The sequence below is a fragment of the Ammodytes marinus genome (genome assembly GCF_949987685.1).
Source record: "Ammodytes marinus genome assembly, chromosome: 23".
Classification (NCBI taxonomy): domain Eukaryota; kingdom Metazoa; phylum Chordata; class Actinopteri; order Uranoscopiformes; family Ammodytidae; genus Ammodytes; species Ammodytes marinus.
The window spans coordinates 6,094,964-6,239,142 of record NC_137227.1 but is presented as its reverse complement, the minus strand read 5'-3'; the positions used below and the strand labels follow the sequence as shown (position 1 = coordinate 6,239,142).

General features: G+C 40.4%; 2 protein-coding genes across 2 annotated transcripts in view; both read left to right on the top strand.

The window, feature by feature from the left end:
* Nucleotides 1-63,414: 63,414 nt before the first annotated feature.
* dnah2 (dynein, axonemal, heavy chain 2) lies at nt 63,415-136,036 on the top strand (the record flags this gene model as incomplete). The annotated part of the gene is made up of 88 exons (XM_080052418.1): nt 63,415-63,421; nt 63,861-63,937; nt 64,094-64,258; nt 64,922-65,150; nt 65,851-65,961; nt 66,048-66,286; nt 66,586-66,777; nt 67,447-67,604; nt 68,350-68,437; nt 70,484-70,689; nt 72,753-72,882; nt 73,764-73,946; nt 74,182-74,396; nt 74,664-74,810; nt 75,408-75,564; nt 75,901-76,010; nt 76,290-76,425; nt 76,644-76,826; nt 77,113-77,257; nt 77,535-77,727; nt 77,952-78,152; nt 78,936-79,092; nt 79,251-79,425; nt 82,909-83,072; nt 83,408-83,569; nt 83,836-83,939; nt 84,884-85,040; nt 86,679-86,761; nt 87,504-87,684; nt 87,996-88,134; nt 88,480-88,697; nt 89,384-89,476; nt 89,615-89,740; nt 91,151-91,261; nt 91,486-91,719; nt 91,786-91,889; nt 92,373-92,562; nt 92,872-93,052; nt 95,228-95,355; nt 96,745-96,897; nt 97,280-97,405; nt 98,305-98,529; nt 99,071-99,188; nt 99,992-100,128; nt 100,772-100,909; nt 101,064-101,222; nt 101,395-101,547; nt 102,802-102,893; nt 102,999-103,194; nt 103,533-103,757; nt 104,839-104,943; nt 105,090-105,278; nt 105,444-105,529; nt 105,760-105,890; nt 106,060-106,209; nt 106,831-106,998; nt 107,182-107,342; nt 107,739-107,878; nt 108,356-108,488; nt 109,173-109,312; nt 109,685-109,895; nt 110,512-110,628; nt 110,835-110,976; nt 111,540-111,709; nt 112,041-112,157; nt 112,310-112,474; nt 112,603-112,725; nt 112,997-113,145; nt 113,652-113,718; nt 114,210-114,360; nt 114,470-114,618; nt 114,772-114,905; nt 115,789-115,933; nt 116,172-116,371; nt 116,978-117,104; nt 117,249-117,435; nt 117,614-117,762; nt 117,957-118,140; nt 118,343-118,533; nt 118,719-118,910; nt 119,347-119,531; nt 120,564-120,798; nt 122,110-122,261; nt 122,743-122,857; nt 125,473-125,649; nt 126,072-126,146; nt 135,465-135,615; nt 135,882-136,036. 88 exons carry the CDS (start codon nt 63,415-63,417, stop codon nt 136,034-136,036), a joined length of 13,419 nt encoding a protein of 4,472 aa, XP_079908544.1.
* A 5,961-nt stretch (nt 136,037-141,997) lies between these two features.
* The window catches only part of kdm6ba (lysine (K)-specific demethylase 6B, a), a 90,050-nt gene continuing 87,868 nt past the window's right edge, over nt 141,998-144,179 (top strand). Inside the window, exon 1 of the mRNA XM_080051645.1 lies at nt 141,998-142,034. The gene's annotated coding sequence lies outside the window, so the exon portion shown is untranslated. The remainder of the gene's footprint in view (nt 142,035-144,179) is intronic.

The following is a 144,179-nucleotide window of genomic DNA, read 5'->3' as shown; positions in this document are numbered from 1 at the left end:
CAGGCAATTGGCTGGTGTCGAATGCAATGTGTATCTCTCTACTCATCTCTTACCTGACATCATATTATCATCGTTTGCCAGTCGGACTTTACTAAAGTCCTCCCTTGGCCCCTCTGCGTCTGCTTATCCTCCAGGCTCTGCTGAAAGTGCCCCGCCTCCACACACACACACACACACACACACACACACACTCACCCATACAGTCAGTTGATGAGACAGACAGTGACTGGAGATGAAGGCTCGACATCGGGAAAATGTGTGTCTAACGCCCCACAAGGAATATGTCTGTGATCAAAAATGTATCAAAGAGGGGTGGAACTTGAAACGGCAAACTTGAAAAGATTCATCATTTTGTACCTGATGACAAAATCTATTCTCTGTGTTTTTCGGGGGCAATGTAAGCCAATTGTTCACTAATAACAGTCACTGCCTGTCACATTTCTCAGTTTTTACCCCAAAACGCACCATTATTTAAAGGCCTATTAGCTTGCATTTCAAAGGAATTTCACATATTGCAAGCCGCTGTCAACTTTCTCTCTACGGCGTTGCCCTGATGGCTGAGTAGTGTAGGATAAACTCACGTGTGAATAGCAGGCAGTTGCTGTGACTGCATTAGCTGCAATGTGAACCCAAGCTGTGCTCATCTCTCTTTTAGTAACCAGTTTATCTACACAGCCAAATGCAAATATAGGTGAACCAGCGCCGGAAATGGAACAATGGCAAGGCGAGGTTTATTTGTATAGCACAATTCAGACACAAGGCCATTCAAAGTGTTTTACAGGGGTATACAATACATCAAGATAAGACATTAGAAATACACAGTATTAGCCTACATTAGACATCGTTTAGGCCGTTCACATCCGTGTCTGTTCCGACTGAGGTCTCTTTCCCCATGAATCTACTCCAAGAATCTACCTTTATCTCTCTGACCTTAAAACCTTAAACGCTGACTTCTACTGACCTGTCAGTGTTGTGTGGGAATGGGGATCATCACCCAGGACTTATTCACTGCTGTAGAAACACTGATTGTAGACAATGGCAAGGTAAAGTTTAGCATTCCTGCAAAGAACTAGTGTGTTGACATGTGCGCACGGTATGCCAGCGGTAGTTCCTTGTTGACTGCAAAAATAGCAAGAAAATGAATTCTCCTACGTGTCGGTAGTTGTGAAAGGAACACAGTTCAGATGTAGTTCATTTGCCCCAGAGAGAGTCCTGAGAGCGGTTGTCTCCATAATATTCATTGTATTACTATAATATATATATTTTTATATATAAAAAGGTCTCCTACCATTGTTGGAACAGGAATGCTTGATAGAGTTTGACAATATTTTGACACCACTGCTGTCACTGTATCTGCTGTATAACTCGTCCCTTGCCGTTGTCTGTCTACATGGTTGTTCCTTTAGCTTGCAGAAAGCTGGTGTGTCTTGGTTTATATACACAGGTGATAAAAGATGAAAGAATAGCTGTGCATTATCACATGAAGAGCACACACACACAGTCTAACTTATTTATTCAGCTGTGATACTGCGTCTCTCATCTCTACTTTGTTCCTTGTCTCTCTCTGTGCTGTGAAAAGCAGATGGCACATTTTTGAGGTGGCGGTCATGTGTGCTGAGGGATGGATGGGACTGTCTCTCAGTCCACATATTTTTGTCTCACCAAATGTACCCTTCCCTGCATACATCACATACTGTGTTTGCATGCAGGTGTTTGCGTGTTACCATAACTGTATACATATGTGTGTGTGTGTGTGTGTGTGTGTGTGTGTGTGTGTGTGTGTGTGTGTGTGTGTGTGTGTGTGTGTGTGTGTGTGTGTGTGCACCCAGTCCACACAGGGGCTCAGCCAGAGTCCATTGGCTTGGGCGGGAGTGCGTGCAGCGTAGTAATGAGGGCGTCATTAGTTTGGCTGGGAGGCTCCTCCACTATTAGCTAATGGATTCTCAGCCATCTGCTCTGACAGGCTCCGCTGGTTACTCATCTCCACCTCGACCAGAGTGTGGGCTACTGGAGACGTCTTCCCTCTCTCTGGGAGGGGCTGGACTCCTCCTGCTGTGGGGTCAATGTCTTCTGTCTGTTGTATCTAGCTCTCTGTCAAGCTGCTGCCTGCCCGTCTGTCTGTCTCTGTGGATGTTTTTGTTCCCCTGTCAGCATCTGTGTCATCCCTTTTTTCTAGGGATGGGTCCGATCCAGTATCGGTATCGGGTCCGATATGGCCGAAATCTGCGTATCGGATATCGGACTGACAGCTCCAATATAAAAAAAATATAGCCTATAGGCTATATATTTAATTTATTTATTTTTTACTATGAAAGAGCGAACGAGCCGTGCGTGCATGCGCCGACGTTCGGTGGAGGGAGAGAGGACACCACTTTCTAATTTGACATACAGTACAGTTTGTTAGCCAGTGAGCTAACCAAAGCTAATCCAAGTCAAGGAAGTGGAGAGGCTTCTGCACTGTGACAAATTCTACTATGTAAAATACAGCCAGAGAGAGGAAGACTGTTCAGACAAACAGACCACCACATATTCTAGTGGGGCAGAAGTGGTTATTGAGAAGGATTTTTTTTGTATGACTCTATAATTCTGCCTGTAAGATAAACCTATGTGCATTTGTGTACATTTCTTGCTCTTTTAAATTAGAATTGCTTAAGCCTTCCTAGCCTTATACATAACATCACCACCAACAAAAACATTTATAACAATTATGATATCGTATCGACCGATATCCAAAACCCAGATATCGGATCTGAACTAAAAATAGTGGATTGGTGCATCCCTACTTTTTTCTCACAGTTTGCAATGTATCTGATTTTCTTTCACTTCTTTCTTTTTCTAGTTATCTATGTCTCTCTCTCTTTGGTTTGTTTGACTGAAGATTCCTCTCTGGTACAAATTATTGTTTCATTGTATTTAGTGATAAACGGTATCGAGCTGAAGGTTTTCACTGCCAGTACAACATTCAACTTCACAAAGGTCACCATAGCATGACATCTAAGGGAATTGTGCTTTTATGTTAAAGATGTGTTAACCACCCTTGGTCTTTCCTTCTCGAGGTATGACCTCTGGAAAGACACAAGTTTGATATGCCTGCTCTAATGTATTATAATATAAATCTATATTATACAGATAGGCAACATGCCAGCATAAAGTGCAGTGCGGTGGCTGAATAATTATCATAAAAAATGCATTTTGAAAGCCAAAATTTCCGACTGGGGGAAAATGAGAAGTTCTTGGAAAAAAAACATGGTGTGACCTATCTTGGCAGCCTCGCTGGGATCCGACCTGTTTCTACCACTTGGGCTTTATCCAGAAATAGGTTGTGAGGCCAGTGCTGGTTGGTCTCCACAGGACACAAGCTGTAATAGATTTTAAACTGAATGGCTCCCAGGGCGGGAGAATAAACTTGCCAACTCCTCTTATGGAAAATGTGTATGAATACCTGGTCTATTTACCTGCTATATGTGCAGTTGTGGAAAGTACCAATTTGAGATACTTGATTGTTCTCATGCCACTCTTTCCTTGCTACTTTCTACTCTTAATCCACATTTCAGAGGGAAATATTTCACTTTTTACTGTTTAACATTTATTGGACAGCTGTAGTTACCTTACAGTTCATATTTTTACATAGAAAAACATATTGGAGCTTATGAAAAAAGATCCTTACATCACTGAGTTAGCATCCCAGGAGCACAGCAGGGGACTTGCCTTTTCTCTATATCCTATATATCTCAGACTTCAGTGTAACTCAGAGTCCTGACATCTGCAGAAATATTCAGATGACTCAGCAGTGTGGGTGTGTCAGTGCAGGACTGGAGACGGAACAGGGAACTGATGGACTGCATGGCGTGGGAGCAACCTATTCCTCTTAAATGTAACCAAGACGAGAGAGATAGTTGCTGATTGAAGGAGGACTAAACCCAACACTATTTCTATCCTAGGGTTAGAGGTAGTTAGGGACCACAAATACCTGGGTGTTCACCTTGACAACAGACTGGACTACAAATGTAACATTGGAATGGACAGAGTAGACTCTACTTCATGATGGAGCTTAGAACCTTCATTGTTCATTTTCTACCACTCTGGTGTGGTGAATTCAAATTTCTTTGCAGCCATCTGTTGGGGGAAGCAGCATCAGAGCCAGTAGTGCATCTTTAGAAACTGAACAAACTGATAAAGAAGGCTTGGTCTCTGTACTGGGGATTGCTCTGGAGCCCCTAGAGTTGGTTGTGGAGAGAAGGATATTTTCCCAAGCTGCTGAAGATAATGGACGGAACTACACACACACACACCGTACACCGCCTACTATTCAGACAGCAGAGTGTTTTTAACTGGAGGCTCCTTCAACTCCACTGTAATTAGGAACAATATATGAGATAATTCACTGCCCACAGCAATTTCCATCTACAATGACTCCACTCTGTGCCAGGGTAGAAGACTCCTCTAATAAGTTGACATGGACTTTGCATAATCTTTCTATCCATCCATCCACACATCCACCCACCACTGGCTGCGTGCCACGTACCCTATTTCTCTCATGTTGCTCCACTCTCTCATGCTGAACTTTCCTTTATTAGTTGAGAGTAAGTTTCTGTCTGTCTGTTGGTATAACAGTCATTTGTTTGTATCTGCCTGTATACCCAATCACCCCCATGATCCTCTGTGGCTTTCTGCCGCTCTTACACTGTCCATCAATTTCTCATTTACAATGAATACCACAACACATGTCCCTCAGGGGCCCTTCCACCAAATTACACACCCTCCCCCTTGACATAGATGTGATGGAGCATTTATCACACCTATCAGGATGTGTCGTCGTCAACATACGATCATATCCGCTGTCTCTGGGGATTGATGTAGCTCCTTCAGCACACACACTTAACACAGATCCTACACAGTCTGCCAAACAACCAGATGTGTCAGATGTGTCTGTCAACTTTATGAAGCTTCTCTCTCTCTCTCTCTCTCTCTCTCTCTCTCTCTCTCTCTCTCTCTCTCTCTCTCTCTCTCTCTCTCTCTCTCTCTCTCTCTCTCTCTCTCTCTCTCACATAAACCACATATATTGCAGTACTTCTCTCTATCATGGTTTTCTCTTCCTACTGGTTTAGCATGCCTCCCTTGGGCACCCTATCCTAGAACCCTATCCTGTTTAATTGAGTGTAACTCATCATCTGCAGTGGGCCTTCCCCCATCTAATGACTTTTAAGAGCTCCTTCGCTTTCTACCACCCTTTGCACTTGAAGGGAGTCTCACACTGTGGGTGTGTGAGTGTTTGTGAGTGGTTTGAAACTGATCGGGTGGGCTAAGTGGGGAGGATTAGAGCACCAATGCGAATCATCTTGTTGACATGGAGTCTGAGAAGGACTTAGTGAGGAGACAGGTTAGGACGGGGCACTCACTGACATACAGTGAGTGACTGAACTCAAGTCAAAAAATGCCCCTCCTCGTGTCATGATACAAAATGAATGTTAGCCAGAAGAAGGTTTTTTGCACTTTTTCTTCCAGTAAACACAGTTTATGCTGTATGGTGTCTCCATCCAGGTTTATGTAAAGCAGAGTGGTTTCTGCAGTGTTTTGTATGTATTCTGGGAAAGCAGATTGTTGGTGTGGAAATTAAGTGAACATAGGCTTAAACTAGATAACATATTCCTTATTTTGTTGCAAATCCTTTGCATTCAAAGACCGCCTTGAGTCAATGACCCACTAACATCAGCAGACACTTGGTGTTTTCCCTGGAGATGCTCTTAAAAGCTTAGGCTGTATACCTGTTTTCTCTCTCCTTTGTCGCTTTCCACTCCATCATAATGCCTCTCTTTCATACCTTCCTTCCATTCCTTCCCTTCGTCTTCCCATACTGTAAAGATTCTTTCCATTGGTATGATAGTCACATGTGCTAATCCGGCTTTATCTGGATGTTTTGTCTCTTTGGGCCCTGAGACAATCAAGTCACACACAGATACACTTGACTGGAAGATGGTGACGCCTTGCAGGGTTTTAAATGGACCCCAGGGATACTCCACAGGCAGACGCACTTTACCAATCAAAAGGACTCATTTAGTTTGCATATCATTTCTCTCCCCCCTTTCTCCCTCACTATCTCACAGCTTTACTGTTACCCATTACTGTATTAACTGCCAGTTGTCAATCACACACAAACCCTTCCACCCCCATGAACAGAGCAACAGTTGGGGAAGGCAGCACTAATTACCGCTTACCGTTGCTTTCTAGTGACAATATGTTTTTGTGACGATGCGTCAATCTGAACTATGCCGTTTGCTGTCACCTCAGCTGGCTGCTGATGCCTCTCTTGGGAATAAATAGACAAACACACAGACACACCGTGTTCTCACCTACCTCATCCCTCCATGGCCATCACCACTGTCTCCTCCTCGGCTTACTCTCTGTCTTTCTCACTCCCTAGATGATGGTATAAATAGAGAATGAGGTTAAGAACAGTGGTAGGTGGTGTAGAAAATGAAGAGAGATAAGAGAGGGACGTTTAACCTCCTTTTAAGTGTGTGTGTGTCTGTGTGTGTGTGTGTGTCTGTGCATGTGCATCTAGTCTGCCTTCCAAGTTAAGTGCTCATCTCTCTCATGTTGTTTCACCTGCTTAACCTCCATCTTCATCTCTTCTTATTCCTTCCTTTTAGCTGTGAGCCTTTTAGACTACTCTTTGCCCTTGGTTTTTCATTCCACACTTGAGAAGTGCATCGCTACAACACATATGCAATGGTGTGTGTGTGAGTGTGTGTGTGTGTGATGTTCACTGCTGTAATTCTGTATGCTTTCAGCTTGTTCTAGGTTCCCAGTGTGACTCAACCTCACATGTCTATTTGTGTCCCCCCCTCTCTGTTTTCTTACACTCTCTTTCTCTCTCTGTCTCTCGCTCTCATCTTGCTCTTAGTAGTTCTTACTAGCTTTGGTTCTGCGACAGTTTTTTCACTTCTTTACTCCTCTCTTCTGCATTATTTCTCACTCTTAATCTTTTTTTCACATTTCATTTCACATGTTCTCCCCTCTCTCTCTCTCTCTCTCTCTCTCTGTCTCTCTCTCTCTCTCTCTCTCTCTCTCTCTCTGTCCCTCCATCTGTCGTATGCATTTTCACATCTCCTCACTCTCTCCTCCTCCTCCTTCCATACCTGCCATCTCTTCTTTCATTTTCTGACTCAACACCTTGCTTTTTGCATGTCTATTTCGGGTCTCTATCTTCCTCTCCCCATGCCAGCATCACCTCCCCCTGGTTCTCATTATCGGTCTCTCTCTCTCTCTCTCTTACTCTCTCCTGCCTCCGTCTCTCTCAGCTTAGATACTTCCTATTCCCGAACCTGTCCCACCCACATGTGCATGTCTGCCACACGTGCACCCACGCAGGCATACACCTGCGCACACACAGATATTCACATTCTTAAAAGGCACTGCATCCTCTGACAAGTATAATTTTCTTTATTTTTGGCCTCTGGGAACATGAGAAACACGCGAAAAACCACTTGTTAAAAAGGAACGGCAACTGCATTATCAAGGCAAGCCTCGTCCAAGATGTATTTATCTCTAGGATTTCACGTGATAGAGCTGGAAACAGCCTATGCTTATGTTATTATACACTTAGCACTTAAACATCTGTTAGACGTACATATTAAATGATCAAATGCATTAAACGTGCACCAGTGGGTCGTATTTTCTGCGTTTATCTGACAACATCACATCATTTGTATACTCTAGGTGTCATGTGATGTCCTTGCTTGCAATATTATAAACTCTTAAACTGCAGATATAAAGAGCAACTATCCAGAACAGACGGCCACCTGCCAGTAGAGCAAAGCATCTGTTCCTGAAACGTCTTTCTTTCACTTAAAGCGAGTAATCAGCTGATATGATCTGTAAAAGACAATGTGTTATCACAGATCTGACAAAGCCTTCAATATGTTTCTCTCTTACTGCCCTCTGTTTTTACCATGAAATCATGCCTTTGTCACTAATGATCTCCACACATTGCAACTTGCAGACAAAGCAGTGCAGATGTTGCTACCATAGTTGCTGTTAAATTATGGCACATTATATTTTTTCGAAAGCATTGTATCTAACAAACAAGCCAATCACCATTAGTGACATGATCAGACTGCAACAATTATTTGCGTATAACTCTCTAGACCTTTCACTTTTTTTTTTATCCCCCCTCTAGGTTTGCACTGCTTTTGTATGGCACAGTGTTCCCCTCATGTGCCCTCATTTTTCAGTTTTTATTTATTTTTGCTCTTGAAGTGTAAGTTGCACACCCCCCCCCCCCTGCTAACTTCTGATAGAATGGAGCAGATGTTCACTGAAAAGCTACTGTGTGAATGATAATTATTATAATATTTTTGTTTGTCATGCAAAACCTTGATAGCTTAAAAACTAGAAAGACACTGCTTTTGATATGATCTGCCATTAATGAGAATTTATATCATTGTGTCCACAATTTCAATGTCCTCCTCATGTGTCTCTAGATTGTGTCTTATCTCTTTGCTGTCCATCCTGTCGGCATTTTTTTCACCACGCGCTGTTGTGTTTTTCTATCTCATCTTTCGCCTAGAGCCCCAGTGGGAACGGTGGAAGTGTCCTCTGAACTACGCGACAATGAGTTTTGGAAAGCTTTATGGAGAAAACAACCTCTTCAACAGTGAGTGAACTGACTTCTCTCGTGAGATTTCGCACACACAAATACAGATACTAGAAACACACACAGCACGGTGCACACTACGGTACATGCAGTCTCGCAATGTATCAACTCAACTCAACTCAACTATGGCTTTTCCTTCTCATATTTTGTTTTCAAAAAGCGATGGGTGTGTGTAGTCTGTGGCAGGCACCTTATGTTCACACACATTTATCTAGGCTTTATTGCACACATTAGACACAGTCTTGTAATCAACGCAACTATCTACAATTATCATCGACTAAACCTAATTTTCTTTTGTTTCACAATTACACTTGCCCTGCGTTCCGAATCGCATACTGTTTCTTTTTTCTATTCTACATACTACATCTGACTATAAAAATAATCTAGTTAGGATGCAGTATGCTAAAATTGGGACATTCTTTTACTTATTTATTTCATCATAACATTGTGCCTTAATCATGCCTCTTGCTTTTATATCCGTCGCATCCCCGTTTGTTTTCATATGGAGGCTCCGTTGATGTGACGTCACTTTAGGTTCGCACTGGATTATGGGTCAGAATCGCCCCAAATAGGATGCTGTTTTCAACACTAAAAATCTTGGCTGGATGTTGTAGACATCCGGGTACTTCTAACCATCCAAAATCTGGCCATAAGAATCAGGATCATCCTAAATCTTTTTTTCTACCATACTTAAAGGTGCTGTAAGCGGAATGGTTCTTTTGCTAACTTCCTTGTCAGTTACTGCAGTTAGCAGTCCCCTCGCTCGTCCCCACGTCACCACATTAATGCACTGCGGTCTTCAAGCAGCGAGTAATCTAGCATCATCTCAGATCCATAAGTGTGATAAAACATGATAAAAACAGACATTGGGAAGGATTTTTACCTGGTCCGCCATTGTAGGCGCATACACATTCACCCATCTGTTGCTCTGGCGTGCACCAGCAGTGAGACCATGGAGTGTATATACTATATATGAGTGAGACGAGTGTCGGTTTGTAGCGTTCTCTCTTCTGATTGGATAAAAATTTCGGGATACTACAATAAGTTTATTTGCCAATTACATGCAAAGCAGCTGACTGAGAGATCGGCTTTATGAAACGCGCACATTATGTAAGTGATCACTGTATGAATATAGAGCGATTTTACACTTATATTAACATAAATAAACCGCTTACTTCACCTTTAATAGTAGAAAGTATGCGATTCGGAATGCAGGGTTGGTTTGTTTTTGTCACTAGAGCCACAGAGATTTTATTGTCATGAGTCATGACTACATCTTATTACATTTAGAGGAACAATAGTCCAAGTCCACTCAGAAAGTGTCCTACTGGTTCAGTAGCATCTCCTTTTCAGGATTGCAGGCAGCGCTAGGAAAGCTGCTGTGAAAATGGATTGATTTGATCCAGCGAACAATAGTGTCGCTTAAATAGGTTTTTCGATGCGTAAGTTTACAATTCAATACTGGTACTAAAAAAAAAAAAGTAATGGTGTTCATTTTTACGCTTGCTTGTGGAGGCTTAGAGATGATGGGATTTTCAATGGCTCCAGACTGAATTGTCCATGTGTGAAATGCCTGTGGTACAGTGGCAGTCCTTATTGGCCAATCGAGTTCCCACTTGTAAGAAGTTTTAGAACAACAGCTAAAACATCGAGCGTAAGGAATTACGACCTCAGTTACAAGTGATGCACACAGTAATAATATCTTCAGCTTTGCGAATGTGCTGCAGTGAGAAAAGCTGCTGCAGTTCTGATTAAAAACAACCGTAGACTAGTATCTCTTCAGCTGTGCACAAAGACAAAGTTAACAACCACTGGTGAACACAGTGGAGCACTTAGCAGTTAACAAAGTCTGATATTTCCCCCTCAGGAGCTGGTGGAGACCAAAAACAGAGCTTAGAGAGAGTAATTATATTACACATTAAACGTTAGTGTTGCACCACATTGACTGGATGTGCTCACAGTCAAATGTTTTCATGGACTGTTCATTTGGATCCCAATGAGGTGATATATCATTTATGATTTTTACAACTTCCGCTGCGCCCTAGTGGCTAAAACCACAATGGTTTAGAGATGCATTAGTTCAAAGTTGTTGTAATGTCACAAGATAACATGCATATATTGAGATGATTGCTACTTCACTCACTGCTGGCAAACAGATAAGAAACACAAATGAAGGTCTCACAGGGGCAATGTTTCAGCATGTTCCAGTGAGAAACGGATATATACGCTATACTGTATATAGCATATACAAAATAAAGATTCTTTCCAAGTCTTGACTCAACGCTGCAAAGAAAGAGGTCAGAGCTCGAGCGGGTTGGAGTGGAGTGGAGAGCAGAGTTCAAATAGAGATATGTTCACACTGGTTTATTGTGAACCAATAATGCTGTGTGGAACACAGAATGGCATTTGAAAAGAGAAAGAGACGGAGTGAGAAGGCCTAGGAGCTCCTCTGAAAAGATTAAGAGGTTTTCGAGGGAGGTGGAAAAGAGGCAGACAGATTGAGATAGAAGCCGCATGTCGGCTGAAATTGGAAGTGAAGTATCTGCAGTGCTTTGGACACACGCACACATTCACGCTGTAACCATCTGACAATCATGATGGAGAGTGTGCGTAGAGGGGGCGGCATCTCTTATACAGCTGTGTGTCCTGTTGCCCATAAGAGCTATCTGCCCACTCCCGCTCCCCTTTCTCTCTCTAAAACCGTGTCTCTCTTTAGCCCTCACACATCATTAGCTGGAAACCCCATTGCTTTTCTCCTCAGTCCTTCTCTTTTCTTAACAGCCTCTCTCGCTGCCCAAACTCATTCCCCCCTACTGCACTGAGAGGGGGGAGAGTAGCAGGAGGTTGGTGAGTCAGAGGGAAGGTGTCTGAAAGCCAGCCTGCCTAGCTCAAGAAATGTCTCATCTACTCCCTCCTGTGTTTCTCTCCCATCCACCTCTGTGTCTGTGGTCTGTTGAGGCCCAGTGCACTGCCCACTGTAGTTACCCTGCACCCACAGAGGAGGGCCAAACCCGCCCCCCCCACCTCCCACCCATCTTTTTGCCTTTTCTGCTGTCACTATCATTAATGCACTGGTTCACCGCATGTCTCCACCAAAACATTTTATTTTTGTGCGAACATTTTAGTATAACTTCTCACCAAGCCTTTTTGTCCACACAGCACTCTCCTGCTGGGACGTCACTCACAAACACAAAGGTTGCTTTGGCCAAAAAGGCACTCATATGCTCACAACCCTTTACATATGCACATTGACTTTAAAAAAAGAGCACACCAAACCAAGGGCCCACTGAAAAAACAGCTTGTTTGTTCATGTGCCTTTCTCTTTTTCCATCTTTTATTTTTCATCAAGCATTCATCCTGTGTAGTTCACCTCTGAGACAGCAGCCCTTATCTCTTTGTTCCCTCTTGTTTCAATCAGAGATTCTTTGAGCCACTATCAGATGGGTTTGTTGTAGGCCACAGTTTGTACCTGGCTGCTGTTGGTGGTGTGTTTTTTGACTCTGATGTGTGTCACACAGCCCCCCCCCCCCCACCACACATGTGTATAAACGCAAGCTGTGCAATTGGGTTCTGTCTGTCTATGAACATGGATCTGTGCCAAGCCGTATTACAGCAAAAGTGTCACCATTCCTTGATAAATACTGTTTTGCTTCTCAGACATTTCCTTCCTAAATTTTTTTTCTTCATACTTTTTAGTACCATCAAGCAATCATCACCAGTTCCCTCCACTGCCATTTGCTTATTGATTTAGTTTTGTTGAATAACACTATAATGTACTATGTACCTGTAACATGTCGATGTAATCTACTGTCTTCAGAATGTAGTCGGTAAATGGCACACTACTTATAATGCAACAAACAGAACTCAGATGCTTCAGTGAAGCACACTCAGGTTCCTCTGGTTTGGTGTGAATACTGAATCACACCAATGTTTATTGGGCTCCAGTGTACCGTTATTCCTGCATCATCAGGTGGAATCAATATTTTTCTACCTTTCAAAAGATTCTAAATGTTTAAAAAGATTATAGTATAGATATATACTGTATGTGCGTCAGAAATTTTTTCGAACCAACCCCTCGCTGAACCCTTTTGTTCCCATATAACAGATGAGGACATTTACCAGATGACACTCCCAGGCACGCCAGTCATTTCTGCCATATTGCCTGCAGCAACATAATGCCGCAGTGATGATAGAATGAACAACAGTAAATAGAGATTGCTTTTCAACTTTTTACTTGCTCCTGTACTACTACCTCTAAACAACAAATACATGACAGGAAGCTGTCATCTCCACGGGTACAGATAACAGCGCATCTTCATGATTACCTTTTAATTAAAGCTACAGTGCGTTACTTTTCCATAGGAATACATTTTGGTTACGTTCAAGCCATCGCCAAAAAACTCTGTATTTCTTTGGTCAATGCACTGTGGTTCCCTATGCCATAATTGTGATGTTATGATGTTTAAATGTAAAAACACACAACCGGGGCACTCTAAAACTTTGATAGAAGCCATTTCACTAGAGCATACGAACACACTCAAACTCATACACACACAGTCTGTCACAGCCATCCATTTTCACTGCATCCATTCACTGTATTCACCCCCTTAACACCGCTTATTTCCTCCCTCCTTTCCCTCTGTGCTATTTTCCCACCTCTAATTGCTCTGTCAGATTCTCTTCCTTCAAATTCATTGCCTTTCATGCCTTCCACCTCTTATCACAGTAGACTGGATGTTTATCTCTGCTCTGTTCTACCTCTGATCACCTGTTCCCCTCTCTGCCTACTCCCCAGCTGTGTTTGTGCATTGCAGTCCACGCACAGCTGAGACACAACCGCCAATCTATCTATAAATCAATCATGTCATCACCCGCTGCCACTTCTGTGTGTGTGTGTGTGTGTGTGTCTACACTTGCATTCATGCGCACGCCTTTCATTTGCCTCCCTTTTTTCCCCTCAATTCCTCCCCCCTTATTGAATTCTGACTGTAAGGGTTCTTGGAGAAGTTTAGGCTCCTCAGTGCACCATCTGTTTTACAGCGTCCATCCTTATGAGAACATGACATGAACAGTGTATATGAATGGATGTGTGCGGGACTGCCTATGCTTGATTGCTTGAATGCACCCCTCTTCAGCTTGACTTGTATATCTTTCCCTCGTTACCTGGATTTGCCAAAAGGCTCAATCTCAGAAGGCTCGTGACAGTTTCACTTGTCAATTGTTTTGTTTGCACTTCCTCCTCCTTGTGTCTGTCTGTCCCTATTGTTGGCTTGTCTTACTACTTGGTTTGGAAAGAAACACATTGACAATGTACAGTATATGTGATTGGATTAGGAAAAAAAACATGGAGTGGAAGGCTTCCTATTATTAAGTGATTTGATTTGATTTGATTCAATTTATTTCAGACATATCAACATACAAAACAAAATGAAAAGCATGGAAATACAATAAACAAAAATTATGTTTTCACAAAAAATTAAAAATAAAAGAAAACAAATTATCTGTATTGCTGAGATATGCCTGAAAAGGAGCAGGAAGAAGTATACACTTATTTAATCCTACCCCTTTTCCATAGTAAAAAAAATAAGAAAATAAAAATATTTATTAAATTCAAAAAATTCAAATTATATTGGCTACTCTTAATCCATATATTCTCTGTACAATTGGCGATACTATATTTGCCATTTACGACTATTCATACATACATACAACTTAATATACAAAAAAATATATTTTATATGTTTATACAATGCATATATCTATATTTATAAACAATCAATATTTATAAACAATCAATATATCCATATCTACATACATATCTATGCAATCAGTATATATATCCATATAATTATAATTTCCTTCTTACTTCACACCCTCATCCCTGTACCTTTTGAAAATCATTGTTTTGAACCTTTTTTTAAACTGGATCAAGTTTGGACATTGCTTTAGCTCCATGCTCATCCCATTCCACAGTTTCACACCCCCAATTGAGATGCAATGATATTTTAAAGTCATGCGTACCGCCAGTGTCTTAAAGTTTAACTGTTGCCTCAAATTGTAACCCCCCTCTCGGTCAAAAAACAGTTTTTGAATGTTACCTGGTAGGAGATTATTTCTAGCTTTGAACATGATTTGTGCTACTTGATATTCAACCAGGTCATTGAACTTTATGATACGGGAATGTAAAAAGAGGAGGTTGGTGTGATCATAATATCCAGCTTTATTGATTATTCTTATGGCTTGTTTTTGTATTGTGACTAATGGTAGCAGTGAGCTTTTGTAAGTGGTCCCCCAGACCTCCACACAGTAATTTAAATAAGGTAAGATCATCAAGAATATGCAATGATTTTTGATCCAATAAATGCTTTGCTTTACACAGGACTAATAAGCTTTGTGACAGTTTAGATTTAACATGTTTTATGTGAGGTTTCCAGCTGAGCTTATGGTCTATTGTCACACCAAGGAATTTATTTACATACACTCTTTCAATATTAACACCGTCAATCTTAACATTTACGTCATTATTTAAATTACAATTTCCAAACAACATGATTTTTGTTTTACTTAGATTCAATGACAATTTATTATTGTCAAAGCACTTTTTTAATTTGCTCATTTCAGTTGTAATTAACTCCAGAAGCTGCTGCAAGTCCTCTCCCGTACAAAAAATATTAGTGTCGTCTGCAAATAACACGAATTGTAAAATCTTTGATGTTTTGCATATATCATTAATGTAGAGAATAAAAAGAATTGGCCCTAATACTGACCCCTGGGGGACCCCACAGGCAATGTCCAAACAAGATGACATATGTTCACCCATCTTCACAAACTGTTGCCTGTTCTGTAAATAGCTCCTCAGCCAGTTTAATACAACACCCCTGATACCATACCGTTCTAATGTATTGATTAATCTGTCATGATTTATGGTATCAAATGCTTTTTTGAGATCAATAAAAACACCGGCTGCATTATTCTTTTGGTCCAGGGAATTTGATATCTTTTCAATTAGCTCAATGACTGCTAATGAAGTGGATCGGTTGGGTCTGAAGCCGTATTGGCTGTCAGTTAGTAAATTGTGTTTATTGATGAAATTGTTAAATCTGGCAGCAAAGAGTTTTTCTAAAATTTTTGAAAATTGAGGAAGCAGTGAAACAGGCCTGTAGTTTGTGAAGTGGTGTTTGTCTCCAGTTTTGTACAGCGGTAAAAAATAATTTTAATTTTTTTGGGGAATTTACCAGTTTGAAATGATAAGTTACAGATGTGCGTAAGTGGTTTTGCAATTCCTTCAATGACATGTTTAACTATTCTCATGTCAATGTCATTATAGTCAGTAGAAGTTTTGTTTTTACAATTATGAACAATCTCTATAATTTCACTCTCTTCCACTGCTTTTAGAAACATTGATTTTGGATTAATGTCTATTAAATCATAATTATTGTCTTCAGATCTCACAGATCCTGGGTCATTAATTTTTTCTGCCAAATTTGGTCCCACATTTACGAAGAATTTGTTAAAACCATCAACCACATCATCCATATTATCTATTGTATTTTCTTTCTCCATAAAATACTCAGGGTAACCTGTATTTTTTGAACCATTTCCAATAATACTATTTAGCACATTCCATAAACCTTTCATGTTGTTTTTGTTATTCTCTATAGTATTTTATTATAGTATTCTTTCTTACATATCCTCATTATATTGGTTAATTTATTTTTATACTTTTTATACTTATTTTCTGCTTCTGCAGTTGGATTTTTCATACATTTTCTATACAGTGTATTTTTCTTTTTGCAGGCATTTTTCAAACCCTTATTGATCCACGGACTAGTTGTCTGTTTATGTCCATCACTGCATTGTTTCACAGGACAGTGTTTGTCAAAAAGTGATTTAAAAATGTTAAGAAATCCATTATATGCTTCGTCAGTATCTTCTACCTCATATATTACACTCCAATTCTGTTTCAGTAAGTCATTCCTTAATGCATTTATGTTTTCTTCGGTTCTCAGTCTTTTGTATTTAAAATGACTGGTGTTCTTTGGTTTCGTATAGTTACAGTGATAAACAACAAAAACAGGCAAATGGTCACTGATGTCACTGTATAGCAGTCCGCTTACTGTATTGTTATCCATAGTATTTGTGAATATATTGTCTATTAATGTTGCCGAATGAGAAGTAATTCTACTAGGTCTTGTTATTGTAGGATATAGACCCATACTGTACATAGTATTGATAAATTCCTCTGTCATTTTATGTTTTAAGTGCTATTAGCAACATTCTGCTCCTGTTCTGGTGGAAACTTAAATATGGAAATGTCATGCCAGGTTCAACAAAGAATTAACATTTTGTAAAAATTCAAGGTTTGCCTCAATACTACCAAAATGCTTCAAAATGTTATGCTGGAGAGGATTCTGATTTATATTGACATTTTGGTAATTTATTTGATATTTATGTAATTCTGAGATTACCGTCGTTGCAAGTTTCCAATACTAAGACTTGCAAAATATTTACAACTATAATAAAGAAAATACAGTAAAATATTCTTGCCAAAATGGATGATCAGCTACGTGTGAAAAGTAAGGGACATAGGGAGAGAGAAGTATTGGGAAAATTAGATAATGTTTGTGTGGGACATTTTGTGGTAGACCTACATTCTTTTATAATTGCTTGCACAAAGTGTGTTGAGATGTTATCATTACCAGTGTTTGCCACACACACACACACTGCTTCTTCTCTTTATTCTCTGGGGTTTGTTTTAAACAGAACCGTAGTCATGCGGGATATGACAAATGTGTCACGGAGAAACCATGAAATCTGACCGATACATACAAGTTTTACCACACAGTGCATTCCCAAACGGAAAAACAGTGTGTCAGAGCGAGCATACACTGAAAAGTTGTGGGCAGAAGTTGTTTCTTCATGGGCAGCAGCTAAAAGTTCTCCAAAGGAAACAAACTGAATCGGTCGGCAATGCAGCAGCCCAAAGACAGGCCAGGATTAATAGCTTAAAACGGCAAAGGAGCTGCAACTTCCAAGTGGCTTGATCCATTTAGCTGACAGTCTGGCTCACGTTAGAAAGGGATCACAGCGACAGCCAACAAATCACCACCATGTTTGTATTTTTTAACATGATTAAATGAGGCGGTATTCAAACAAACTTACAACCTCACTGGCTTAAAGACAATAATACAATAGCAAATTTCTCCACACTTTGTCACTACAAGAACTTAAAAAAAATTAACTATAATTTAAAATCAGAGTTTCCGCATTTGAGAACATTGCTACTAGCACTACCATGGTAAAATAATAAGACCAACAACAACAAAAATCATAAAAGCAAATGTATAAAATTAGGATCAAAAAGTATAGTAAGTTAATATAGTAGTATTGTAAATATAAATACATATAAAGAGTGCAATCGGGTTCAGACACATGTAATGTGAGACTTATTTGAATACCTCAATGGCATTATTTGTGGTGAATAATGTCTGGAAAAGATATTCCTCAGAGATATAGTCATGTCCATAAAGTTATGACCAATCGTAAATATACAGTCATATGAAAAAGTTTGGGAACCCCTCTCAGACGGCATTATAATTGACTCTGCTTTCACAAAAAAAAATATAAAAGTGGTATGTCTTTAATTTACCAGGAACAGCTAAGTACTGGGATGTTTTCCAAACAAAGATTTTTTGAAAAGCAGTATTTGTTTGTATGAAATAAAATAAAATGTGAAAAACTGGCTGTGCAAAAATATGGGTACCCTTGTGGTTTTGTTGATTTTAATGCCTGTAACAGCATGTAAAACTGATGACTTTAAACACAAAGTTGGTTGGATTATGTTGCTAAGCCTTGAACCTCATAGAAATGTCTGTTTAATCATGAGAAAATGTATTTTAGGTGCCTAAATGCAAGTTGCACTTCTCTTTGACTCTCTGCTGAAGTGAGACAGAATGGGATCATCAAAACAGCTCCCAAAAGATCTGAAAAACAAAGATTGTTCATTGTCATGGTTTAGGGGAAGGCTACAAGAAGCTTTCCCAAAGGTTTCAATTGTTAATTTCGACTGTAGGGAACGTTGTCAGGAAATGGAAGGACACAGGCACAGTGGCAGTTAAACCCAGGCATGGCAGACCAAGAAAAAAACAGGAGCGTCATAGGTGGAGGATTGTGAGAATGGTTGCAAACAACCCACAGATCACCTCCAAAGACCTGCAAGAACATCTGGCTGCAGATTGTGTATCTGTACATCGTTCAACAATTCAGCGCAATTTGCACCAAAACATCTGCTTTTTATAAAGACCAAATAACTTATTTTTTGTCTCATCAGTCCAAAGCATTTTCTTCCAATATGAATCTGGCTTGTCTAAATGAGCTTTCGCATACTCCATGCAACTGTATCTGTGGCGTGGGCGCAGAAAGGGCTTCCTTCTCATCACCCGGCCATACAGATGTTTTGGTGCAAATTGCACTGAATTGTTGAACCATGTACAGATACACAATCTGTAGCCAGATGTTCTTGCAGGTCTTTGGAGGTGATCTGTGGGTTGTGTGCAACCATTCTCACAATCCGCCGCATATGCCGCTCTTGTACTTTTCTTGGTCTGCTAGACCTGGGTTTAACTGCAACTGTGCCTGTGTCCTTCCATTCCCTGACAACGTTCCTTACAGTAGAAATTGACAATTGAAACCTTTGGGAAAGCTTCTTGTAGCCTTCCCCTAAACCATGATAATGAATAATCTTTGTTTTTAAGATCTTTTGGGAGCAGTTGTGATGATCCCATTCTGTCTCACTTCAGCAGAGAGTCAAAGAGAAGTGCAACTTGCATTTAGGCACCTAAAATACATTTTCTCATGATTAAACAGACATTTCTATGAGGTTCAAGGCTTAACAACATAATCCAACCAACTTTGAGTTTAAATTCATCAGTTTTACATGCTGTTACAGGCATTAAAATCAACAAAACCACAAGGGTACCCATATTTTTGCACAGCCAGTTTTTCACATTTTATTTTATTTCATACAACCAAATACTGCTTTTCAAAAAATCTTTGTTTGGAAAACATCCCAGTACTTAGCTGTTCCTGGTAAATTAAAGACATACCACTTTTATATTTTTTTTGTGAAAGCAGAGTCAATTATAATGCCGGCTGAGAGGGGTTCCCAAACTTTTTCATATGATTGTATGTATAGAGCACAGCTGCGTTCCATTACCTTATATATTTTCTTTGTTTTTGTATTTGTATTTCTTTTTTCTTATCCTTGCTGACCTCTATCCATCAGTTCCCTAAGGCCCTCTCTACAGGCTGAAGTGTAGCATCTAAATTAAACCTCCAGTCTGAGAAAAACTCAGACTGGAGGTTTAATTTGGTTCCCATCAGTGAGCTCTGTTGAGTCGTCTCTGTCTGCTACCTAGATGGCATTTCATCTAACCGAATCAGGCACATAAAAATGTTGAGACTGACTATTCCACTCCACCCCATTACTTTGTCATTTGCGTCATCCGTCTATCTGCCTGTCTGTCATCCACCTTGTGTGCTATTATTGTCACACTCTATATCGCTGTCTGCTTTCTTTATGTGAAAACTTTGAGAGAAGTTTTCTGTTTTGTTTTGTTAAGCAGAGCATATAAAGAGATGCTTGTTTTGCTGCTTTGCCATGCATGTCTTTGTTTTTTTTGGCTTATGTGTGTGTGTCTTTCATCCTGTCAGTCGGTTTGCACAAGTCTGCATACTTTTGGCAGTAGAATGAATGAACTTTGTTGACAAAGGCACGTTGAAACTCTTGAACTACTAAGGTTTATACTTTTCTTTTTACATGAGGTGGTGTATCTTTTGCATGTCTCTGGCAATATGCTTCACGTTGCAGCATCACTGCAAACAGCGCATATAGCTGCTATAATCGATATTTTTAGTAAGACAATGGGTCAAATGTGAAAGGGGTCACTCGTACAAATTAATCCAAACAGAATTATTCATATCCTTGCACATCCCCTCAGCTCTATGAAGCTTTTCAGTATCATCTCAATGTTTTGGTTCTTAATAGTGTATTCTTAAGCCACAGCAGGCAGCTTTTCCACTAGAAGTAAAGCCCAGATAAATCCACTGTACACTAACTGCCAAGCACCAAATGGCACTCAGACAAAGATAATTACTATACTAGCCGTGAACATAGTGGAGCATATAGCAGCAACATTGTTGTCCGTTGCTGTGAAGGAGAGGAACAACATGATAAACATAGCTGCCAAATACACGAAAAAGAAAAAGGTGCTATTAAGGTGCTAGCTTTGAATACCATTGCTTAACATATCCACCTGAACGTATGACTGGCATGTCTGCTCATTCATAGGTCATGCTTATTGCTGCCAAGAACTGCACACCATTGAATCCCACTATGTTGCACAAGCCTGAGCATTAATACACACAGCATGGCGACCATGGGATTAGATTGAAATAATCTCTATCGCACACATGTGTTTTGTTGATTTTGTGAATCATATTTCTATGAACGTTTATGCTCTCCCTCCTTTTACTGTGGGTAGTGGAGAAAAAGAACGAGTCAGCCCAGCCATGCTCACACAGCTGCCACTAAATGTTACTGTAGAGCAAGATCTCACTAACCGCCCCTGTACGTAGATACACCACAGGCTGAGAACGAGACATAACTTTCCTGCTCCCTGTTTGTCAGACAAAGTGAAATCCATCTCTTGGCAGACACCGACATTTTCTAAGGCTTTCATGCATTGAACCCTTTTATTCTGAACTCTTGGAGGCCACTGTTTTACCCACGCTTTTGTGGACATCAAGAACAAAACCTAGTCTTCTGTTTGACGACAGGCTGCCAGAGGGCTGCTGCTATGCTGCCAAGTGAGTTAGCGTTTGGCTTGAGTACCTGACCTCAGGTGGTCTCTGTGTGTATATGTGCACCTGACACTATATACTGCCAGCCACCTGCTGCCAGGTTCTCTCGCTCACAGTGAGTCACTAACATTGACTCCATACACGCATTTGTTTGTGTGAGTGCTGTCTGTAGAACACTCTTCCATGTGCTACTGTATATATTTTATTGTATATCACTGACCTTTAAGTGTGGTTGGTGTGGTGTTGCACCTGTAAACATGTCTATTTTAATATGATCTGGCACTAAGACAGTATGAGGAATATTTTTGTTAGCAGGCAGATGCAGGTGGACAGTCTCAATGTCTCAAAGTATTCTATTACTTCTTGCAACAAGAAGCAACAAATATAACAAATGCATGAACTGTGGTGTTGTTTAAAAACTGTTACCCCCCTCATCCTTTCATCTGTGTCTCTATTCATAGTCTTCGTTTCTTATCTTTCCTCTCTTTCTCTCTCCTGTCATGCTTTCATCCCTCTCCTCTTATCCTTCCTGACTCATCGCATCCCACTCTCCGCATCATCCTTTCATCCATTTCCCCCCAGTGTGTCACTTTGGTAACTCTACTGACTTCTTATCAGGGACAGTTTAGCCTCAACAGTGTACCAAATGTCAGTTTCCAAATCCAACACGCAACAGTGTGTGCAGTCGGGCAAAATCAAGTTTCTAAATTGAAAGGGAAATATTACGTATGATGATGCAATACCATTGAATCTCTCCTATCAACAGCACATCTATGTTTCTATATCCTCTGTGTCTGCCCTCTCATGCAGCTTCATGGAATATAAACTAGTATCTGTTCACAGTTCTCCACAACATCCTGGTTAAGACTGTGGTGATGGCTTATTACCCAGTGCTGCTCAGTGGGCACAGGTGTGACCTCAGTGGCCCAGGTTGACCTCCAGGGATTGGATAGCTCCAGGTGGATTGCTGCCACCGTCAACATGTCTGCAGGGTGGTGCCTGTGTATAAGGTGTATGTGTGTCTGTGTATGCCAAGTCTCTCTTTTTTCTTTTCTCTGTGCAAGAGCCTGAAAAGAAGTTTATTTGATTTCAAATTTGAATTCAAACAAAGGTTATAAAGGTTTTACTATATTTGTAAAGTAACCCATAAAACCTCCACACATGTGATTGCACTGACTGGATGATTAGACGTCTGTCTGTGTGGGTTTGTCGGAAACTTGATCACACATGTCCCCAACTGTGTTGCACCTGTTACACCGGGACAGCGGTGTTTTGACCACCAGTAGTGCTAGAGGACATGCAAATACATGAAGATTGATACCCATCCATCCTGTCATTGGCTTCATGCTTTTCCACTTATTCACAGCTGATAGAAGAAAACTAGGAGGCTAGCATGGATTTTAACAATGCTATAGATGCACACACATGCACTTAAAGGCCTACTTCACCGGTTTGAATATGAAGGTGTATTGAATTCTGAGATCCTATGTAGTATAAATGTGCAAAAAAAATTAAAATCGGTTCATCCTAGCCTGAGAAAAGGCAGAAAGAGTGTTTTTTTAACCCTATATTTCTCTTTCTCGTGACATCACAGAAAGAGAAATATAGGGTTAAAAAAAACGTACTTTGTAAATATTACTGTGATGTCACAGTAAAAGACATCACAGTAATATTTACAAAGTAAGTTTTTTTTTAACCTTATATTTCTCTTTCTGTGATGTCACGAGAAAGAGAAATATAGGGTTAAAAAACACTCTTTCTGCCTTTTCTCAGGCTAGGATGAACCGATTTAAAAAAAAATCGCACAGTTATACTACATAGGATCTCAGAATTCAATACACCTTCATATTCAAAACGGTGAAGTAGGCCTTTAAAATCCCACCTACTGTATGTACAGGCTAGTAAACACAACATACAGGTACAGATGTTGTGTTGCACGTGCTACTTCTTTGTGTGTGAGTGTGTGTGAGAGAGAGAGAGAGAGAGAGAAAGCATCTGCCTCCATCCGACCAAATGGCGGCTGTGACAAGCCTCCATCCCCGCTTCAACATAAGTCGAGTAAAAGTGACGCGTTGCTCCAAGGCGCCCGCAATTAGGGTTGAGTCATGTCAGGGGCCGGACAGCTCTGATGAAGGGCTATTAGAAGGGCTACCACCATTCACCATGATCGCCATCCGTCACCACACCCCCTACCCTCCTCTTCCTCCTCCATCCATCACCATTACCACCAAACTTTACCCGGGCAACAACTCTGAGCAAGAGTCATCCTAACCTGGCAGCTCTCTCCCTGCCATTTTTTCCCCTCCTCTCGTTTCTGCATCTGTCTCATTTCCTGCCACTGATTCATATATATTTCGGGATAAGTGCTCTCTATGAATCTTACACCTGCTCGCTCTCTCTCTCTCTTTCTCTCTCTCTCTCTCTCTCTCTCTCTCTCTCTCTCCATCTGCCTTTCCAACTTTCTATCCTTCATCCACTCTCCTTCTGTTCATCCGTACACCTATTCATCTTTCTCTATTCAGCCTCTGTGAGTGCTTTACTCTCGCTCCTCCTTCCCTTTTTTCTTTCTTTCTCAGTGTCATGCACCTCTTTTAATAGATCAATTTCTCTTTTCTCCCCTGCTCTAATTTGATGCATTTCACCTAGCTTGAATAATTTTGCTCGTTTCAATTAATCTCCTCTTTTATCTGGCGCCTATTTTTGTCCCCTTAATCAAAAACCTCTATTTGTCTCTGAAAAATTATATTTTGCCGGTGTTTTTTCGGGGACTTTGACTCTGAAAAGTATCATTTTAACTAAAGTTTGGAGGTGCATCGTATGGTCTTAGTTGATTTTCTTCCAGAATAATTTCAAATCTTTTGGTTTACTATAGTTGATCTAACAAGTAACCTTCATCTTGTAAAGTTTAGTCATGAGAAAAAATATGAACAATAATCTAGGCTACAATATTTATGTTTTTTTAAATGAAAGAGCTGTGCGTTTTCAAGAATGTGCATATGTTCACAGTATGATGTATGAAAAAGAACATGTGCCATGTACAGATATAATCCAAGCAATGTGCGTTAATGTAATGCATTGAGACGGATATGGAGACAGTCGTTTCTCAGAGACAGTCGTTTCTCAGTGTCAGTGGGGGTTCCGAGCGTTTGACGATTAGGCCAGCTGCATGCAGTAAGAAACTGTTCTTGTGGAGGGAGGTCGTAAGTCTGTCCTGATTGGCCGCAGTCTCCTTCCAGAGGGGCGTGTCTTAAAAAGGCTTCATATCTGGGGTAGGAGGGCTCGACCACAATCTTTCCCGCACGCCAGATTGTGGCCACTGACCTTCTCAGCAGAGCGAATGATATGTTGCGCTCTGCCCTTGTACTTGGCAGAGTGGCAGCAGTGTACCAGATGGTGGATGGAGCAGGTGAGGATGGACTCAATGATGACTGTGTAGATATACACACCAGCATTTGCACTTTGGCAGATGGAAACTTACAGCATGAAGTAAACCCTCTGCTGAGGTTTTGAAGTAATGGAGCTGATGTCCAGTTTCCACTTGAGGTGCTTGGTGATGGTGGTGCCCGTATCCACTGTGAAGGTCATAGTGAGTTAAATGTGTATGCCTTGCAACAGCCTCAATATGTTGGCCAGTAATGTCGAGTATTAACAAAAGCTCTATGGAGGGACTTGTTGCTGCCGTTATTTCAGCGATATAATTTCAATAGGCACTTTTCATAGGCCGAAACCCATCAAATAACATCCAGGCAATAGTAGATCACATACAATATTACTTGTATGTGGTTGTTTCTTAAATAGGTTTTCCTTTCTGTATACAGGGGAGTTGTTTGGAGATGTTTGTGCGAGTGTCCATGGTGCCACCTGGTGGATGGAGGACTCTGGTTAATATGACCTTACCTTAATGTTAGTCCTCTCCTCTCTGTTTAATTCTATTGTAACTCAGCCCTTTACTTTCACTTAAATTTCCTTTTCCTATGTATCCATGCGCCTTTCTTAACTATAGCCATTCTTTCAAAAAGTCTGCAGTATTATACTGTATGGTATATTACATGTCATGGCCCTCATAATAGTTTCTTTTTATAAAACAGTCTGTTTACAAAATTACAATTTTTGTTGTTTATCTAATTTTCACATGTTTGTTAATTTGGTGTTCAACTTTATACTTTACATTTCAGTCATAGTATTCATGGTTTTTGGTAGAAGAAGGACTAGTAGATGTTGGAGTAATAGTAGTATTCAAACAGCAGACAGCCACAGTTTTACAATCTGGGGTAGTAAAAGGGTTGTTTAAGCAGGGTCATTGAATAGAAAGGGATTCAGACCTCTTTCTATCCAAAAATCCTTCTCATATTATTCTATCATTACGTTGCCATTGCCGCGTGTTGCCCTGAAAAGTAGCATTATTGTTATCAACACAGGGTTTGTAAACCTGGTAATTGTCGGGCGTCTGATTAGATTACAATAGCCTCCATGTTCCATTTAGCTATTTTCCACACCCTCTGTCCTTATTTCACTCTCATCCACTTACATTGTGTGTGTGCCACTGTCTGTGTGCATTTCACCATGGTTACACCTAGTAATGTCCTTGTTCCTCCTATCTGACATTTTATACCCCCTCCATCACCCCTTTGCCATGCGCCTTTTCCATCTCCCAACGCTGGAATTACCCTGATTATGATTATGGTCGTGATGATAATGATAACCACTGCAAAATTACCCTCTCTCTCCCTCGTATCCAACACCCCAGGAGAATATGATTGACTGAAAGGCTGCCTGAAAATGTTTCTCCCGTCTCGTTTATTTTTCTTTTCTTTTTTTTTTAGCTTTCGCCCAATTTTTCTTTCTTTTTTTCTTTATGTGATTTATTTGGACTTTTCTTTTCGTACTACCCTTGCTCTCTCCACTCACTGTCTCTTGTCAGTCTTTTCAATTTGCCGGCAGTCTTTCATCTCCTTTCAACCTTTCCCTGGTCCATCTTGCCTCCTCCACTTGTCCCCAGCTCTCTCCTTTTCTTTTTTTTCTTCCTCCTAGTTTTCAGCCCTCCTATTTGCTACTCTCCTCCCTCTCCTCCACTCTTCTGCTCTCATGCCCGCTTATTCTACCGCTGCCACAAAGAAACCAGATAAATTTTGCTTTTTAGCCATGTTGCATTCAGGAAATAATTATAGGGTTGCCTTTCCCCTCGAAAAACCTGAAGTGGACAAAATGAAATGGCTTTGTTGCTCTCATCTTTCTTGGTCTTTCATCAATGTGTATCCTCTCTCCCTAATGCATTTCCTGTCCACTCTTGCTTTCTTTGTTTCATTAATTCTTTCTATCTTTATCTTTATCAGCACAACATTGAAGTCTTTCTATCTGATTGAGATGGATGTATCATTAACAACATGTGAAAAAACCTGAACAAACCTGTCTTCCTCCCACATGTTAGAGTCCCAAGATCAGGCGGATTTACAGTATACCAGATCAACCAGAAGCTACAAATATAAGCTTTAAAGAGTAGAGCTATACTGACGCCAGCCCTCCTAAGAACTGTGTTGTGTTGTTTCAGCTCGTTTCCTTGCAACACTGCCTCTCCAACCTCAGGGATACAATCTCTCACAATATAACACATGGCTTAGATGGATCCAATCTCACACATAATAATGTGCACATACATACTGCACAAAACCTCAAAAATGTGCTCAAGATAATGGAAATACACCAGGCTAGTGAAAGTAGTCTGGAAAATATGAGTTCAATCCAATCCCAAAGTAATTTTGTCCAAGCCAATTTTTTATTTATTTTTTTACTTAGAAGAGAAAATGCTAGAAAAGTATAACTTTTTGTGAGCACGGTAGTTTTCCAAATTATCTTTGAAATAGAGTCAGCTCCATCCTAAAAAGATAACCATTCTTGCTTGACATGTTGCATCTTCGTCTGAGTAAAATGTATCAGGGTAGTTATTCTCTTTACCCTTTCAGGGTCAGATTCACTAGTCTAATGTTAGGTTATTTTGTAAGGTTTGAACCTCTGAGTGTTCACTGCTGCCACACACCGAGGAAGCACTTACTGAATGATTAAACTAAAAGCTTTGATAAAAAGATTCCTACTTACAGCCCTTCAAAACTCCACCATTGTGTTCTTATTTTTAATGTGTTCTTGTTTTCTAGAATTATCTGCAAGATGTCTGTGTGTTTTAGAGAAGAGGTAAAAACAGTAATGTTTCTAACTTTTTTTACCTGAGTTTTCATAACTTGTCCTTTTACTACATCATGAGCAAAGGTGGTGAGTGTTCGCCCATCCATATCAACTATCAGTCTACATTTACACACAACTTTTACTTTACTCCAGCGCTACTATATATTCTGTTGATATGGAACTATTAGTTCAAGTTATCATGTGCTATTTAATATTCATAATGGAGAGATGTTATAACTTGAATTTTTATGGGGATAAAAGTATGCTAGATAGCAAACAATTGTCAAGTATGTGTTGGTTTTTATTCCTTGTTATTTTTCCAATCTCCTTCAGGCTCTGCTGAGAGCTCACCCAGACTTCCCTGATCCCCAGAACAGCACCACTACAACGGCTCCTTCAGTGCTTCAGGTAACAAGAATTTCTCCTTGTCTTCTCTTTTGTATCTTTCGTCTTACTCCACTTTACACTTGCTTGTCCCTCCAGATTTGTGGTATTTTCTGCTGGCTCTTTGAATATGCATACTTTGTGAGCAATGCACTCCCATGTATCTTGTGTGTAATATCCATGTCATTATTCACTCTATTAGCACAGACTGCACATTATCTACCCCTTTAATACCACATGGATAAATCTTGATATTTGCAAGAGCATTTCTATGCATAATAATGTTATTGATCAATATATGTAGAGACTACATCAGACCTGAGTTGGCATCTTTATGGGGAATCGGTTGACTAAAGCTAATGGCTCAATTGAAATCCATAGAAAAGTTATTACATTTCTCACATAATCATAGGGTACATTGTCACGGTCAAATCAGTTGTATTAAAAAGGCGGACATGGTTAATATGAATGTTGTAAGGTCAGACCAATGAGATTTTAGGATGCTTATTGTCAATCTTTGTAAGAATAACAGCAAGTCCATATAGCACAAACAAGCACATTGGACTATCAGATTGAATGGATTGACCAGTTGAACCCATTTGGATCCGTTGAAAAGAGTGTGGTCATTTCACAGTGCTAAACGCAGGCTTTTATTTTTCTTGTGTTGCATTGAAATGTTACCCTGGCTAATGGGTCTGTTAACAGCTTCGTGTTATCAAAGAGAAAGATGCTATTAGCTTTTTTATAAATGTCAAGCCGTTTTTTCAAGCAGGAATATAAATGTTTTCCCTGCTCAAGTGTGTTGTTATATTTTATTAAGATCCATCAAACAGTCTAATTTATTAATGCGTTTTCTGTGCTGTTCTGAATCAAGACAAATTGTTGAAGGCTGTGCTGGTGTTTTTAACACTCTTACCACTCTACTTATTTTCCTTGTTGACGGTATACCTGATATTATGATTCCTTTTGTTGTTATATGGATACTGTTGATAATGTTTGGTTGTTTATTTATATTATATTTTATATAACAGAGTTTGATCCCATTCTGTAATTTAAATGCCCTGTACTCCCTGTACTCAACTTGATTGTCTCCATGACAATTCTGTGTTCAGGTGAGATTTATCATTGGTGTACAAAGTGAAACAAAATATTGAAATCCTATTCAGTAATGATGTATGCAGTGAAGCACTTTTTTCATGATTTCTGAGTTTCAAAAATTAAATCGGCCACATAACTTTTGCTAACATTTGCACCAAGCAAAGCTGCCCAGTAACCTCCTTTGACAGCAATATGGTACATTTTAATATATATTTTTATTTTTATTTTATTTATTATTCTTTCGGACAATTCCACACAATACACAATTTTCTCTTGCAAATATTCATACATCATACTTTGTGTTGTCCGAAGGGAGACGGAAGAAGCCAAAGGCTTATCAGGTCCCGCCCCCATTTTCATCAAATTCAGATTCAGATACACAGATTACTGTTACAAAATAAAAATAAAACAAACAAAAAACATTATTTTAAATATATTGTGATATATAATATAATATTAAGTATGAATAAGGTCTTGTAACATTTGAGGACACTACTTTGTAGTGTTTCGTATACACCTAAATATAGAATGAATATAATATCCTGTCAAGGGTTTCTTGGTTTATTTTTATTAGTAAGAAGTACATTTTATTTATTTTTCTCCGGTCATGATTTAATGATATGTGGTTTGAAAGTAATGTGAAAAATAGATCACTTGTATCGTCTCAGCTGACAGATTGATAATTACAGCAGTAAATATGAATGTGTATGTTTATTTCTGTGTGTGTGGATCAGGGGATTTTCTGACCTAGTGGACATGAAGTGTCTTAAGTCGTTAATGGAAACGCAGCTGGAGGACTCCAATCTGACACCTGGCGCAGTCCTAGACGCCATCAACCGCTGTAAATTCACACAAATTCACACATCCACACACACCCTTGTTGATTTTTAAATTGACACACAGTGCAGAAAATCCCCTGAAGCATCAATACTAGCCGCAACATTCTGTCCACGCCAATCCATAATATTACCGCAATCAATATAAGAGGTCCTCATCTGGTGCACTCTCAAGTGTTTGCTGTGTTCACTGTTTGCCAGTTTCATGATTCAGACCCAGTTTGAAACTTCTTTATAAAACACAGCGTGAGGGCTCAGCTAAAAGCTTCACTGTGGTTGAAAGAGAGAAAACCTCTCAGCAGCAGACTCCACTCTCTACTCACTGCTGTCTATGAGTCACTTTACCACATGCTACTGCAAATCAATAGCAGTAAAGGACTATAGAAACAACATGGATCAACACTCCACGCATGGCAGTACATTGGTCGATGTGGCACATTTAGTTTGTACATGTCTGTGGTTATTGTGGTTTTCCGTAGGTGTTGTTTTCCATTAAAACTAATGACATTCTTGAAAATAAAAACAAATTTAAACCGGAACAGTTTTTTTTCGTGACCAGAGTATAATGTTGCTAACCACATGCTCCACTGATTACAGAAATATCAAGAACTTAGGCAGTTAATCAAAACTGTATGACTGCAGTCTTGCAGATTTTATCACATGCAAAATAATCTTCCAGCCTTTGTTGTTAGTAAGAGAACCATTTGTCAGATGTGCAAGCTGTCTTAATTTAATTGCTAGTCAGTTTGTTATGCTATCCAATGGACGATCACAAATATCCTTAGGCATGAGCAAAAGTCAGTGTGCAAGTTTTTTTCGTTTCTTTTACATATTTTCAACCGCATGCTTGCTGTATGTGTTTGAAAGTGCATTCATTAATGTGTTTTTTGTTCTCTATCTGAGTAGCCAGTATTCCAGGTGTACGTCACAGAGTCCAACTGCAAGCAGAAGAGTTGAGACGAGGTGAGTTGAGACACACATGCTAGTACTGTATCACTGTTTCACATTCACTAGTGTCTGAGAAAGAATATGACTATATCTGATGCCCCCTACTGAGGAAATCACCCTAACCTCTAAGAAATTAAAACTAGGAAAACTGGAACCAGACACGGAGGGGAAATGAAACGAGATTAGATCAAACCACCGGGCTCATATAGCTTCCATCAGTCTTCTGTTACAGACCATGGCTCTGCTCTCTATTCTTAATGCTGCTTCTTCACTACATAATGAAGTTCTCTCAAAAAAAGAGTGGAATTGTGAAAATCTAAATATAGTGGATAGAGGGATAGAGGTTGTTGTGCCTCAGATTGTGTAAGAGAAGTTAATTTGCGCATAATTGCATTGAATTATATTGCCGTGACGGTCTGACCATTAAATATTAATCGACTCAGACTGCCGCCCTTATGTTGCTGATCTCCACTAAATGGAACACTTTACACGGGCGCCATTTGTCACAGTTATTTGCTGTCATCTTAATTTTTTTGTCCCTTGCTAAAAGTAGTCATTCTAGCTTCAGTCTTTGCTCAATACTCAAATACCAACAATGTAACATTTTATGTGAAGGCAAAGGGGATTTTTATGTATTCACCAGATAATCAGCCTTCAACTTTAATTACCTAGAAAAGGTTGACTTTGCATACTGTATATACAGCAGCATGTGGCTACACGTTCAAATGCTTGTTTATATTCATAGGAGAGAACTTTTGCATCGTGTACAACCACACTCTTCAACTGTTGTCACTACATAGTGACAAGCTCCACTAAAGCAGTTGGCGACTTTGTACAGGAGAGAATCTTACTCAGAATTTCCTTTTTAAGGAAGGACCATCAAATAGAACTTTTTTTTCCAAATCTGAAAGACCCATTAAAAGACCTGCTCGGTGGACGATTGGACATTTGAAGTTAACAGCTTCCTGAATAATTCTGTGAAAATGAGGATAAAGAAGTTTGGCTCCCAACTTAATGACCGTTATTAGCATTTTGATGAATTACCTGCCTTTGTACATTTACTTCCTTTCATCCTCTTCAGTCAGCTACATTACAGAAGGGGATTTTTTTCTTTCCCTGCCTTTAGACATCAAGAAGCAGTTTTGTCTTTATTCTCACTACATACTTGCCTATTCAAAATGGGTTTTCTTTTAATCCATGACCTTGAGAATGTGGTTTAAACTCCACGGATCTTGGAACACAATATTTTATTTCAAAGATTTGCTCTCTCAGAACACCAAGGTACATATCTGATAACTGAAAGGTATCAAAAGGTAGCAACTGTGGCTACTATCGTAGTTTACCACCACCGGTATGACTGTGTGTGAACGAATTGAACCTGGAACCCTGTAAAGCGCTTTGAGTACCTTGAAAAGCGCTATATAAATCCAATCAATTATTATTATAAACTAAACCAGGCTCAACATTTTTGGAAAGCAATTTCTTAAAATGCTATAGACTCAGAGATAAGCTTAACTCAACCAATCATATAAAATGCGGTAACATAGTTACGCACACCAAGAACTCAACCATTTTTTGTGCAACATATGACTAACACTGTTTTTCCAGAAGGTCTCGAATGAGAAAACAGTGAGCAGTGCTAATTGCTAAAAAAAGATACAGGTGTGACTCATCTTGACGCAGTGAGCCAGGTATCATCATGTGGCGAAATGTTTCAGAGCCAAGTATTATACACAACCTATGCTGCACTTTATACTGCCAGGTCCATTAGCAGCATCAGGTGTCACTGTGTGTGTGTGTGTGTGTGTGTGTCTCTCTCTCTCTCTCCTCCTGCAACCTTTACCCAGATTACAGACCCTTTTTTCTACTGCCACATTTATTTTGTGATTTTGTTTTTTAAAGAACACATACACACTCAACTGAAAAAAGACAAAATAAAATAAACAACTAACTAGGTGTAGGCCTACTCTACTTTACAGGTTTCTAAGGACATTGTTTAAACTATGGGCATATGTCAGCGATCACTATCCCATCTACTGCCACACTTCATCCATCCACCGCAGGCACTGGGAAAGTCTCCCTCTCTCCCCATCACCTGACTCCCCAGCTCGTCTGCACACCTCATCCCACTTCCATGTTTAGCTCTGCATTGAGCTTGCCTGCCCACCTTCTTATGTTCATATGCGTGCTTGGCTACCCACCTGTACCTGCCAGTATGCTTCCCCTTTTCAATAAATCCCTGTTCAATCAAACACAATCAGGCTCACACACACACCACTATGGGCACAGTGCTATATTCAGTTTTGCCTATAATGGCTAACTAAAGATTGTGACAAGCTATTAGAGTCAAATGTATCAATGCCTAATGCTTTGTTCCACATTTATTCTATTGCCTTTTTCTTACCTCTAGTTTTTTTTCATTGCAGTGTCTTGAGTGTGCCAGGAAAGATAATGTGTTGGAGACTCCTTTTGTTCAGCTACCTGATAGGGACAGTCAGGGAACAACCTGCACATAGTTCTCTGCATGAGCCCAGTGGGAGAGCCTTTGAGGTAGGACTCTGATATTGTTTCATGCAGCACACTGTGGCTGTGTTCGAAAAGCCATACTAATGTCCTCCCTCCTACATACTCAATATGTATATACTCCATACTGTCTACTTAACGATTGATCACAAGGCCTCATCACACTTTGCATTGTCACAGAAAAACTGAACTGAGCAGAACTGTGTATTGGACTGCAGCTTAAAAAAAAAAAAAAAAGGAAGAGCAAAATCAAAAAAAAAAAAAAACATAATTGTGTTTTTTTTTTATTTAATTAATTTTTTTCTGTAACAGTAACTGTGTATCTATGTATCTGAATCCGAATCTGATGAAAATGGGGGCGGGACCTAATAAGCCTTTGGCTTCTTCCATCACCCTTCGGACAACACAAAGTAAGATGTATGAATATGTGAAAGAGAAAATTGTGTATTGTGTAGAATTGTCCGAAATAATAATAAATAAATACATTGTGTATGCGAGGTTCGTCGGACTGTTTACACAAGTATATAGAAGCAATAAAGAATTGTAATGACGTTTGAAAGGACACAATGCATTGAGGGGCGGTTGAGTAGGAAAAGTAACCTGTCGATCCATACACAAAATCTTCCCGGAAGTTAGTACTCATCCGGGAACTTCTCGCCTACACAAACTCGCATACTCAAGTTGACGTCCAAATGATTATGTGTAGGATGTTATTATAGCTTTTCGAACACAGCCTGTGTCTTATGACAGCTGTTACCGTGCCCCCTTGCATCATCGTATTCCCTCCCCCATCACATATCCCTCAAAATTCCAAGTAAAAAATAAAAACTCTAATAAACTTAAAAATCCCTGCTTCAACTGAAATGTCTATAAAACAGTAGTTTTGAGAAGTGACCACTAACTTTACTGTTGATTGATGTGCCATGATGCACGTAAGGCACAGCTGGTCCTGAGGCAAGGCAAGTTTATTTATATAGCACAATTCAGACACAAGGCCATTCAAAGTGCTTTACAGGGGACACACAATACATCAAGATTAGACATAATAAATGGCATTTAAGAGATAGTAAAAACAAAAAAAATACATCAAGATACTAAATTAGACATAAGACATTTAGACAGTAAGCGATTCCACACAGATATACAGCCACAGTTTCCTACAATCTATTCTTCAGTATCCTGTAGTGATTTTTCTGTAGGCCTATTGATCTGTTGCGACGGATTCTGACAAGCTCTCTAGAATGAACAAATAGTTTAAATGCAGCTTTCAGTTAACACGGTAAATATGGTTTGCTTATGAGTGATGACTGCTGTCAGTGTAGTTATACTGAGGACTTAAGTAGCCCATAATTCTTAACTATGCAATTTTATTCTGTCATATGAACGTTTAATTAAATCTCACTAAAGTTGTGGTTTTAGGGACAAAATTATAAATGTTTTGCGTGTTTTAACCTCATCATTTCATCCATGAATTCTGTCCAAAATATGAAACTAATTAAAAAAAAACACATTCCCATTTTTTAACCATTACCTTAAAATATATATATTCCAGTGCCTTTCCCTTTTCTCCTCACTTATCTTCTTTCTTTGAGAATCCTGTTCGGAGTCCTCAATGAGTACATTAACACATGAATTGCCCTTCTTGTACAACCATAATTGGAACTAGAAAATTTCATCTGCTAATGTGTTTGGCTTAGGTGCTCACTGTGTGCACATACAACTTCCAATATGTCGCCACACTGGTTGATGAAAAGGAGCGCAGTATGAATAAAACCGCAGTGTTTCCAAGCTGAAGACCCTCAGCACTTAACGGCACTCTTCAGCTTTACCTCTAGCACCTGTATATGAATAGTTGCCTTAACAACAAGAGGTGTCGTATATTTCCGGTACATTGTGGGGCACTGCTACAAAGTCTACTTACAAGTCCATAGTACAGCACTATCACTCATTTTTTTTCAGTTTTTCTGTAAGGAAGTAGATTGAATGTTGTGATAGGCAACATTCGGATCTACAGCAGTCACAAGAAAAACAAATCAAAGCTGTTGTGTCAGCAGGGATTTGACCTTTCTATTGGTTTTTCGCGTTAGTAACGGACAATTGTTTTGTCTAGACATGTTTGTCAGACGTGTTAAATTGAGGGGAATAAGCTGCCATGTAAAGCGGTATTTTCTGGGGAATTTGGTACTACAACCTGTATGTGTGTGTGCACTGCATACAACGTAGCAACTGTTTAAGTGGAAACTGTAGTTCAATGAATTTTTGCTGCATGCTAAAGAATCAATCTGTGTGCCTTTTTTGCATGTTTTGTTTGCAGCATTTCTGCATTTAAAGAGCCACGTGTAAAGTAAGTGAGCTTTTTAATGATACCCTTTTAAACACTAGTGGTCTTAACGTCCCTCAGATACATGTAATTACGCCCTACAGTTCCTTTTAGCAGCTCTTCAATATTACATTGAAGACAGTGGGGCCGTGTCTCACCACGAATCGCTGTGTTAAAGGCTGATTGACGCCTGGTGTTGAAGCAAATGAGTTGCGGTAAGCTGGGTTATGCTGTAGCAAAGACCTGGGGCTCGCTGTAATTGGAAATGACAGGGTGGATGCTGTGGCAGAGAGGGTCAGCTGTCTGCACACACACACATTACACACATTAACACACCTTTTTTTCTATTCTTCATTCTCTTTCTGGTGTCACAGTCTCTGTCACACACACACACACACACACCCAGACACATTCTCATATAACACTTCTTTCTCTTTTGGATTTCGCTCACTCAGGCTGGTTGTAATTAGTGGCACAGGGTAGTGGTCCCACATAATGCTGCTAATTGGGCTGGCAGGCACCATTACCCGGAGCTAATCACCATTCTCTGGGTGACGAGGCACCCTGGCCCTCTGACCACTAGCTGCTAGCAGGATTTTATATGACATTGCCAGAGCTCAGGGAGCCCTGCTGCACCAATTAACCAGCTAAACTCACTGACTCACACTGTAGGTCTGGAGCATATACTCCTGAGGTAACATATTTTAAGGTACAGTTTTTGAATTGGGGACATACTGCTGCTTAAGGCTAGCCAAAGTTAATCATTTGTGACATCTAACCAACTGCAGCGGCTGACTGTCGTAAGATGCTTACTTCATACCCTACCTGTAGCACATGACAGACCCAGGGCTGTAATGGTGGATCGTTATCCCCACATTTGAATGAAATACAAATGGGATTTAGATGTGTGTTTGCCAACAGTAACAGCCTCCTTCATAACCCAGAGCTAGTCAGCTACACCAGACTGGTTCAGTGAGTGGCCCAAAGACATCCAGCTGGTGTTACTGGTGTTTCCTCCTCCAATATGGCTAGTCTCCTCATCCCTCCTCTTACATGATGGCAACCTGTAAGAGCCCAAATGCATCATGGTCCATCAATGGCTCGGAGCTAGCCAGCCTGTTAGTGCAGGAGCCTTTGAATAGGAGAGAGAGAGGGGGGGGGGGGATTGCTGCCTGAAATAAAGGCAGTGACTTGACCATGGTTGAATAGGAACAGAGCTATTCTCAGCTTTTCACATCAGGAGGTCTTTCATTTTGTGCCCATTAAACATGACCTCACTTTAATTGCATTTGCAAAACCTCTGGACCAGACCTCATTTCAAATTAAGATTTTGTAGCCCTTTTTCCACAATGCTTGATTTATATTAGCGTTGGCTGTCTTGTAATGTCAGAGGGCCGTACCCTTCTATTGTTCTCTTACTGGTTTATCATAATTTAATATGCTCTTTGCAAAGTGCATTTTGTACAAATGTCAATTTACTAAGGATGGGCTGTGTTGTTTTTCCATTTAGTTTTTGGACTTATCATTCGTTTACCCTAGTGACCACCCGAGTTAGCTAGTAATGTTTCTGGGCACTGTAATGTTTCTGAGCCCTGTTTCCCAACATCGGTTAAGTGGAAAGCATTTTCACAACCGCGATTACATTTTTTACACTAGCCTTTTAAACACTGGCCTGTCCATAGTGGAAAGAATGATGGCTCATTTTACCACCAGTCACAGGATTTCATGTTAGTTTTTGTTGTGGATTAATACAACATTATGCAAACAAGATATAAGGTGTGGGGGTTATGTTAATTAGTGAGCTTAATAGCTGATGCTAGACTCATTTACATACCTTTTGATGCAGGCAATATGATTTCTTCCATCTTTATTTTCAAAACCAATAACTCTTTTTACGTACATACAGCCATATTGTATTACAGACATGACAAAATCCAACCCTATGCTATCCTTGAAGATGCTCTTAGCCTTCTATATCTGAGATCATTTTAAAGTTACTCTGCATTCAGGAAACACTCTGCTTACACATCTGAGTGTAAGCAGATGAAAAGAAAGTGTTTAATGGTCCCAATAGCCTGTCAGGCTTTTGAAAGCTTTTGGGTCATTTCAGCCCTGTTCTCAACCATTTTTATTTCTACATTGTAATTTGGCTGCTAGATGATCATGACATACCTGGTCAATTAGTGTGTGGATTTTATTCGTTTGCAGATAATGGGGATGACCTTTTGTCAAATTTTGAAGGAGAAACAATGGAGAAGAATGACAGAAAAAAATCTTCTAAAAGTCTCATCTCTCTGGCCCTTAGCAATTTGAGATCTCTCCCAGTCACTTTACAGTTGCCACCTGTCTGACTTCAACTAATCTTCCTGTGGATAAATGGCTCCCTGATTCTGACTATTCAATTAACTAAAGATCTCTGTATTACAATCTCTGTCACTCTAACTGTGTGTGTCTGTGTGTGTGTGTGTGTGTGTGTGTGTGTGTGTGTGTGTGTGTGTGTGTGTGTGTGTGTGTGTGTGTGTGTGTGTGTGTGTGTGTGTGTGTGTGTGTGTGTGTGTGTGTGTGTGTGTGTGTGTGTGTGTGTGTGTGTGTGTGTGTGTGTGTGTGTGTGCGTGTGTGTGTGCATCCACCAAGGCTGTTTGCAGAAAAGCACACTGGGTAACGGCCTTTTCAAGATCAGTGACACATGGGAGAAAGTGGGGGCCATGTCTGTATAGCTGGAGGACGCCAAGAAGGATTTGGTCCGTCATTGTACTGCATAAGGTGAGTCTTTGATAGTACCTTCCCATGGCCCTAACATGTAGTCTATTTGGTGTTGCAACTAAAATATTTTTTTCTTTTTTCACTACCTTTGTCCGTCTTAAGTTTTCATTTTTTAAGAACCGGTTTGCTTTTCCACGCACAAGAGAGCCACACGACGTCACTGTATCGTCTGCATACGTTCTGCTCTCCCAGCTACTGCTAGCACTTACTTGAAGCACAGCCGCAACAACAGCTGCGTTTTAATAGTTTTTCTTTTACAAGCGTGTCTCCCGGTTTTGCTTTGTGAGTCTCGTCATCAGAACACGACTGGTCCAATGTATTTCTGTTGCGATGGCTACGTATGGCGACTATGTTACATTTATGTCTCTTAGTGCTGTTTTGAAAAAAGTTTTAGTTGGTCTGGTTGGTCTGTATAATCTCGGCCCCAGCTCCTAACATGAGCAATTTTTGGTTTTAGACTAGCATATAATGCAAATAACATTTTTTTTGTGATTGGGCAGCGGCTACGATACTCATGCCTCGGTGGGAAAAGGGTATTTGACGTGGTGCCCTTTTTCTCATTTTTCGCCCCCCTGCCCCTTAGAGAGCTGGGCAGAGGCCAAGGAGCCAGCTGTGAGAGAGGACAGTAGCAGGATGAAGGGATGAATAAGGCAAGGAAATTGAAAGGAGAGTTGTAGGGAGACAGAGCCATTTGGGGTGCCCATTACGTCGATCGCGATCTACCGGTCGATCGCGAAGGCATTGTGGGAAGATCGCATGGCATTTAAAAAAAAAAAAATACATATACATATACATATATATATATATTTTTTTTACTGGCTCAATATAGGCTCCTAATCTTTGAAGGCCCCGGACAACTTTATTTAAAAAAAAAAACAATTGATTGGCTCACTATAGGCCCCTAACCTTAGTGGGGGGGGGGGCATACAGAGATCTGGCACCAGTACATTTGTGTTATTTTTTAAATTACATTGTTCGTGGCTACGAAGATCAGGGGCCTATATTGAGCTATAGGGGAAGGTGGGGTGATTTGTGCAACTTTTTACTCAAAGTGATTTTAAAGTGAGGCCTTGACAGTTATGTCTCCAACTCAAATATGTACATATATTTCAGGATGTTGTGCATCCCTGGCAATAAAAACTTTGGATCTGGAATAAACTGTTTAAGAAATATAGCTTTCGGAAAAAAAGTTGTCTTGTCATTGTGTCACAATGACAAAGTCACCATCATCATCTTTCTGGCCATCTGAACTCTCATCAGTGGTGTCGTTAAGTGGAATTGAGATGTCACTCTCTCCTGAGCTACTGTAGACTATCACTTTCTTTTGGTGACCAGCGTATACAGCCATGCCACTGGCACAACTCTCAGAAATGTACTTTGCACTAGTTGCTCCGTGCTTGTGGAACCAACTGCCACCTGACAAATGTGATTCCCCCTACATTTCTGCCTTTAAATCAAGGCTCAAAACCCATATGTACACCCTGGTGTTTCCTCCCCATTAACCTCTGCACTACTTACTTACCTCTGCACTACTATCTGTGTTTATGTGGATGTATGGGCTTTACGTCTTTTATTTTGGTTATTGTTATTTTACCTTCATTGTTTACCTACTGAATGCACTATGTACAGCACTTTGGACAGTGCAAACTGTCATAAATGTGCTTTTATAAATACATTTTACTTACTTACTTACTTATAACTCACCCAGGCCCTTGCGCACAAATCACCCCATCCCCAGAATTTTGGATAATAGGCATGATGCAGCAATTTAGGGTTGACATTGTGCTAACTATATAGACTCAAAGTGTAGCATACCAAAGCACTAAAACATGTGTCAAATGTTTTCAAACGTGTCTATAATTGTTCAGACACAATAATCAAAAAACCTTGATCATGGAAATTTTACTTTGAAAGGCAAAACACAGTTTTTTGAGCTTAAATGTGCTTATATCTTATTCCTTGTGTCTCCCTTCTTTACAGGATGAGTCAAATGGATGGCTCTTCTTAAATATGTGGTCACATTTCCAATTTCTTCCACGGTTTTCTAGAAACAAGGGGTTTTGCAACTTCCAAAATGCACAAATCACCCCACCTTCCCCTACTGTATTAAAAAAAAATACTTCACAGAGAGATTTTTTTTAAAGGTCCTGAGTCCCCACCACAGCCTCCCAAATTACAGTGAGAAATACTGTATTACCTTAAAATGATTTGTTTATTAATCAAAATAAATATTACACGTTTTGTGTCGTAAGATGGCCACTCAGGGGGCCTACGAAACCTCTCAGCCCTAGGCATAGACGTCGATTACGGGGGGGATGGGGGGTACATGTACCCCCCACTTTTCGTCAAGACTCATTTTGTCCCCCCCACTTTTTAAGCCGGACATGGAGTGCGTCCAGCCGTATTAAAACACAGCGTCAAGGTCTCTCTCTCTCTCTCTCTCTCTCTCTCTCTCTCTCTCTCTCTCTGTGCGCGCGCGCGACCGTGATTGGCCGCCGCCTATCCTTGTTTCGGTGGTTCATGCGCCGTAGCTGGGGGCAGAGCCGCTCCAGCCCTGCCCGACTCGCTGGCTCTCCCAGCGGGGAGAAGCTCCAGTGATGCCCGGCGTGCAGTCGCCATCTCGACCGCTCTCGACCGAGCGAATCTACGAGCGGCCGCCCCCCGCCAGATCTGTCTTTTCAGCTATGCTTTTCAGTCCAGAAATTCGACTATTCGGTGGCCGTGCGGGGCAATTGTAGCCAACTTATTCCTGTCGGGTTTTAATTAGAACACAGCACTGTGTCGCAAGACTGACTGCGTGCCTATAGAGAAAATGTAGCCTTAATGTGAGGGGAGACAGCCGCTTCCCTCTGTGAGATTCTATCTAGCAAACAAAGTTACAATGAATCAATCACCACCGTCACATGGACAGTGTTTAAATAAAGCTTCTCTTTATCATTATCAATAGAGCTAAGCAAATGGTGAATATTAAGCCTGCGGTGGCATCTGTAAGCGCGCAGTTTGCAATTTATGTTCAGCACCAACTGCAGCTGCAGAAGAATAATAAAAAATCACAATAAATGTGTCGATTCATCTGACACGTCTACACTAATTACTCAGATAGAATAAAAATCCTTAGAAAATACACAAAGTAACGGTCCTAACTCTCTCTCTCTCTCTCTCTCTCTCTCTCTCTCCTTCCTTTCAGCGAAGGTCCGTGGCAGGTGTGTGTGTGTGTGTGTGTGTGTGGGGGGGGGGTTGCACGCGCATTAATCAAGGACACACACACACACACGCAGCTTTACTTTTGCGCGCGGGTAATCTGGGTGCAATAGCCTTCATGTTTAACAAGTAGAATAATACAGCATCATCATTCACAACTGTAAAAATATTGACATTAGGCTACTTGATCAAGTTAGCGCAGCTGTCACTTTATTTTCACATGTTGAAACCTGTTATACATTCTGAAGTATGATAGTATCATCGTCTCGGCTGTTCTTTGTTTGGGTACAGCCGTGGGTAAAGAAGGCGAGCTCCAAGCACTCGCGACTTCAAAAAATGATTGCCTTTATTTTACAACTCAAAAAAGAACAAAACTGTCTTATAAATAAAGTAAAATATACTGGGAAACGAATAAGCCATTTTAAGCAACGAGTGAACTTAATAAGCGGTCGAAATACTTTTTTAAACCACCGCCTCTTTCCCTTGACATTTAGTTTTCATCATGACAAACACACACCTGGCCTACCTGCTCGGTGCGGAAAGCCCGCCCACAAAAAACAAAGCAGTCTAGGCATAAACAGTAGGGGAGAACGGGGTAAGTAGGCACACTTTTTACTCTAGTGAGAATTGCTCATCACCAAAACATCTGTCAATAGCCATTCCTACATTAAATTGAAGCTTAAGGTGTTGGCTGTAATGTGTGTCTCTCTTTTTTTCCAACTTATTGTAATGAAGAAGTAATTTACCATCAAAGACACTCTGACACATTGTGACAACCAACCCCATCAAGGGGTCGGTTGTCACACACTATGGGGTTGTTTGTCACAATGTTATCTTAATGGGAAAAATCTTAAAAAGAAGGCAAGGAGGCAGAACCAAATTTGAATGTTTAATTGCATTGTCAAGTTGACAAATAGGCCTACATAACGTTCTGTAGCCTTGGCAGCTGGTCTAGTTTGGGATGCACTGGGTTGTTTTGATTTTGTTGCCCTTTTTTCTTTTGCTTGCTAGCTGCCTTTTCCTGCTCTATTCTTTCCTTCTCTGGGGTGTCAGTGAGGATACAGCTTGACAATTTCTTTCGTTATTGGGTTCCTTTTCTGGCTGCAGCCTTGAGATAACATGTGACAACCAACCCCCCAAAAAATTTGACGACCAACCCCAACTTGAATTTCTTGCTAGCATCAAGGCCAACAACCATCTGACAACTAATTAGCTTGCTAACCACAATCTAAACTATAGTTTACCCTTCACACTTTCTGAGGGTAACAAGTGTTTTGTTATAAACCCATTGTGTAAAAGCCTAGAAGAAAAATACTGAGAAGCAAAATATTTTGAATTTGACATGAAAAACACAAAACATCCTCTCACCTGAAATGCAGCAGTCTAACTCCAAGGAAGTCTATGTATGTGACCTCTGATCCCAATTCTGGACCTTTTTTATATCAACATTTCAGAGCTAGCGCGCTCTGGTGGCGAGATATAACGAATGTGACATCCAACCCATGTGACAAATTACCCCGTTCTCCCCTACTATATAATATCATTATCATCAATTGTCCCCCCCACTTTTGAAAATGCACTCCAGAATGCCCGTTTGTCCCCCCCACTTGTTTAGCCAAATCGACGTCCATGGCCCTAGGGGCTAATATGTTTTGCATAATATAGTAGGTAGATCTTCTTGGCTTGGTCATTATAAAAGTAGCTCACAAGCTGAAAAAGTGTGGGCACCCCTGCTGTACAGTAACACAATGCAAAGAGAGAAAACAAGATTATTATTATTATTTTTTTCAATCTTCATTTGCATTTCATGGCCAAATTATTGAATTGAGGCCATTGTTTCTATAGGAGTAGAAGCAACATGTCACCTGAATGACTGGCTAAAATAAGGATTGTGTTTACTGAAACTCTTCAAGCAAAGCAAGTTCAAGAGTTGCAGGTCAAAATGTTAATTGAGCTTTGAAATATATGTGCTGTCGTATCAGCTGCCAAAATGAATAGTGTACCTGCATTTCTTGGCTCTTTATCAGAGTGGCAATTGTCCATGTGAAAAAATGTAGAACAAATTATGAAAGCATTTGTGTGCCAATTCCTTTTTCCATGGGTTCACATTCTCTGTGCACACCTTCCATACATCTTGCATATTTGTCTTGTGTTTTGTTTCTCACGCCTAATGGTTTTGAATCTTTAATATGCTCCTTCCCTTCACCTTGCCTGTAGAATGGAACAACATTTATTTTTATTTATTGCGCTTTATATTTTTGGCTTTTCAAAGAGGATGACAGCTAGGGAAAATTTACTGTGAAGAGGTTGAGATTCAAAGTCACGTTAATTTTTTAAAATTAGATGCAGCTTCCAAAAAAAAGAGAGAAGTGATTTGTGGTGTTAAATATAATGAAGTTGGCTAGCGTGCAGGGGGAAATGTCTCCCCTCTGACTCGCTGAGCCAAATTTTCATCTCCGTGATCTCAGTCCGGTAACGGTAGAGGCGGGTTCGGAAAAACAGATGAAAACACATTAAACAAAGCAGTAGGGTGATTTGCGGAGATCAGAAGGGAGGTCTTGAAACAAGTAAGCATTTCTCTGCTTTTGAAAATAACAAACAGATGGTTGTAAAAGAAATTAACAGAGTAAACAATATTTTCACTTTTCCCCAATCTCAGTGCCCTTGAAATAATTGCAGGTGAGAAAAATGTATCAGAAAATGTTAGCAAACTTTGACAATGTTGGTTGAAAAATTATCAGGACAACCAGTCAGATTATACCATAGATAAAACCTATGTGACTGCCCCTCACTCTCTTTCTGCCTGCTCCCCGGATATGGGAGTTGAAAATCCCAACGTTCACCAAGTGTCGGACTAGAGATGCACCGATCCACAATTTTTCAGTACGATCCGGTTCCGATATGTGGTTTTTCAGATACCGATACGGTCCGATATCATAATTAGTATACATTTGTTTGCTGGTGGTGATGTTATTTGGAAGGTTTGGAAGCCTTAAGCAACCCAGCAATTCTAATTTAAAGAGCAACAAATATACACAAATGCATACAGGCTTTGTACTGTTTGAATGCAGAAGACCATCAGAACTCAACTTTTTAATTGCTAAATTCTAACATTACTGTGTGCTATATAACCAAGCTATGGTCTTAAAATTTGAAATGTATTTAATAGTTAAAAAATTTTAGTTTTCTAAAAATAAAAAGGGGGGGGGGGGGTTAAAACAGTCAGTCCAAAATCCGATACGTAGATTGCAGCCATATCGGACCCGATATCGATATTGGATCGGATGGGCCCCATCCCTAGTTTCAGTTTCCTGTCCAAGGCCAAAGTTGTCACACACGTTGTTATTAGAGGTATATTGACTGAGCTTAGCTGTAGTCCAGTGAGCACACTAGAGCAAAGACATTTTGAAATCAAGCAAACAGAGCGTCCTGCATTGCACCCTGTGTGAATTGGGCCCTCTTGCATTTGCTGTTAACAATATGACTTAACATCAAACAGTTATCAGCCAAGCAAACAGAGGTGCAACTACACAGCTTTGAGGTATCAGAGTCCTCCAAACATGCTCTAATAAGCTGTCCTTCTGAGTGGCAGCAGTGGCTTAGTTTTTAATGTATTGATGCTGTTTGCTCTGGCGTATTAAGTGTCCTACACACACATAAGTTGCCTCAATCTAGTTATGTAGCTCTCTCCTCTTTCAAGATAGCAACTGATCTCAAGGCCAAGCTTTTAAGTGGATCAACAATGAGATGAAAGCAATACATCATGACTCAGCCTGTCTGCTAATTAGGCCAGTCTAGACATCATTATTTTTCTGTGGTTACATAAATGATTTTTTTCTTTTGTTAATTTTTTTTTAACTGTAGACCTAACTTTGCCAAGTTTTTGTCATATTTGAGTTACGTTGATTCTAGCGATAGCTTTGGCAGTAAGATGTAATTGTTTACCCATAGTTGAACTGTCTTCTTCCTCTGTGTGTTGATCCGCCATTGTGACTCAGAAGTAGGGTTGCAAAATTCCGGGAATTTTCAAAGTTGGAAACTTTCCAAGGGAATTAACGGGAATAAACCAAAAATTTAACAAATGTAAGGTTTGCTCTTATTATCCAAATGGGATAATTGTGAACAGCTTTCACACTTGAGAATATGTGCTTTTCCTCAATCACATGCACACAGCACACTGCTTACTGCAGGGGTATTGAGGCCACGCCCCCTACATGCACTGTGCATTCCTCCATCACATGCACAGATGATTTCTAGAACCCTGGAGCATTGAGGCTACATTAAGCCCAGAGCACAAGACTTTTGAAGACACACATTTGAGCATTTGAACTACATAAAGTGAGGTAAGTTTTGATGATATTATGGCCAATATATTTACCCCATAGTTGATGGAGTAAATATATTTGATGTATGGTATTAATGTTTAACTTCCAAATATCTAATTTAAATGTATTTACAGTAGAAAGCTAACCTATCAGCTAGCTGTTAAATGTAAGCTGTAGCTAGCACCATTTCATTTACTATTCAAGAGGCTTTCTTATGATGCTAGCTAGCTACCTCAAATGTCATGCTGCTTTTTCTGCCTACTGCAAGAGGATTTTCTGTACATCAATTGTTGAATATTTTAATGACCATTCCAGTTGTTTGGATAGGCTTACTATTTAAATATATGTTCATGCTATTGCATTAGTATTTTAACAAGCTGTTTTTATCTTATTCTACAGAAAAATGCCACGTTCGCCATCCGATGTGTGGAGGCATTTCACACAAGTTAATGTTCAAGGAAAGGTGTTGTATACGTGTAAATATTGTGAAAAGACATACGTGAAGAATGCCACAAAAATGCAGCAGCATTTTGAAAAGTGCAAAAAAAATCCTCAAGGCTCAAAACATGCAGCAGACAAGAGTTCTACTCCAGGGGAAAATGTGACAGGGCCATACTCTCGGGGGAAGAGATTAACGGTGCCTATGCAGTTATTACAGCCCTGTCTGACCACCTGGGCCTTGATAAAGGCAAAGTTCTAGGCAGTTTAGCAAAGTACAGAACCAAGCAAGGCCTTTGGGAAGGGGATAGAATCTGGCAGTCATGCCAGCACATATCTGCAGCCACTTGGTGGAAGGGACTTTGTGGATCTGAGGCCCTTGCACCTGTAGCGTCTATTATCCTTCAAATCCCACCATCATCAGCTGCCTCAGAGCGCAACTGGTCACTGTTCGGGAACACTCACACAAAGGTTCGCAACAGGCTCACAAATGTGAGGGTGGAAAAATTGGTTGCAATTCGGGCAAACCTAAGGCTCTTTGAGCCTGACACAGAGCCATCTTCAACAAGGCTGGACAGCGACACTGAAGAGGTCGAATCAGAGTTGGATGTGGATGTGGAGGAAGTGAACATGGAAGATGTTGAGGAAGCCCAGTAAGGGGCCATTGCCTGAAAGGGTTTGGCAAAATGTCAAAAGCTAGGCTTGAGAACCTTGAGGGAAGATGCTTTTTGTTATTGGGACTTTGTTTCAGAATGGGACTTTTTAAGAGGAAGCGGGGGCTCTTTTTTTTTATTTGTTCAATACAATTATTAAAACTTAATAAAGTTCTACACTGTTGAAATTAAATGGTTTTTAAGTGTATTATTTGCATGGATGACTACCTATGACACAGCAAAATGTAAATATTTAAGTTTGAATATGATAGTCCATTAAATATCCCCCAATTTCAACTCAATTCCCAAAAATCGAATATTCCCAAAATTCCCGAGCGAAAGTTCCCGTGGAAAGTTTCCGGAAAGTTTCCGGTAATTTACCGGAAACTTTCCACCCCTTTGCAACCCTACTCAGAAGTAATTAAATGTGCATACCTGCGCCAGTCAGACAGAGCAAGTCTGTGGCGTTGGGCAGTGATAAGCTTGGCCTGGGCAGACGGAATGCTGTGTTCAATTGTAATCAAAAATCGAGAAGTTTCAACATTGAGGTGCACACAGTGATTAAAAAAGCAAAATTACCTTTTTCATCAATTTTGAAAGTGTGGGACCTTGGACCATGTCTTATCAGAACAAATGCACTGGAGCGCGTCGGCTCACTGTGACGTGATAGGTGTCACTGTGCGCCACATTTGATTTTAGCGCGGGGAAGTCGCTCCAGACACCCTGACTGTTTTACCTCCAAATACAACAGCTTTAATCAGCGGGTCATGTGCTCAATCACCATTGTTTTAACTCACTCTTTGATAGATAGTTACTTAACACAACATTGACTAAATGAAAACCTAACGGAGTAGAACTTTAATGATCAGCAACACAGGTTAAGTGTACACGGGTTTACTGGTTGATAACTCTCAACAAGAGGTTAGTTGAGACTGGACACACTGATGGAAGAACTGAATTAATAGACTAATTATGGGTGTGTTCTGCAGTTGTAATAGGGACGTGGCAGCAGCTTTATAAAGGTCAGAGCCTCTGTGTTCACTCTTGATTGCATTCCATCCCATATGCCTGCACTAAAATATGATCCAAAGTCAAATTACTCTTCCTCTGGTTGGTATTTCCGTTCCCTTGATGAAAGTTTAAATGAACACAAGCTGACTAAGTGTGTGTGAAATGCACATAAAGAATGTGGAATGCCTTCATTATTGTTCCTACTTGATTAGACATTTGAGAGGAATTGAATCCCTTTTCTCTAGGAAAGTGTTTGCCTAGTCTTGCACAGCATTGCAGTCAAACCGATAAAGCGTTTTGCTTCTTGTTTATCTTGACACTTACAACTCAATATGTGCCACCTGTTGGGCACCATACTGTATTTTACACTTTTTTCGTCCACCTCAAAAATGTGCGTGTGTTTGTATGACACTACTGAAGGGCAGAAACTGTTGATATGTTTTCTGGAGGGTGCTCCACCTACTTCCATTTGAAATTGTAGGCAATATGGCCTATGCTACTGGTTAGCTCCTGTGTTCTTACATGAGTCTCTACTCTCTCTAAAGCAGTTTGGCCTCAGACATGAACAGGTCGAGGACAGTAATCGGTATATTGAAAACAGGTTGCCTTACATGAGAACATGAGCCCCTTGTACAGACATTTATAATGAAAACCAGATTGTCTTCGAATGTTATCAACTGACGCATGGCAGTGAAGTGCATTATGGTCAAATTTGAGGAAGGCTCTTGATATTTGAAGGGATTTGCTTTGACTGGATATCAGATAAGCCATCAGCAGTGGAAAGCCAGGGAACGCTACAAAGAGCGTTTACAGGAGCTAGTCCTTCCTGTTTTCCGAAAAAACTGCTGTGACTTCTGTTTTCCCTTTTCTTTCTGAGCTCTTTCTAAAAGTGACTCTTTTCATTTGGGTGTATGTGGTCTGTGTGTTGATTGTGTTCTCTCTGCTCTAGTCTGTTCAAAGCATTTACATGTATCGCAGTAATAATAATAGGAGCTCAATCATTATGAAATTCTTAGCTTTGAAAAAATTGCTGGAAAGTTTGTTTTTCTCATTTGTTATAGAAATTGTGGAATCTTTAAACTGATTATTTTCAATTGTTTCCTTTTCTGAAGATTTCAAAATGCTGAAAGGTTCTGCCATTTTGATGTCTCTGCAACTAATACAACTGTAATTAACAAAGCAGTAAAACACTGTGTTAAGCTCTCAAAACCATGGTTCTCATTATTTTGTTCTGAGGCGGATTGACCAACAAAATGAAACATTCAAACCTTCTCTCGCCCTAGAATTAATTTGCATTTTATCTTAAGACTCGACAGAGTAGGGCCAAAAAATAGTTACCGCCGACTTTTTCATATAGGTAATCTGTGTGACATTTTGTCCACAAAGTCACTCTGACACACCGTTTATTCCTTTAAATCCTGGATGTGCTGTCTGAGAGAGAGAGGTGGCTGCAGAGACATATGTACTATCAAAGAGCGTATTAGAGGGTTGGGCAAAGGACACTGAGTGAGTAAGTCACCTCACTAGTTTTCCATTCCAATCTTTAGGCCTTTTGTTGTTCTCATCCACCTCCCTCCTTTCAAAATGCCTTTCATCTCCACAAACCTCTCTCCTCTCCTTTCTTTCTCCCTGTCCAATTTCTTCCCAGTGTGTGCCATTCACACAGTTTCTTCCTCCCTATCCCCCCTGACCTTTCTCTCTCTCTCTCTCTCTCTCTCTCTCTCTCTCTCTCTCTCTCTCTCTCTCTCTCTCTCTCTCTCTCTATCTCTCTCTCTCTCTCTCTCTCTCTCTGTGGGTCTTTGCTCTGCTTCATTGCACCCACTTCATTCAGCTGCCAATTCACAATGTAGCCACCGCATGACATTTAGGTACAATTGAGTTGTGTCAGTTATAGATCGCGGCTGCAGCGTTTCAGACATATTTGTCTAATAGCCCAGTCGTCTGTTCCTTCTGGCTTGCTGATAATCAATAACCCTCCATGTTTCTTTGTTCATCCATATACCAATTGTGGTGAGAGTAGTTTCAGAAGTACACCAGAGCATGTTGACCCCAAATACTTAAACTTTTTCTAAAGGGGAGAAGTTCAAGCCAACTCACGGGATTATGAAAATGAACACACATTGGGGATTATCCCCAAACTCTGCACTTTCTGGTTAACCTTAAAGAGGACCTATTATACTACTTTTCTGGTCTTAATTTCTTGTTTTACACTGCTATAGAGCAACCTGACACAAATCACATCACAAAAAACTATGTAGATTTTCGGGAAGCTCTTTCTCTTATTTTGGCGATCCAGCACATCCTGTCAACACTTGAGTGTGTGTGCTTCGGCAATCTCCGCTCCCTCCGCCTGTGCATCGGCCATCTCCGCTACCCTCCCCCCCCCCCCCTCTTGCAAACCCCACTCCGTTGTGATTGGTTACCTTCCTTCCGGAACACTTTCAGTGGCGGGAAGCGCGAGCATGGACCTATAAAGGCGCGAGGCAGACGCGAACAGGGAAGTGACAGCATTACCATACATGGAAACATCCGCGTGGTCACGTCACAAATTTTTATGCGACGTCACAAATTATGAAAGGGTAGACCGCTTTGAAGACGTGACTTCTCGACTGGCTAGAATAGTGTTTAGTGCTCTGCACAGACACCCCAGACGGTCAGCAGGGAATACGTCGAAATGCATGTAAGTCATTATTTGATAATTTAGTATGGTTAAGCATGACTATGAATCATCATAACAACGTTTATAGGTCATAAAAGTCAAAAAGCATCATAGGTCCTCTTTAAATAACTTGACTTTTAGTATTTAAAAAAAAATGCAAACAGAGAAATAAATTACAATTTTTAATAATTATTTTTGCTGCACACAATAAAAAGTGTGTACAAAAAGGAGTTAGTTGAATGAAAGAGACTGCCTAGGATATTCAATCCTTTACAAGATTGCGTGGACAACCGAAATGGCTAGTTAAATGCTTAGATGTTACAAGCACTGTAACAATGCATAATGATCTGTTTATACGTTATCTCCCCCCTGATCTGCAACAGTTGTGAATGCTCAAGAGTGCTGCTGATATAGAATTCATGTGGTATAATAGTAGTAGGATGCAATCAGGATAGAAAAGGAGTATTTCCTAAATCTAATGTGATCCATATATGTATATAACCAATGGGCTGAGTGACTTTGTAGTGGGTCTACAGAGAGTTATTACCTGGCTCTGCAATCCCCCTTAGCTGTACAAAGCTTTATAGCGTCTTTTTAACACCTTGCTTTGGTTTGACAAGCGGCGACTTAACGGTTTCAGTTCACTCTCACTGACTGAATACTGACTGTATGCTACCTGCTCAGCACCAACCAGTAGATAACGTCCAGTAGGTGGATATATCACCAAATAAGTTTGGGTATAGGGCTTGTTTTGACCGCCTCTAATTGGCACCCCCAACATAGCTGAGTTTTTAGGTTTAAATTAGGAAGGGAGGTTGTTTTTCAAATGATTAAATGGATAACGGACTTATCAACAGTGTCATTAGTATTCCATTAAGTTGGTATTATATGTAACAAGATTTCACAGTGAAGGTCATGTGTTTATCTGCAAACATGTACCCATGTGTCTCGTTAAGACTCCATACCTTTAAAAACATGCAGATTTTATAACATAGAGCGCAGCATAACTGATGGTAGTAGTTCATCCTGGCATCAAGCTTCACATTATACTTAGTATTTGTCCATTTCACTCACAGTGAGGTGCGGATCAGCGTGCGCTTCGATGCAAGCCCATTAAAATTAAAAACACGTCGCACAAGTTTTCCAGGTCATCAGTCCTGATGAAGGCAAGACAGACCCAAAAAAGTTTGATTAAAGCACAGTGTACTGGAGGAGAGAGTCGGGCGACGTGTTTCCATTTGAATGGAAATAATTAGGATATGTGTCAGCTCTGAAGTGTGCGGGTTCTGAGAATGGGTAATTGATAGTGACGCTGATGATTCCACGAGATATGGATTAAGATATCTTTTTTTGTCGAGGGAGATGAGAATCTGAAAAAGACAGTAAAGGAGGACAGTAGGGGATGAGAGGGGGATTAACAAACGAGAGACTGGGCTTTTCTATGAAGGGAGTAGGAAAAAAGAAGAGAAATAAAGTACGGGAGGAGGGAGAAAAAGAAGACAAATAAGTGAAGGAGGACAGAGAGGGTAAGGCATGGCAAGGAGCCATAGCGGGAGGACATGGGGAAGGAAAATGGATGAGAGGGGGGCTGATTAAAGAAGTGCTGAGGTCAGTGGAAAAAATAGTTTAAAAGGCTAAGGACAAAGAAAAAGAATAAAGTGGGGAGCTGAGGGAGGGTCGGTAAACATTTGATAATTAATGTATGAGGGATAAATGTTAATCTCAAGACGGATGAAGTCTACACTCGCATCATACTCTACTAAATATTAACAGAGGTCCCAGACTCACTGTAAAGGGCTAACATTAATTTGCTTGTGAAGTGTTATACGGTATACAGACATGAAAAATGCATAAAACCAAAAGGGACTATTGACACAAAATAAAAGCATACAAAGTTTAGGAAAGAAGAACACAGACCAAGGAGTCTGCAGAGAGAGATTATTCAACACTGGCTTTGGTAGAAGTGCACCGTAGAGGTGGAGAGCACACTGCAGCCACACTCATTTCCACTGCAGCAATCCTGACGGATGGACCAGAGGAACCTTATTTTACCCTATAAATGTTTAATTCTTGGATCCTCCAAACTATTAGCTGCTTCCCCTCTGTTCCCTTTTTCTCTGCCTCTCTCTACCTTTTTTCTCCCTCACTCAACCTCGCCAAAGTATCCTGCTGGGATTCAACTTTTTAGAATAGCTCTGCCTTTGTTCTTAGTCGTTTTTAAAATGACAGAGAAAGATTTGGTTCTGCCAGTATGAAATTGCACCCTGGAACAGTACCAGAATTCAAAGTTGGGCTAATGATCATACTGCATGTACATTTGTTAAACTACATGGCCATTTCAAAGCAACATGTCTGGGGGGGCAATAACAGTGACAGGCTTAAAACTCAGTTGTTTTTTGACACTGACCCTGGATCAGATTTGGTTTGGTTTGGGTTAGTTTATTTTGGTGCCATTGGATAGTTTTTTTTAATTTAGTTTAGCTCTTTGATAGAATTTCAACCAAAAAGTTGTTTCTTTGTTTTATTTGAATCGTTTTCAGAAGCCTGAAGATGTAAATTGATTGTTTTGAGTATTCATTTCCTTCTCTTTTGACGACTCAGATCCACTGCAGGTACAAGCACTTTAGTCTGTTTGAGGTCTGTATAGCTGCCCCTCAGCTGCCACATTTCTGCCAACTTCACATGGATGAGTACAACTTCTCCCTCCGAGGAGCAATCGCAAGAAAAACACACAAACATCTTGTTTTCATCTGATTTGATTTGAGCTAATCCAACAACAGGACAAACCTTTTGTACTTCCAGAGGCTTGGAAAACCACTGCATGCCACAAAATGGACTTTCCACTGTGACTTCCAAAGTACGCCCCTGTGTCATGTGAGCGTGATCTTTTCCCACGGCTAGCTTCTTTGCCAATGCATGTCTCAAATTCTCTTGGAAAAGCCTTAAACTGTATGCCTGATGTGTTGTTTGTTTGGTCTCTGATGGATGCATTGTTGGGATCACTTGATGCTCGATAAAGCATCAATGCAGATAGACAACAAGCTGATATAACATCATCGCATACTGGATAAGCTGTCCAACTTTTCCCCATTTTCGTTTGCTTCCCCTTAGGTAGGCACCTTGTCTTTGCCACCAGGTTTGTATGTGATGTTCCACGTTCGGTTCTTATATATTTTTATTTGTTGCTGCTGCAGTGAGTATATTCTTCCCTAAGGTAAGAAGCTAAAGGGAAAGTCACGTGTGAGGGGCAGGTGCATGAGTGTTTGAGACGGGCAGCTTGAGTGGGTTGTCGACTTCATCAAGCTTTTTTCCCTGCTGTATACCGGAAAGTTTCAAGGTTTTGCCTCAGTGTGACATTAAAAGTTGAGAACTCCTGTCCGCTTTCAGTATTTGATTAAGAAAACCGCCGCCTACCGTGTGTGTGTGTGTGTGTGTGTGTGTGTGTGTGTGTGTTATACCCTGGTGACAATGAATACTTCTTTGCTTTTTTTTAAGGATCTATTCATGGCTGCTTGATGGAAGAGAACATAAGAGCAAGAGTGTGTGTGTGTGTGTGGGTTTGTGGATAATTGTCAGTTACTTTCTTTGGTGTGTTCCATCTGTGGGAATTAGAATTGACAAAGTCGAGCTCAACATTTAATGTGATCACAGGCTGGATTTTGCTTCTGCCAAGATTTCTTCTTCCCTTCAGCTTAGAGTAAAGTTTGGTGGTTATTAATGGGAGTTGATACTAATTAGGAATCCTGGCCCTAGTACACCATTAACTAAGCCAGAGAGATAGTTTCATTAAAGTTTAAATATTCTGTATGAAAACATACAGTAAGCTCTACTCTCCTGCTTATTTATTTCTCTAAAACCACCTCTCTTGCTCTATCCATCCATTTTCCACTGTTATTTCTGTACCCATGTAACCCTGCTCCACCGTCTAATTGACTGGTAGAGAAGCTGTAATGAGCTTCTGAAGAAGTTGACGCTGTGTGCTCACACTGCGTCAGAACAAGCTCATCAACTTTCTGCGTCACCTCCTTCATTCTCAATAACAGAAGCTCTCACTCTCTGCTTCTCCACGGGCTGTGAGTGTCAGCTGTTATCTGCCCAATCAATCCCTTTGCTTGTCTCGTTGTCTCCTTCTCTGTTTTATAGCTGTCTGACTGAGAACTACCCCTCCCTCCCTTCCTACCACCACCACACACCCACGCTCGCTCCACCATAAGGCCCCCTCTTTGATTGACTATGATGGGCTAAAATGGCCACCGGAGAGACCGAGGCAGTGACACAATGCTGCTGTAATTCTCATGTGTCGAGGTTTCAGGTGAGAACTGTAATGGGGTTTTAAATTAAACAAATGTTTATTGCAGCAGTTGTCTTCACTCTTTCAGAAGGCGGCTCAGCTGAAAACTCCCAATCTCACACAAATCCCATCAGAGGGGTTCACTTTTAGGTGTCAAGTGAGTTACAGCACGTTGGCTCATCCATTCCCCCCTCTTTAATGTCCTCTCCCCAGGTTGTGTAGGACTCCACCTGCAGGATTCCTCTGATCTTTGCTCCGTCTCCCAGGCTGGAGCCAATGGGAGCCCCCTGCTGCAGCATGCTGAGGCCTCCGGCAGACGGAAAAACCACTTTCTCTCTCTCTCTCTCTCTCTCTCTCTCTCTCTCTCTCTCTCTCGCTCTCTCTCTCTCTCTCTCGTACATTACCACCTTTGCTCTGTCTTCCTGCCTGCTCTTCTGTCTCGATTTGTTTTGTTTCATAGTTTTTTTTCTTTATTTTTTTTCTCTCTCATGCTCGTGTTTCTTCTTGGCTCAAGTGTCATTTGAGCTTGACAAAGTGCACACAATACTTGATGAATATTTGATTGATTTTGGTTTGTTCGGATGAATCTTCCACTCCCCCGTATCGACCCACTGCTTCCCCTGCTCTCTCATGCTCATCAGCGTGATTTGCAGCCATTTATTATATCCAGTGGAGGCCTGACTGTCACTTTTCTATGGTTTGTTGCTTTACCGACACGCCTTTCTGTAACTAGGGAAATGTCACTGTTATACATCAAGCAATTTGTTTGTTTGGGGAAGTCGATTTTTATTGTCTTTCCTTTGATTCATTTTCACCCTTCCATGTCCCCGCTCTTATTTGCCTCAGATGCGCCAGCCGTAACAGTCTGGGTACAAGAAGCACACAACCCACTGCCAATTCAAAACCACTAGAATGTAACAATCAAAAGCATTGCCTATTGTACGTAATAACAGAACAATGATCCAAAATACATTAGATTAGACTGATATAATAAAACATGCTTCTATTGAAAGTCAGCATACCAACAAACATATTCCTCACCATTTTTCCTTTGTCTGTCAGGAAAGAGCTTGACCAGTCAGGGGCCAGTTCTTCACAGTTTAGTGTAGTACAGAGGCAGCATTTTTGGATTACATGGCTTGAAAGAAAGTGACTAGATTTATAAAAAGTCATGACAGGTGCAGTGCCCTGCTTAGATAGCTAAACTCTATTATGGACAGTACATTATGCCCTTGATTTATTCATTAGGTCTCTCATTAGGCTAACACACAGTCAAAGCCAGCACCTGCTTAAGATGAAGCACCTCATGTTATTCTAATGCATCCACGAAGGCATGGTGGAACAGTGGTTCATACACAATACCTTATATCAAAGATACCCCCCCAAATTGACTCTTGGTTGACATCTTTGTTGCATGTAGAACCTCATTCTTGCACCCCATGTTTCCTGTCTTTTTTTCATCTGGTATGTTTACTGTATATTAGACGCCATTTCAGCACTGGGAACTGTCCATATGAAGACCAGACATCACACTCTATCCTGGATGCCTGAGTTGTATAAGCTAGCGGATCACCTAATGGTGCAAAAAATGGCCCACTTAAACGTCAAACTTCAGCTATTTGCCAGTGTATTGCAGTTAGATGTTTTATGTTCTTGTCTTATTGTCCGAGCATTTGAAAATACAAATTGAAAAATGTACAGTCATGGAAGACCAAAAAGCAATTCCAAACAATGCTCCCCCCATAGTGTCACCACAGCCCCTTATCATCCCTCAGCTTGTGTAAGCCAACAAGAATGATCGTGACTGTCAACAGGTTTTTTTCACCCCCATAGCGTCTAGCTGTTTCTTCAGCTGGGCTGGAACATTGTGTATGGCTTCAATGATTGGGACTTGGAGGTCAGACCCTCATCAGATACCAAAGGGAAAAGTTCAACAGAGGCAGTTATTGGCATATCTGTCATTAGATGACCTGCCTTCATATCAGTGCAGTGAAGTTGCTAGTGGCCACAACTACTGAGTGATCGAGTGGTAATGTCTGCAACAAGCTTATGGTTATCATGGTAATAGTTGAGTGATTTAATTCATGGATGATGCTATCGTTGTCTATAATGTGTTCAAAATTACAAGTAGACTTAACTCAATCAGGCCATTTGATAGCCTGTCAAAATTTGAAGTGTGTTGCTGTATAAAATCCCACTATAAAGGTACTATATTTAAAATGTATACTGCTTACCTTTGCATAAATCAAAGTATGTATATGTGTCCAAATGCATACAGTGTACAGATTTTTTGTATTTTTTGAATATTTTTCTGTGGAAGCGCACTGCGGCTGCACTTGGCTGACAGAGGCCACTTCAACTCCCCGCTGAAGTCCCTCATGGTCACAGAGTGCCAACACCACCAAGTGGACAGTCAGAGAATTACAGCCTGGTAAATATAGACACAGCAGCACCCTGATCAACAGTGACAGGAACACTTAGTCCTTGCTTCTTTTTATTTAAACACTAACACAAATACACACGGGCACCTATGTCCACTCCATTCATTTTTAACCAACCGTTCTCAAAATACTTAAGGCTGGGGCATGCTGGTTGCGCAGCAGATAAAATGCAATTTCTTCTTCACAAAAAGCCAGCTGAATGGAAGTCTTTGTGATGTTTCACTGTCACCCGATCCTGCTGTCGTGACACCATTAAGGTGTGAAGCCATATGAATAACTCGGCTCCAAAAACACTAAAAACACCTCTATAGTGCACACCATTATATTTAGCTGGAACCAATGCAGTGATTCATCTGACTCACTTCTTGATTTTTTTACACTTCCATATTATTACATAATCAAAAAGTAACACATTTTAAGTTTCTCATCATCCAGTTAAATAATATCAAGATCCAAAAATATGTTTGTATCAAACATAAATTATTCAAGTATCCCAATTTTTTATGTTTTATTTTTTGCTCATAACTTGCTCTTTTGGCTGAGGAGGATGTAGACAACTATGTGCCTTTCTTATATATAGAGTTGCAAGGGTCCCTTTTTTATTTTTAGGGGTTGTTTTATGTGTCTCTGATAACAGCCAACATTAGCGTAGGCCATATGCCCATTTTATTCCAAAAAAAGATTAGTTAATCACTCTACAATTAGATCCAGATTTGACAGTGTGGCAACCAAGTTTTCTCAGGAGCAGGTTGGGGTGACGTGTGTGTGTGTGTCTGTGTGTTTTTTTTATTCCTCCTTGGTAGAGCTGGAAAAAAATGATCAAAGGCTTGGAGGTGATGTCAACAAGTTTGAAGTAGACCTACCACTGCATCTATGACGCCGGTGTACCACTGTTAAAGAAGGTGCCAGGCACACAAACACACACACACTCACGCAGGTGCACAGAGCATGGACACATTACTCTGACACTATCTTCCAAACTAAATAATTTCAAGGCTACCACTTCTTTTGTCTTTTAATGTTTTTTCTTAAATCCCACTGTGTACTTCTCAACTTCTCGCTCATCATACTGACGCACTCTTTTTCTTCCTGTCTTTCTTTTTCCCCCACTTCATAAAGGCTAGAATGAAGAAGTGCCCCAAGGATCAATATAATTCAGACAGCTTCTCCTTGAAGTGTTGTATGCAAAGAGACAACAACAAAAAAGCCAATGCTGAGCTAGAAATCAAAGTGTAAAGGAACAACTCTTTTAAAGATGTAGCAAAACCTTTTATATACTATCTATGAGCAAAACATAATGTTTCTTACTTCCTGATTACTTCCGCTTTTTAAACTTGCACATTTAAATACAATAGCTTTGTGTTATATATGCCACCATTTAGCAAGCAGTATGTTCTTCTGAAATATTCAGGACCCTTGTGTTTGCCTTTGTGATTGTGATCTGATCAACACTAATCTCTTGTGCTCGCTGCTGCCAGTCAAACAGCTGTAGGCCTGTCTCTGTGCTGACTCACTGGTCTGTTATTAAAGGTGTATTTATCCATCACTCTGCCTGGCTGCACAGACACACACTTATTGTTCTCCTCTGTCCAACTGCGCGCGCACACACACACACACACACACACACACACACACATACACACACACACACACACACACACACACACACACACACACAGTGATAGGGATCTGGCAGCATTCCAGCTTTAATTCTGTCTCAACACTCCACTCTGGCTTCATTATCACTGGAACTCTCTTTACAGTAGAGAGAGAACACAAGGTGCTGTCAGACTGGGTCAAGGGGCTGCAAAAGATTCTCGCTATAATTGTGTGTGTTTGTGTAGTGATGTGCCTGGTGTATGAGTCACTGGAATGTGTGTGTGCAGGGGTTTTTCAGGGCAGTTATGTTTAATATTTAAGTGTCTAATTCTGTAATCATTATTTTCTGTTCATAAAAGCACATATGCAGATACATGTGTATGCTTCGGTGTGTGTGGGGGGGTTTGTTTCTATATGATATGCATTAGTGTATTTGTGATTAGCTGTTCATCAGGTAGAGTGTACAATGCCTTTGATAGCTGAACAAAGCCAGCATCTGTGGAATAATCATAGTGTAATAAGCAAGGTTTCCTTAAGACCCTGAGCTCATTTTGCTCCAGCCAGCACCTTATTACTGCTGGGTGTACTGTGTGTGTGTGTGTGTGTGTGTGTGTGTGTGTGTGTGTGTGTGTGCATCCATTTCCTTTTATAGGAGTACTGGACAACTAGTATAGCTCCTGCCTTAGACTGAGCTTCTCCAGTCTACTGACCACCTATCAACTAGACCACTTTCAGTTTATCTATCGCTTTCTCTAGTTTCTTTCTATTTGTGGCTCTCATCCATTTCTGAGTGATGCTGTATATATTTGGCCTCATCTGGTCCAAGCCGCAGCAACAACAGCCCCTCACAGACTGTGTCCAGCTTATTTATCGCTCCATCCCTTCATCCCTCTCTTCTCCGCCCCTCCTTGGCATGGCACTCTGTCATTAGCTCTGAGCTCACAGAATCATGGCTTCAATTTTGGCCTGCCTGCCTCTCAGTCTCTAGCAGTTTTTTTGTCTATTTTTTTCAGAAGGCTATGTTGTGTGTGTGTATAACCAATAGACCATGGCTGCTTTGCATGCTTTCATCCCATTAGTCCACACATGTATGCATGTGTTTGGATCTAATCTGTTCAGCACCTCTGTCCAGGCTATACGTCTATCAAATTCTCGGCATACATGCACACCTATGTCCCACCGTAAACCATATTTGTTTCACTGTTTGGCATCATTGACCAGTAAAACTGTTTGCCCACTGGGAGGGTAATTCAATGCGATCATTTATTGTTAACAAGAACCGTTCTGTTACTGCTAATTTTCAATATCTAAACCACGGAGGAATATTTTCATTTGCTGAAAATTACATCCATCCTTGATTTGACACGCCCTGATACACAGACCACCTGCGCACAGTATGAAACACACACACACACACACGTATATTTCAGCCACACATGCAAACAATGCAGCTAATCAAGCTGAGGTTAAGGATATTTTTATGCTAAGACACATTTTCCCCAAGCTGAAAACCAGGACAGAGGAAGTGAGCGACTGAAGGAGAAATGAACCTATTCAAACAAATGAATTCTAATGAAGCTTCACAGACAAGACGTTTGGAGTCGATCAGTGTTGTTGTGTGAGAGAGAGAGAGAGAGAGAGAGAGAGAGAGAGGCCGTACTTCCCCTCTGGAAAGGACTCAGCCCGAACTCCTGAAAGGGAGAGAGAGAAAAACAAGAGAAGGACCCTGGAGAAAGTGAGCCTGGAGGAAGAATGGTCCAGTAATGAGAGGGGGGCTGAGTTCAAGGTTGTATTCAGACGTAAGGATTGGCCCCCTGAAAGACCTAACACAGACTTCCTCAAGGTTTAAGAGCCTCTTTATCAGACCCAGGTCTGTGTGTGTGCAAAATGCTGGATTCAAATTCAAATTGGCTTATTTTCAGGCCTGGTTGTAACAAAAAATAATCAGACTTCGGGGTGTTTTTATGGAGAAATGCTTAAACTGAAATTAATTTCAATAGAAATTTGGTGTGGAAACTTTTCAGAGATTATTTATAATGGGGTATTAAAATCCCATGACTTATAACTGAATAGGAACAATAATGCTTTATGTATTGATGCTAAAGTGCCATAATTCACATTATAAGTCAGTTATTCATTGTTGGCCAACTCCTGTCATCCACCAACTGCAAAACGTCTCCCGAGCTGTAGACCCCTCGATGCATATGTTAGAAAAAAGAAAAAACCGGGGTAATTGTCTGATTGAAATAGTTATTCTGTCTCCATACTGACTTCTTTTTCACTGAAGTTAAATCAATCTGCAGTTTTTTGGCTATCACCCTCAGACAAGCCTAGGACCAAATGAATCCCTGTTTTGGAGCTACTTACTATAGGTTGTCCTTGTGCTTTAACTTTGGGCTGTGCTAATTTTACACAGCATGCTCTTGCTTCAGTTTTCAGTTTCTTGGGAAATGACAGGTACCCGACACGATTAGCAGACATTCCCAAAGCAGAACTCTTGATTCCTCAAGTGACTCTAGGCTCACAGTGTATTATTGTATTTACCCTTAATCCTTATAGGGGGGAAATAGTTGTTAATAATGGAATCTGGGCAAGTTGTACTATGTGTTTTATAAGTTACTATAAAGGCCAGACAGTAGATATTTAAGACCCAATATCAACCTGTATGAGGACCTACATGTAGCCTACTGTAGATTAAAAAATTAAATAAAAAAGGGAGGGAGGGGAAAGGGATAGCTACTTGCCAAATGTAGCAGAGTCTGCATTTCAAGAAAATATAAGTGCACGCTTCCAAAGGGCTGTTGCTGGCTTTGATCTGGATGGACCATTCCTCGAGGAGACATGTTTATTAGGCTATGATCATTTAGGGACATTGTGGAAGCCTAGATTCAGAAGCACTAACTAACTTAGAGCCACTGGGTCTGTTTTATTACAGATGCCAATAGACTACTATTTAGTTTTTTATTAGATCCGTAGCCTAGGCCTACTTCAGAGAAGGAAACGAGCTGTGCAATCATTTTCGAAAGGCAGATATGAGCTGAGAGACTCCAGATCAAACATTAGTCCATCCCGCCGGGCCTCGCCCAAGGGCCAAAACATTCACATGATCTATCTGCGTGTAGAGTGCTCTGTTTCGACTATGGCACCTTAACGCATTATGGATGCTGAGGTGTGGGGTTTCATGATTTTTGGGAGAGGACTTTTGGGTGCTGTATCACATGTTGCTGCGAGAGAAGATGGACTACTTTGCAGGTTTTTCCACTATTACACTGTTTTAATAGCAAGCAAGAGTCAGCACGGCTCCTCTCCTGCACATTTTGGATTTCACAATAAAGGTACGCCTGCATAGTAGCAGAGAATCGCTATGCCACACTTAAATAATGTGTTAACTTTCTTGACAATTACTTGGGCCCAATGAAGCTTAGCCTACAGTGTAGCCTACGTTTTCTGTTCATAGTTTGTGATAACAATTTGTTTCTAAAAGATCTCTATATGCACTTATAAATCAGCTAAATATTAAATATATCACCAAAATGTAGGCATTCAACAATAATTAGGTAGGCTAATATTTCCTTTCTGAAGTGTACAGTAGGCTATAGGCCTATCGGCCATGTTCGTTTATTTTTCTCCTCCCTTCTGTCCCTGCAGCACTGTGGTCATTCTGCCACTGGATGGCGACCCAGGACAGCTATTGTTTGGTAAAGTTCAAGTTGTATTTGATGGCTGAAAGACATTTCTGTAGGGCTATGATTTTAGATAGGCTATAGCCTAATCCAATATTTTATTTTTATGAACGATGGCCTATGATGTAGCATAGCCTATGTATATGGCCTTATGAATACCTATAGGCCTAGTTATCATTTGTGTTTATGTGATTCATTTGTTTATAATATAAACAAACTAACCCCATGACGGACCAACCCCTACATCTTCCCCGGAAATCCCAACCTTGTTTAGAACGTCGGTCACGTGCTCGTATCGTTTACTGGGTTACCCTGGCAACCAAACGTTTCCATGTAGACATGCACACTGTGCCACAGGTTTGACTGTAGGGATAGTAAAATAACACAGAAAAGAGAAGTAGCTTTCCTAAAGAATAGCGTTTCCTAAAACATGTAACCTGTAGACAGAGAAGGCCGTAAAAAGTTTATTTGTAGAAAGTTAAATACACGAACTTCTGCCGTTGGCATGTATCTCAGCTTGTGAGGACTTTACTGCTACGGTTGTTAAATGGCAGGTAAGTTAAGAAAACAGTTTGTTAGTCGTTAAAAGTGTTGTAGCCGGCTTAGCTAACGCTACATGTTTATTACGATATAGTCTGTAACATCCAAGAAGAGCCACTTGACGTTCACGTTATTATACGCCATTAAGATACACCGTTTGATTCACTTTGAGATAATTAATGGGTCGTACACGTTTAAAACCCTGCAAATATATATATATATATGATAAGTAATAATTAAAAGCCTACTGTACAGTAAATAAACCCAAGTGAATTAATAAATATATATAAAAAAAACTTCATTAACGTTTTAGTGTTAGGCTAGTGAAGCCGCTCACTAACGAGACAGTGACAAAATGTATACGATTCAAAAATATAAATTGGTGTGTAGCCTACTGTAAATATGACGATACAATATTTTTTGTAAATTGTGTTTTTCAATGCTCGCTTCTAGTGACTGAGAAAGTGGACATTTCTGAGGTGGACGCTATGAAAGAAATGGAAGACAACTATTCTAAGGCCCTTCGTCGGGTAAAGCTGGGTCATTGTTTGTATCTTACTGCCGTTTAAAATGTTCACTTTTGTATCCATTACCAGTCCATAAGCCCTCTAAATAATCACCCTTCTCTCTCCCCCTTTCTTATTTTTTCCTTGGGCTCCTCCTTTAATTTCTCCATCATATGGAAGTTGTTTATCCGTTGTGTGGCACTTCCTGGTGTGACTGAAGACTTGTGGACAAAGGAGAATGAGGGGGCTCTGGATCAATTTATTGAAGACACCTCTATCACAACCATGGTGGTCTATGTGGACACCTATGGCAAGCTGCGGGTGGAATTCTCCATACCCTCACTGGTACAGTATACTTTCCTCTTCACTTTTAATGCTGAACATTTTAAAAGTTTAATATACACGTACTTGCATGATGTCTAAAAGAGATGTTGAAATGCCTTTTGTTCACAACTTAAAAGCATCAACCTTATCTGAAAAAAAGTGCTCTCTTCTCCTCCTTTACAATTTATAAAATGTTTTCAATTCAACCCCTGCATTTTTTACCTACAGCTCTGGAAAAAATTAAGAGACCACTCCAAATATTCAGTGTCTTTAATTTGACTGTTTATAGAAAAAAAAATTGTGGGGCATTTTTTTTTTTTTTTATGCTTTATTGATAGTGCAGAGAGACAGAGGTGAAATGGGCAGAGAGGGGAATGACATGCAGAGAACGACCGCGGGCGGGAGTTGAACCCGGGTCTGCGGCTGGGCCCGGCCCGGGGGGGGCAGTACGCCCTACCAACTGAGCTAAGGGCGCCCCTATATAGACATTTGTTTGAGTGAAATTAATATTTTGGTTTTATAATATAAACTACTGATGACATTTCTACCAAATTTCAATAATTTTTTATTTTTATTAAGAGCATTTATTTTTAATTTTTTTTAAATCCAGACTGGTCTCTTTATTTTTTTCCGGGGCTGTATCTATCTTCACCACCTCCTAAAAAATGTCTTTCTTTCTGACAGGTGAGAGATAAGCTTTGCTATTTTAGCCGCGTAGCAGGAGCCATAATCACACCAGAGACGTTTGGTGCAGCCATACAGTTTGGAACCGTGAGGGGCGATCCCACCCACAGGCTGCTTCATTACATGACCTGTTTGCATGCGCCCCCAGTTGCTCTCACAACTTATAGCGGGAAGAGCATCAAGGACAACTATACCAACAACATGCACTGCTTCCTTGCTAGTCTAACTGGTGGGTAACTCAGAGGAAAAGACAGGTTCACCGTTTAACAAAACTACACACTGTAGTAGTTCTTTAAAGCTTCTTGACTCCTGTAACTGTTTGATCATGCAACACGTTTGTGGTCTTCTAAGATAGGTCATTAAATGGCTCTGACAGTGTTTGTGAAGCATTTTGGACATCCGTCAGTCTCTGTTTCACATGTCAGAAACTTTTAATATTCTGCACATGTTACTTAACATCAATGAAAAGAGGGGCACATCGCCCCATGTACAATCACGGACTCTTTTTAGATCAGCTTTTTATTAATGCTAGCGATATGCTTGTTCTATTTACGACATTTCTTGTCCATTTGATTATTATAACTGGTATTTTTTATTTCATTCCATTTTAGGGAATTTGTTTTAACAATACCGAAGCGCATTTCCAATATGCAGCCATTCAAAATCACTCAAATCTTCTACTTTTTTGTTTTTCAACAATAATAAGTGAAGGGCGGCCCATAGTTTAACTCTAAAATGTCTGGTTTGACCATAAGTTTATAAACTTTCAGTAGACAGCGGGAAATATACTATTTCTTGCCTTTAAATAAGAGAACAATATTTATATGGTTGCAGAAATTGTGGAAAGCACGACAAAACACATGTTGCAATTTGTACAGGATGGCCATCATGACGTGCTATCATATGTAATGTATTTTATTTTTGTACAGATGATGTGTATAAGAAGATGGGCAACACTGTTCTTTACATCCCAATGGAAGGCCTACAATGTAGCCCTGAGCAAGCCTGCAAGGACAAGAAGCTGGTACAGAGATTGCAGAGTAAGCCTGAAGAGTTCTGTATGTTTCTTTACTTTATCATTATTATTATTATTTGCCTTTTCACTCACTTGCTCTTCCCGTTTTAGTTGTCATGATCCACTGGACAGATCAGATCAAGGAGCTACTGAATGACCAACAAATGGTTCAAATGAGGGACAACTGTGGCCCGCTGCAGGAGATAGGCTTCTGGAAGACTCGTGCTGCCAAGCTCTTGGACATCAGCCAGCAACTGCAAAAGCCAGGTGTCAGGCACATCCAGAACATCTTGCTGCTCTCGAAGTCTCTCTATGTACAGCGCTTCTGCAAGCTGGCCATGGAAATACAGGTACCGCAAGTCTCAATTTTAAATGTATAATACAATAAATGCTACCCTTCAGGCTAAAAAAACAATGTTAAAATGTTAAAAGTTGTAATTCCATGCTACAAAAAATATGTGAACTTTGATAATTCCATTTTAGACAGTAGTCTCAATCATTTCTTCCTCACTAACAGACTGGAGTTCTGCTCACTGACTCTCATTATTATGAGCTAACTGCTGACATGAGTTATTTTGTTTACAGGACTAAAGCATCATTATAATAATCTATCATATTTTCATCTTTCCTTGGTTTGTCCGTTGCCCAGGAGTGCTCTCTGCAGGCCCAATCGAACCTGTCCTACCTATCCATACTGCAGGAGCCATGCGAAGAGCTTACCAAACTCAAGCCTGGCGAAGTTGCTCCTAAGGTTCGGGAAATTGTTAGTCTCATTCGCCTCATCTGGGTCAACTCTGTCCATTACAACACCAGTGAGAGGATCTCTGGTCTCTTCCGCAAGGTACCCACTCGTTAGTACGGCTGACTAATGGGGACGAGTGTTACTAACACCAGGTTTCTTTTATTGGCCCCCTTTGTTCTGTCTCTATATTACTTTCACACTCAACAGCAATGTTGTAGATACTTAAGATAAGATTAATAGTGCTACTTTAGGTTCTGTTACACAAGCTATCATGTATTCCATAGATAAGTCAGTGGAGCAACATTAGCAGATAACCTTATGCTGTCAGAATGTCACGTTCAGTTGTAGATCAGTTCCAGTTGGATTTTGTTGTCTTGTTCTGATAAGGCATCATCATCAATAGAGAGAATAATAAACTAAAGATAACTAAATAAATAAAACTAAATAAAGATATAAAGTTAGGTAGAAGGATTTCAGCAGGGATATAAAATATATTTGGGGATGACTGATTATTTTAATCTGGGGGTCATAATGAATGCAACCAGCAAACCTGGTGAGGTAGTATGTTTTCTAAAAAATAAAAACCATGATAAACTCATAACAAACTTTGGGCAGACTCAAAACCTAATTTTACAAAGTTATTTTGTGTAAAGTTGACTCAATACCCTTCCGTTTGAGTATGTAATAAATGTGGATATGAGTGTCTGTAACTTGGTCCCCCTGTGGTTGTATTTGTGGCAAGTGTGTTTTTTTTTTGCTGTTTTGCAGATGAGTAATGAGATCATCTGCCTGTGCTTCCATAGCATCTCACTGGACAGGATCTTTGAGGGCTACGTGTTATCCAGCAAGCAAAACCTCAACGATTGTATTCAGTGCTGCATGTCCTGGAAGGAAATTTACCTGCAAGCCTCACAGATTCACCACAAGTAGGAGACATTTCTCCTCTGTATGGACTAAACACACTTTCATCTTGATATAACTGGGGACTCTTAACTGATCAAAGTGATTGTTGTATAGCTTCAAATATCCTAATTTACTGCTGAATATGGTTTAAATGAAAAAATGTATTGATATTTTGTAAAGGTAAAAATATATAGGCCTATATATTTTTTTGTAGTATGATCAATCTGCTTCACCATCGTCATATTACAATGATTTATTCTTACATAGTAACATATAGATACATTACCTGATTGTGGTTCTGCCATCTCTCTCTCTCTCTCTCTCTTTCACTCGCTTCCTAAACAAATGCACATGCCAGCACGCTGGTGTCATGAAACCACTACTGCTTTTTTCCAATGGTGCCGCTAGAAAGTTCCTCGTTGCTATTTTAAGTTTAAAGAATTTAGTCCATAGATGGCTTTTTTCCAGATATGTGAGCTATATAACTAACCTAATTAACTGCATCATGAGAGCAATAAGCAAAACAACCTGAGAAATGTAAAGTTAAAGTTTATCAAAGGTTTCCAATGTGATAAGAACTTGAATGGATGGTTGCTGTGTAACAACCTGCTACACCTGTTTAGTGACCGCTGTAGAACTAGCTCCAAAATCCTGAGGTGCTGATCTGACTCTTCATTCCTGTTTCCGAAGTTCTACCGCTGCCCCCTTTCTCCGTCATCCCCCTTCTCTCTTTCTATCGCTCTTATTCTCTCTCTGTTTTTACGTTAGGTATTCTCAAAAAGGCTGGACCCTGGACCATACTAGCTTTTTTGTGGTGGTCGATGCTTTCATTCAGAGGTTCAAAGATCTGCTTGAGGTAATTTTTTCCCTCCCTCATCCACATTGACATGCAGAAGAACACTACAGCTGTGTAGAAATGTATGCTCATAATATCCATGTCAGATGAAGTGACCAGCCCTGTAAACAAACACTAATGCTTATGCAAGTCTTCCTTATGATGAAATAGAGCTAGATGCTGCCTGGAAATAGAAATGTTATTGTTGCCAATAAATATATCATTATTACTGGGCAAGCTTCCAAATAAACAACGCTAAAGAGATAACACATGGGATTGTCATGCAGAAGTTTAGTAAATGTAATCAGGGGCGTAGCACCAAATTCTGGGCCCCTATACAAAAAGTCCTGATGGGCCCCCTGAAAAGTGGTCTTACAATACACATGGCTCTCTGTGCCAGACAACTCCACAATATTTCATCTGATGAATGACCAAATCATTACTTTTACCGGTGTTTCACCCATAATATGTCTTAGCCAAGGTGGTCACTGGCCAGGGTCACAGGAGGTGCGGCGCCGAGCGCAAAGATGCCAATGCGCACTATAGAAATTAACAACTGTTTATTTGAATACAGTTGTGCAATTCTGTTTGCTATGTGCAGGTATAATTTTACAGACAGTACAAAACACAATTAAAGAAAACTTCTACTGTTTTGGTGCAATACTATGCAGACACACTAAATACAAATAATAGACCATACACTTGTGTAGGCACACCAAGTGCAAATTCAACTTTTTAAAGTTCCTTTATGGATGGGGGGGCTGTGATTATTGTGGACAATAGGCCTACTGTGATGTGATAGCCTATAATTCATTAATGGTTATTATTAGCCTACTTGCTTGATTTCTTTTTAAATACAGGTCGGTTTGGAACATGTCTTTCCCAATTTAAAACATAAAAATAAAGCAGCTTTGAAAATTCAGATAAAAAATCTTGTTGGCCTACACTAGCATGCTGTTCTACAAATAACTCAACAGTTGAAATAATAAATACAATGTGTTTTCCCCTTAAAATGTCTAAATGCATTTCAAAGACAGTAACAGTGTGGCACTTCTTTAAACTTACTGAAACTTGCAGGGGCCATCACTCTCATGTATTCATCAGACTTTTCTTTGCGTTGTCTGAGCGGATAGATAGGTTGTGTTGCCACAGTGATGTGGAGTCCTAAACTGTCCTAGCTTTGCCAGCACTTATTTCTGTACAGCTAAATATCCCCATAGAAACATCACTGCGTTTATTTTCGCCACCAGTTCAATTCAATGTTGGCTTGCTTCTGCTTACTCTCCCGCATACATGCCTTAGTCATGCGCAGGCCCCTGATCTCCTTGCAAGGGTCAGGGGCCTATCTCGAGCCAGTCAATTATTTCTTTTTTTGGAATGGCATTGTTCAGGGCCTTCAAAGATCGGGGCCCCACATTTAGCTTGTTAAAAAAACAAAAAAAACAAACATTTTTTTTTTTTTTTTTTATGGGCCCCCCTCTGCCTTGGGCCCCCCCACGACTGTATCACTTTTCCCCCCAGTCCGTCGGCCCTGAATGTAATGGAGAACACATGTAGCTCTACTGCACTAACATCGACTGCCAAAATGGATCTCATACTGTCTTAACTAAGATCAATCTTTCTTCATTTAACATATTTTCTTAATGTTGTGTCTTCTAAAATGTTATGTTGAATTCAAATTTAAATATAATGACTTCTTACATGAATATTTGTGAGATTGCATTGCAACAGGTTTCACATTGGGACCACAACTAGATTTTTTTTTTAAACTTTAACTGAATGCGAAATTTGTTGTTTCCATTGTGATTTGTGACAGATCTGCTTCAAAAACAGTTTAAGGGTTAGCTTTTGATGGCTTCATACGTTTAAGTCCACCCTTTATGCTCACTATTGGGTTGACTAAGCTTCTTTGTGAATATTGTCTTCTATATTGCAATGGAATATGACTTTCAATATTTAAGTCTTCAATGCATACATTTTTCACAACATCTTTTCCCCACTATAACTGTTGATACAATGCATATTGTTTTGGTATTTGGGATATTTATTTCGCTTGCCTTTTCTCAGGTATGTGACTGCCAGCAGCAGTTTGCCCGTTGGGAAGACGGTCAGCAGAGGCCGCTGGCATGCTTCAGTGGCTGCGAGGGACCAGAGTTAACCCGCTCGCTCCTGGAGATAGAAGGCACCTTCCACCGTGGCCTACAGAACCTACACTCTGTGGGCAAGGGCATTCTTGATGTTGAAAACACCACATGGTGCAATGAATTCAACAGGTAGATATCTCGCTCTTTAACACATTAAAAAAAAACTTAATGTTTTTTAGTACTGAAGTATTTAGCATGGTTTGAAAAGCCAAACAATGTGTTTGGGCTTTTTATAGAGCCAATAGATAATTATCAATGGTGATGATGAGTCATATCTCATGATGCAAGTTGACATCACGTCTCAACCACAAGTAGCATTCATACCTCTTAAAGGTCCCATATTATGCCAAATGCACTTTTTCAAGGTTTTTGAACATAAATATGGGTCCGCTTAGTGCCTAGAGACTGCCAAAGTAAAAAAAAAAAAGAAAACTATCTCCTTTTCTCACTCTCCCCCTTTCTGAAAACCTCCACCCCTCCCCCCAATGTACTCTCGCAGAATTATTCTCGCTATGTCGTCATAGCGAGAGAATCCCCTCCCCCCCCACATTAGTAACCAGAAACTTCCCCTGTGCAGTAGTCTATGATAACCCCACCCCCCTATTTCTTATTGGTCCACGGCCCGAGATCCTCTGGAAAAATATTCCTTCACCGCCATGTTGTTTTCCCCGCTAAGCAACAAGATGCCTGTAGTACAGCAAAGCATGCTGAATGTTGCATAAACCAACACAGAAGCCGATTGCTCATAATCCACAAATTTATCTTAACCACAGCAGTCAAATGCCTTGTTTTTAATAACACAACGGATAGGAAGCTACTCAAACGGTGAAACTAAAAGAAATGTTTTTATTGGTATTTTTGCCTGACTGGTGTATAGCTATTAGCTTTGGGAGAAGCATCCAGATTTAGCTCATACTAATCTATTTATTAACCACAGCTGTCTATTTATGCCTCGTTTTTAACAGGACAAAGGATTGGAAGCTAATAGTGTAGAAGTCAAACTTTGAAACTAATGTTTTCACTGATTTGAGTGGTATTTTTAGCCGTTAGCTCCCGAGGTAGCTTTGCAGTAGCCTCCATCTTTTGCTGATAATAATCTATTTGTATTAACCACATCTGTCTAGTAATGCCTCGTTTTTAACAAGACAAAGGATTGGAAGCTAATGGTGTAGAAGTTAAACTTTGAAACTAATGTTTTCACTGATTTAAGTGTTATTTTTAGCCGTTAGCCCCGAGTAGCTTCGCAGTAGCCTCCATCATTTGCTGCATTTTGATCGTGAACATGCCGTTTCCATTAGCTTGTGGCTGTCAGTGTATGAACATAGTATTTCATGTAGACAAGGATCGGTCATGTCAAACTGTTCAAAGTGCGGCTGAGCTCCTGCGTTACTAGCACTTCTCACATGGTTCTTCTCACGGGTAAACCTAACCGTGGTAACAGGCACGGCAAAGACGGTGGGAAGGGCTATGGACGCTATGGACAGAGGGCGAGGCCAATGGCTTCGCTTCCGGACAGGGGCGGGGGGAGCTCATAGATGGTATATTAAACGAGGGGAGCTGCAGCTCGTTTTCAAAAATAGGCCATCCTGAGATTAGCTGAAAATCAGGGTATAGAGGCATACTACAATAAATTATCTGAACGTTTTTTTCAGCAAACAACTAAAGAAAAACGTATTAGAGACCTTTAAAACCATACAATATTGACAGAAAAGTGTATAATATGAGACCTTTATTTAATAATGTAAGCTCTTAAAAATATAACCATAATTACTGATCTTAACTCTGGAATCCAAAATATCTTGCCTTGTGTCAAGCATCACTCAGAGCACACACACCAATTTAAAGATTTTAAACCGTGAATTTTATGTCAAACAAGATTGAATATGTTAAAACGTATGATATGATTTGAAAGTTGTGTGCTTTTGTATGTATGTTTGTGTGTCTGTGATCCTGTTTTTGTGTGTTACCTGGTGTAAATTCAGCAGGTTATCACCATGCCTCCCTATGTTTTATCATTTGTGGATATGTTCACATGTTTGTGTGTGTGTGTGTGTGTGTGTGTGTGTGTGTGTGTGTGTGTGTGTGTGTGTGTGTGTGTGTGTGTGTGTGTGTGTGTGTGTGTGTGTGTGTGTGTGTGTGTGTGTGTGTGTGTGTGTGTGTGTGTGTGTGTGTGTGTGTGTGTGTGTGTACAGGTTCCGTGCATTGGTAAAGGATCTGGAATTGATGATGCAGAATCTAATTTGTTCAGTCTTCAAGACGGTGAACACAGTGGAGGAAGGAGTTCGGCTACTGGATATTTTTAAGCCTATGTCTTATCGAGAGGTGCCTCTCCTACAAACACACACGCATGCACACATATGCACACTTACATCACAAGTCATCAATTTTATTTAACACCACTCTCTAAACCAGGGGTCACCAACCTTTTTGAACCTGAGGGCTACTTCATGGGTACTGAGTCATACGGAGGGCACTCAGTTTGATACACTCTTCTGAAATAACAAATTTGCTCAGTTTGCCTTTAGTTATATATTATTATTAATGATATTCATCTATGTGAAGACATTGATCATGTTAATTATTTCTCACAATAATGATCAACAATGACTTAAAAAAAGTGGGAAACAGATTATTATGCTATTTTTAGAACAGGCCTGCGGGCGCCTCATATGGTCCTTGCGGGCTACCTGGTGCCCGCGGGCACTGTGTTGGTGACCCCTGCTCTAAACATTCCAGTGTTTCCCCTACCATTATACAGGCGGCCCGCCAGGCCAACAGCTGCCCATATAAAAAATAAATAAATAAATTGCCTATTCAATTTTTCATTGATTCCGTAATAATCATTTGCGAGCGTCTGATCGACACTTTCCGTTAATCAAGATAACTTTGGTCTGTGCAGTTTGCTATGGAAAAGCTTCACCAAAGTATATGTCCCTCTCCTGAGTTCTAAGAGAGCTTCACTGAGAGCAAAAACACTTCCCATATTAATCTTGGTTTATAGTTTACCCTGGTTATGTTGTATCAAGAGCTCTCAGACTTTTCTCAGTTTGTAGTTTAAGTTGCATTCTGTACAAGGATGATTCTCAAACTCTAATTCTCTTTTTTCTTTGCTGCTTTGCTTTCGTCTTGCCCTCCTTTTCTAATCGTATACTTGCATACATTTCATCAGCTCACTCTCTTACGTCAAATCTCCTCCATTCTAGGCCATTAAGCGCACCACAGAAGAGAAGGTGGAGGACGTGTACAACATCTTTAACACGGATCTTAAAATGGTCAGCAAGGAGCTGAGCCACAGGACAAGGTCTTATTCAGACCATATGCCCCCGGTAGCAGGCCAGGCCCACTGTGTGAAGGCTCTCAGACATCGCTTAGAGAGTTCCATAGAGGTGATTCCATTGGACACACAGTATCCTTTTCCCTTTATTCTTGGAACATAGGGGTACTTAATGCGGCCACAAAAGCAGTATGTAAAGTAAATAACTGGTTCTTCTTTGGTAGATGTTTAACCATATGTTGAATGTAAATAGATAATATTCATGGTCTCAGGTGAACCTCCACCTTCTGGGGCACATTCTTGGACTCTTTCTTCCTTGACTTTTTTTTTCTTTCCATCCTCTCCAGGTGCTTCAGAAGGCCCACTTCTTGCCTGACTCATACAGTCGAAAGCACTTATTTTTCACTCATGAGCAGGTGGTCCAAGTTTTGGATGAGACTGTGAGAAAATGCTTCAGCGAGTGGTGCCAGCACCTGGACGGACAGTTCCTTAAGAGACTGGAGCAGTCCCTCATGGTACGCTGCAAAGACAAGACCGCCAAGCTTGAACTCAACTTTGACAGGTTGGTCACACAAACATGACATACACAAGGCATTCACAATAAAGTAAACATTCAGGCAGTGACTTCCATTGTACACTGTTGTCTGTGCTGTGTACTGACTTATAGAACATCTTACCCATACTTTGTGTTAACTCTAAACTCATGCCGATGCAGGTTGTGTAGATACACTCTCGCCATCAATTAGATAGAGATATGTTCATACACAATACATTTATGTTAAAACAATTGGTTCTGCTCTGTGCTCATTATCTGTGTTTTCTTGTCCAGCAACCTGTTAAACTTGTTCTCTGAGATCCACTACTGGAATCGACTAAAGTATGAGATCCCCCAGTGTGTGTCTGACATTTACCAGGACAGAGAGGAACTAAGAGGCCTGAGAGAGAGAGTACTGCTGCTGATCAGGGACTATAACAGGTCTGACACACACACACACACACACACACACACACACACACTCACACACACAAAGGGGGGATGCATGCACAATATCAAGGATTTCTTTCTTTCCCTCCATGTCTCAGTGGTTACAGAACTTTAAAAATGGTAGACTAGGCAACTGAAGTTTCAGTAATGATGACTGTTTTGGCTTTGTCCTCAATGCTTAAATTTGTTTCCGATATTTCCCTATTATCAGTCTATACCAACCTATACCGACCTCGAATATTTGTATTTTTCCCGTCAGCGATGCGCAATATAAATGCCTATCACAATCGCTCATGTGTGTTTTATCATGAAGCCGAGACTATCAAAAAATGTTTACCCCAACTGACAATAGAGGGGATTTCAAAGGAAAACACACATTAGCGCTGACATTGACAACATCACACACTTAATTTTGCTAGCAACTGTAGTTCTTAACCAGTAAATGAAACACATTCATATTTACGGTACTAAGTGTGTGTGTGTGTGTGTGTGTGTGTGTGTGTGTGTGTGTGTGTGTGTGTGTGTGTGTGTGTGTGTGTGTGTGTGTGTGTGTGTGGGGGTGTGTGTGTGTGTGCGTTTTTGTTTCAGAATCATTGGAATGCTGTCTGCCGATGAGTTGGGTCTGTTTCGTGAACGGATTAGTTTCATGGATAAAAAAATTCAGCCAGGGCTGACTAAGCTCCAGTGGATGACTAAAGGAGCTTCTAATGTCTTCATCAAAGACTGTCTCCTGACTGTTGATAAGGTTGTAACATATAGCAACACATTTGTGTTTTTAGGTGTCATTTTCTAAGATTCAGACAGGTCCCCGGGTTAGAAACATGTATAATTAACAGGTGTGAAAATAAAATCCTGGAAAAATGCTTTGGCAAGGTGTTTACAGTTTACTTTAAAACTTGGATACAGTTCTGAGTGACTTAATTTCCTCAGGCAGCATGTTCTCGAGAACAGAACCAAATTAACTAAGAGCGCCCTCAACCCATCTGCAACCTATTCTTGGCACAGCAAGTAAACCACATTAGAATGTCATAACTGAGGATTTTCTCTCCTCTCCACTCCATTACACTCCATTACACTCCAGGTCCAGGTGATAGTTGATGGTTACAAAGCATCCAATCTATCCATCTCAAACCTCTGTCGCCAGATCAGTGAAATGCTGCTTGTTCGACTGGATGGAAAGACAGTCTACAGGTAACAACAGATATACAGTATGTGACTTTCCCCTCATTGCAGGGGATGTATAAATACACAAAATAAAGAACTTAAAGCAAAATTAAAATGTTAACAGGCCAGTGTAACCACATTGCTAACAGCTCACCCAGAAAGTAAATAGCAATGTCTCCGCTTCTTAACCCTGTCTAAAGGGATACTAATGGGTTAAAAGATTTTGTACCGGCTTGGAACCAATGGATGAACATTGATTGCCTTTCTTTTTTGTTTCTTCGGTGGTTCTCCTGTTGTAATTCTTAGGAACCTGGAGTTTGAAGATGACCAGAAGGCTCACCAGCAGAGCTATCTCCAAATACTACACACGGCACACCAGGATATTACTAAAATCATGAACAGCATTTACGACACCTTCTCTAATGATGGACCTGAGGTCTGTGTGTCATTCATTCAGTATTGGTCGCATTTCATCAGAAATATTCATGCACTTTTAGAAAAATGTAACGTGAGCTACTGCTTGGAAAAACATGACAACACACATTGTCATCTGTCATCATTGTCAATTCTAGCTATTAGGTAGGATCTATTTCTTTTCTTTTTGAGAACCATATATTGGAATCATTTATGTACATTTTGTCTGTGGTGTTAAAGGTCCAGGAGCACTGGGTGACCTACACAGAGAAGGTGGACCACATGGTAGAGGAAGCTCTCAGGACCAACATCAAGCGCTCAATGAAGAAGCTATCAAGGGCCATCAATGGAGACAGCAAGACGTCACCCAACCCCTTGTTTAAAGTCCTGATAGCACTGCGCCAGAATACGCCCCAAACCACACCAAAAGTACCAGGAACTCTTCTTTGTCTAATTAAGTCATATGATATATATTTGTTTACATTATATCCATTTATTTCCACATATATTAGGATATGTTTGCGTATGCTGAAGTGCATGCAAAGCAAAATTGTATCACATGAATTGGCATGGGCTCAATGATGTAGTTATAATAGAGCTAGTCTTACATAATTAGACACATAGTCATCAATCCTTTCACTGTGCTGTAGATTTAAATGTTGCTCCTCCATCAGAGTCTAACCGAGTGTGTGTGTTTGTCTCTTTGTTTTGACAGGTTGAGTTTTCCCCAACGCTTGCAAAACTTGCTCAGATTGTGAACATTATGCCTCAGCTTATAAGCACCATCTCAGAATTTAAACGACTGCCTGAACTTCTCTGCTGCAAACAGTCACTGGGGAATCCGATACACATTAACATAGGTAAGAGGTATTTTCAGATTTTCATTTTGCAAGTTGTCCCTCAGAAGAATGTTTTTGCTTATCCCAAGAATCTGTAACAGTTTGCACATCCAACTTGTTTTCCCTGGGTGATGAAGAAAATGTAGACCTGGTGAATACCGCATGTGAAATCCTAGTATAATACATAAGTACAGACAATGATTTCTAAACATATACTGTATATATACATGGCCATATTTATCCATCAATGATTCTGCTCTTGGTCCTGTTGTCACCCTGGTCCTCCTTTCTCCTTCAGAGCAAGATGAAGAGATAAAGAAGATCCAGGCTGCTGTTGCCGCAGGGATGACAGCTAATGCCAGCCACATGCAGGCCTATTTGAAGACCTGGGATAAATACAGGGACATCTGGGAGATCAACAAAGACTCATTTATACAACGCTACCAGAGGCTAAATCCGCCAGTCACTTCTTTTGATGCGGATATACACAGGCACTGTGCAATTATAACTAATTTTTTTAAAGCCATTCTTTACTTGAACTTTAGTCCCTAGCACATGATTCTAATCGTGTTTGTTTTTATTTGTAAACTTTTGTTTGATTTTTGTCATCATAAGACATCTGTAAAATGTGTTGTTTACCATAATGAATGGTGCTCATGCCTAATCTCCTTCTTCTGCATTTCTGTGTTGTGTCCATTTTCTCTCTCACCCCCAGGTACACAGAAAAGGCCAACAGTGTCCAACAGGAAGAGACGGTAGTGAACATCCGCTTTGTCATGCTGGACTGTTCACCGCTCAAGTCCTCCTTGGTGCAGCACTGCAGTGAGATGCAAACCAAGTTCACTCAGCTGCTAAGTCACATGGCAAGCACACGCCTGAAAGAACTCCATGCCTCCATGCAAGAGAATGCCAACAGGTGGGGGGTCAAATTATATGGCTTCAAGGGGGGGCATTTATGTGTTACAGACAGTAGAGATTTAGAGAGATCTAACAAAAAGTTCCCCATTTGGAATGAAACTAGGTCGCAATATTGTTAATGGTAGTCAACTCAAATCCTGAATCCACTTTAAAGTATTTTTTATTTTTTTAAGGTGAGATTGTTGAATATGTTAAGATGGCTGGTTTTATGTTAGAAAAGAAAGTCATGAAAAGAAAATGTATAGTATATGGAGTGAGAAGAGTAAATGCCTTGGTGGATTATATATGTGGTTTTGATCAGGATGGGCATTCTTACATAAACCTATTGAATTAAGATAATCATTTTTATAATAATAATAATTTTTGTAAAAGATTACTAAAAGCTAAGTTAGTCTTTTATCAAATAGAAATTTGCCATATATGGTTCAAAAGACTGAGATGTCCACCTTGACATGTTTGTCGGTGCCTTGCCCAAAGCCAATACCAACAACATTTGCTGCAGGTGTTGTGACTACAGGCCAGGCGCACTGATCCAACATTTATCATTCACCACAAACACACTTGTGTACTGAGTGTACACAATAGTTGTCTTTCCGTGAAGTAGAACAGTTGAATTTGTAATACTTACAAATGTTTAATTATTAATTTAACTTATCCAAATCTCCTCTTGCATTATGGAAGGAATGTATGGGGAAGTAAAGACAGAAGCTTTTGATCCATAAGATGTGTATTTTGCTGAAGGTGGTTTGACTGTTGTTGTTTTTTTCATGTCTGTGTATAGGCTGAGAAACCCCCCTCGGACACTGGTAGAGCTTAGTGAGAGCCTAAAGATCTTGGAGACTTTCCAAGGTGATTTGGCCAAGACAGAGGCTCAAATTCCTCTCATCCATGATCAGTTTGCTATCCTGGACAAACACGAGGTCCCAGTGGAACAGGATGTAAGCTCCTCACTCATTAATACACCAATATAAACCCTTAAGGATTTTGTATACTTAAATGATTTCAGCTAAATTTAGACAACTCTGACGTCACCGGGAGTCACTTGTACTGTCTTCTTACACATACACCTGAACATTATTCCTTGGTTTACCCACAGGTGCAGGATATGCGTGAGGTGCTGAATGGGGAGTGGGTGTGGTTCCAGCAGGTGTTGATTGACAGTGACATCATGCTGCAAAAGCACAAGGAAAAGTTTAAGAACAGCCTCATCCTCTCCTCTGAGGAGTTCACGAAGAAGATCGATACCACTCTGCAGGAGTTCAACAGCACAGGTCCTACACACACTCTCTCTCTCTCTCTCTAACCCTGTCTTTCACACACTTATTGACATTATTTTTATTAGGGGGCCAAGCCCGAGTAGGGCTGGGACCGCGTTTTGCAGAGCAACGCGGTTCCCAAGCCCTGCGGGGCAGGGAACCCTATTGTTCTTGTAGGGATTATTAGGGGGCCAAGCCCGAGAAGGGCTGGGACCGCGTTTTGCAGAGCAACGCGGTTCCCAAGCCCTGCGGGGCAGGGAACCCTATTGTTTTTGCTGGGATTATTCTTTATTCTTATTCTTCCATGCGTAAAAGTGGTGCTGCAGCCCAAACCGTAAAGGGTTGGGACATGCCACTTGCATGGCTTATCCAGGTCCATGGTACGTACGCAGAGGAAAAAATTCAGACATCCCGGCCACTAGGTGGCGCTACAACAAAGGAAAAGGCGTTTTGGGCTATAACTTCCGCACCGAAAGTCCGACAGTCAAAAACTTTATATCCACTGATGCACACAAGTTAGATGCATCTTTTGAGATAGGCCACGCCCATTTGCGTATATATAGATTTTTCGCTATATCGCAAAAACTGTGTCAGTCACCAAAACATACTCCTCCTACAGTTTTTGCCCGATTTATACGAAACCAAAAACATTATGCTCTACCAACTCCCACGAGCAAAAGTTGGTCAAATAATTCTTCTACGACCATCGGAAGACCAAACGGTAGCGCTTTAAAGATTTGCGAAAATCCGTAAAAAAAAAAAAAAAGAGGGATTTTCTTGAAACTCAAGGGAGACTATCATGGGGCATACCTGAGCCTATGGCAAAAATATGGGCAAGAAATTCAGATGTGGGCCGGACTTATTAAAAAAAAGAGTTTTTCAATTTTTTTGCCTGTTTTCGCCATTTTCTAAGTCTTTAGGCGGGAAAATGGGAAAATTCAAAAAAAGTGTCTTTACAATGGAGAGGTTGACAATTTGATTTTGCTATAACTCCCCAACCGAACATCGCACATTCAAAAACTTGACATCCACTTGTTCGGTACATTGAGCCGCATATTTCTATATCACGTAATTTTGCGAATGTCATCCATAGGGGGCGCCAAAACCACAAAAAGCAAAGAAAACGCGTTTGGGGCTATAACTTCCACACCGAACATCCCACAGTCAAACACTTTATATCCACAGATGCCCACAAGTCAGCTGCATCTTTTGAGATAGGCCACGCCCATTTGCATATGGGATTTTCTTTCGCTACATCGCAAAAACTGTGTCAGTCACCAAAACACACTCCTCCTACAGTTTTTGTCCGATTTCGACGAAACCAAAAGCATTATGCTCTACCGACTCCCACGAGCAAATGTTGTGTAAAGAATTTTTCTACGACCATCGGAAGACCAAACGGTAGCGCTTTAAAGATTTGCACATTAGCTACCTTTAACCAAACTGCTCCTAAATCCAAAACGATTTATCCTATTAACACCAAACTTCACACATGTGTTTGTCCTATGGTTCTCAGGCTGGTTCTACTTTTTCCTTAAATTGCTCCAAAAGGGGGCGCCAAAAACACACTTGAGCATCTGTCTCTGCCATTACTTTTGCCTTTTGGTCTATAACTCCCAAACCAAACATCCCACATTCAAAAACTTTACATCCCCGGATTCCGTGAAGCGAGGGGCCGGCGCCGCGGACGACGACGCCCGATCCCGAGTCGCGTGGGAGGCTTGGCCCCCGTTCACAACTGCTTGCAGTTCTAGTTATTATTCTTCCACCTGTAAAAGTGGTGCTGCAGCCCAAACCGTAAAGGGTTGGGACATGCCACTTGCATGACTAGATCCAGGTCCGTGCCTGGTACGCAGACAAAAAAATTCAGACATGCCGGCCACTAGGTGGCGCTACAAAAAAAGGAAAACGTGTATAACTTCCACACCGAAAGTCCGACAGTCAAAAACTTTATATCCACAGATGCCCACAAGTCAGCTGCATCTTTTCAGATAGGCCACGCCCATTTCCGTATATATACATTTTTCGCTACGTCGCAAAAACTGTGTCAGTCACCAAAACATACTCCTCCTACAGTTTTTCCCCGATTTGGACGAAACCAAAAGCATTATGCTCTACCGACTCCCACGAGCAAAAGTTGGTCAAATAATTTTTCTACAACCATCGGAAGACCAAACGCTAGCGCTTTAAAGATTCGATTTTTCGATATGGATCATTTCTTCTTCTTTTTATTTAAAATGGTGCTGCAGCCCAAACCGTAAAAGGCTGGGACATGCCACTTGCATGACTAGATCCAGGTCCGTGCCTGGTACACAGACGAAAAAATTCAGACATCCCGGCCACTAGGTGGCGCTACAACAATGGAAAACGCGTTTGAGGCTATAACTCCCACACAGAACGTCCGACAGTCAAAACCTTTATATCCACAGATGCCCACAAGTCAGCTGCATCTTTTGACATAGGCCACGCCCATTTGCGATAGGATACATTTTTTGCTACGTTGCAAAAACTGTGTCAGTCACCAAAACATACTCCTCCTACAGTTTTCGCCCGATTTGGAAGAAACCAAAAGCATTATGCTCTAATGACTCCCACGAGCAAAAGTTGGTCAAATAATTTTTCTACGACCATCGGAAGACCAAACGGTAGCGCTTTAAAGATTCGCCGATTAGCTTCCTTGTAATACCTTGTACGTAAGTGATCATAAATCCAAAACTATACATCGTATCAAGACAATATTTTAGAAATATGGTCGTACTGTCCTAATGAACATCCTCAAAAAAAATTGGAAAATTTCGCCAAAAGGGGGCGCCAAAAACACAAAAAGTATACATCTCCTTATCCACTTGAGCATCTTTCACTGCAATTGTTTTGCCTTTTGGTCTATAACTCCCAAACCGAACATCCCACATTCTAAAACTTGACATCCACTTGTTCGGTACATTGAGCTGCATCTTTCTATATAACACAGTTTTGCGAATGTCATCCATAGGGGGCACCAAAACCACAAAAAGCAAAGAAAACGCGTTTGGGGCTATAACTCCCACACCGAACATCGCACATTCAAAAACTTTACATCCCCGGATTCCGTGAAGCGAGGGGCCGGCGCCGCGGACGACGACGCCCGATCCCGAGTCGCGTGGGAGGCTTGGCCCCCGTTCACAACTGCTTGCAGTTCTAGTTTAATTTAATTTTACTTAGGAACCCTTATCAGTTATTACCGTAATATCAACTATTCATTCAGGGGTCCACACAAAAGATAAAACAAAACAAGACATTCAACATTACATAAATACTTCCACATTGTCATGAGTGTATTTCCTCCCTTTTTCCTTCTGTCTTAACTGAGCCATCAATCAATACAAAGCTTTTTTTAGAACCAATAGGCTGTATCTAATCTGTTATTCCATCTACATGGCTGTTCTCTAGCGCAAAGAGAGAGCAGCTGTCTGTCTGTCTGTATGTCTGTTTATCCATCCAAATCTCATCTATCTACAGGTCCATTTGACAGTGCGCTAAGCACTGAGCTGGCCCTCAAGCAAGTAGCAGAGCATCGCGACCGACTGGAGGCTTTAAAACAGGAAGAGAACACCATCCTCCATGGGTTGGGGTTCTTCAAGATAGAAGAGCCTCCCTCCAAAACCATCCGAACACTGACGAAGGTCTGACTCATAGTCCTAAAATACCATTGTCCTGTCATTATGTAAGCTTATGCAGACTCGGCATAATGAGCAGTTAATCGAGAAGGTTACTGTGAGAATTGTGGTCGTGATTAACTTGGCTAAACATTTGTGAATGTGGCACTGGCAAGCAGTTTTCTAGCACATTAGGGACAAATGTATTATGTAAGTATTTGTTAGTTTATAGTAGTAGGAAATTGACAGGACATGAGAGAGAAGGGATCACATGCCACAAAGGTCCCTGGATGAAATCAAATGCAGGAAGTTCCAATACATTTTTTACATTGTTTTTTTTTTCATCTGAATGCTGTGTACAGGATATAGACAATCTTCAGCAGATCTGGGATATCACACGGGAATGGAATGCCAATTGGAACATCTGGAAGGTTGGTCAGTTTTCTACGCTGCGGACGGAGAGCATGGAGAGCACAGCACAGGGGATGTTCAAAACTGTCCACAAGCTTCAGAGAGAACTAAAGGTCAGTTCTGCCAAACAGAGTTCATTAAAAAGATAAAGATTTAGGCTTCCTGCTTCGCTTTAATATATACTGTTTACCTGGTTCAGGTAAGATTTTATTATGTACACATAAATAAATAAATATATACTTGCTTAATGAATGGCTTTCTCCACAGGATGCTCAAAATCTAGCTAATTTCACAAAATGTGCAGCACCTCTAAAATAAACGCCACTGCAGCTCTCACATGTACATTGCAGTGAAGATCTGACCTTTTCTCTGATTGCAGGATAAGGAGTGGGACATAGTTAATTTCACCAAGAACAAGATTGACCAGTTCAAGAGGATAATCCCTCTAATTGCAGATCTGAGAAACCCAGCCATGAGAGACAGGTACTAACGGAAAGTATCTACGTACTACATGTATTATAAAACTCTTGCGAAAGTTACAATGTTTATATGTGTAAGACAAGTATTTAAGTCATAGTTCATCGTGCACTGTCTTTATTTGGAAGACTAACACGATACCAAAGTTTTTTTACTGTTGTTTGTCCAGTCTTCTCTATCTAAAGTTTGTTCCGCTGCCACCTATCCAAGGTCTTCCTCTCAGTCTGGTTTCCTCATCATCAATTTCTTTTGCTCAATTCCCAGAGCGCCATTCAAGTCTTTGCTGCATTCTGTCCTCCATTTTGGATAGTGGCACATTTGAATGGGTGTCAGTTCGGCGCAGTTCAGCTCCAAACTGACACGGGGATAGTATTGACGCTCCCGTACATGGGAAGCAAAATTTAAAAAAACACTCTTCTTGCACAGCGTGAACCTGTTGCACTGTGCGGGAGATGCTCCCCTCTCCTTCATCTGATCACTGAACACATTAAGCATTTTTACGCGTCCTCTCGATCAAATGTAATATATTCTCCCGGTCAAACCACAACTTAACCTCCTAACAATGGCGACAACAACACTTTCCCATAATGTGAAGCTGACGGCAATTTATTAAAAAAGAAAAGGCACAGTGCTTCCTGCATTTGGGTCAGATCGAGTCCAGACAAATTCACACCACAAACGAACTGCAGCAGAGTGCGTTTGGAAACGCACCGAGACTACCTCTTCAGATGGGTCTCGGAGCGCTTGTTTATTCCGTCCCCGAGTGCGATTGCTGTATTCACACCTGCCTGAAAGATGCTCACCAAAGGCGGAAGTGCACCTGAGTTCGTTTCAACCGAGCTAAATACGGCATATTTGAATACACCCTTAATCTCAGATTGTTATGACTGATGACATTAATATGTCATATGTCAAAGATGTCAAATTGTTCAATACCGCATTTCTTTCAGGCACTGGAAACAGATCTGCGATGAGCTGCAGTGCTCTTTTGACCCAACTAGTCCTGAATTCACCCTGGAGAAGATCATATCCCTGGGCCTGGACACGTATACAGAAAAGATCTGTGAGATCTCTGGAGCCGCCAGCAAGGAACTCAACATTGAACAGGTCCAGTGTCTTCCTTGAATCTAATAGGTCCAGTGTCTTCCTTGAAGACTAATACTCATCGTTGTAGCTTTTAATGCCTCTATTTCTTCTAACCACAGTTTCCATTAGGAAATTGGCAAGCCATGTCATAAGTGTAACTGTTGCAAATTTGCTCTGTGCCTTTCATTAAATTTGTACTCACAATCTAGCAGACGATTGACTAAAACAGCATGTTATTGTGCAACCAAAAACTGGGACTGGATTGTAGACACATTCTGTGAGTGAGAAGAGCCTAAAAGGTGCAGTAATGAAGTGGGAAGTATTTCCAATAAGACAGCTGAGAAAAATAATCAATCTGTCGGATTCCTAAATTGAGAATGTTCCCTCTTTCATTTTTTTCTGGCTTCATCAAAAGCTAATGTTAATATTACTCATAAAAGTATGTGTTTTCTTTTAAGACATGCCTGTAAACAACCATAGTCTGCATTAGCCTTTCCAATAGAATGATAGAAAAAACATTTAAAAAAATAGAATGACATGAAAAAGCACAAATTACAAGACAACCCAAACTGTGTTGAGTGAAAGAAAGGATGTTGGGACACTAAACGCTAAGATTGATGGTTTCCTGTCATTGCTTAGCTAGTCCTGACAATGTATCATTAAAACAGCTCTGAGTAACATTTAAATATCTTTTAAACAGCCTCTGTGTTTCCTCTCATAATCATAAATTACCTTTTAACAGCAAACGAGACCATCAGTGCAAAGAAAGACGTTTTTATATAGTTTTTATTACTGCGTTTGGTCTGGTCGCACACCCAGTCCGATTTTCGGTTCACGTGTGCATGCTCTATGGTCACATATCCGTATTGGTCGCAGATTTCAGTGTGGCGCAGCAACGCGATTTGAGAAGCCTATCCCTCCAGGTGAGGAAAGGGGAGCGGGAGCCTTGTTTGAGACAGTTATTTGTCGTCATAATGACTGATAACAGGGCTGAACCATCAAAGAAAAAAAAGAAAATGCAATGAAGAAAAGCTAAAAGGGAGAGTGATAGGCGGGCGGGAGGGCGTTGCCAAACAACGTATACACAATTTCACGGGAGCGAACTAGACTGCAGTGTTTACTCCTAAATGAATGAGCGGTAGCCTACTAAAACAAAGTTTACTTTGCCTCACCAGCATCATCAGATGACCATTATTCATCTGAAATAGTCATTATTTACAACAACATAAACACATTACCTCATCGTGATCCATACTAACTGCCTCTCTCGTTCATTCGCTTTCTGTGAGGACACGGAATCTTTCAGCTCCGTGAGAGGTGACACTGCATCAACTCATTGCAATCAGGTGTGTGTAGCACTGACTGGCATTAGTTGATGCTGTGTCACTAACCACTCTCACAGAGCCGAAAAGAGTCCGGTGCCCACACTTTCAACACACGGACATGCACTACATTGCTTCCTGATCATTTGAATCTCGCACGCCCGGCACGAGCTAGAAAACAGCTTCACGACAGCTGGCGTCGTAAAAATACTACCGCTTTTGTCCAAAGGGGCCGCCAACGTGCAATGTTAGTCGTAGTGGCTTTAAGCCTTTGGACAAGGTTAACGATACAAATGTTGCTTCCTAATTTTGCTTATCTCTGTGTTTGATATTTAAGGGTCTGGAGGGAATTACAAAGACATGGGAGGAAACTCTCCTGGAAATAGCCCCTCACAAAGATGAAGGCCACTACAGGCTTTGGTGAGAAAGCTTGCTCTGAAGGCAGGGTTGGATGGAGGGTTGAAGAAATCATAACTGTAACCCAGGATAAAACTCACTCCAACTTGTGCTCTTATATATTTGTGTCCTCAATACTGCCATCTGATCATTTCATAATTTAGTTTAGTATGTATACAGATGTATGTAATGCCAAGGCTGTATGGTCAGAAAATGAGATTGATCCAGTCTGGTAAAACCATTTTCGGAGTATTTAGAAAAGAATGAGCGTGTTTATTGGTTGTCACCTGGCTGGTTAAATTAATAAAGCCCAGACCACCTGCTGTGTATAAAAATACATAAAGTCAGACGTCTTGTCTAATTACAAGCCCCAGCCATTGCCACTGATTAGACAAGGGGGAAGGCTACAGTCAGACACTGGCCCGCAGTAAACATAATAGAGAGAGAGGCAAGGAGGGAGGGAGACACAGAAAGATTAAAATTTAGGAGTTGAGGAAAGTAAAGATCAGTTGAAAATGAAACGTATGTTTGAGTAAGTTTTTGAAAAAGAGCTGAATAATAAGCAAAACGAAATTTATATTAATGACTGCTGGCGTATCTGCCAAACCAGTGTGAGGATCAAGTTTTTGAAGCCAATGAAAAGCAAGTTGTAATTTTACTTTGCAAGGTTATGCTCAAATTATTTGTGAATTATTTATTTTTTCTTAAGACTTCATCATATCAAATCAAATAATGATTATTTATACCTCCTCCCTGTTTCTCCCAGTGGCACAGAGGAGGTTTTCCTGGCCCTGGAGGACAACCAAGTCATTCTGTCCACAATGAAGTCCTCTCGGTTTGTCAGAGCCTTTGAGCGGGAGGTGGACTGCTGGGAACGTCGGCTGTCCCAGGTTCTGGAAGTCATTGAGATGATCCTCACTGTGCAACGTCAGTGGATTTATCTGGAGGTACACAAGACACAATCATACACTAAACTATGTCAAAAGGACTAACTATTACACATTTAATGATTTATGGTTGGCTTTTTAGTTTGAATATATTCATCATATGATGGAGAACACATTGATGACACATTGTCTGTTGTCTTACTAGAGAGTTAAAGTTTATTTGAGTAGACATAGCTCTCCGGTTTCTGTTGTTTAACCTCGGTATTCTTACCGTTATGTATTTGTAATACCATCACCTTCTGTCATGTCTGCCATGCAGTTAACCTCTTTCAACTACAGCAACCTTTCAAAGTCACTCTCCATTTTCATAGAACATTTTCCAAGGAAAGGACATCAGGGAGCAGCTGCCTAACGAGTGCAAAGATTTTGAAGAAGTTAGTCGTTGTTGGAAGACCATCATGAGCCGACTCCACAAGGATAACAACGCCTTGCAGGGAACACACCACCCGGGTATGTCAACATACTTTATGTTTCCTTAAAGATCCTGCTGTACATGGACTTACACTGCGTCCTTTCTGCCTCAATACTTACACTTATATCTATAGGAGTTTGGACTGTGATGGGTCTAAAGCTTTTTTGAAATGTGTCCCATGTCTAATCCATATCCTTCATGTGAAACGAACTGTCTACTTGAAATATAGGTAGGGGGTAGTTCAGAAGGATTTTAGTTTGTTAAGAATAAGACCGTCGATGATGACGTCTGCTCTTAGAGGCTTCTTTATTCACAAATGAAAAAGTATTAATTATTTATATTTGAATAAAAGCAGCATTAATCCTGTCTACTCCGTCCTTCAGGCTTGCCAGAGAAGCTTGCAGAGATGAGTGCCAAACTGGAGGAGATCCAGAAGGCCCTGGACATGTACCTGGAGACCAAGAGGCAGATCTTCCCAAGATTCTATTTCCTGTCCAATGATGATGTCCTGGAGATCCTAGGGCAGTCACAGAATCCAGAAGCCATGCAACCCCACCTGAAGAAGTGTTTTGACAACATAACACGTCTGCGCATTGAAAAGGCAGGAAACTTAGATAATAATCAGTCACAGGGACCTATACACTGCATATACAGTGGCCTGTGCTACACTACTGCTGAGGCCATTTAGTCAATATTAGATTACTTCACATTTAACTCCCACATGATTTGTGTTTCTTTACCTAAAGTTCTTTACTGCAACTTATCCACTCTACTTTATGGCTATAATAGGACACAGTGTATAGGAAAGCTGTTAAACAGGCTATATGTTTTGTTGATGGGCATAATTCAGTTTTCAGGCGTATTTGAAATGTTTCTTGTCTTTAGAATCTTTTTCAATGCAGGTTATTGTGTTGAATGTGTCAGTGTCCTCAAACAAGACATGATAAGGTGTGCAATCTACTGGTGCACAACAGCTGATTTAATCATATTAAATCACATTATGTGCTGTGGAGGGGCAGGGAAGTCATCTTTTTAAATTGAACCTTGTGCTCAATGGTATTTCTTAAATCATATTTGTAGCAAAAGCACCTGAATGCTGCATTTATTGACTTATGTTTTTTCTATATTTATTGCCCCATTTCAGAAATGTGCTTAAATATAAGTCAGATTTTCAAAAATGAACTGGCCTCAAAACCTGGACCTCAAACCACAGTTTTTGGAATATACAGACTGGGATGGACCATTACAATACTTACAGGTAGTTGCCACTGTGTATGTCTTCTCTAGGTGGGCAGTAAGCCAGACGCCATCGGGATGTTCTCTGCTGATGGGGAGTTCATTTCATTCCTCCAGGGAGTGCAACTGGACAGACCTGTGGAGGTACAGGAGTGATGATTATGATCATGGTGTTATGTAAATCAGAGTGTAGTCATGTTAGCGTTAGGTGCTAATGACTGCTAAATGAATAATGGAAGTTACAATGGAGAATGTTTGCAACATTTTTTTTTGTGAATGTAGATTTGGCTGTGCGATGTTGAGAAGACCATGCGTATTACACTGAAGGATAGCCTGAGCGACTGCCTTGTAGCTCTGAAGAAGATGACCGGACAGAGAGACAAATGGGTCAGAGAATGGCCAGGACAGGTAACTTTTTATTTGGCTCTTCCCTCATCAATTGCATTCTTATTGACTGACTGATACTGATGCAGTGACATTCCCTGGACTCAATGTTAATGGAACACATAAAAAAATAACCTGCAACTTTATCAATGCAATCTTGTTAATAGTAACTGTAAAAGTTGTTGTTTATGCAAAATGTACTTTATACCTGTTGTACCCCAAAGAACCCCTATCCATTTCCATGGGTTTTTACTCTATGGCAGTGGTGTCAAACATACGGCCCGCGGGCCGGATCCGGCCCGCGAGATGATTTAATCCAGCCCGCGACTTGTAGAGCACACATTTATGAGCATTTCAAAAAAAAAAGTAAGTCTCTAGCCCATTCCTGTGAGGAGATATGAATTTTTAAAGAAATAACCAAAATGCTCACTCCAGCCGCTAGAGGGCAGCCAAAATAAAAAAAGCACATTTTAGCAACGTGGGAAATGGTAAATGGCAATCTTGCTTCACCGCTATTAATCTTTCCTCCAGTGCTTTATGGCAAAGTAAAAACCAAAAAAAAAAAAATATATATTTTTATTTTTAGTGCTGAACAATTAATGTACTAGCAAGCGCGATGTGTCTGCGGCTCTGCGCGCGCAAAACGAGCAGGAGCATGCTAGTGTAGGCCTACAAGATTTATTTCCTAATTTTCCATGCTGCTTTATTTTGATGTTTATGGGGAAAACAAATTCCAAAACAACCAATAACCTCTGTATTTAAAAATAAATCAAAACAGTAGAAGTTGCACTTTTATTAAATCTTATTGTGTACTGTCTGCATGTTTGCACAAAATGTGTCCCTGTACATATAGTAAACAAAATTGGACAACTGTAAGGTCAGTGCCTGTTGTATTTGTGTATTCAAATAAACAGTTGTTTATTTCATTAGTGCGTATTGGCATCTTTGAGCAAAATACCCCCAACATTTTTGCTGCCGCACCTCCTATTCCCTTGGCCAGCAGCAACCTTTACTAAGACATTTCCTGGGGGGTACAGAGATCCTTTGTGATCCGTGATAATGTAGGTTACAAATGGGCTGAGTGATAAAGCATATTACTGAAAAACAAAGCTAGAGATTTGGAGTTGACATATGTATGTTATTTTGCCATTATTTTACTGGTCCGGCCCACTTGAGATCAGATAGACTGTATGTGGCCCTCGAACCAAAATGAGTTTGACACCCCTGCTCTATGGCATTGGGTTGTTAGACAAGCTGTACTGTATATTCAAATTCATAAAATCTTCATTTGCTTATGGAGTCAATAGATAATAAACTTGGAAACTTAGTAGTACCATACTTACATTTTTATGAAATGAAATTGAAACAAAGTTACAGGGTTCTTTGCATAGAATGATTCCCTTTTTCTTTATTATTTTCTTCTTCTTGTTTTAGATGCTAATCACAGCCAGTCAGATTCAATGGACCACTGATGTCACTAAATCACTCATAACCAACAAGGAGAGAGCTGATAAGTCCTCCCTTAAGTCCATGAAGAAGAAACAGGTTTGATTGACTTTTTGTCACCTAACTGAACATGGAGCGTGTGAAATTTTAAGTTAAACTTATTTTGATGATATGGTAACACACCAGTGTGTCTCCATACAGTAAGCTGGATGTTCTGTTCTGTTCAGCCTTTTCATCACCATGCATAGCTAACATAATGATAATGACATAAGAAATGACAGCCTTCCAATAAAACTCTTGACCTTTTGCTATTTGTTACTCAGGTGTCCATGCTTAACGGCTATTCAGAGACCATCCGTGGCAACTTGTCCAAAGTCCTACGGCTGAAGATTGTAGCGCTGGTCACAGTGGAGGTTCATAATCGGGATGTCATTGATAAGCTGGCCAAGGCAGGCTGCAGTGACACCAATGCCTTTGATTGGCTCTGCCAGCTGCGGCTATACTGGGAGAAGGTGGGGGGACAAGTGACAACAGGAGACAGTTTGGAGAGTCTTAATGTGAGCAAGATTAACAAAACATCTAATACACTTCTTTATTTCCTGTTTTTGTTTGTTTTTCAATAGGATGTGGATGACTGCATAATCCGACAGACCAACACACGTTTCTTGTATTGCTACGAGTACCTGGGCAACTCTGGACGGCTTGTCATCACACCACTTACTGACAGGTCATCATCTATCAGTCAATTATTGCACCAAAAAAATATTTGCATTGCATATTTAATCAATTAGTAATTTTTATGTTTTCTATTGTTGCTGAATATCAGACACATGCGGACAAATTTGCACTGTGGCTGTAATCTTTTCATATAAATTTAATCCAAGCAGACAGGAACTCCCATTGGCGTTGTTGCTTTGTTATAATCACTAGATAACACCTTGGCCTATTTGTGCATTCTATTCGGTAAATGGCTATATGGGTGGGTAGATTAGTAATTGAAATACCTAACAGTAGTTCACATTGGAGACTATCTCATAGAGCTAACTGAATGTCTATATTTCCATTTTGGACGTTGTGTATATACATATTTTTACTTAATTTGTTTAATATTTCTCTAATACCCAAACTTTTTCTGAATATTTGTATGTATATTGAATTTGTTTTTCTACATTGTAGAGTGTCTGTAGAGTAAATGTCAATGTTTGTTCAGGTGTTACATGACCCTGACCAACGCGCTCCATCTCCATCGAGGGGGCTCTCCTAAAGGCCCAGCTGGCACTGGGAAGACAGAGACAGTAAAGGACTTAGGCAAAGCTCTAGGCATGTATGTCATTGTAGTCAACTGCTCTGAAGGTCTAGACTACAAATCCATGGGAACCATGTACTCTGGCCTGGCACAGGTAGGAACGAAGAGGAATAATGATGATGATGATGACAACTTGGAAGTTTAAAAAGTAGTTTTGAAATGTGACTTCAGTTCCTGTTCAACATGTTAAGATCAAAACCTCTTAACATTTAAACTAAAACTTTTTCTCGGTTATTAAGTAGTAGGTTGTCATCTTTGTCTATTTGTTTGTGTTGACAATGTGCACGTTTTAATGATGGTTAAACAATGAATTGCATTAGAGTGGATTATTTTTCCCCCTGCGTTTCCCTGTGTATTTTAACTTTGAAATGATTGTGTCTTTCACTGTGTCCACCCTGGGTAGACAGGAGCATGGGGTTGCTTTGACGAGTTCAATCGTATCAACATCGAGGTGTTGTCAGTAGTGGCCCAGCAGATCCTCTCCATCCTGTCCGCCCTCTCAGCTGGACAGACCAAATTCCATTTTGATGGACATCACATACGTCTGATGTGGTCATGTGGTATCTTTATCACCATGAATCCTGGTAGGCCTACACTAATGTGAAAATGGATACTCTGCATTTTATGTCTCCATTTGAGGGTAGTAATATTAATCTTGGAATCATACTGTGCATATACAAATGGTAAATGGACTCCAATTATATAGTGCTTTTCCACAGACTCAAAGCACTTTACATTGTTTTGTACACATTCACTCAATCACACACACATTCATACACCGATAGCAGCAGCTACCACGCAGGGTGCAAGCTAACTATCGGGAGCAATTCGGGGTTCAATGTCTTGCCCAAAGACACTTCGACATGTGGCAGGTAGGCGGGGGATCGAACCTCCGACCCTACACTCCAGAGGCAACCTCCCTGCCCACTTCGCCACTGCCGCCTATCTCAGGGGTGTAAAGTAGCGAATTACATTTACTCGCGTTCCTGTAATTGAGTAGTTTTTTTGTGTACTTGTAATTTTTGAAGTGATTTTTAAAACCTATACTTTTACTTTTACTTTGAGTATGTTTATTTTGAAGTATTGTACTTCGCTACATTTTATATCACCTGCGTTACTGAGTAAAAAAATAGATAGGGAAACGAGAGAAAAGAAATATCGCGGGGGGCTTTTATTTTTACGGCACAATACCGGAAACTAACACAGTGAATGATCGACAGGAGGAGAGAACACATTGCGACTAAATGATAACAACAAACATTGCTTCCCTCTATCATTAAAACAAAATAATCCCAGTTTAACTATCATTGTACCGCACGTGAAGACGTGAAGGCTTTTAAATGCAGCAAACCTTTCATCCAGCCGTGCGATCGGCCCCTCCCTCACCTGTGGTTTAGCTTTCAGCTTAACAGTGCAGAGTAGGATGGAGACGGTACGTGTTGCCGGGAGCTTTGAAAAACTTCCAGAAGACGGCAGAAAGTCAGCCTTTGGTCGAGAAGAAAGGTAAAACTAATAGACTAAAATAATGTGCAAGATATGTTACGCGCGGACACGCGAGTCAGATGACATGCGCGACCGTGAGAGAGAGAGAGAGAGAAAAAAAGGCAAATGCGACCCAACTGCACCTCAAAACATCACGACCTATTAGTTTACTCACTTTAAGTCGAATCCAAGTGGTCTATGACCAAGCAATAAAGGAATAAAAAACACAGGAAGTTTAAAGCTCCTTGACTCTTGCCACCACAACAGTCATCAATTAAGAACACTAGCCTACAATGCAACTTGCTTATCCAGCCAGCTCCATGAGATATAAATAAAATATGCCCTCACATTCCTGCTAGCAAAAGACGTGCCCTATCAACAACATTTGCAACGGTTTATTTTGATTTTGACACTTATTTTATTTAAATATTAAAAAATATGTTTTACTTATTTGCATTTTCCTTGTTTTCAGTTCAATTAGGATATGTTTAAAGTCCAAAGTCATGGTTTCAAATGTTACATAAGTGCATGTTGCAGTTCTTAAATCAATTAATAATTGTCTATAATAATTGTGATTACACAATGTCAATCAAAATAATCATGATTATGATTTTTGTCAAAATCGAGCAGCCTAACCTTGCAATGTCCATGGTTTAGATCAATTATACAGAATTACATTTTTAGAACTGCAGCTGCAGTCTGTTTAGGTCTGTAGACCGGTTAAATTCCCACATTAACAGCCTATTTGCTCCATATTTGCTTATCTAAAGTATAATGACACAGTATACATCCATACATGTGTGGTGACATGATTTGTTTAATTTGTGCACTTTAATTTGTAAAAGTGTTGCATTAATTAAACAAAACTAGTTTGAGATTTATATCCCCTTGTCTATATATATAATGCCCTACACAGAAGAGACCCCTGCCCCCTCCCGCTGTTAAAAAGTAACTAGTAACTTGTACTTTAAGTACATTTTAAATCAGCTACTTTTTCACTTCTACTTCAGTAGATTTTTAGACCAGTACTTTTACTTTTACTTAAGTAAAATTTCATCCAAGTAATCATACTTTTACTTGAGTAGAATGTTTTTGTACTCTTTCCACCTCTGGCCTATCTACTATTCTTTTCTTCCATTGTATAATCATAATAAATAATACAATGAGAGAAAAGAATAGTAGATGACATTTTCATTTAAATATATATTTTTGTCACGTTTGTTTTTATCCAGTGTTTGCTTTTAAAACCTTTTCTGTCCATTTGTAACTTTTTCAAGGTTACGCTGGTCGTACTGAGCTCCCAGACAATCTCAAGTCCATGTTCAGACCTATCTCCATGGTGGTGCCAGACTCTACTCTAATTGCTGAGATCACACTGTTTGGAGAGGGCTTCAACAACTGCAAGGTACTGACACTTAAGGAAATTTATTTTGGTGGTGTGTTAGGGGAAAAAGAAGTAAAATAGAACTAATGAAAGCAGTAAACAGCGCAAGTAAAGTTAGTCTTAATCCTTATGTTAGGGTTATGTAGATGTGAAGACTGTGAAGCCCACTGATGGAAATGGCTATTTGTGATATTGGGTTATATAAATAAAACTGATTTTATTTGATTAAAGACATTTATACATATGATATAGATTTCTCATCTTATAAATAAACTATGTTGTTGATTTAGTTATAGGTATGATACCAGCTAGTTGCTCTATAACAAACTGATATACGTATACACTTACAATTTGAGTATCACTGGGTTTTTGTATCCTATTTAGTCATGCATGCTGAAGTAGCCATATCCAGGCTTCTGAACACTCTTTTCTTTTTTTTTTAAAGATATTTTTTGGCATTTTTCATGCTTTATTTGATAGTTTGAAGAGACAGAGGTGAAATGGGGCAGAGAGGGGAGTGACATGCAGAGAACGACCGCGGGCGGGAATCGAACACGGGTCTGCTGCTGGGCCCGGCCCGGGGGGGACGCCCTACCAACTGAGCTAAGGGCGCCCCGCTTCTGAACACTCTTTGTGGTGCAGAATATAGTGTCTGCAGTAGCCTGGCTCTGCCCGCCTACCTACTTCCGCTCAAATTTAGTCAGTCTGGGTCTGTGGTATATTCATGCGTTCCTGCTCGAACAGATTTCTACCGGTCCAATCAGCGAACAGAGGGAGTGGCTGAGAACGATGACGTCGAGGTCGTGCGCCAGTTTTAGTTGTAGTCACAGGAAGACAATGGATAAGGATACGAGAGAAGCTATTCAGTCTGTTGTGGCAACGCTGCTGAATATCGATAAATTAAAGTCGGAGCAACAACAAGCTTTGCTGAGTTTTGTTGGTTTCCGGGCGGTCCCGGCGCCAGACATACGTCACGACCAAACGCTATGCGATTGGTTATGGCAGATCCAGAGTGGCAATGGGCAGATCCAATCATTTTAAACCTTAACAGACACCTGCCTCCAAGTGAGTGAACGTTTCAATTGAGCAGTTCCAGACCTTCTGAACAAATGAAATGAAATACGATGGTCTGGTAGAACCAGGCTAGTGTCTGCACAAGGATGATCAGAAACCCTGATGCTGTTAGGATAATTTATTACAATACATTAACTAAGCATAATTGTTGTTTAATGATTATTTTATTGTAATTAAGCATTCAATAAGCAGTTAATTACAGTTAGTGAATGTACCCTTATTGTAAAGCAATACCAAGATGTCTTTCACCCTTCTCTCTCTGGCCCCCTTTCTTTCTTCCTATTCTTTATGTCACTCAATGTAATAATACAGCTGACTTTGTCTTTTTCCCCATAGCTCCTGGCTAAGAAAGTATTTACCCTGTACTCCCTGGCAGTGCAGCAACTATCTCATCAGGACCACTATGATTTTGGCCTGCGTGCTCTCACCTCCTTGCTTCGCTATGCCGGAAAGAAGCGCCGCCTTTGTTCCAATGTTCCTGATGAAGAAGTATGTCTCTCTCTCTCTGTCTGTCTCTGTCTGTCTCTCTCTCTCTCTCTCTCTCTCTCTCTCCCTGCCACACACACAACATGGATTTAAGGGCTTACTGAAACACAAAGAGAGGAGGGATTTCATAGTAAAAAGACTGTAAATTGCAATGGAAGAGTGGGCGCATTTGCTATCACTGATAAAGCTGGAAGGTTAACCCAAGCTGTGATTTCATATCTCTTTTTGCATTCTGTCTAACTACAGTGTCAAATCATAGGAGAACCAACACCCAGAAAATGTACTGAACTAACTGCTGCCCTTCCCTTTCAAATGGACCAAGCTTTTCAATATACTGTAGGAAGTGTAATGGTGAGTGAGTCCACCTGTGTACCTCTGCCCTCAGATCCTGCTAATGGCTATGAAGGACATGAACATTGCTAAGCTGGCCTCAACTGATGTGCCACTGTTCAATGGGATCACCCAGGACTTGTTCCCTGCTGTTGAAATACCCGTCTTAGACTATGGCAAGGTAATTCAGCAATTTAAGATCAGCATTTGTAGGGGTATAACATCATTTTTTTTCTTATGTGTGCTATGACTGTATGATCGTGTTCCTTCTTGATCCCCAAATAGCAAAACAAATGGTGCAGGTCTTCATAGGCAGATTGTGTTATGTTGCACACAAAAACCTAAATGTTTATATACAGGGATGCAAACAGCTCACTTTTTAAGTGGGACTCACTTTTTTGATAGCCAAATGGGTCAGTTGTGTGATTCATGCAAATCCAAGGAGTTTTTGGAAGGAGGGGGGAGGGGGGGGTCAGACTAAAACCAAAAAATACCCAAAAGATGTGATATGTTTGCACCAGGAACCTGAATGTTGTCTTTTCCTTCACAGAAAAATAGACATATCCACCATACATTTGACGCAGAAAAATCACAGATTGGTGGATAAAAATCCACCAGAATGCAGGAAATTAAGTGTTCGACACTCAAAAATGTCTGGGGGAGCACCCCCATATCCCCCGCTTATAATTTCTCACCCAAAGTGTTAAAATGAAACCTGGCCTATTTCCCTGTCCTGTACGCAGGTTAAATATACCTAGATATGTTGTTTTTAAAAAGAAGGCATGTTAGTAGACATGTCTGGCCCTTAATTACATTTTTATTTCTTGAGTGGCCCTTTTTGAAATTGAGTTTGACACCCCTGCGCTAGTCTTTACGGTGAAAACACCAGACGTTACGATAAACATGCGTCGGCCATCGAGTCGCCAGTATGTACTCACTTTTTTGACCCCTCACCTGTTTGATTCCCTGTATATAAAGATGTCAGTTCTCTGATTTGTCAAAATCTGCACATCAATGGTGCTGACTCACCAGGCTATCACTTTAACTGACTGTCTATCTTTTACTGTCATTTTTCTTAAGTTTAAGGAGGCTATAGAGCACGAGCTTCGTAAGAGCGGTTTCCAGGTGACTCCTTTTACCCTGACCAAAGTCATCCAGCTTTACGAGACCAAAAACTCTCGACACTCCACTATGCTGGTGGGCAAGACAGGCAGCGCTAAGAGTGTTACCTGGAAAACCCTGCGGAATGCCCTCATTGACCTGCACCACAAGGGAGTGCCTGACTTCAAGCTTGTCCATGTGAGTGTGAACATGTCGTTTTTTTTCATTCTCAACCCTCTATAAGTAGGTCTTCTTAAAGTCACTAAGTGCTCCAACTTTGTTTTCATGTTTAACATAACAGATTGGTCAAAACATTTACTCTGGCTTTCTTTCTACTTATTTGCATCTATTTTTACCTTTTTCTCCTGCTTGCTCTCTCTCTTTCCTCAGTATTCTTTGCATATCTATTTCTGATGCCTTGTGCAGCCTCACCTGCTCCTGGATCTCATTATCTGCCTCTCTGTTCCTCTCTGTTGCCTGTCTCCAATGAGATACTGTACCTGATTTTGTCTCACCCACTTAGACAAAAACACACATCCATGCATTCAAAAAATAAAATCTAAATAGTGAGAGTGAAAACATGCAAAAATATGCACGTTTTATTAAAAGATACTGTTTTCAAGTGTTTCTCATCATTCTCTCAAGCTCAGCTGCCTATTAACAGTCTTTAATAATGATGTTCTGTCAGTATCATAAATATTTCTAACATTTTCTATTGCATGCCTTTATCTCTGTGGCAAAACAGGAGTATCCTCTGAACCCCAAAGCAATGAGTCTTGGAGAGCTGTATGGAGAAAATGACCTCGCCACTAATGAGTGGACTGACGGAGTGCTGTCTTCCCTCATGAGAACGGCATGTGCAGGTGCAGACACTATAAACACACATTGCTGTTCATACTACTTTAAGTACAAGTAAATACACTCTAGGGACTCATGATTCTTCCTCAGGCCATACCCATTGCTAAATTCAGCTCAACTGAATCACATTATATATCTCATTGAGCATTCATACATATACAGCCTTATTGAACAGTAGTGATACAATATAGTGGAAATTGTATTGTTAAACAGAGCATGTTTGGCAACTTACTCTGCTCATTCTACATACTTTCCGTTTGTACACAGTTGCCTCAGGCATTGCATCTTAAATCGTTGAGAAAAAAAAAATTCTTTGCTTTACTTCTGCTTTCAAGAAATTAACATCAATGAGTACAGGAACGCTTTATGTTGCTGTGCTGTGAATGTATATCGTATCCATCTTGCCTAAGATTGAATTCATTATAAACAGTTATGCGTTTTGCTAATCGTGAATTCACTAGACACTCAGGCCATTGCTTTCTTTTCTCTGTCTGCCTTAGCAAATACTATTCCTTGTTTTAGTACACAACACAGTATTTTTTTAATGTTTTTTTATTGTAACAATTTGGCACACCATAAATACAATACGGTTTTTGTATAGGCTCTGGTCTTTTTGTGGGAAAATATATTACTTTTTTCCAAACCATAAATCCAAAGGTAATGAAAAGGTAAACTGGTCAAATTTATATAGTCAAATTAATCCTACTGTCTCAAAATTATGTTTGCACAATTTGCATGAACATCGCCACCATCTTTATATGTCTCTTCACATTTTTGCCACACACTGCATCTGTTCTCCATTCTTCAGATGAGAAACCAGATGAGAAGTGGATTGTGTTTGACGGGCCTGTTGATACACTGTGGATAGAGAGTATGAACTCCGTTATGGATGACAACAAGGTGCTCACACTCATCAATGGAGAGAGAATCTCCATGCCTGAACAGGTGAAAACAGAACTGGAGAACAGACATTTTTCACGAATTGCCGTTTTACTTTTCATTGTATGAAAAGCACATGTCATGACAGTTATTGATAACATTAACGATGGCTCCGTTCTATTCGAGTTTCCTAGACATGACAACGCGACAATCAGGGAACAAGCTCATGAATACAGTTTACATATTTAATTTGATTGTAAATCACAAAAACATATGCAAAGCAAATACTAAACTTATGATTTCTCTCCAAAAAATCTGACGGATAGATAGATAGATAAATAGCTTTAAACCGAGCCAGAGCATTCAAGTGGCTTGATTTATTTAGCAAAAAAAAATGGAACAAAGTGACAGCCAATAGCTCTTAACAAACTGGCATTAAGCATTCATGTGCATTATCTAAAATGAATTGTTTTAATTAAGTTAACTTTGCCGATTCTTTGGATTTTAAGTCAGCATTCTGACTCATCATTAAATTGACCTTTTACAATAGCAGTCATTTGGTGTAATACAATGCAGGTTATGGTCCCAGATAAATAAACAAACACTTTATCCTACTTCAGTTACTTCACACTCGATCTTTATCAACCATGCACAGTAAAAGGATCTCAACAACACAACAGAAAATAAAGTATACATTTGTTTGTCATAGGTTTCTCTGCTGTTTGAAGTGGAGAACTTGGCAATGGCCTCTCCCGCTACAGTGTCTCGCTGTGGGATGGTCTACAACGATTACGTTGATCTAGGATGGAAGCCTTTTGTTCAGTCCTGGATGGACAAGCGACACAAGGTACAATGCATGCAATGACTTATAGTCAGTATTTTTTACTCATTTACACATTTATTAGAGTAAAATAATAAAACATTTATGAAATATTTCCATTTTATTCCCTTATTTGACCATTTCTATGTATTGATATTGCTTTTGCTTCATTTCTCCACAGGCCGAAGTAGAACATTTAAAGCGTGTGTTTGAGAAATATATAGAGAGCACACTGAAATTTAAGAAGAGCAACTGTAGGGAGCTGATTGCCATCACTGAGCTGAATGGATTGATCTCTCTCTGCCGCCTCTATGACTCACTGGCTACGTCCAGCAATGGGGTATGTGAAGTAGAGTACAATCTGTAACCTGCACATTGGACGTTGTATCTCTCCCATGGACAACCATTTTCCAGCACACCTTAAATTTTTGTCCTTAATTGTATTTGGTGTAAATGATTTCAAACTTGTGACAAATTCAACTATAAGTATCCAACTCTCTCCCTTTGTCTAGGTGAATGTTGCGAACACAGAAACCTTGGGTAGGATGGTGGAGCTGTGGTTCATCTTCAGCCTCATCTGGTCCGTCTGTGCCTCTGTTGACGAGGATGGACGCAAGAAGATAGACAACTTCCTACGTGAGCTGGAGGGCAACTTCCCCACAAAGGTTCTATGTAGAGCATCATGTTTATTTACACACTTATGACATTCAGAGTCAGTCAAACAGCACTCTCTCTTCACTAAGTTGCTTGATTGACCAGTTGTAGGTGTATTGCAGGTTGTAACTCCAGTCCTGAGGCTTAAATATCGGTATATTTTGCAAGAAAATTAAACTAGAAAATTAAAGCTACCAGAGCTATTCGTGTTTGAGTAGCTTTTGTAAAATGAATCTTAAAGACAGGTAGTTCTTTTTATTCTCAGTATCCATGACTACAGAAATTCACCAACAACACTTCATATAGCAAAGGTGGCTTGATACCTTGAGAGCAGCTTAATACCATAAGTTAAGTTAAGTTAAGTTATCTTTATTTGTCAGTTGTACACGAGGCACATTGAAATTTGTCTTTTCGCATATCCCCTCTCAAGTTACCACACTTCGGAGGGGGTCAGAGCGCAGGGTCAGCCGCAGTACAGCACCCCTGGAGCAGTTTTGGGGTTAAGTGTCTTGCTCAAGGACACAATGGTAGAGATGGTGGGCACCGTAGACGCAATACCAGCCTCTGCTAGTTTTACGACTCACACCCTCCTGTCCGGTGCCGGGGATCGAACCAGCGACCTCATGGTTACTGGTCGGCCACCTTTTCCTCTAGGCCATCCTACCACCCATAACAGTTTAGAAAGTGAGCCAAATCGTACCTAAAGTCTCGTATCCACTGAGCAGACACAGTGTGGCCCATTGATTAACATAATGAATGAAAAATGCCACACAATAAACAGAGAGCTGCTCGCCAACATTTTACGCTAAAATCAAGAATCTTGCCGAGGTGATTACACAGCGGTTTATCAAGGAAATTATTCTGTCGACCAATCAATGGACTGCAGTGTGTAGCTCCACCCTTTTGGGACCCTTTGAGACGGCTTGTTACCCCACCAGAAGGTTCCCAAAATTAGGTGCGGCTCTGCTAGCTTATTTTGGGAGCCTACTTTTGACAGTGGAAACGCAAATAAAAGCAGCCCGAGCCACACCGCTCAGTAGAAACGAGGCTATAGACAAACACAATAACCTGTTTTTCTACAACCGTCTCGTGGTTTTACAATTGCAAGCCCTGGTTGGATCGATGTAAACATTTTAAACGCACCAAATAAATAATAATAAGAGATAATGCTGTACACCACCATTTTCCATCAGCACATTGTATGAATCTTTTTTATCTTCTTCAGACAACAACATCCTCTGAACTTTGTATGTAAACTCTTTCAGGACACTGTTTACGAGTACTATGTGGACGCTAAGAACAAAACCTGGGCTTCTTTTGAAGAGAAGCTGCCCAAGGGCTGGCGCTACAATGCCAAGTATGTAACCATGATCCAGTAACTTAAATTGTACTTGAAACTGAATAAATAGATGAAAATAAACTAGTGCTAACATCTATAGAACATCTCTGCCCTCTCCTGCAGTGCCCCATTCTATAAGATTATGGTTCCTACAGTGGACACAGTTCGCTACAACTTCCTGGTGAAGGCTCTGGTGATGGGTCAGTACCCAGTGCTTCTCACCGGGCCAGTGGGAACAGGTAAAACCTCAGTGGCCGAGAGCATCATGCAGGGCTTGGATAAGAAATGGACTGCCCTTACTGTCAACATGTCTTCACAGGTTGGTTCCTTTGCATGGTCTGTGTGTATCTTTGTATGCTTTATTGCCACCATCTAGTTTAGTGTCAAACATTATCACCAAAAATAGTTTATTTTCATCTCTGTTGAAAATAATCTAAATTCTCGTAGAAAGAGTAGACTTAAAACGGTAGACTTGCTGACACTCATCATCAGCCACAAGATCTTTCCCCCTACATTGTCGCATAAATAATACTAGTGTACAGATATGCAGGTTTCAAACTAATAAACTGTACTGTCTTAACTATGAAACATTTCTGAGGTACTTAATGAAACAAGGCTTTCTCAATCTTTTCTGTATCTTTCTCTATCACTGCCTAGACCACCTCTAACAACATCCAGGCCATCGTGGAGAGCCGCATAGAGAAGAGAACCAAAGGCGTGTTTGTGCCAGCGGGTGGGAAGCGCTTGCTTTGCTTCATGGATGACCTTAACATGCCAGCCCATGACCTCTTTGGCTCCCAGCCACCACTGGAACTGCTGCGCCTCTGGATCGACTATGGCTTCTGGTATGACCTCCAGAAACAGACCCTTAAATTTGTCAAGGTGAGAAAAGGACATATTGATGAGCGCAGTAGCAGCCTGTTTTAGGTGTTTGTATTATTATAAATTGTTTGCCTCAGTGCCACCTTCATAATAACCTCTTAATTACCATTCTATATCTGTATGTGGGATAAGAACTTTACATTTAAATTAGGGCTGTAAAAATTAACGCGTTAATTTCGATTAATTAATCACAGAAAAATTAACGCGATTAAAAAAATTAACGCAGATTAATCGCACTTCTATAGTGCCCTTTGACCCGCTGCAAAAGGGGTGAGACGATAGCGCAGCTGCACCTGTAGTTTGTGGACACGGCCCACACGGGATTAAAGAGTAAAGAAAGAAGCATAGAGAGGGCTCTATGGACGTTTTATGGGAACCTTCGGGCAAATAAGCATGAAGGTAGGAAGTTATCTTATGTTATTCTCTGCAGTGTCTGTGTATTATTGATTTAGTGGGTGCCTACTTAACGATGAAGGTTCAAAACTGTCAGTATCTCTCAATCTTCCGTCTCACTTTTGTTTGCTAGCTGCCTCGTCTCCCGCATAAACGGACCACCCCCCCCCTGTCACTCTTTCTAGCATATGCAGCCTGCCTTTTTTCCTCTTGTGTGTGTGTGTGTGTGTGTGTGTTGTGTGTGTTTGTCAATATTTTTGGCTATGAGTAGGACGATGGTGAATAAATCGGCATACGCTATGCGCACCTGTGGCAGTGCAGCGCTGTCTGTGCTGGGAGATAGACAGTCTTCATTTAGCCTGCTTGTTTTTTTGTGGTTTTAAGTAAAAAAAATTGTCGAAGTTCCTAATTTTATTTCATGTAGAAATCTGGCTGAGGGAAGGAGACAGAAGTTACGAGAGAGAGAGAGAGAGAGAGAGAGAGAAACAAACTGTAAACAGGCATAAAAGTGTCATATAAGTATGCGATTAATTTAGATTAATTAATCACAGAGCCTGTAATTAATTAGATACATTTTTTTAATCGCTTGACAGCCCTAATTTAGATGTCTTATTTCATAGGTTCCTTAGGGGCTATACATCTCCACTGCTTTCTATTGGTTGTCTTCATGTTTGTCTGCTTTTGGTAGGATATGTTCTTGATGGCGTCAATGGGGCCCCCTGGAGGAGGTAGGACTCACATTTCTGACCGCTTGCAGAGTCGATTCAACCTCATCAATATGACCTTCCCTAATGTAAGTCCTGCTGACTATATCTCCTCCCCTCTCCTTCAGAATAAAGAATAACTTAAACAAATTAATAGTCTTTTTTTCCTAACTAAATTTAATTAATAGACATTATGAAATATGTAAGAGACAGAATATGTCCTCACTGCATACAGGAGTCCCAGATAAGGCGGATCTACAGTACCATGATCAACCAAAAGCTTCAGGGGTTTAAGGAGGAGGTGAAGCCCATTGGAGATACTCTGACGCAGGCCACCTTGGAACTGTATTACGCTGTTTCAGCTCGTTTTCTCCCCACTCCAGCCAAGATACATTACCTCTTCAACCTCAGGGATATCTCAAAGGTACACAATTAAACATGAAGAGGGGTAAGATCACTATGCGTATACCCCACAGCGCAGACATACATACAGTACCTAAAATGTGTTTCCACAAAAATACAACTGGAGCTTGTTTCATAAAGGGAATTCAACATAGGAAAATATATAACATGACATTACCCCTTCTAGGTGTTTCAAGGTCTGCTAAGAAGTCACGCAGACTTTCATGATACTAAAAACAACATCACAAGACTGTGGATACATGAATGCTTCAGGTAACCATGAATACATTTTTTTACAAAACCTTTACCTTTTTATATAGCATATTCACCATAGTTGTAGCCTCATGCCATACTGCATCATTATACCTAAACTGAAGCGTAGAATACATTCTAGTAAATTGTTTTATACTTTATTTTAGATAAGTCATAACATACAGATGATTTTGTTGTGTACAGAATATACTGAATTATATTTGTTGTCTATATTTTGTTGTGGATTTCAGAGTGTTTTCAGACCGGCTTGTCGATCACAGTGACATGGATTCTTTTGTTGCTTTGCTGGGGGAGATCCTGGGCTCACTCTTTGACCTCACGTTTCACAGCATCTGCCCCAACAAACAGCCACCAATATTTGGTACAATTATGACTTTACACGCACATTATGATGATGGATTAGAAGATGGACTGTGGTTCGAAAATCATATGAAGAATCGATCACATGTATTGTCTCAGCTGACAGATTGATAATTACAGCAGTAAAAGTGAATGTGTTTTTTATGTTTATTTATCTGTGTGTGAATCAGGGGATTTTCTGACTGGGTCTGGTGTGTATGAAGACCTCGTGGACATCAAGGGTCTTAAGAAGTTCATGGAAAGCCAGCTGGAGGATTACAACCTGACACCTGGCACAGTGCCAATGAGCCTGGTGCTCTTCAGAGACGCCATAGAACACAGTGCGTCTGAGAAGACAACACACACATCCACACACACATGCTCATACACATTTTTAAGTCGACCATACAACGTGTATACAATTCCCCTGAAGCATCAACCCTAGCCGTCACATTCTGTCCAGTCAATCCATAAAATTACCGCAATCCTGGAGTGTCTTTGCTGTGTTCACTGTTTGCCAGTTTCATGATTCAGACCCAGTTTGATACTTCTTTATAAAACACAGCGTGAGGGCTCAGCTAAAAGCTTCACTGTGGTTGAAAGAGAGAAAACCTCTCAGCAGCAGACTCCACTCTCTACTCACTGCTGTCTATGAGTCACTTTACCACATGCTACCGCAAATCAATAGCAGTATATTACTATGGAAACAACATGAATCAACACTTGCTTGTATATATTGTTTTTGTACATGCCTAGTTTTCCAGGCACATGCAACTATGTCAATATAAGAGCAGATTGCATAGCTTTAAAAGGTAGTGCCAAATACAAAACTGTATGGCTGTAGGTTTTGTCACGTGCAAAATAATAATGTTCCAGTAATAACAACTGATATGAGGACAAAGTATATGAGGATTTCAGATGGAAGTCATGGTCTTTGTACTGTTTTTGTGTTCCCTCCACAGTTACCCGTGTAGTGCGTGTGATCAGTCAGCTCAGGGGCAACATGCTGCTGGTTGGTGTTGGGGGCTCTGGTAGACAGAGCCTGTCTAAGATGGCCTCCTCCATCTGTGAGTACCAGGTATTCGAGGTGGAAGTCACCAAGCAGTACCGCAAACAGGAGTTTAGAGAAGGTAAGATCAAATACCTTACAATTACCTGGGGGATGACATTCAATTACACATGACATTTTGAAAGTAGCACTACGGTTGGGAAATTAAAACTTGGAAAACTTGAACCAAAGACAAATAAAACAAGATGAGAACAACCATGGACTATTTATTCAGTTGTATTCAGTTAAAAGTCCTTGCTTTCAGACATCAAGAAGCTGTACCGTCAGACTGGTGTGGACAACAAGCCCACAGTCTTCCTGTTCAATGACACCCAGATAGTAGATGAATCCTTCCTGGAGGACGTCAATAACATCCTGAGCTCTGGAGAGGTGCCCAACCTCTTTAAGCCGGATGAGTTTGTTGAGGTCTGTATTCTTCATATTTTCTTGGCTTTATCTCAATATAATAATCTAACTCAAGCATTTTTTTCCATTTATTTTTTTCATTTGCACACTTGCATATTTATTGTATGACAGATACAAACAGGTGGAACTCAATTAGGGTGAATATTACTGATACATGACTGATGATGTGTCCAGATGCACAGGATGTATTTTACAACGTTCTAAAATGTCACTGCATTTTACAAATGATCCTCGCTATGTTGTGTAATGATTTTACTACAAAGTGTATGTATTCAATACACATATACTGTGAGTTTGTGTGCATCCATAGATCATTCAAATTTATATTAAAAACTAAGTCGATTAAAACCTAAATCCAATTCTCATAACATCAACCTTGTGTTGTTTTGCCTCTAGGTATGCAATGCTCTGTCCGATTGTGCCAGGAAAGACAATGTGTTGGAGACTCCAGACTCCCTGTTCAGCTATCTGATAGAGCGAGTCAGGAACAACCTGCACATCATTATCTGTATGAGCCCAGTGGGAGAGCCCTTCAGGTATACTTGAATATTGTTTTCTACAGCACACTGTGTCTTAATATATATCCAGGTTAACCTCACACATTTCTTTTGACTAAACCCCTCTTACAGCTCAAGCATTGATGGCCTAGTTGTAATTCATGGCACAGGGTAGTGGTCCCACATAATGCTGCTAATTGGGCTGGTAGGCACCATTACCCGGAGCTAATCACCATTCTCCGGGTGACAAAATATCTTGGCCTTCTGACCACTAGCTGCTTTTTATGACATTGCCAGAGTTCAGGGAGCCCTGCTGCCCCCATTAACCAGCTTAACTCACTGACTCACTGTAGATCTGGAGTGTACTTTGCTTTGACAATAAACTGTAACTTGCCCCTAAGAGTATCTCTCTTACTTTTTTTGTGTCACACTGCCTTTAGCTAGCCACATTTGTTACACATCTATTGAAAAGAAAAGAAAGCTTTTGCAGCATAAAAAACTTTAGTTCGCCAACAGGACCCGCATCCTCCAGTACCCAGCACTTGTCAACTGCACCTCCATTGACTGGTTCTGTGAATGGCCCAAAGATGCTCTGCTAGAGGTAGCTGAGAGGTACTTGGATGGACTTGACCTGGGCTCCTTGGAGGGGGTGAGGCATGCACACACACTCACATACATACACATTTTGATGGTGGCAGTTGATTTCACTCTGTTAAATGGGTGCATGCCTGCGGTATCTGCTCCTTCAACAGCTGAATCTTCAACCTTCATGTAACTATGGTCTCATAGCATTGAAATCCAGACCTGCCGCTGGCCAATTTATACGTGCTCTCAACGTGTTTGTCTGGGCATGCTCCATTGAAGCTCATTAAATATGTCAGAAAATTCTGAGCTATGTTTCAATTGGTTCTATCTGATATTGGCGGGCCAGAGCCCTATGTATGGTGCTCTGGGTTGGACGTAACCGGATGACGACAGTGCTGTGCATTGGCAGTTGAAAGCTGTGATAGTGTCATGTGGTTGATACTTTGTGTAAATTATTTAAAATGACTGTTTTCACCTGAAGAAGTATCTTTTCGTACTGTAAGCTCTGGCTGTACACGACAAAAACCTCCTCGCGAGAAACCATTGATATGAATTAAACTAAATTCATATCAACTAAATTACTTCAAATCCAGTTATCACTCACACTGGCTTTTCCTATTGATTTAACTTCATAGCATCCAAGTGTCATTTCATTTGTGAACTGCTGTGGCGCCTTGATCAATCCCTGTGTGTAAAATGAATACATAGTAACTAATTTGGCTCCTGAAGTTGCGTTCCTTTTTTTCAGGTCCAAACCAAGGTTGCCAGTATCTTTGTGACCACACACCAGTCCGTAGCACACATCTCCCAAAGGATGAAGTTAGAGCTGAAGAGACATAATTACGTGACCCCCACCAACTACTTGGAGCTGGTGTCTGGATATAAGAAGTATGCCCCTTCAAAACTTTCTCTTTCACTTATTCCTGTTACTCTTTTCACACACACATAAAATGCTTCATGTGTGTCTTGGTAGCCACATAAATTATTCGCAAACCCTCACCAAGCTCTGTCTTGCTATGCTATGCTGTGTGTGTGTGTGTGTGTGTGTGTGTGTGTGTGTGTGTGTGTGTGTGTGTGTGTGTGTGTGTGTGTGTGTGTGTGTGTGTGTGTGTGTGTGTGTGTGTGTGTGTGTGTGTGTGTGTGTGTGTGTGTGTGTGTGTGTGTGTGTGTGTGTGTGTGTGTGTGTGTGTGTGTGTGTGTGTGTGTGTGTGTGTGTGTGTGTGTGTGTGCGTGCGCGTGTGTGTGTGTGTGTCCATCCAGGCTGCTGGCAGAGAAACGCAGTGAGCTTGGGGAGCAGGTGAACAAGCTGCGTAACGGCCTTTTCAAGATCAGTGACACACGAGTGAAAGTGGAGGCCATGTCTTTGGAGCTGGAGGACGCCAAGAAGAAGGTGGCTGAGTTTCAGAAACAGTGCGACGAATACCTGGGTGTCATTGTGCAGCAGAAGATCGAGGCTGACAAGCAGCAGAAAGTGAGCACCACAAACATGTTTACATGACTATAAATATTTTACTTAAAGGTGCAGTGTGTAATATGACATCATCAAGAAAGTTCTACAAAGTTCTAGAATGCAACACTCCCTGGGTAACCCCAACCCTTTCGAATAATAACAGAAGCTACAGTGGCCTTCAAGGACAAGAACAATTTTAAATTTTAAACAATGCACCTGATGACATTCCAACTATGACACTTTCAAGATGGCGGCACTAGGCCTTGGTCCAAAATATGCAGAAATATGGACATATATGAGACCCTTTCTAAGGGGAAAAAAAAATATTCAAAACATTTTTTTCAGCTATTATGCACTAAATTAAATGTACTTATGGATATTATAATTACTTTCTACAAAATCTGCTAGGAAATAAAACCCAAAATTCTACACACTGCAGGTTTAATAGATTAAAGTAAGAGTTTGATTAAGACATGTACATGATTCATATCCACCTGATAACAAGTCGTCCTATTGAGTTTGATTCTTTCTGGGGCTTTTTATGTTTTGAAGGATGTTTGGCATTTGGCTAGACTAGAAAAGAGGCATATTATAGTCAATCACACATTGGTGTATGTTTGTGTGTTTTTGTGTTAAGGCTGTGAGTGCTAACAGTGAGAAAATTGGGGCAGAAGAGTTCCAATGTAAAGCCTTAGCTGATAATGCACAGAGAGATCTGGACGAAGCCCTGCCTGCCCTTGAAGAGGCCATGAAGGTAAGATAAGTGTCCTGTTGACTGTTTTAATCATGCCAGTCCCTCCATGTGTTGATCATTTTGACTTTGATGTAGATGCTGATATATGTGAAGACTATACCTCTCCTATTCACTGTTGTAAGGACCTTGTCATATTGAGTGTGTGGTTTCTATACGTCTACATTTTGTAAAATCCATTTTCTATCCCTTCATCTTTTTGCACATAGGCTCTGGAGTCTTTGAATAAGAAGGACATGACAGAGATCAAGTCATATGGCCGTCCCCCAACACTGGTGGAGACAGTGATGACGGCCGTTATGACCCTTCTGGGCAAAGAGCCTACTTGGGCAGAGGCCAAGCGACAGCTGGGTGAGAGACAGCAACGGTGCATGATTTAAGGATGGATGAAGGGAGAGTTTGGCTGAGAAAACAAAGTATTTGAGAAATGCAAATAATGAATAGAGTAAAACTAGACACATACAGAATTTTGCAGTAAAGAAAGAAAGATGTAACTGGAAAGAAGGGGTTTGCATATATTATGTTAAGACTCCCTTAATTCACCCTTTCTTTGTGATGACTATATAATATGTGTCCATCTATTATATGTAGCTATGCTGATTTTTGTCATTTTGACAATTGATTGTATCACTAAACATGTTATACCTTTTGGCATTGCTTAGCACTCATATCATGATGTGAAGGGTTTTCTAGACTCTAATTCTCAGGCACAACATCTGTCTAAGGTCAATAGTAGTGCGAGGGGAACTGGATATTCTAAATGGGAAAAATGTATTCCTACTGCTGTTCACCCATCTTTAAAAATTAAGATTCTTAGGAAAATATTCAAATAGAGTAACACATAAAAGGCACAAAATGTTTTGTCTTTCATGTTTGTTTTTTAACCTATGTGATCCTGAAATGTTTTACTGCAGGTGATGGCAACTTCATCAATACATTAGTTTTCTTTGACAAAGACAACATATCAGATCGTGTCTTGAAGAAAATCGGCCAGTACTGCAGACAGGTCGACTTCCAGCCAGACATTATTGGCAAAGTATCATCGGCTGCCAAGTCCCTTTGCATGTGGGTCAGAGCCATGGAGGTAAGAGGTTGTCTGTCGGCTACTGCTCACAAACTCTCACACATGCTTACAGATGGACTGTCACCATAAACCCACAAGGGCACATGGTAGTTTTGTAATTATTTACTGTTCAGATAGAAATATATTCCTTGTATACTATTGGACCAATTTTGCATAGTGTACAAACCCACAAAGAAGCAAAGCAGAAGCACGAGACTGTAAGACAAAAAAACACAGCAAGGGAGCAAACACAAAACAGTGACCCTAACCCTAACCCTATTTTTTAAATGAATACATAACAGGAAAATACGAAAAAAATCTAAATGTATGGATATGTTCACTGTTCTTCCAGGTTTATGGCCGTATCTTCAGGGTGGTGGAGCCAAAGCGGAACCAACTGAACGATGCCATGTCCCAACTAGCAGAGAAACAGGCTGCACTGGCTGGGGCCCAGAACAAACTGCGTGAGGTATAAAGCCCATTGCATCTAGCATTAAAACACTAGTTCAAGTCAAGTGTATACACCAACAACAACAACAGTGTTATTAAAGTAGGTCCAATTTACATATTACGAGATCAATATAATCGTTCAATATAACTGCTGTGCCTGTGTGTGAGCAGGTCGCGGATAAGCTAGACCAGCTGAAAAAGTCGCACGGCGAGAAGCTGGCCACGAAGGAGAGTTTGAGGAAGAAGTCCGAGGAGATGGAGGTGAAACTGGACCGAGCTGACAAACTAGTGTCTGGACTTGCTGGAGAGAGGGTCCGCTGGGAGCAGAGAGTTACTGTAAGCCATACACATGTACTCAGCAAAAATAATAAATATTCTCCTACGTAGGCCTGAAAATGTGGCTTTTTGTAACCCACAATCACATACACATGAACATATATAATCTGTATGTGTGTGTGCTTCAGGGTCTTGAAGAAAACATGGGATACCTCGTAGGAGATTGTTTGCTGGCAGCATCGTTCTTGTCCTACATGGGACCCTTCCTTTCCAACTATAGAGATGAGCTGCTTGCCATCTGGATGAAGGAGGTAAGGCACATGGACACAGACACTCACATTCCTCATAAAACATACCTGTATATCATGATGTTCATTTCAGTTAAAAACATTTTTTTTAAAAAAGACGCTTGCCATGTACTTGCATTCTCACTCTAACGTTAAAAGTAAATCATAAATGAGAATTGTCTGCTTAAAATAATTTAGAATGTTATGGTTGTATTTCCATCACACCCTATATTTTACCCCACTGTATTTTTACTCTTTCACTTTCCTTCTTGTGTGCTGTTAACTCTCTCCTCAGGTACGGGACTTGGAGATCCCATGCACACCAGGGTTCAGTTTTGCAGTTTTTCTATCCAAGCCTACTGCAGTGAGGGACTGGAACATCCAGGGTCTGCCCTCTGATGCATTCTCTACTGAAAATGGAGTTGTTGTCACACGTGGAAACCGGTCAGTACATGTAAATACAAGTTTTAGAAGATTTGCTATAGTCTAGTAAGTGATTACTCAAAATAATCATGATTATGATTTTTTCATAATCGAGCAGCCCTACCTTCTTGCAATTTCCATGGTTTAGATCAATTAGAAACTATTAAAGTATTAAATAGGTAGGCCTAGTCATTATTAGTATGTTGACTTCATATCTCCAGGTTGTTTATTGTGATTTCATAAGTAGTGAGCTCCATGGTTACGCAGTGATTGACAGGCTGACTGAAATGCTCTTGAGCTGGAGAGAAACTCCCCTCTCCCAACCCCACACCCTCTTAAAATACACAAACCGTTTGCCTTTACTGTTGCATCCCAAAAAAGTCGGACGCGTACTGAGCCCCCAAAGGCCCATTATGAGCCAGGAAAAACCCTGAGTAAGCACACTAGATTAAAATGCTTTTTGGTTTGTGTCTATAAATATGTGTCTAGTATTGTTAATACAGGTTGTTTCTTTCCCTTCTTTTAAGATGGCCTCTAATGGTGGACCCTCAAGGTCAAGCTCTGAAATGGATCAAGAATATGGAGATGAAGAAAGTATGAAGTAGTACTATGAGTAGTATGAACTTTGTTTCAAATTGTTTAGAGAATACAGGGAATGCAGTAAAATTTAACATATTGATCAATTTATTTACAGCCAATAGTATTTAGTATTTCCACATTATTTTGAACTAGATTTCAGGACTGGCTAACTTTTGCTACACCGAAAATAACTATCTTCCAATACTTTACACAATATAAATGAAATGCAATTAAAATAAAATGGTCACTTGAAGGTGTCATCCAATTTGATGAATTTAAACTTTAATTTCATGAACATTTGTTCATGATACATATGTGCGTAATTGTTTCTGATGCTTCTTCTACTGTATGTTCTTGTGCATTACTGGCTTAGTTGTGTGTCTTAGCTTGGTCTATTTATACAGATTTATGCAGGTCACTCTTGCAACAACCTGATTAAATATATGTTGTATAAAATATTGTTCTTGTTCTGTCCAACTGCATCTTTGTTTTTTCCACATGTGCAGGGTCTGAAAGTTATAGACTTTCAAATGCCAGACTATCTGCGGGTGCTGGAGGGCGCCATCCAGTTTGGGAATCCTGTTCTGCTGCAGAATGTCCAGGAAGAGTTGGAGCCTTCTCTCAACCCAATTCTTAACAAGTCCCTAACACGGATAGGTCAGATACACAGACATACAGTATGCACAATTCTAAAATGTGTTTTCTGAAGTAAATGTAGCTGAATGTGAGGGGTTGTCTAAATGGAGATGTGTATGCACTTTCCCAGGTGGCAGGCTGATATTGAAGCTGGGTGATAAGGAGCTGGAGTACAGTCCAGAGTTTCGTTTCTACATTACCACCAAGCTGTCAAACCCCCACTATGCACCAGAGACTTCTACAAAGACCACCATAGTCAACTTTGCTGTCAAGGAGCAGGTCTGAGTGTGACGTTTATTATTGTGTACTTCTCTTCATGTGTGTGTATACCCATTTGTGTGCACATGCAGTTTTACAGCAGCCTTAAATTGTCTGTATGTGTATGGAATTGTGTGTTAATTTGTTTGTGCGTGTGTGTGTATGTATGTGCAGGGTCTAGAAGCCCAACTTCTTGGAATTGTTGTGCGTAAGGAGCGTCCTGAGCTAGAAGAACAGAAGGACACTTTGGTGATCAGCATTGCATCTGGCAAGAGAAGCCTGCAGGAGTTGGAAGATGAGATCCTCAGGTTGTTAAACTCACTGTTTTGGCCCTCTGACCTTTTTTCATAAATATTTTTCTTGTATGTGTGGACAACAACAATAGTAGTATTTTTTCGTAGTAGTATTAATACCATCTGTAACAATAATTGTTGAAGCATTTGTTGTCATCCTGGTAGTGGTAAGCACATTTTCAGTAGCAGAAGTGATAGCAGCAAGACCTACCTTCCCTGGAGCCAGGGATTATATGTCTTAAAGTCAAGATTGCATTTAGAATAAAGGCCCCAAATACTAATAAATTACTTTATCAGTCTCAGTTATGCATTTTCTATAACTATACCATTTATTCTACTGTTGCTACTAGTAGTAGAAATTACCAACCACCTAGTTCTATTGTACACTCATAAAGCCTGAATTAATGCAGGTTTTTCATCAAATACAAAAAGTATTATATATAAGTATTTAAGTGAGATGTATTATTTTTTAATGTACAATGGCTGACTTGTTTCTAAAACGATGGTTCTATGAATTCCGGATGACAGGCTTCTGCTTCCGCGAGAAGATATAAGGAACAGATCCTCTGGTGACTTCCAGAATATATAGATATTCCCGGGTCACCGAGGTGTCACGGGTGACTTTGTTGGTATAATATCTTGACCTGTGCATGTGCGCGATAGAACACCCAGTGCTGAAAGCACCGCCTCTGGCGGTCAGTAGGAATGAAATGTAACATGAAGTTTAAACTTCCAGTTTTGATCATGTATGTGTGAACCCTTATGTAATTCTGTCTGCAAATGTTTTTCTTGATCATGCTCAGTAGGCAGTTTTGCTGTGTTTTGTTTGATTCATCATTAAGGTATTTTTTTATTTCTTTATGTTTTCTTTCTTCTTGGGGATATTTGTCTCTATCAGGCTGTTGAATGAGGCGACTGGCTCTCTTCTGGACGATGTGCAGCTGGTGAACACCTTGCAGACATCTAAAGTGACATCCACTGAGGTTACAGAGCAGCTTGAGAGCAGTGAACAGACTGAGATCATGATTGATTCTGCTAGGGAGGTAAGGTGTCTGGATGAAGGGATTGGGGATTTGGATCTTGTGATAATTTGAATCCCTTAAGGGTTTTAGGCCACTGGTAAGGCAAAGCGTTCACATATAAGCCATCACTGGGAATTCTGCAAAGCTGTTATGTGCATTTGATTTTAATTTAACAACTACTTATTTAATCCATTGATTATACAAATTTTACTTTTTCTGTGTACAGTATGTGTCAGGACTTTAATTGCTCTCTCAACAGGCCTACCGCCCATGTGCCCAGCGAGCCTCCATTCTATTCTTCATCCTAAACGACATGGGCCGTATTGACCCGATGTACCAGTTCTCACTGGATTCTTACATTAACCTATTTAACCTCAGCATAGAAAAGAGCAAGCGCAGCCATAAACTGGAGGAAAGGATTACCAACCTCAATGAATACCACACATATGCACTATACAGGTAAGAAGGGATGCATCCAGAGATGCCTATTTCATAGATTATGTCTGCATGCACGTGTTTGTTGGGCAAGTGAATCCTAGACAGTAAATCTATTGTTTGTATATTTGACAGATCAATACCATAGGTCTTTTTATGATGTACAACTAATGTATGTATACCTGTGCTGTGTAAAATAGCATATAGATGCATTTACATATCACTTCTTTTCATCAAGAGCAACTTGGGGTTCAGTGTCTTGAGGACAGCAGCTAACTCTGAATTTAGTTGCTCTACTTCCTGAGCCAGCTGTTGGAGCCCTTCCAAATATTGACTAAGTGTAAAAGAGCTCTTCTCTGGTAATAGTGCTTGTTAAGTGTTGTATGGGATTTAAAATTGTAAGGTTAAAATTTTTGTATGGCGTAGACATTTCACCACTATAGCCCTTAATGCTATAGTAGCACGCGATTGTGTGCATGATAAAAACTTTTATGTTATAACTTAGCAGTTTACTTACCAATTAGAATTATACTTTCCTGATATGATCAATATAGAATCTTACACTGTGTCTGTGGAGGTACTTTAGCTAACTCTGTGTGTCTTACTAAATCAGATTGCTATCTTCTTCAGGTACACGTGTCGTGGTCTGTTTGAGGTCCACAAGCTGCTCTTCAGCTTCCAGATGTGTGCAAAAATCCTGGAAGTAGCAGGCAAACTCAACATGGATGAGTACAACTTCTTCCTCCGGGGAGGACTTGTAAGAAAACACAGAACACACACACAAACATCTTGTCCTGACCTGATACAGTATGATTGATGTGTTGGTGGGTTGTTTGGTCTATTTATTTGCACAGATTGAAGGATAGTTTGACTTCTGATTAATTAGAGGGTGTGTCTCTAGGTACTCGATAAAGAGGATCAGATGGACAATCCCTGTACCAGTTGGCTGGTAGACTCTAGTTGGGACAACATCACAGAGTTAGATAAACTGCCCAACTTCCATGGCATCATGGCCTCTTTTGAACAGTACCCCCAAGACTGGCACCTATGGTTCACTAGTGCTGAGCCAGAAAATACCACACTGCCAGGTATGTATGTGTTGTGAAAGGTTTTTATTTTTCTTGTTACCAATTTACTGAAATATATATATTTATTTTCTTTTAATAATCCACATAATATATTCATAAATCTCCCCTTCCCATTCTCAAACTGCCCTGTTTCACCTCTATAATCCCTGGTTTCACCTGTTTCCCCTTTTCCTTCCAGGTGATTGGGAGAATAACTGTAATGAGCTCCAGAAGATGTTGATAGTGCGCTCCCTGCGTCAGGACCGTGTCTCCTTGTGCGTCACCTCCTTCATTGTTAACAACATCGGCTCTCGCTTTGTGGAGCCGCCTGTTCTCGATATGAAAGCTGTGAGTGTCAGCTCACTCACATTTAATCCCTGTGGGGTAGTTTTTAAGCTTTGAAGTTAAAGTTAACAAATGTTTCTATTATATGTTATTGTAGCTCAGTTGAAAACAAAACCCAATCAGAGTTTTCTATTAGCTGGCAAGTGAGTTACCCCATGCTGGCTAATCCATGCTCACTTTCCATGTTCTCTCCCCAGGTTGTGGAGGAATCTACCTGCAGGACTCCTCTGATCTTTGTTCTGTCCCCTGGCGTGGACCCCACAGGAGGTCTGCTGCAGCTGGCTGAGGCCTCTGGCATGAGCAACGACTTCCATGCTCTCTCTTTGGGCCAAGGACAGGCCCCCATTGCTAAGAGCATGATACAGGAAGGCGTCAAGAAGGGTAAACACTGTGTCTTTCTACCTGTGCCTCTGTTTCAGTCAGATTCTGTTGATTAGCAGTCCCTCTTTCTCCCACAACTGTGTTTCAGTTTCAAAAGCTTGCCTTGCCGTACACAAATGTATTTTTTTTTCCTGTGATTACCACAATATCATCTGAAAACACAGAACAAGTTTTATCTCAAGACTGCTTTTTCTCTGCACAGGGCACTGGGTGTTCCTTGCCAACTGCCACCTGTCTCTTTCATGGATGCCTGAACTGGACAAGCTGGTGGATGAACTACAGGTGGAGAAGCCCCACTCAAACTTCAGACTTTGGCTCAGCTCTTCACCACACCCCGAATTTCCCATCACCATCCTGCAGGCTGGCATCAAGATGACCACTGAACCACCAAAGGTGCATGTGCTAACACACACACACAGACTTGAGCTATTTACTATACATGACACAAAGTCTACATAGAAGTTCCTTATATACTTAGTCTTATTTGCCACATTTGTGCATACATTTCACAGTAAGATATACAGTACATCCTACATGCAACAATCTCCATAGTTTTAACGCTGCCCTTTTGTCCTCAGGGTGTGAAAGCCAATATGAAGCGTTTGTACCAGCTTGTGACCGACGCTCAGTTTAAGCGCTGCTCAAGACCCGTCCTCTACAGAAAGCTGCTCTTCTCCCTCTGCTTTTTCCATAGCATCCTTCTGGAAAGGAAGAAGTTTCTACAGCTGGGCTGGAACATTATCTATGGCTTCAACGATTCTGACTTTGAGGTCAGAGTCTCATCTGATACTGAAGAAAAAATTGAAAGAAAGAGCAGGGCAAAAATAAATAGAAAGAATACTCTCTAGTTCAGTCCAGTGAAAATGTTGGTGATGACACCTACTGCATGATGCTCATGATGTTGTTATGATGGTAAATGATTGCTTGATTGTAGTGTATGTATGGTTGAAGTTTTACTTGATTTTTTCAATCAGAAAGGCCATTTAATAGCTTGTCAAAATGAGACAGTTATACTAATGAAAGAGGACAGTCTAGTTCAAATATATGAGACTAAATCCTGAATCCTCATAGCCATTTAAAAATATATTTTTTTCTCCAGTCTATTTTTACTGTTTCTGTCTACTTTCTGCATACACTTTCTTGCCTTTGGTCTTTATCTTACATCTCAAAGTCAGTCCATTACATTGTCATCTCGGTGCCCCCTAGGTGAGTGAGAGTCTGCTGAGTCTGTATCTGGATGAGTATGAGGAGATTCCCTGGGATGCACTGAAGTACCTCATTGCTGGTGTCAACTATGGAGGTCATGTCACAGATGACTTTGACAGACGTCTTTTAACCACATACATCAATGACTACCTCTGTGAAGGTGCCATAAACACACCTTTCTTCAAGTAAGTAACACACACTCACAAACTAATTCTACTGCACCTTAGTGTACTAGTACTTTAAGCACGCAATTGCATGCTAAAAATGTATTATGCTTAAAAATAAAACGTGTATGTATATATTAGAGATGAACACATATTTAGACATTAAGCCATTTTAGATTTCAAACTTGATTCGGTATCCCTTGAAAAAGGCATTTTCCCCTGATGGAAACAATGGTAGCCGTATAATGTGGCCAATGCTACTTCAACTACCTTCCAAAGTTCCTAGTAGGTTGCAGAGTACCAGCACCACCAAGTGGACAATCCCATTATTTAGATTTAAGAAATACATTTGATGCACTTATACTGTAAGAAACCGTTAGTTCCCAGTTGTTTTTGCATTGTTACTTGTACAAATGCTGTGTCCAATCTCTTCTCTTTCTAACCAACTACCCAAATTATTTGAGGGGAAATCTCATTTAGTGCATCAACTCAAAATAACAAAGACTATTCAAAGAAGACTGCGTATTGTAGATGTAAAGAATGGGCTTTATTATAAGGGTATATATAAACTCCATACATTCAGGTAGAATGAGTTATAGTATTGTTGTTTGCAGTATATCTTATTTATTTTAGAAGGCATTATTACAATGAATTATCATTTGATCAGATGAAAATAATCTTTACTGCTAAATTGGGTAATATGTTATGGTATTAGAGGAAAATGAAATTGAGGGATCAACTGCTCTAAAACTTTGTTTGGAAATTCTAAGAAAGCAGTTTGCCTTTATGCAGTCGAAGAGGTTAAATATTTATTCCGAGCATCACAGGTTACATGCATATGTACAGAACTAGCTATTTATATTATTAGGTAAACAATGGTAGGATGTACATTATGTCTACACATGAGTTGTAAAAATGTCCACTGTCAACTATTCACATTGTTTAATTTAAATATGCAGATAGATTAATTTCAGGACCTGTGGATGATTATTGTACAACAATGTCTATCAATACTATTATCATATCACTGACTTTATATTCTTTATCTGTCAGGTTGTCCCCCTTAACCACCTATTACATCCCCCGTGACGGTCCCCAGTCCTCATACAAGGAATACATCAGCATGCTGCCGCCCGCAGAGCACCCGGAGGTGTTTGGCCAGCACTGTAATGCGGACATTGCTAGCCAGATCGCTGAGACTAGGACGCTGTTTGATACACTGCTCTCCCTGCAGCCCCAGGTCCCCAGTACCACTGCTGCTGGGGCAGGGCCCAGTAGAGAAGATAAGGTGAGGAAATGACTGGGTGATTAGAAATCCACAACTTCATCGACTGGCATAAGACCAATAATTTGACCACGGCACACAAAAGTTGAGCATTATACTGGGCCAAACAGTAAATATTACCAATATAAGATAAGATAAGATAAGATAAGATATACTTTATTCATCCCAGCAGGGAAATTCAGATGCTACAGCAGCCAGCATACACAGAACACAACACAGCACATATAGGCCTATCCCCACCCAAACATGAGCATACATACATAGCCAAGATGAGAAAGTGGTATGGATAGTCTCTGTGCATAAGTAGCTGTTACTCGTATATAACAGTACACAAATACTAGCTCTGCCTTATGATATGATAAAAAACAAAAATTATGCTAAAAGAAAAAGCAATCAAGTGTGCAGTTATACATGTGCAAAAAATGCAAAATATGCAGCGCAGGCTAAAGTTTAAAAGTTCAAATGTCCTCTGTCCTTACTGAAAGGGGAGTCATTATAAAGTGCAATTGCAGTAGGTAAAAAAGTGTTTTTGTATCTGTTATTTTTGCAGCTTAGCCGCCGTAGCCTCCCACTAAAAACACTCCTCTGTTTACACACAAGACTGTGTAAGGGATGCATGTTATTGTCCATAATGTTCAGCAGCTTCTGTACCATCCTTCTCCCCATCACCACCTCCAGGGGCTCCACAGCAGTACCCAGCACAGAGCCAGCCCTCCTGATCAGCTTGTTGAGCTTTTTAGAGTCACAAGCCCTGATGCCGCTGCCCCAGGAGATGGCCGCAAAGAAAATGGCACTTGCCACAACAGACTGATAAAACATGGCCAACATTTTGTTACACACATTAAAAGACCTAAGCTTCCTCAAAAAGTAGAGTCTACTCTGGCCCTTTTTGTAGACAGCCTCTGTATGTATAGAGTATGTAGAGATTAGTTAGAACTTTGGAAATTCAAACATTCATCCTCTTTAATCTAATCAGCATGACTCTTTGTGGCCTTATCCTGATGTCAGGATCAGTTCATATTAGCAGCATATGCTCAATAACTGTTGAAGATCAGCAATGCATGGATACATTTTTATTTTAAATCTGCTCAAAAATACAATTGATAATGCGATGATCAAAAATCTTCTCCGTTAAACAAGAATATAAATGCCCAACCTGTATATTATGTACCAATGAACAACAATGGATGCTTCAGAACTCAATTTTTTTGTTGGGACCGCATTGGCTCTTTGTCTTGAAATACTTGCATGCAGCTCCATTGTAAGTTAACCTGCCTCTCCTGCTTTTGTACAACATTTCATTTTTGCTTCCAGGTATTAGATATGTTGACAGATGTGCGTGGGAAGATACCATCATCGATTGACTATGAGGGAACCAGATCACTTCTCCAGGACAACCCTTCACCTCTTAATGTGGTCCTACTCCAAGAGATCCAAAGATACAACTCTCTGCTGGACACCATCGTGTATGAACTCTAATTATAACTGTCATTTAAACATAGAAGTTTCAAATGGGACAGGGATGTGCTTGTCATATCCTATCAAATAGAAATTATGAACTCAAAGAAAAAAAGGCTGTTGGGAACACATTGTCCTGTTTTTTACTGATAAAATTAATTGTTAATTTATATATACAACTAGGTTGAGCAATTCTGGAGATCTGGTCCAACCCATCCAAGATGATTTACCAACATTGTGTTTTGCCCTTATGGGATGGTCACACAAGGGTATCTGATTGCAATGCAAAAATCTAAACAAACTAGTCATTTCCAATGCTACCCAAGAGGCCATGACATCAAAGATCCAAATCAGCAAACAACAGGGACTATAGATAAGAAAGTTGTTCTTGTGTTGGCTCGTTACATACACTCTATGGTTGATTATCACATACAATTAATACTCTGTAGAGAGCTGACGTATTTTTTACTCTGTATGTTTATGTGGTAGTTCCTCCCTGGTGGAGCTGGAGAAAGGAATCAAAGGCTTGGTGGTGATGTCACCCAGCTTGGAGGAGACGTTCAACTGCATCTATGATGCCCGTGTACCACCGCTGTGGGATAAGGTGCAAGACACACTCACACAGACACACAGAGCACTCCTAATAACCCACACAATCCTAAGTGCTCTTCTAATAATTTGAAGCTGCAAATTAAATCAAATAAGCATCACTGTCTCATTTTTTTCTGTAATTATTTTTGCTGCGGCTTGAGGCATTATTCCAGCCTACTCTCTTCTAATTATGTATAGATGATGCACATACTGTATATACATACTGTATGTGTGATGTACATGCAGTGTGAGAGGTGAAAACTCCTGAAGTGAGAATTAAAACTGCACCTGCTACCTTTCTTTTATCTTACTTCATATTGGGGGCAGAGAGAATACAATGAAGAAGTGCTGCTAGGATCAACAATATTGAGACAGCTGCTGCTAGAAGAATTGAGTGGACTAAATGACAAAAGATTAAAGAATACTATGTTGTCAAGTTTAAAATATTAAAAAGAGTGCTTTGAAAATGGTAGCAAAGCATGAAAACAACAGTGAAACCAATATGGCCTTTTTTGGTTTGGCTTCACAGTACTTTATAATAAAGTATTGCACAAGCTTGTCAGATTTTCATGATGTGCTGCCATTTTCCAGACACAATTCAGATTCTTACTCAGGACTTGTGTTGACCTTTGTGATTGTGATCTGATCAACACTAATCTCTTGTGCTCGCTGCTGCAAGTCAAACAGCTGTAGGCCTGTCTCTGTGCTGACTCACTGGCCTGTTATTAAAGGTGTATTTATCCATCACTCTGCCTGGCTGCACAGACACACACTTATTGTTCTCCTCTGTCCAACTGCGGACACGCGCGCACACACACACACACACACACACACACACACACACACACACACACACACACACACACACACAGTGATAGGGATCTGGCAGCATTCCAGCTTTAATTCTGTCTCAACACTCCACTCTTGCTTCATTATCACTGGAACTCTCTTTACAGTAGAGAGAGAACACAAGGTGCTGTCAGACTGGGTCAAGGGGCTACAAAAGTGTGTGTGTGTGTGTGTGTGTGTGTGTGAGTATGTGGAATGTGTGTGTGTCTATGCATGCATTTATTTGTTAGTAGCTGTTCATCAGGTGGAGTGTACTGTGGCCCTCGGTAGCTGAACAAAGCCAGCGTCTGTGGACTAATCATAGTATAAGCAGAGTGAACCTTTCCAAGGCCTGCTCTCCTTTCCTGAAGAACCAGAGCTCATTGTGCTTTAGCCAGCAGCTTATTACTGATGGTTTGTGTGTGTGTGTGTGTGTGTGTGTGTGTGTGTGTGTGTGTGTGTGTGTGTGTGTGTGTGTGTGTGTGTGTGTGTGTGTGTGTGTGTGTGTGTGTGTGTGTGTGTGTGTGTGTGTGTGTGTGTGTGTGTGTGTGTGTGTGTGTGTGTGTGTGTGTGTGTGTGTGTGCCTTTATAAATGTCCTTTTTATTGCAGTATTGGACAGCTATTAGGGTTGCTTCCTCCAGCTGAGCTCCTCTGTTCTACTGAGCTCTTGATACAAACCACTTGCTCTGTTTCTCTTTGGTTAACTCTCTGTGTCTATTTCATCGTTGTCTGCATCATCTATTGCTCCCTCCATTCTGTACTCCTCATGCCTCATCTGGTCTAAGCAGCAACAACAGCCCCTCACAGACTGTGTCCAGCTTATTTATCTCTCCATCCCTTCATCCCTCTCTTCTCCGCCCCTCCTTGGCATGGCACTCTGTCATTAGCTCTGAGCTCACAGAATCATGGCTTCAATTTTGGCCTGCCTGCCTCTCAGTCTCTAGCAGTTTTTTTATTTAGTTTCTTCACAAGGCTCTGCTGTGTGTGTGTGTGTGTGTGTGTGTGTGTGTGTGTGTGTGTGTGTGTGTGTGTGTGTGTGTGTGTGTGTGTGTGTGTGTGTGTGTGTGTGTGTGTGTGTGTGTGTGTGTGTGTGTGTGTGTGTGTGTGTGTGCGTGCGTGCGCCTGTGGGGTAATGACATGTCAGCGATGTAATTGTCATTCTCTTCGCAGTGCTAAACATGTAAGATGGTTTTCATCCTCATAGTACCCTAGAGGGTCGAAAGAACATATGTGTGTACATGCCATGAAGGGTTAGCGTCTAACACAATAAATGAAAGAAAATGTAATTGTTTTTCAATAAATGTTTTTATTATATGCATAATAAACTAAATGTATAATCAGTTACTTGAAAATGTAATCATAGATTAGCTGATAATGAAAAAAGTTGTCAATTGCTGTACTACAATAATGATATCATTGTTACAACAAGATGATACATACTGTATCATCCCCAGAATCTTTTAATCATGTTTGTGATATGTTGAATTGTTTGCAAATTCATGATGGTCCTCTTTAGTTCTCCACAAACAACGTCAATATATCAGAAGTTTTCATATTAATATTTAAACAAACTGTGTTTACACCTCACATATGAACTTCATCACAGTTCTCCCACCTTATTCATGCAACTACTGTACTATGTGTGTTGAAAAGGCTGCTTTGCTACTGCACTGTGCTGAACTTGTTCCAGTTATGAACAGCTGCCAACAGATGGAAGCATGAAACGACTAGATTTCCGTTGTCTATTCCACTGTCTCTCTCTGACTCTCCTTGTGCGTCACTCTCTCTGTGTCCACTAGACATACCCCTCACTGAAGCCCCTGGCATCCTGGACCAGGGATCTCTGCAAGCGAGTCGGTCAGTTTGCGTGCTGGGCAGAAACGGCCACGCCCCCTAACTTGTTCTGGCTGGCCGCCTTCACCTTTCCCAATGGTTTCCTCACCGCTGTGCTGCAGTCCTCGGCTCGACAGCACAACGTGAGAGTCCACACACAACCACATGCACATTAGGAAGAAAGACAGTTTAGTCAATTGAAACATTAGGACAGCTGCCTCTATTGTCTCATTTCTGATTTATGGCAATAGTATTTTTGAGTTCTCTAGTAGCTGTTTGAAAGGGTTTCATTAGCCAAACCCTGCTGACTATGTGATTCTACAAATGAATGATTCAAATTTTTAAAAAATAATCAAATTTAAAAAACCTAAAACAACAAGTAGTAGTAGATGGCTGCAGTTCAGTTTTCAAACCTTTCACGGTCACAATGTTATACTTTAACAAACTTGAGCAATTTATACAACAGATATTTATTAATGCACAATTCAGATATACTGAATTTCAGCTATGAATGGAGTATTGGAGTGATGACAACAGTTAACATTGTGTGAAACTGTTCTTGCAGATATCGGTTGACACGCTGTCTTGGGAGTTTACTGTGTCCACAGTAGATGACAGCAACCTCCTTTTCCCACCAAAGGTGACTCCCTACACAAACACACACACACACACCGCTGTCACCGCCACTTTCCATCGCATTTTTACTCAAAAAATTATTCCTGAATCAGGGCCGGCGGTAGCCAGGGGCCACGGTGGGCCGTGCCCACCCAAATGTGGGCTGTGCCCACCCAATCAAAAAAATAAATAAATAAAAAATGTTTATTAATTTTTTTTAGGTGGAAGTCCAGACCCACTATCGGACGGACCTGTTCATTCGCTGTCCAAGAAAATGTCAAATAAAATTCAGACAATTAATTAATACTAGTGGTGGGCCGATAACGGCGTTAACGGCTGCGTTAACGCCAAACTCTTATCGGGCGATAAAAAAAATATCGCCGTTAATCTCTTAATTCCACCTCCTGTTCGGCTCAGGGGAGATGCTGTTCGCCGTCGGGGTGAACCCCCTTCCGCACGTGAAGGCTCGCTTCACGTGCGGGAAAGCTATAGTGTGAGCGGCCACAGCTTGTATTTTGGTCATATCTAACACTGGACTGCAGGCCTATATAAAAGTGTTGTACCTTTGCTTTCTTTGGGTTAAAAAAAACTCCATCAACTCAGTATCCGTCTAGTCCAAAAAAACTCTGTCAGCTGCTGCTGCAGACGGTGTGCAGACGTGCTCGGAGAATCGGCATCGGCGCATCAACAGTCATTCAATGCAGCGGCAGTAATCATACAACCGAACGGTGTAGAAAGTCCCGTCAGTTAAAAATAGTGATCCAGATTTTAAATCCATGTTAAAATCGGAAGGATATAAAGCTAGTTAGCTTAAAAAAAGTAGCAAACATGTCAACTGTGATGTGTTCAGGCCGGCTCAGTAATATGATTGATGTGTTCAAATGCAACACAAAAAAAAAGAAATTTGAGATTTTGGCGAAACTTGTTTTCCCAGCAAGATAAAATAGATAGTAAAGATGGAATGGAATTATGACCTGTTTAATGTCCTATCTAGAGCTATGATCATATCAGCAATTAAAGCAATAATACAAGTTCTATTTCAACAAAATAATAGAAAATTATCAATTTTGATATCAATAAAGACTTGGATCGTTAAGGAGTCTTGAAAATGGTATCAATATCAATACAAATTAACTCTCCTGTCATCTGAGAGAAATTAAGATGATTTAATTTTTTTAACCGTTAGTATTTACCGGTTAAAAATATTATCGGTTGACTGGTTTACCATGGACATCCCTTATACTGTATAAATGTATATCATACATTGTATGTTTTTTTTTGTGTTATCCCAGTTAAATTTATTATTAATTTTTTATCATTTAATATTACTTTTAATAGTTCCGGGACGTTGGAGCAATAACCTGGTGTTTTGACACTTCAGTGTGCACTGTGAATTTGAAGTAATGTTCAGTTTTTGAATAAAGATGCAGCATTTACAAATGTTTATTTTTTTTATCCGATTCATCGATTAATCGAAAAAATAATCGACCGATTAATCGATTATTGAAATAATCGTTAGTTGCAGCCCTAAACAATTCATCGTTACCTCTTATGGCCTACAGTTCAAAGTTCATGTTTAACTGAATAAACAGTTTGTAAACACAAGTACATCTTGTTGAACATTATTTATTTTCATCACCAATTATCATAGTAGAACAGCTTCCTCAAGCAGTTTGTGATGCATGTTGGAAACAGGAGATGAGCCCCTGGTCTGATGCGCCACCTGGCTTGAGAAACACGTTCTCAAAGACTTACTTTGAGTCATTATTTAGGGAGCACACGCATATTATGAATGAATTCAAATGAGCCATTTTAATCTAGATTAATCTAGATTAATTTCAAAATTAATCTAGATTAATCTAGATTAAAAAAATTAATCTATGCCCACCTCTAATTAATACTAAAGAATATACCATTACCATGCATTGCTTCTAATTGTATTATTGGGTGGGCAGGACAGCCTGCCTCCAAGTTACCCACTGGTCAGCAGAGCCGGCCCGAGGCATAAGTGAAATGAGCGGTTGCTTAGGGTCCCGACTGCCAGGGGGGCCCCCCCAATTTATTTTTGTGTGTTTGATATCAACATCATATTATGTAAATGTAAATTATCATACAATAAAAGGAATACAATGTTTTGGTAAATAGCTAATATCTTAATAGTTTAATCAGTTCATCTGGGAGGTAATCCGAGGTTAACTGATCACGTCACGTTCAAGTCCATGGCATGCACAGTTAGTATTGAGTTTATTTAAAAATATTTGAAAATGGGGCTGCCCTCAGTTGCCCATGCACTGTGTATAGTCTATAGCCTATTTCAGCCTCGTCTGTGGAAAAAAAGATAACTGGACAACAGAGTTCTTCTGCTTCGTTCCCCTCACTGCATTTAAATGAATTCATTATATTACAGAAAAATATGTCCCGTAAAAGAAAAAGAGCACAAAGCCCATCCCAGAGGACCCTGCATAATATTTTTTTTTTTTTTTAACTCTTTATTTATAGCATTTTTAAATGTTTACACAAAGTACAAACAACACACAGAACATAGCGTGGGGCACTACAGTTGAGCATAGATAATTCCACATGTCCACATCAAATGACCTTTAAATGTCCATAGACTCTCACAGTGAAAAAGCGTCCAATTCTTCTGATATAAAGACAGTCCATTTCTCCCATTTTCTGAGGAAAATTTCTCCTTTAGATCTTAGAGAAAAAGTCATCCTTTCCATCGTAAAGATCTCCTTGATTATATCCCTCCATTGTTGAAGGCTTGGAGGCTCAGGTTTGTACCAATTCCTTGTAATCGCTTTTTTGCAAGCAATAAACAATATTTTACACAAATACCAGTCCTTTTTATCAATAACATCATCTCTTATTATACCTAAATACAGGACCTTAACATCAATAGGTAGATCGTATCCCAGAATCTTTTTCAAAATTAAACATATATTACTCCAAAATATTTTAATTTTGGGACATGTCCAGAAAATGTGCGAGTGATTGGCATCTATTTGTCCACACTGTCTCCAACACTGTTGTTGTGACTTTGATGATTTACTTTTAATTTGGGGAGTGATGAAGAAACGGATCAGGTTTTTCCAGCCAAATTCTCTCCACCTCTTGGAGAAGGTTGTTGAATGTTGCGTTTCCCAAATTAAATGCCAATCCTCCTGGGATATTTCAATTTCTAATTCCTTTTCCCATTTTAGCTTAATATATTCAGTATTGTTTCCTTTCTGTTTTTGAAGACCCTGATATAGTTTGGAAATTACTTTTTTACTGCCCTCTTTATAGGCTTTAATGAAAACATTAATAACTTCATTGCCTTCCTCAGATAATTCAGGTTTGATCTCTTTATCATAATAATCTCTCATTTGTAAATATTTGTAAAAATCTCTATTTCCTAATTCAAATTCCTTCTGTAGTTCTTCAAAATTCTTAAATATATTCCCTTTGGTCAAAGTGCATAACGCTGTTATGCCCCTATCCCACCATTGTCTGAATCCGACATCTATGGTTCCTGGTTTGAATTTAGGATCTAGTGCCGGCCAAATTAATATTTTGGCATCTCCCTCCATGTTGTACTTCTTAACAATTTTACACCAAATATTCAATGTTTGTTTAATAATTTCATTTTGGCTGTTTTGATGTAATTTATTCCCTTTATCTCCTAATGTAGCATGAACTGGAAATGTTTCTATGATATTTTCTATATCTTTCCATTTCGCATTGTATAGAGGGCAGGATGCACATACTAAAAACCTCAATTGCGCTGCAAAAAAGTATTCCCTTAAATTAGGCACAGATAATCCTCCCTCATCCTTACTTAACTGCAGTGTTTTATATTTTACTCTTGGCCTCTTACCAGCCCATATAAATCTGGATATCCATTTGTCCCAGGTTTTAAACTGGGTTTCTAAAATTATATGTGGAATAGATTGAAATAAATATAACAATCTTGGCAATATATTCATTTTAATAACCTCAATTCGTGAGCCAAAGTCCAGTGGGAAGGCCGACCATCTTCTGAAATCCTCTTGAATACTGGCGTTAATTTGGTTATAATTAATCTCAAATACTTTATCAAGTTTCTTTGCAATTACCACACCCAAATATTTAATTGTTTTTGCCTTCCAATTAATCTTGTATTTTTCTCTTATTTTCGGGGCAGGGAAGTAGTGTGACGAGAGAATTTGAGTCTTTGCTACGTTCAATTTATATCCTGAGTACCGGCCAAATTCCTCTAAGATCGACATTAAGTTGGGAAATGATCTATCTGGTTCTTGAAGGAACACGATGACATCATCAGCAAATAATCCAATAATATGGTCCTGCCCTCCTATTTGAATACCTTTCAAACCTTTGCTCTGTCTGATCAATTGTGCCAGGGGCTCAACATAAAACGCGAACAGAGTGGGGCTAAGACAGCAACCTTGGCGAGTCCCTCGTTGTAGAGTAAATCTATCAGTTAAATTACCATTAATTTTAATCCTTGCTGTTGGCTCTTGGTAAAGAGTTTTAATGCACTGTATTGCTTGTGTATTAAATCCAAATTTCTCTAATACCTGGTACAAAAAATTCCAATTAACACGGTCAAAAGCCTTTTCTGCGTCAAGGCTGACTAATAATGCATTAACTTCCTGTTTTTGAGTGTGGTCTATAATATGTAATGTGCGCCTAATGTTATCTTGAGTCTGCCGACCCTTGATAAACCCTGTCTGATCTTCATCAATAAGATCTGGCAGGAAGTGTTCTATCCTTTTAGAAATAATAGAAGTATATAATTTGTAGTCCACATTAAGAATGGAAATAGGTCTGTAGGACTCACAATATTCTTTATTTTTGCCCTCTTTCGGGATAACTGATATTACAGCCTCCTTCCAGGAAGGTGGAAGCTTTCCCTGATTAAGTGTCAAATTAAAAGAGTTGAGGAGAAGGGGAGACAATTCCTCTCTGAAAGTCTTATACCATTCATTCGGGAATCCATCGCTACCAGGCGATTTGTTTGTTTTTAATCTACTAATCGCGTCATCTAATTCCTTCTTGGTGATGCTAGAAGTTAATTTTTCATTTTGTGCTTCCCCTATACACGGTAAATCCAGTGAATTGAGAAATTCCTTTATTTTATGTTCCTCTTCTGCTGGAGGTTGTGAATATAATTCTTTGTAGTAGTTTTTGAACACATTATCTATTTCTTCATGTTTATATAATATTTGTTTTGTCTGGGGGTCCCAAATCTTATGGATTGTTGAGGATTGTTGTTGTACTTTAAGACGCCGCGCTAGATATTTAGCCGCTTTAGGGCCAGATTCATAATAAGTTTGTTTAGTGAACCGCAGTTTTTTCTCTATCTCGTCACTAAGAATATCATCTATGTGTTGCCTGGTTAATGATATCTGCTGTAATATTGACCCATCTTTATTGTTTTTGTGTTGGTGTTCTAAATTTCTCAATTTGGTAATCAATTTCTCATAGTTTCCCAGTCTAACCTTTTTTTGGTATGCTGCCCTTGCTATTAGCCTCCCCCTCATAACTGCTTTTAATGTATCCCACAGTATGGTTGAATCAACTAGACCATCATTGTTCTCTTCTATGCAATTTTTAATTTCTTTTTTAATTTCCTCTTTTGCTTCCCTATTATTTATCATGCCCACATTTAACTTCCATAACGTATTTCTACGCCTTCCATTCAAATGTATGCTTAGATAAATTATACTATGATCTGACAAGTCTGTTACCCCAATGCTGCAATTCTCAATCTTGTATCTATCAATTTTGTTCATAAAGAAGTAGTCTATTCTAGAATATTCAGAGTGACGTGCTGAAAGATGAGTGTAATCCCTTTCCAGGGGGTGAAGTTCCCTCCATACGTCTAACATCCCAAGCTCTGTTAGGCAGGTACTGACCAGTCTGGATAGCGGGGTCCTGATCCTCTTATTGTTAGTTGAATCAAGTTTAGCATTTAAAATCAAATTAAAGTCCCCAGCACAAACTAGTGTTCCCTCACTCTCCAGAGCTATTGTTTCAAACAGTTGTTGTAAAAAGGATTTATCAGTACCGGGTGGTACATAAACATTGATTAAGGTAACCACATTATTCTCTATTTTCCCCTTTACTATAACGTATCTACCCTCTTTATCCTTTAATACTTTTGTGACTTCGAAATTGAGGGAATTAGATATCAATATGGCCACCCCTCTTTTGGGCCCCTTTTCAAAAGCACTGAAAAAAGTGTTTTTATATCCAAACTTCTTTAATTTGTCATGCTCTTGCTTGGACAAATGAGTTTCTTGTAAATAAATCACTTGGTTCTTTTCCTTTTTCATTTTGGCTAGTACTTTTGCTCTTTTGACTGGATTGTTGAGCCCGTTAACATTTAAGGATGCTATCTTCACAATATTACACTGTGTCATTTATGTGGACAAAGAAGAGAAGGGAGAAAAAATAAAACAGCAGTGGCCCCACCTGAACATGAACATGAAACAAACAAACAAACAGCTGAGCTCCAAAAGGAGGGAATCTTCAGTCCCTCCAGAGTGACAATCCCGCTGGTAGATCGAGGGGAAATCCTCTTATAAGAAGAGGGCCCTAATTTAGAAATGACGTCTGCGCCTACGGTGTGGGTTACAGTCATACTAAATGAGTCCAACGTTCATGTACGCCATGTACATCTTATAACACCCAGCTCCCGACTGTTACGATAAATAAACATGGAGTCGATATGTTGCGCATCCCTCGGGTTCCAAAACTATCCTATACAACAATTATAAAAGAACATTCTTACCGAACTGTTTTTCCCATTTCACGGCTTAATATGTCAATTATCGGATCTCTGAAACTCTTGCAGCCTCTCCTTCGCCCGCAGTGCTGTAGTCGCGTTGCTCCTCCGTGTCCCCTCCTTGCGCTGCCAATCCATCGCCATGCTGAGCCTCGCCTCCCGTGATGTATCATCCACCGCCGCCGGTGCAGGAGGCATCCCCTCCGCGAATCCGCGCCTCTCCAGCTCGTCCCTCACCTCCTTCGGGTTGTCATACGTCCGTGTGCCCGTGTCCCAATGGATCCGCATCCTGGTAAAGGGCGTCTGGAATCTGATTCCTCTCTCATGTAGGGCTCGTTTGGCGGGGTTGTATTGTTTCCTTTTCAGCACAATCTCTGAAGCGTAGTCATGGTCAAATGACAAGGCTTTATTTCCCAGGTGAATTTTCTTTCTCCACACTTCTCTCAGGATTCTCTCTTTTGTAGAAAACTCCAGAAAGTTCACAATAATAGGCCTGGGAAAGGCACCCTCTGCAGGTTTCTGTGCGAGTGATCGGTGAGCTCTCTGTATGCGTAAATTACAGTCCCCCGGTAGAGAAAGCTCACGCTTGAGCATAGTTTCCACAAACTTGATGACCGACTCACCCTCCGCCCCCTCTGCAGCTCCGTAAATGCGAATGTTATTTCGCCTCGATCTTGATTCTTGATCGGTGAGCTTTTCTTGTAGGACTTTTTGTTGTTTGAGTGAGAGCAAGAGGGCTTCATTTGCTTCCTGCGCCCAGTGCTCAAGTTTTTCCAACCGCGACTCCGCCTCGGTCACTCTTCCGTGTTGTAGTTGTTGTTCGGTGGCTAATGAAGTGAATCTTTGGTCTATTCCTTGCTTGAAGTTTTCAAAGTCCGCTTTCATGTCACGTCGCAACGTTTCCCCAAACGAGTTAAAGTGCTCTTTCATCTCAGTTTTCATCCCTCTTATCTCCTTGCTTATATTTTGTAAGCCCGAGAGGGTCTCGGCCTCGTTGCCTGACTCGCCTGAATTTTCATGGCGGCCGTCTTCATCAGTTTCGCATGCAGCAAGCGTGTCTTCCATTTCACTGTTCTCCGCGATTTTCGGCGTGTTGATTCGGTTTTTCCGACTCCTTGACTTCTTCTTCCCACTCATGTCAGCAATTCTGTATTTATAAAGTTTAAGTTTCGAGTTTTTAGGGGAATTTTCAAACTTGACTGTCGGGAGCTGAGGTGCCGCGCTGCCTACTCCAACATGGCGTAACCGGAACCCCTGCATAATATTTTTATATTATTTCAAATGTATATTTCTATGGAAAATCCATGTGTCTTTCTTCAATAGCTTCTAATTCATCCGACCCAGTGTCTCCAAATTATTTATTCACCCAAAATTCCTCAGATTTAGCCTCTTAATTTTCCTCTCAAATGCACCAGATTCATGCATTTCACTTTAAAAAGGTAAAAAAAAATCTCCCAGGGGGGCATACCCCCGGACCTCCCTAGCAGAGTTGTGACCTCGGTTGGCTACTATTTTCACCCAGCTGGACATTGGAGCCAATAGTGGAAATACTATATATCTATGTGTATAGTATATAGCTCTGGACTACCACCATCCAGGTTGCCCAGTCCCAAAGCTTTCTCTTCAATCAGCTCAGGCTGCCTACAGTTAATACTGCGATTAAAAAAAATATATACATTATGTTGTATATAATGTATATTATATGTTATTCATAAACATTTTGGAGAAAAAAAACATGCAAGAATCAAATCTCCCACTCAGCAACACTCAAAGTTTATTTGCATATTGTGTTCTACACAATTCACAGAAAATGTGCCAAAAATCAGACGCAGAGATCTTACAAGGGCAAAAAAATTCGGCTCTTTTTTCCGAGCATTTTCGGTCTCTCTGCCCAGTGTGCCCACCTAAAATTTCTACAGGCCCACCCTAATCTGACTGTCTAGAACCGGGCCTGTCCTGAATCCTGAATAACTTGTTTTCATTCAAAGTAGCACAACATTCACCACATCTCTTCCCATTCAAAAACGATTTAGAATCGGTTTTACAATTCCAATTTTGACAATGGGGGAGAATTATTTTAAATTGCCAGATTTATTAAACTTTTTTTCTCCCTTTAACCTATTAATGCTACTCCAAAACCAATGCACACTATAAGCCCTTCCTGTCTTTTGTGCTGCCTCTTTTTAGCTTTCTGACTCTATTTCCTCCTGCCCAGACTGATCATTCTTAATTTGCATCACTTCAATTTTCTCTGCCATTCTTCTCCTCCCTTTCTTCCTCTTCCCATTTCCTGTCTCTCTTCCTCTTGTGTATTTCCTCTCCCTTTCCTTCCTTCTCTCTTCTACCTCTCTGCCTCTTCTATCCTTCTTTCCTCTCTTGTTTTCACCCCTCCCTTGTCTGTCCTGCCTCAGTTTCATTACCTAATTGACAAGGCTGTTTGTCATAAAAAAAAATTCAAAGCTGTATGCAAAATGTCACCTCCAAACAAGTGTTTATATCACTCGCCTTACCCTTCCCTGATTGCCCCCCTCCCTTTCTCTTCCTCGTTTCTCCCCCCGTTACCTGCAGGACGGAGTATTTGTCCGAAGTTTGTACCTGGAGGGGGCTGGCTGGGACAAGAAGAACTCCTGTCTGGTTGAAGCAGAACCCATGCAGATGGTCTGTCCCATCCCCACCATCCACTTCAAGCCTGTAGAAAACCGCAAGAAGGCGGCCAAGAGTGAGTAGTTTGGGATTTTTGTCGGGGATCTCCACTCCATCCTGCTGACTGTATTTTGGTCTTCACTTGTTTTTAAAGTTTTCTCTTCATTTTTATTGTGTATGACTCGCCATTGGTTTCTATGTACATTGTTTTTGTGATGTCATGCTCTGTGGTTTCACTGTCCCAACTCTGTCTGTCTTGTGTGTGTGTGTGTGTGTGTGTGTGTGTGTGTGTGTGTGTGTGTGTGTGTGTGTGTGTGTGTGTGTGTGTGTGTGTGTGTGTAGGTATGTACCTGTGTCCCTGTTACTACTTCCCCATACGATCAGGCGGGGGAGGCCGAGCATCTTTTGTTGTCAGTATAGAACTGAAATCCGGAGCTGTGACTCCAGACCACTGGAGCAAGAGAGGGACTGCTCTGCTCATGAGCCTGGACAACTGAAGGCCTTAACACAAACACACACACACTCTCACTCTCTCACACATTGACTCTGACACTTCCTCCTAATGTTTATTATTTATCGTTTAAGCTATTACTTTATAAATCTGATACTATCCTTATTTTTGACCTTCTGTGTTTAAGGCTAGAATAGACAGCAAATGAAATGTGCAACTATGAAACACTGTTACTTCTAAAATGTATTGCATTGTAGAAAGCAGGTTTTTACACCTGGGGCTTCAAAATAAATGGACTGAGTCATTATTTGACACTGTAAAGTTGGTCTGTTGACACATTTCTGGTGAGGCCTCTTTCTCTTCTCTTCCTTTTTTGTCTCTATTCTCTGCGGTACGCAGGCCAATTATTCACTGCACTTCACAGACCTGAATCACTCTTTCCATGCTGACCCCCTTTTACCCTGCTCAGACACTACCACACACACACACACACACACACACACACACACACACACACACACACACACACACACACACACACACACACACACACACACACACACACACACACACACACACACAGGAAAGTCTCATACTGTGTGGTGTTGTGTTTTACTGGAAACTTGCTTCTGTGTAACATCTGGATCAAGTGGCGGTCTGATCGTGTTAGCGTCTGCTGTGCTCATTGAATTCCTTGGTAATCTGATGAGCTGTTATGCCTTGTCATCTACTTTGTGGTAACATAACAGAATTGACCAAACGTCAAGACAGTCCTAGGCCATGTGCAGAATATGTGCTAAGGCACATCACTGACTGCTTTAGTATTGGAATACACTTACTTTCCAATATTTATATATCACTTCTTAGCTTTGTCCACATTTTGAAAAAGAGACATTCCTAGAAATACAAATATAATTTAAAATCTTAATTTGAACAAAAGGCTACAGTTACTTGTAGTTTTAAATCTGCAAACAAGTGATATATTAATTTAGTAAAAATCTTATTTTGGTTTGGCAGGCTCAGATGCACAGAAACTTTCACACAGTAAAAACACACACACATTCAGGCACACATGCAAACAAGGCAACTAATCAAGATGGAGCAAAGGATTTTTTTTTTATGCTAATATGCATTTTCCCCAAGCTGAAAACCAGGACAGAGCGACTGAAGGAGAAATGAACCTATTCAAACAAATGAATTCTAATGAAGCTTCATAGACAAGACGTTTGGAGTCGATCAGTGTTGTTGTGAGAGAGAGAGAGAGAGAGAGAGAGAGAGAGAGAGAGAGAGAGAGAGAGAGAGAGAGAGAGAGAGAGAGAGAGAGAGAGAGAGAGAGAGAGAGAGAGAGAGAGAGAGAGAGAGAGAGAGAGAGAGAGAGAGAGAGAGAGAGAGAGAGAGAGAGAGAGAGAGAGAGAGAGAGAGAGAGAGAGGCCGTACTTCCCCTCTGGAAAGGACTCAGCCCGAACTCCTGAAAGGGAGAGAGAGAAAAACAAGAGAAGGACCCTGGAGAAAGTGAGCCTGGAGGAAGAATGGTCCAGTAATGAGAGAGGGTAACCAGAGAGAGGGGGGCTGAGTTCAAGGTTGTATTCAGACGTAAGGAGTGTCCCCCTGAAAGACCTAACACAGACTTCCTCAGGGTTTAAGAGCCTCTTTATCAGAACCAGGTCTGTGTGTGTGTGTGTGTGTGTGTGCGCGCGTGCGTGCGTGCGCGCATTGGTGGTCTCTGGTTGGGTGGGAGATGCAGGGGGCACTCACAGCAACATGCTGAATTCAAATTCAAATTGGCTTATTGTCAGGCCTGGTTGTAACAAAACATCTGACTGTGGGGGCAAGGGGGTGGGGTGAACTTGAATGTAAATGTATTTGTTATGCAGTGGTAATTACTCTAAAATATTTGAATTGGATTTGTGCATTCCAGGACAGGAATACAGTAACCACGTGTTATGGCTGCTATGCCTTTAAAAAGGTGCACGTTTATCACTTTGTTAGAGGAATCACTTTGTTAATTTACAGACAAGGCTTTCAAATCCTCCTGGCCCGCAGAAACATTGGTTTCTTGAGGGCACTGGAAGCCAACTTCTTCCATCTGCTTAACCACTCAGAAACTGTTGAACAGCCGCTTCTAAATTCCTAGATTTAAAAAAAATATTTGACATTTATTGGATATCTGTGATGCAGCAATTCAAACTCTTTCATGTAATAAGGAGCTATGAAAACTCTTTTTGGCCTGCTTGTATACATCTGTTTGAATATGGTGTCCGTCACGTTATGAATAAGCATGTAGACATTTCTAACTGGATTAAAAATCTATTCAGTTAAATTAATTCAATCTGCAGTTTGCAAGGGACCCCCATGTGGGAGCTATGGGTCTTGATGGGTTTGCCTTGTGCTCTTGTCCCAGCTTTCAGTTTCTTAGTAAATGACAGGGACCTGCCAAGATTAGCCTACCAGACATCCAAAGTGCAACTTTTGATTCCTCAAGTGGCTCTTAACCCCCTTAGTAACTACCGCCAATATTTTGACTTTTGAACTAAGTAGTTCTTCTACGGGAAAACTTGGGGTCCATTGAAGACAAGTTAATAAGGGAATTTTGGCAAGTTGTACAGTGTGTTTGCCAGTGACTATGGAGGCGGGGCAGTTAATGTCCAAGACTATTCACCGAAAATAAACCTGCATGAGGGAAGAGAGAGAGAAGGAGAGAGAAAGGGAGGGAGGGAGGAGGAAGAAGAAGAAGAAGGGAAAGAGCCTTTCAGCGGGGACAGAAGGGAAAGAGTCTCCGTTTCAATGGAATAAAAACTGCGCAATTTCTTTAAGGACTGCCTGCTCTGATCGCGGTGGACCATTCCTCTCTAAAATAAATGGATATCAGTGTTGTGGATGATTAGAGAATGCGTGCCCATTGCAACCCCCGCTGCCTTGGAAGCTACGGGAGCTGGCGATTTTTTCACCAGATGCTTTTCAGAGGAGGAAACGAGCTGTGCAATCATTTCGAACGGCAATATGACTGTGCAGAGATGCAAGATCAGTGATGACTCGGTCCGTCATGCCTTGCCCATGGGCGAACACATCCACATTTTCTCAGCCTGGGCTGTGCTCTATCTGCGATATACAGTGCACCCCGTGTCGACGGTTGCACCTAAACGCGTTATGGATGTTGAATGGGGTTTCATGTTTTTTTGGGAAAGGGCTTTTAGGGGGCTGCGTCATCCGTGGCTGCGAGAGAAGATGGACTGCTTTGCAGATTTTTCACTATTACACTGTTTTAACAGCGACTTGTCGACTCGGCACCTCCCCAGCACATTTTGGATTAAGGTAAGCATAACGCAAGGTGTGATTCTTATCCAGGCATACACGCTGACTGACATGTGAGGCTGTGCATCCTGTTACCTAATTGTAAAAGGGGGAACCAATGAGGCTCCATTGAAAACAACCTGAACTACAGTATCCTCATCCTGTAATACATCTTAAGGGACACGCTCAACATTACAGCAAAAAGACAAGCCATTACAAGGACATTTGCACCACTGTAGGAGGCAATTGTAAGTGCAGTAAACTCAAAATGTAGCAGAGCACAATACCACGCATAGATATTAGAAATAGAGGGTTATATCATAGGGGGATTTTGTTACGGGGCGGATTTGGTCGCATTTTGAAGGCCTAATTGTTGAAACTCTTAACTTTGCATGAATAGGGCCGACAAGTTTCAATACTGCAGCAGTCTCATGTTTGTGTTGCCGACAGCTGTTTCCTTGGTTCGCCACAAATTCATAATGAAACCGATGGTGGTGATGATGTCATGTGTTTTTACGGTAAGGAAGGAATAGTTTCCAGGAAGGAAGGTCTGGAGATGGTGATGTCGCAATCGGTTTGATCTCGGTCATACGTATAGAAATGCACGAAAATGCAATGTCTCGTGTCCGTGGGTGTGATACAACACGCGTGGCTGTGATCGTTTGCTGGTTTGGGGTTTAATCGCGGCTTACTGGATGTATAACGCGGGCTCGCCGCTGTTGAGAGAATCTGTGTCGCATTTTTCTTTCTGAAATGTCATGTGGTGAAGTTGTGGCGGGTTCTCTACTATTTCCAGGAAGAGCGTTTGAATTTTTCACCCCCTGGATTTTTTTTATTTTCTGTCTCCACCCCTCTCCTCGCTTTTCCTGTAGCACGTCGTTCATTTAGCCACTGGATGGCGACCTAGGACAGGGAATTGGTGTTAGAGTATGTCTATGTCCCACAATTCAGTGTCCCTGGGTTATCTACTTTGGCCTACCTACCATTACCTACTCACAGCTGCAAAAAATTAAAACTAATTATGGTGAGCGGCAGGATAGCCTGGAAAGACTAAATGAAACCAAAATTAATAGATATTTTGGACAATTATGTCGCTTTATTTTCGTTATTAATTTTACAAAGTTTAAATCTTTTCTAAGCCGAAAAAGTAGGCTATTTCGTCTAGACAGGACAAGTGTCTGTTTTTATTTTTCGGACTAATTGTAAAAACTCTAAAGATGGTGGCAAAGCTAACCATTTAGCCTAGGCCTACTGTACATCAATGGCTCTGCCCAGGTAAATATGTAACTCTACTTTGAATATAGACCTACAGAAACCCTCAGTTGGCTATGCTTTAAGGAGTTGAATACACATTTAGAACTATAGTGTCAATATTTGAAAATGGTAGTTCTATTTCAAGGCGTAGCTAATTTATCATCCATCCATTTATCGTCTATTGGGATCCCACACGTAAATACCTACAGTAAAGACAAAAACAAAATGGTGGTCTGTGTTGCAGGTTAAATACAAGTTCTGTTGGACTTGTTACTTGTAATTATTAAGTGGCTTTATTTAAATGTAACAGTAATGCAATAATATAACTGCATAGTTGCAACAGTGGCCCTCACAGCCTCCTCTACTGTGGCGTCAGGAAATGCCACATCACTGTTTGTCCACATGACAATAGAGCCCTTACTGTCACACACACACACACACACACACACACACACACACACACACACGCACACGCACGCACACACACACACACACACACACACACACACACACACCTGTTTACAGGACAATACATTCAGATTCAGACAACTTTATGTATCCCAAAGGGGCATTTCATTTGTAGCCTTTTCCAGCCATACATCCCGTGTGTGTGTGTGTGTGTGTGTGTGTGTGTGTGTGTGTGTGTGTGTGTGTGTGTGTGTGTGTGCGTGTGCGTGCGTGCGCGCGCGCGCGTGCAAAGCTATATGGCTAAAGTGTGGGTTCTCCCCTAGATGGCGACACATTCGCAGTCCAACTGTGGTTTTTGTATGTCCTTTGTGAACAGCTGCACAATTTCACACGCTTCAGTGGTGGAAGGGCAGACTGTGGTGGTCACTGAATACTTGTTGTTAATTTGTATGTAATTGAACAGTAGATCAATCCATTAAATTCTGTGCAGCTATGGTCCAAGTTTTATTTCCTAAATGCCCATGTAGAAGTAGATGACAGACATAATTGCTGTGTGTTTTCAGATTGCTGCTACTTTTTCTCTTTTGTTTAATCCCTCTTTTAAAAATGTATTCTCTTCATCATTCACAGAGAAGGAGTGAGGAGCATGGCCAAGCATTGTTGTGCTATGTTTGAAGAACCACCAGCGCCAGACTGATGCCATAAGTCAAATGTCGGACTGTGGGTCTGACCTACTGGGGACAAGAATGGGCACAGCCTGCCACATGGACTGCACAGTCTGGGAGCAGAAAAACGCTGATGCAATTCCTTTGTGATGGTGAGATGAACATCGCCATCTAATATTTTAGTGTATGAAACCCCCTAATGTAATATTTGTTTTATAAGACATTAAACAAAGAAAATATATACTATAACATTTGAAATCACAGAGCCAACATTACAGTTACACTAACATTTAAACAGTTAACTTTCAGCCGATAAGTGTTAATTTACTTACTACAACATTCTCATTGAACTGATCCGTTGTTTACAAACAGTTTTTTTCTGCAGGGGAGCCATCTGCATTTTTCTGCTAGCACCCACCTGCCCAGGTAAGACCTTTGACCTTTTGCCCAGAATTTGACCTGCCTGCAGGGACACATGGGATGGGGCTTACGGTTTAGGCAGTTCACGATTTCTGTCATTCCTGATATGTTTGTCTGAGCTCTTTTCAGAACAATGGAATGTTTTGACAACCTCAGATGTATTGAAATATCCAGAAAAAAAGGGTTTGTTTTATGTACAATATCTGATATTATGAAGGACAACACAGTTTAGAAGCTTTCGCTTTTGTTTCAGCAAAGAAAAACGTTCTTGGGGGATTCTGATTCCTTTTCTCCTGAAAGGATGAATATCCACTTAAAGCATTTGAAAGGAAATGTCAGTGAATTTGCACTGTAGTTTACTATTACCTTTCCTTATTCTATTGATAATTCGGGCTGGTACTTTTTGAAGCCTTAGGTGTGTTTGGGTTATACTGCAGGCTGTGACAGACGGAACTGTTTTGGGGTCTGAAATATTTGGTTGTTAAATTAAATTCATGACTTATTTACTGTAGTTAGTTATAATACATTTAGTTTTAAATGTATATAATGAGCCTAAGTCTTTTGTGCTTATGAGCCTTTTCCTCTCATAGAGGCGTTGCCATATTCACAGCAGCTACTAAATTAATTGGGACTGGGGCCAGAGACAAGCACATGCACACACTTCATTTGAGCGTTACACATTCAACACCCATACTTAGGTGTATACACACCTAAGCTAACACCAGCTCTGTTTCATACACACACACACTCACACTCACACTCACTCTCTCTCTCTCTCTCTCTCTCTCTCTCTCTCTCTCTCTCTCTCTCTCTCTCTCTCTCTCACCCCCCAGTGTCTCCCAGGACCCTGCCGAAGCTCACACACCTGGGGTTTTCCATCACTTAGCCTGCTCAGCTTTATTACATACGTTTACAGCTGGTCATGAATCAGGTCCATTATACACCTAAATGGACATGCCCATATGCACACAACCCTGCTTAATACCAAGTAGACACTCTCCATTATGCTTGTAGATGGATAGACGTGCACGTACATATGAAGCACAGCCTGGCTGCAAGCTTTCCTGCAAGAAAAACAAAAGATGGGCTGTAATAAAATATTTCTCATTAATTACTGTCACATTACATTCTTCATTTCTGCTATACATTTCTACAACATTTTGTCCAATACTCTTTGTAGTTTGAAAATGCATTTCAAGTACAAGCATAATAAATCAAGGAGCCCTACTTTGCATATGACATTTAGAACATATTTATATTCCACCCCTTGATAAGTAAATGACAATTGTGGATGAAACTCAAGATTTTTCCACACCATTGATCCCTATGTCTTGCAAAAACTGTTTGTGATCATTGTTTTGTGGAAGTCATTCCTTATCTGTTATACTAACTGATGCACTTTTTGAATAAGTGAATATGTTTGTGAGTGTGTTACTGTACATTGTTTAGTAAAACTGTAACTTAGTTCCAGCATCAGTGAGCATAACAGCCCTGTCAATCAGCTTGTATCTTTCTCTGAAACACACACGTGTGCTCTCATTCCCTGTAGACATGGTACGTAATGTCACCTGCCTCCCTTTTGGGTTGGAGCGTTATCGTGTATCTCTCAGCTACAGAGATAAACCCTAGCTGTTTGCTGCGAGGCGGGTGCTGCTGTATCCTGGCTGTGCTTCTCATGAACCTTACATGTTACAGGTTTGAGTACAATTCACAACCTCTTTGTGTGGCATTCCCTCTAGTATTGTTAGGATTCCAGGAGGGGACTTTAATACTAGCTGTAAATCTAGACCCATGATGATGAAATCATACTTGACTTTTAGAGCTTGGCAGCACCCTTTACACCAGGGTTTTGATGTTGGCTGGTTGTAAGTGAAATAATTCCATATGCTGCACCTGGGACCAGTTTTGTCAGATGGTTTATTAGACAGGGGTTGTAGTTTAAGACTTGGTAGATGAGTGGCATATGTTCAGCTGCTCAATTTTGCTTTGCTGAGCATTAGGTGTCCATAGACTACAGTAAGAAAACTGTCCTGCAGATGTTGATAGAGGGAGTAACCCATAACTTTCATTTTTTTAAAGGGAACAGCATAGAAAGACTTGATTTAAAAAACATATATTGATGGTTTTCAAAACATAGATTGAATTTAATGG